Source organism: Heteronotia binoei, unplaced genomic scaffold (assembly GCF_032191835.1).
Source record: "Heteronotia binoei isolate CCM8104 ecotype False Entrance Well unplaced genomic scaffold, APGP_CSIRO_Hbin_v1 ptg000303l, whole genome shotgun sequence".
In the NCBI taxonomy this organism is placed as follows: domain Eukaryota; kingdom Metazoa; phylum Chordata; class Lepidosauria; order Squamata; family Gekkonidae; genus Heteronotia; species Heteronotia binoei.
Window position 1 is genome coordinate 1 of NW_026800012.1, and position 144,179 is coordinate 144,179.

At 41.9% G+C, this 144,179-nt stretch overlaps 4 protein-coding genes and 1 long non-coding RNA gene across 6 annotated transcripts in view; 1 reads left to right on the forward strand and 4 right to left on the reverse strand.

Annotated features, from left to right (window-relative positions):
• Positions 1-5,588: 5,588 nt before the first annotated feature.
• Positions 5,589-85,900, reverse strand: LOC132590571 (transient receptor potential cation channel subfamily M member 6-like). Its single transcript, XM_060263508.1, has 24 exons — positions 85,737-85,900; positions 79,842-79,921; positions 72,809-72,847; positions 68,091-68,265; positions 67,430-67,643; positions 66,558-66,682; positions 65,967-66,138; positions 64,860-65,034; positions 56,070-56,193; positions 52,456-52,528; positions 52,242-52,342; positions 51,898-52,032; positions 51,013-51,066; positions 47,828-47,968; positions 46,918-47,037; positions 43,462-43,742; positions 40,983-41,211; positions 39,565-39,720; positions 36,201-36,344; positions 35,019-35,147; positions 19,823-20,074; positions 18,197-18,371; positions 7,430-7,629; positions 5,589-5,721 (listed from the first exon to the last, which is right to left on the reverse strand). Exons 1-23 carry the CDS (start codon positions 85,752-85,754, stop codon positions 7,610-7,612), a joined length of 3,132 nt encoding a protein of 1,043 aa, XP_060119491.1. The 5' UTR covers positions 85,755-85,900; the 3' UTR covers positions 5,589-5,721; positions 7,430-7,609.
• An 11,550-nt stretch (positions 85,901-97,450) lies between these two features.
• Positions 97,451-102,533, reverse strand: LOC132590570 (uncharacterized protein C9orf40 homolog). Its single transcript, XM_060263507.1, has 2 exons — positions 102,125-102,533; positions 97,451-98,151 (listed from the first exon to the last, which is right to left on the reverse strand). Exons 1-2 carry the CDS (start codon positions 102,500-102,502, stop codon positions 97,999-98,001), a joined length of 531 nt encoding a protein of 176 aa, XP_060119490.1. The 5' UTR covers positions 102,503-102,533; the 3' UTR covers positions 97,451-97,998.
• A 7,068-nt stretch (positions 102,534-109,601) lies between these two features.
• LOC132590564 (carnosine N-methyltransferase-like) lies at positions 109,602-132,708 on the reverse strand. The gene is made up of 8 exons (XM_060263502.1): positions 132,163-132,708; positions 127,873-128,068; positions 126,966-127,129; positions 122,578-122,718; positions 119,045-119,223; positions 117,003-117,116; positions 110,720-110,823; positions 109,602-110,304 (listed from the first exon to the last, which is right to left on the reverse strand). The coding sequence occupies exons 1-8, from the start codon at positions 132,456-132,458 to the stop codon at positions 110,194-110,196; spliced, it is 1,305 nt and encodes a 434-aa protein (XP_060119485.1). The 5' UTR covers positions 132,459-132,708; the 3' UTR covers positions 109,602-110,193.
• LOC132590567 (uncharacterized) overlaps positions 132,275-144,179 on the forward strand; it is a 16,213-nt gene continuing 4,308 nt past the window's right edge. The window contains exon 1 of the long non-coding RNA XR_009556702.1: positions 132,275-132,430. This is a non-coding gene — a long non-coding RNA (uncharacterized LOC132590567). The remainder of the gene's footprint in view (positions 132,431-144,179) is intronic.
• LOC132590566 (nicotinamide riboside kinase 1-like) overlaps positions 138,621-144,179 on the reverse strand; it is a 38,970-nt gene continuing 33,411 nt past the window's right edge. For both annotated transcript variants that reach the window (XM_060263503.1, XM_060263504.1), the window contains exons 8-9: positions 140,000-140,080; positions 138,621-138,939 (exon numbers count right to left, since the gene is read on the reverse strand). In XM_060263503.1, the coding sequence (XP_060119486.1) occupies positions 138,935-138,939; positions 140,000-140,080 (86 nt within the window). In that variant the 3' untranslated portion in view covers positions 138,621-138,934. The remainder of the gene's footprint in view (positions 138,940-139,999; positions 140,081-144,179) is intronic.

Here is a 144,179-nt window from a genome sequence, read left to right on the forward strand (position 1 = left end):
GGGAAAAGCAAGAAAGAAAGAAAAAAGAAAAGAAAAGAAATAAAGAAACGGAAAGAAAGGGGATGGGAGCAACTCACCTGCAAAACTGCTGACTCTCAGGAGTTCTGAACCCCGCTGGCCAGCAGGATGTTGGGAAGCCCCGGGGCAAGCTGGCCTCCCTGAACCCTGTCAGCCAGTGGGATGTTGGGAAGCCCCCGCACAAGTACGGCTGGTCTCCCTGGACCCTGCCAGCCAGTGGGATGCTGGGAAGCCCCTGCGCAAGCATGGCTGGCCTCTTTAAGCCCCGCCGTCCAGTGGGATGTAGGGAGGCTCCCGCGCAAGCACAGCTGGCCTCCCTGAGCCCTCTGGCCAGCAGGATGTCAGGAGGCCACCGCGCAAGCGTGCCAGTCAACCGGGGAAGCTGCTTGGGCTGAGCCAGAATGCTGGCCTGGGCAGCCAGAATACTGCCTGGGCTAGCCGGAATGGTGTTCTGGTATGTTCTGGCTCAAAAAGAGCCCTGGTGCTAAATGCAAAGTTTGTGCTTGCATATTACTAATTTCATTTAGAATTGCCTACCTTTCCCAGAATTATGCTTTTTGACTCAAGAATGTCAAATTAAACATTTGGTTCACAGTTCAAATATTCTAAACATGAACACTAAAAAATCAGTGGGCTGAAAACTATACTCATAAGTCATTTACCACAGAACACTGCCCCCCCAAACTATTTTTAATTGAATGCTGCAGATTCTCCTTGAAGACAGCTATGGAAAAGGTCTCACAGGGTGATTACAGATGGCCATCTCAGGGCAGCATGAAGCCACCCCAAAGGGAGCCGACCGGAAAAGGAGCAGACCAGAAGCCTCCAGATGACACGTGGCCTGCCCCTGGAACAGAGACAGACTGCGTGCACCCTGGAGGAGCTTCCAGAGCATTTGTATGCCTCCTGTCCGCTCCCCAGGCGCTTCCTGGCTGTCCAGTCGACTGGGAAGCACCTCAAAGCCACATGGGAATTTTGGCACCACTTCTGAGGTGACTGAAATCCGGCCCCAGGTGGGCTGTGGTCGGGAGGCAGATGTAGGTCTGAATGCACCTTTTTCGTCTGCAGATGTGGATGCACTTTGTTGGTCTGCCTGCCTCCCATCCCCAGGGCAGCTTAAACTGCCCATCTGTAATCACCCACAGATTCTTTTGTTAGGGCTGCAATGTTTAATAGGTTAAGAGATACGGCTAATTGGCTGAAATTTTAATTGCAAATACAAATTTGGCCCCTAGTTCCTTAAGAGAGCTGACACTACATCAAAATTTCTTGACCTGGGATTCATGATGAACATCACACCATCCAGGACAAATGATAAACTGAATTCGATCCTCCCTGTGCTAAATTTGGTTCCCCTCCACCATTGGTAAATCAGTAAATATAGTTTTCCAGTTTTACATTCTAATATTTCAATTTAGATATTTCCTCTGATTATTTTCAGATACCATTTCACTGATTACAGTTGTACTCAATTCATACTTGCATTTCAAAGATGATGAAGTTTAATACAAAATAATTTGGTGCTAAGAACTGAGTGATTTCCAATTTATGCTTAATTGGCCATAGCAGCAACACTGGCAATTAATTTGAAATGATCTTTCATATTAAACTATAGGCTTCTCTAATTATTAAGATTTTTAAAAAATTAGAATCTAAATGTACCTGAACCTACCGGTACCTGAAGTGCTTTTTGTTTCTTTTTCCAAGATTTCCTGTCTTTATTTCCAAGTTTTGCTTTTGCCCAGACTGATTTACAAAGCTCAGTAGATTTTGATAGTTCTGAGAGTAAAAGTAAAAAACAAATTTGAAAGAAACTTCCAAGTTTCTATTTTGAAATAACTAATAGTATTAATAGTTTTTACATCAAGCCTGTGAACCACTGTAACATCACTCTTTACACATTCAATTGGGCCATTATGATAAAATTTGTTCTGTAAAAACAATGATAATCAAAATACATTTTTGTGTCATTGTGTTGCAAGTGGTACCAAATAAAGCTTTAATTATAAACACATACAAAATAATACATAGAATCATAGAGATGGAAAGGACCTCCAGGGTCATCTAGTCCAACTCCCTGCACAATGCAGGAACTTCACAAATACCTCCCCCTCACACATACATCCTCAGTGACCCCCTGCTCCATGCCCAGAAGATGGCAAAAACCTTCAGGATCCCTGGCCAAACTGAAGATGGTGATCACATCACTTCTCAGTCATCTCATCTCAAGGCTAAACATACCCAGCTCCTTCAATCTTTCCTCGTAGGACTTGGTCTCCAGACCCCTCACTATCTCTATTGCCTTCCTCTGGACACATTCCAGCTTGTCTATATCCTTCTTAAATTATGGTGCCCAAAACTGAACACAACAATCTAGGTGAGGTCTAACCAGAGCACAGCAAAGTGATACCATCACTTCATGTGATCTGGACACTATACTTCTGTTGATACAGCCCAAAATCGCATTTGCCTTTTTAGCCGCTGCATCACACAGCTGACTCATGCTTCGTGTACTGTCCACTAAGATCCCTAGATTCTGTTTGCACATACTACTGCCAAGACAAGTCTCCCCCATCCTATAATTATGCATTGGATTTTTCTTACCTAAATGCAGAACTTTACATTTATCCCCATTAAAATTCATTTTATTTGTTTTAGCCCAGTTTTCCAGCCTGTCAGGATCATCCTGCATACTTTCTGTCTTTTACTATATTTGCTACCCCTCTCAATTTAGTATTGTTTGCAAATTTAGTAAGCATTCTCTCTATTTGTCATCCAAATCATTTCTAAAGATGTTGAACAAAACAAGTCCCAGGACAGATCTTTGAGGCACTCCAGTTGTTACTCCTCTCCAAGAGGATGAGGAACCATTCACAAGCACTCTTTGGGTGCGATCTTTCAGCAGTTACATATCCACCTAACAGTAACAGGAAATTCTTTCCCACGGAAGTTTTAGGTCCTAGTCTGGAGGTATGTCCTACATTCTTAAAGGAACTGTATAATTTTGTGGGGATCTATAGTGCTACAATATTGCAAAATTGGAACCCTAATCAAATACCAGGCAATTACTGAACATGACTAAGATATGAAAAGCTTGAAGGTTCTTTGCGAAAAGCGATTTTGAAGCAGTGTTATTGCCTTTTATTTTGCTGGTCTTCTCCACTTTCTCAGCCTTGTGGGACCAAAAGCGACTTCCCTTGAAGAAAGTGCAGTTCTTTCTACATGGATTGATCCAGAACGAGGTGTTGCACTGGAACGGGAGATGGGAGTGTGAGCAATTGCTACCGTACCCTGATCTATCAGAACTACAGGAAAATGATTTGGATTCCTTTATCTTCACATGCTGCGAACCACAGTTGCAGTCTTTGTTGAGGGCAGAATGCAAACAGGATGGCTGTTTTGACTGGCTGCTAAAGCCATTCTTTTCATCCTCTTCTGTGAACCCCCAATTCACATAACCTCCTCCTGGTTCCTTACTCTGGTAGTGAGATGGTAAAGAAATGTTGCTGGCAATGATAGGAGTTTTGGTAGCTAAATAATGTTTCTCTATGCTTTCACCACCTTTCTTGGCTGACAAAAAAATAACAGAGTCCAGTTCCTGTCTTTGATGGATAACGGGCTCTCTTTCTACAACATTAATATTGTGTACATTTAGGTGAGCAGTACTGCTGCAATGCTTGGTGTGAGGCTTGACTTCTAGTTCTTCTTCTTTGAGCTCATTCGGAGTACTTGCAAATGACAAACTCAAGCCAGTATCTTCAGTGAAAGAGACTCCTCCTTGCTGATCAGAAGGAACCAAAAGAAATTGTCCATATCTAGGAGCTGATTTACTCTCTGATACACCAGAGGTTAGAGTGTCATTTTCTGCCACCTGTTGCTGATGTTTATCTGTTGATTTAATCTCATTGTAGTCCATTGTATCAAGAACATGCTGATGACTCTCGGAAGGCCACTGGCTTCTTGCCAAACTTCTCAGAAGGGAAGGAGGCACACTGAAGTAATTGTACTTTTTATCATTCAGGCATTCCAGACTGCTGAAAGCCTTGGTATATGTGACATTACTCCAGCTATGGGGAAGCTTTCTGCAGCCTTGGTGCTTCGTATCAACAAGAAAAGCCTCTTCAACTTGCAGCGTGTCCACAGCTGAAATTACTTTTAGAGTATCAACAGTTAAAGCAGAAAGGTCTTGTAAATGTCCCAGCTGACTGTCTAGTGCAAGCAAAGCATCTTTGATGTAACATACTTTCTCGTGTACCTCTTTCAGCTGCGAAAACATCTCCTCAACTCTAGGATAAAAGATCCATACATACATATATTAGAATTTATATACATTATTCACTGTATCAATGGAGCTACTTAATTTCATTATCCACAGGTGCAGTTAGCCCTTACAAAAATGAGGCAGAAAGTGATAGGATTGGCCTTCATGAACTGCTGATATAAGGAACTCATGAAGACAGATCTTCTATACTTTCCCATTCTCTCAGCTGAAAATTTACCCAATCCTACAGTTTTACCACTGCCTCTTGTACCATACTGAATTTTGTCTCCAAAAGTCCCATCACTCATAGCATTAACTTTTTATGGGTCAGTGTCTTGAAGAGCTGTTACTGTGAGTTCCTTCTCTTCACAGTTCACAGGCTTCAAAACAAAAATATGCTTAAATATACTAAAGCTGGATAATTTTTCCAGCTAAGTTCCACCTACATGAACATTTATAGCAGCCAATTAGTCAATATCCTTTTTACCAGATTTTCAGAACTAAATGTTAGCCAAAATGGTTGACATTATAATGACTTTCATGTCTACTGCTCAAAAAGCTGCCTGATACAAATCTATCTCTAAATATAAACAGGAATAGCCACGGCATGGAATTCTAGAAATTCCATATATGGATTTCTTAGAGGAAGGGAAAGAATATACTAGAATAACGAGGTATCATTCATAGCATATACAGTGTATATATAGTGATGTGTTCCAAAAGTAAATATGAGGGCTTATGTATTTATTTAGAAAAAAATATTACAATTAAGACAGCCATTAAAACCCACTCAGCATAGCAGCATAAAATGATAAGTAGGTTAAAAATGTGTCTCTAAAAAATGTCTCTCTTACTGTTTCACACACTCACCAGGAAGCGCCATGTGGCTTTGCCGGCTCAATACCACCACCACCACCACCACCACCACCACCCCCCCCGGCAGCTTTAGTCTCACTAAGATTTAAAGACACAACTTCCAAAATACAAGCAGTTGGTGAGTCTCTAAACCTGCCAAGATGGAAAGGCACATCATGGCTGTTGGGGCAGGGCTTCCCTCACTGGTCAGCTGGCTGGCAGTGGGGAGAAACCCGCAAAATTGGGTAATCTCCTACCAGGATCTGGGGCCTGGCAAGCCTAAATATTCCCTGCCTTTTCTGTTTCTTTTAAATAATGGATTTGTTCCTTCTAAGTTCTCATTTTAGTTTTTGTTACCTGACTACAATTTGACACTTGTCTCCAGCTTATTTTTGCATTTCTAGATCTATGAACTGCAGTAAAATGAATACTGGTGCAGGAAGAGACTTCCTACCTTTCAGTTGTTACACGGATCCTTTCACAATCACTGGAGTGCAGACTTTCATTCTTCTCATGAAGGTAGTTTTCCACACACTGCTCTTCAAAATCATGAAGTTTTTTTAACTCCTCATCACTCAGATAGAGCTCTGAATAATTACATTTAGATGGTTTTTAACCACACTGTGTCACATTATTTCTTAAACAAAGGCATTGAAAGAATATGTTTTCTGGGCTTCAGTGAATTTGAACCTAAGCTGTAACATATATAAAGTCTGAAGAGATGTGCATTATCAGCACTGCATTTATATAAGGACAATTTACATGTTTCCATCTACAGATGTGCATTTGGATATTTTCAGTCCAAACATAAAACTACCTTAACAGTATTTTGGGGTATATTTGGGCATTTAGAGCAATATTCAATATTTGTAGAATACCTAAAATGGATCTTGAATATTTTCATGAAGATTTGGAGACATCAGACTATCATTTAAAGGCTCTCAGGCCTGCTTTTCTTCCATTTAATATGTTTTTAGGACAATGAGAGGGAGTGGGGAGGGATGCAGCTCTCCCAGGCCATGGAATCAGATTTTGGGGGAGCACTGAAACCATCTGCCCAATCACAATGATTATAGCCCTTCATGACTCTGAACATTGGCAAAGAAGATTAAAAAGCTGGACTTGCTGCAGCTTGACTCAAACTCAGGGCATGATTTTTGGAGTGGTATGCTACTGCTGCTGTGATCTATCTGTGCCCTGGATTTATTCTGCTGACTTCTGCTGTCTGCCTGGGAAGACCTTCTTTTCTTCTGCTTTGCCCTTTGTTTTAAAATATTATTTTGAGTTTTCTGTGGGGGGTGTTGCCTGGGGTGTTGTTGTAGTTGAGGGGTACATTGATTCAGTTATTCAATAGAATAGATCATCTATTTCTGAACTGTATGTAACAGCTTGAAGAATTAGTCAGGTCCCTGCAATGGTGTATTTTCAGTCAGTTTCCACAGGGTGGTGCTGCCTTCTTATGTCCAAAATGTCTTGTTTCCCTAAAAATTATATTTGGTGCTAAAATAAAAACAGTGATGAAACTATGAAAGTTTCAGATGATTTCTCACAATCCCCTTTCCTTTGCAATTCATGATTGATCTACTTCTGCAAGCAGGGTGGAATCTTGTTCTTATAATTAATATGGACAGGCAACTGAAGTGCCATAAGAACATTCTGATTGATTAACTCTGCAAGTAAGAACATTAGAATGAAAGCCCTACTGAATCAGACAAAGGTCTATCTCTAGCCTAGTCTAATGTTGTGTTTCCCACTGGAACTCACAAGATACCTCTGTGATGCCTCCAATCAAGGGGAAAAGACGACAGTGTTCCCTGTCACTTCCCCCTCTATACCAATAACTGATATTCAGACATGCACAGTCTGATGATAGCTAATAGTCACTTAATTCATTGATACCTCCATGAAATCATCTACTTCCCTTTAAAAGGGAACAACATCTTCTTTTAGTGCTTTTAAAGAGCTAATTGTGTATAGTGTCTGTTCTGAATCTATTGTTCATGAGCTTCATTGTGCTGCCCTTTAGTCATTTTTCTACAATGAAATGCCCCAAACTCTAATTTTCTCTCAAATTGAGGCTACTCTACTCCCTTGACCATTTTTGTTGCTCCTTTATACATCATATCCAGCTCCACTAAATCCTTTTCTATGGTAAGAGACTAGAATTCCAAATGTGGCTGCAGCACAATTTATAACACTAGTGGTTTTATTTTCAGACTTGTTCCTAAAAGTACCTAACATGGACTCTCAGCTCTCTCTGTGTAAGGAATACAGGAAACTTCAGGCTATCCTTACTTAGTTCAACACGTCTCTCTTCTTGATCAAATTCATTTTGTGGTCGACGGTGGCAGAGACATTTGAGAAAAAGACCAGTATAGCTCAGAATGATGAAAGGTGGAGGCAGCCATGGCTTTTCATGGTAGGTCATTATGTAGCGGTAACGGTTGTATTTCCAGAGTTTGTTTGATATGGATTTCATATCAAAATAAACATTACTGTGGGTGAAGATGGAAAAGACAAGTGGGGAAGAAAAAAGATTATCAAATAAATATTCAAGGTTCTTTTCATTTAACAAAACTTAAATGTATAGTGCTTAGTTGCCAAAGTTTTACAAATCTTCCTATTGGATGTTAGTAACAATTCTCATGAAATATCAGTGAGACTTCCGGAAAGATGGCGTGGTGAGACACAGGGCATCGCTGAGCTCCGGCGTGCACTGTGATTTAGAGCGCTCCAGAGAGGTCCCTCTTCGCAGGGGGTCTCTTAAGAAGCGTCTGAAAGACGCATCGAAGCTTGGGGGAGCTGGTTGGGGGCTTAGGAGGAACGCGGAGGCGTCCCTTTTACCCCAGCCTGTCCCTCGCCTGGAGCTCTCTAACGCGTTGCGCAACAACCAGGCCTCCGGAATAGGAGCGGAGGGGGCAACCGAACTCAGACGAACTGCCCTAAGCTAAGACTAAATTTGAAAATTGCTAATTATTAACACAAACGAAACATCAAAAGAGAGTCTACTGAAGAATATAAAAAGTTCCGTCCGGCGGAGAAGTGGGGAAGCGAAAGACGGATCGGAAGCGGCTGGCGGCGCGGCGCGGCAACGGAGAGGCGGAAGGGGCCGTACAAGAGGTCTGACCGGGCGAGAGCGGCGGTGGCGGTGGCGGCTGAATAGCTCTGGCTGAGCGGATCAGACAATTACTAGAGTCCGAGGCATCGGCGGCCTGACTCAGGCGGAGACGGCGGAGCAGAGTTTGGAGAAGGTGCCGGGGCGTCGGGGCGAGTTGACGGGAGGCGATACGAAAGCGGGCGGCGAAATGATGAAGCGGTGAAGCGGAGGAACAGCAACGGGTTTGTTGAACAGATGTGGTGAACGGAGAGTCGGGGAGTAACAGCCTGGTGTATGGTTTGGAGCGAGGCGGCATGGTGGAAGATGGCGCAGAGTGGTGAGTGAAAGAGAGAGCGGTGGCTGAGAGCGGGCTAAGAGTTAAAGACTAGTGACGAGAATTTAGAAGGTGTCTGGAAAGTGAAGAACGGCCAATAAGACCGAAAGAGAAAGAGAAGGAGAGAAAGAGAGAAAGAGAAGGAGAGATAGAACCAAGGCTTAATCAAGTGAGGGAGAGGCAGTTTTTAGCAGGGAACTCTGCGGCTGTCCCTCCCTTGAAGAAAGGGTGAGAAATAAAAGGATATAAGAACCGGAGAAACTGAGACAGAGACTAAGACTAAGACTATATATAATAACTCTCCTGAAGTAGACTGTAAGCGGTTGAATAAAAGGGGAGAAAGAAGACAGAAGAAAGGAAGAAGAAGATAAGAAGACAATAAGAAGAAAGAAGAAAGAAAATAAAGTAAAACTAATAAGACTGAACCTTAAATTAACAGTGGATCTTAGCTGTAATGTTCATACTGAATTGTGAGTTGTGTTTGATGAATTTTGAATATTATATTAATGCCAAATAATGAATTGTTAAAGTGAAGAAAGGCTGGGGGAAGAGATACTGATTTACAATTTATTATTTGTTTAGGTATTGATGAAGGGTGGAATTGATTTACCAATGAAATTGATTTATTGATTTTGGGGGAGACACAACAAAATGAAATGGTGGGGGTTTGATTTAAGTAATTATTAGTAGCAGTTAAAGTGGCACATAATTTCTGAATGGCCAATATATGTTAATATCTTGAAGTAATTGCTTTGTGCTGTGAGCAATAATTGTAACAGAAGATTTGTGCTTTGTGCGGTGAATAATAATAATTGAACAGAAGCAATATAAAGCCAGGAGAAAGTTACTCTACGTTGTTTAAGTGACCAGAAAGACTAAGGATATGGGAGATAAAGAGAAAAAAGAAAGACAGATGGAGGCCAAAATCAAAAAAGTGGGCCAGGGTACCTCACCAGGAGGTCAAAGAACTTTACCATCAACAGATAATCAGGAAGCTATAGAGAAACTGCAAGCAATAATGGTGGCAAGCTTTAAGCAAAGCCAAGAAGCCCTGGAAGCGATGAAAATGGATCTGATGGGGGAGATCAAAAAAACAAATGACAAAATGGATGATTTTCAAAAACAGCTATTAGCTAACACACAGCAAGTGCATAGTTTGGTTGCTAAAGTGGAAAGACTGGAAGATCAAAATAAAGCCACTACAGTGACGGTGCGAGAGAATCAAAATGAATTAGTAGAGTTGGAAGACAAAGTAGCGAAATTAGAAATGGAAAAGGCGGCATATGTACTAAGGTTCCAGAATATCCCAGAAGCTAGGGGAGAGAACTTGGAGGACAAAATTCTGGAGATACTAAATACAGAGGAAGAGAAATTATTGGAGGGAGGAAAGAGTGAGATTGACTGGGTAAGGAGAATATCTTCCTCCTATTCCAGAAGACATAACTTACCAAGAGAAGTTTTAGTAAGGTTTGTTCGAAGAGCGACCTGTGAAAAGATTCAAAAAAAGGCAAGAGACGAAGGCTTATCCTGGCAAAATATTAATATCAAAGTTTTGAAAGATGTTCCATGGACAATTCGCCAAAGAAGACAAGGATATAAGAAGTTGACCAGCTGGCTATTGAAGCAGGCAATTCAATTTAGATGGCTGGTGCCAGAAGGAATCTTTTTTACGTACCAGGCCAAGAGGCATAACATTACTACCCTGGAAAAAATGGAAGACTTCTGGAGCAGTTTTGTAGCTTCAAGTAACCAGAGTTCTGATATAGGGGAAGATCAAGAAGAAGAAACAGATCTGTGTGGAAAGGAAGTAGAGGATAACTGCAAGTTTAGAAGAGAAGGAGTCAGAACAAGACAATTTACTAAAAGAGACCAAAGAGCAACAGAAGGAAGTAAAACGATATTAGGATGAATAAAAAGGCGGGACTACAGATCGTATCGGTAAATGTGAACGGTTTAAATGAACCAAAGAAGAGAAGGAAAACCTTTTTACAACTTCAGAAAACTAAAGCCCAAATAATTTGCCTTCAGGAAACGCATATAAAGGAAAGTGATAAGAAGTTTCTACAAAATAAAAGATTGGGACAGTTATATTATTCGTGTGATGAAGGAAAGAGGAGAGGAGTAGCCATATATGTTCATCAAAATATAGATTCCAAACTGATTTATAAAGATGAAATGGGAAGGATCCTGATAATAGAAACAACAATTAACAAAAAAAAGATATTGCTTGTAAACATATATGCACCGAACGACAAGCAAGAAAATTTCTATAAAAATGTACATGAGAAACTAGTGGAATTACAAACGGAAGCCTGTTGCATTATAGGAGATTTTAATGCTGTATTTGATGCTCATAAAGATAAAAAATTCGAAAAGTTAAAGAAAAATCCATCACGTAGTGTCTTGCCAAAGGCTTTTCTCAAGATGGTTGAGGAGTTAAGTCTTATTGATATCTGGAGGGTTAAGAACCCACAAACAGAAGATTTTACACACTTTTCACAAGCTCACAGGTGCTGGTCCAGAATCGACATGTGTTGGATGATGATAGGCCTGATTCCGCAAGTTACGCAAGCCAACATTCTCCCGAAAACATTTGCCGACCATAATCCATTGCAAGTGATGATACATTGCCCATCAAGGAATAGTCGCTGGACTTTGAACACCCAAATTTTAAAAGAGACAACTTTTTTGGAAGAGGCGAAAAAAGAAATAAAAGAATTTTTTCAGCGTAATGTGGAAGAAGATACCAGCATCCAAAATATTTGGGATACTTTCAAGGCCTTTTTTAGGGGGATGGCTATTAGCTTCACGGCAAAAAGAAATCGGGAACGGATGAAATTATTCAATGAGTTAGTGAAAGACTTAAAAGAGCAAGAGAGACAACAGAAAATTAAGAATACGAAAGAGATAAAAGCAAAAATACAAGCTACGCAACACAGAATTAATTTATGGCTAACAGAAGAACTGGAAAGGAAAATGAAATGGACCAAGCAAAACCTTTTTGAAAATGCAAATAAAACAAGCAGATGGCTAGCATACAAACTCAAAAAGGAAAAGGAAAAAAAAATCATAAGATCACTTATAAATCAAGAAGGTGAAGAAACTACAAAGGAAGATCAAATGGAACAAATAGTCAAAAGTTTTTACCAAAATCTATACAAAAAACAGGAAATTGAAGAACAACGGCAAGATGAATATATTCAAAGTATTAATGTGAAACAAATTACGAAAGAACAACAGAATGCATTGGATAGTTCTATCACAATCCACGAGATAATTGAAGCAATTAAGCAGCAGAAATCCAACAAAACGCCCGGTCTGGATGGTCTTCCGGTGGAAGTATACAAAACCTTTGAAGATATACTCTTAATTCCCTACAAAAAATTGCTGGAGAAAATTCAGGAGTCAGCAATAATTCCAACATCCTGGAGAGAGGCGTTGATTACATTAATTCATAAAGAAGGAACAGAGTCTAAGGAAATCAAGAATTATAGGCCAATTTCTCTCCTAAATGCAGACTACAAAATTTTCGCTACGATATTGACAAATAGATTCAAGAAAGCAGTAACCAACATAGTGCAAGAAGATCAAACGGGTTTCATACCGGGAAGAATGATGCGGCAGAACTTAAGATATTTTTTGAACATCTTAGAATACTATAAAGATCATCCGGACAAACAATTTGCAGGAATTTCATTGGATGCTGAAAAAGCGTTCGATAATGTGAACTGGAATTTCATGAGCAAAGTATTGGAAGCTGTTGGTTGTGGCAAAAATTTTAAGAAGCTGATCGAGGCTATATACACTAAGCAAAATGCAAGAATTAACATAAACGGAAACAATTCTGGATTTGTGGAAATAGAACAGGGGACCAGACAAGGGTGTCCTCTCTCCCCTCTCCTTTTTGTAACTACAATAGAATTTTTGATTCAAAAAATAAGAGAGGATACTGAAATTAGAGGCCTGAAGGTAAAGAACGAAGAATTTAAGATTCAAGCATTTGCAGACGATCTGCTGTTTTTTCTGGAGGATCCTATCTCTTCGATTGATAAACTAAAAATGAATTTGCAACACTTTGGAGAAGTTTCTGGATTCAAGGTGAATATACAGAAAACCAAATTTCTAACTAAAAATATGACTAAAGAACAAATTAAACAATTAGAAGCTAAATCGGGCTTTAAAAAAGAGAAGAAAATTAGATATTTGGGAATTTATTTAACAAATGATGTGAAATCTCTCTATTGTGACAATTACGAAAAGATTTTAAAGGAAATTGAAACAGATCTGGAGAAATGGCGAGACTTGCAAATTTCCCTTTTGGGAAGAGTAGCCACAATAAAAATGAACATTCTGCCCAGAATCCTATTCCTATTCCAGATGATCCCTGTCCAACTACCCAACTCGTTCTTTCAAAAACTCAATAAAATGATCTTGACTTTTATATGGCAAAACAAGAAGCCAAGGATTAAGTTAAAAATTCTCCAAGAGAGCAAATTAAGAGGGGGTATGGCCTTACCAAACTGGTATTTATATTATAAAGCCTCTTGTTTAGCCTGGGTCAGAGATTGGTGTCTGCTAGAAAACAAAAGGTTACTAGTTTTAGAGGGGGCAGGACTAACTAAAGGCTGGCATGCATACATTTGGTATCAGACCTCCCCAAAAAACACCAATTTCCAGGCACATGAAGTTCGAAAAGCAATTTACAAGACTTGGTTTGAGATTAAAAAGAAAATTTATACATATACTCCATTGTGGGTCTCACCAGTGGAAGCAACTACCCACCCTAATTTATATGACTGGGAAAATCCTCAAAACTATTCAATCCTGTTAGATACTAAAAATAATTTAAATCTGGAAGCAAACATAATCCCGGACTGGTGGGTCAGATGCCAAATTAAGTCAATATACCAATCTGACAAAAGCGTGGGCTTTCCTAAAGATGCCAAAGTAAATGAATTTGACACAATGATACATGAACCCAAAAATCTTATTTCAAAAATCTATAGTTGGTTATTGGAGATGGAAATGCAGTCGGAAACGGTTAAAGAGAGCTGGATAAAGTGGTTACAGGACTTTGGCTATTCGATTGAATTAGAAGAATGGGAAAAGATTTGGAAATATAATATTAAATTGACCAAATCAGTAGTTTTCAAAGAAAACCTATATAAAATGATGTATAGGTGGTACCTGACTCCAGCGAGATTAGCCAGAATGAACCCAACCTATAACGACAAATGTTGGAAATGTAAAAAAGCTAGAGGGACACTTTACCACATTTGGTGGAACTGTGAGATTGCTAGAAAATTTTGGATACAAATAAGTATATGGATCCAAAAGATATTAAAGAAAAGGTTGAAACACTCACCCGAACTGTATTTGTTGAGTGTATGTAGAGAAAACTTAACACGGGGTGAGAAAAAACTGGTAATATATATGATCACAACAGCCAGAATCCTCTTTGCAAAATATTGGAAATCCCCCCAAATCCCGTGTAAGGAAGAATTTTTGTTTAAATTACTGGAGTCTGCCGAAATGGATGTTTTAACTATAAGGTTGAGAGATGGAAACTGGCAAGAATGTATAAAAACTTGGGAACCAGTGTATATATGGGCAAAAAGTATGGGATATGATATGAGACAGTAGACTTAATATCCTTATATGCTCCTAAAGCTCCTTTCACAGGTGGTGGTGGAAGATGGGTGGGTATGGGATATATGTTCTTCTTTTTCCCTTTCTTGTATTTTTTGTTGGTGTTTTTGGTTTTTTGTTTGTATTGTTTTTTCTTGAACCTCAATAAATGTTAAATTTTCAAAAAAAAAAAAAAAGAAATATCAGTAATTACATTTATAAAGATTTTACAAATGGATTTTAAAATTAAACAAGTTCAAAATAAAGGCAAAATTCAGCAAATTATATCAGTTTGTCAACTCTAGGTTGGGAAATTCCTGGAGACTTGGGAATGGAGCCTGGGGAGGGTGAGGTTTGGACAGAGGAGGGATCTCTAAACCTGAGAGCCAGTTTGGTGTAGTGGTTAAGTGTGCGGACTCTTATCTGGGAGAACCGGGTTTGATTCCCCACTCCTCCACTTGCTCCTGCTGGCATGGCCTTGGGTCAGCCATAGCTCTGGCAGAGGTTGTCCTTGAAAGGGCAGCTGCTGTGAGAGCCCTCTCTAGCCACACCCACCTCACAGGGTGTCTGTTGTGGGGGAGGAAGGTAAAGGAGATTGTGAGCCGCTCTGAGACTCTTCCGAGTGGAGGGCGGGATATAAATCCAATGTCTTCTTCTTCAGAAGAAGAAGAGTTGGTTTTTATACCCCGCCTTTCTCTACCTGAAGGAATTTCAAAGCAGCCTACAATCACCTTCTTTCCTCTCCCCACAACAGACACCCTGTGAGGTAGGTGGGACTGAGAGAACTGTGACTGAGACAAAATCACTCAGCTGGCTTCATGAGGAGGATTGGGGAATCAAACCCAGTTCTCCAGATTAGAGTCTGCCACTGGCAGGGTATAATGCCATAGAGTCACCTTCCAAAGCAGCCCTTTTCTCTAGGGGAGCAGACCTCCATGGTCTGGAGATCTGTGGTAATTTCAAGGGCTCTCCAGGTTCTACCTGGAGGTTGGCAACCCTAAACAATCAATCTCTTATGGTCTAATGCAGGGGTGGCCAATGGTAGCTTTCCAGATGTTTTTTGCCTACAACTTCCATCAGCCCCAGCCATCAACCATGCTGGCTGGGGCTGATGGGAGTTGTAGGCAAAAAAAATCTAGAGAGCTACCATTGGCCACCCCTGGCCTAATGAATTGTTCATGTGAAACAGTAGCTTATAGGGCAGAACATAAAAACCCTAGGACAAGCATATTCCTACATGCCAACACAACCTACTATTTTCCTTCTCCTTCCTAGGCTACAACAGTTTCAAAACCAGTCAGCTAGTTTTGTGGATAGTTTGTACATGTTCTGCCTTACAGTATTTAAGCAGTTTATGGCAGGCTTGCAACATTCCAAGTCAGAGTGACAGGACACTTTGAATTTCAGCTGCTCTGCTACATTTCTGAAAGTCTCAGGATCAAACCAGGCCCTAAAACCAACCTTAAAAAGGTAAAAGGTAAAGGTAGTCCCCTGTGCAAGCCCCAGTCATTTCCGACTCTGGGATGATACTGCATCACAAAATTTTCATGGCAGACTTTTTATGGGGTGGTTTGCCATTGCCTTCCCCAGTCATCTACACTTCCCCCCCCAGCAAGCTGGGTACATATTTTACCAAACTCGGATGGGTGGAAGGCTGAGTCAACCTTGAGCCGGCTACCTGAACCCAGCTTCCGTCGGGATCAAACTTAGGTCGTGAGCAGAGCTTGGACTGCAGTACTGCAGCTTACTACTCTGTACCACAGGGCTCCTAGAACTAGAACAACCTAGAACTAGACAAATATTTGTTATTTTTTTTATACATCCTAAACTTGCCATGGATATTGCAGAGGGGACTTTTTATGTGTGTGTGCAGCATTAGAAATCAATAGTTTAAGGACTGAAGTACCATCCAAAAGCAATTAAGAGCATAAAGTACCATCCAAAAGCAATTCCCTATAAGCCAGACTGCTAATTATTCTCATTAGATGCTGGCAAACATGTTTGTAATGCGGCATTATACCCTGCCAGTATGGTGCACTGGTTAAGAGGAGTGGACTAATCTGAAGAACTGGAGAGTATTTACAAACTATCCATCTATGGCCATGAGCTACTCAAAATGGTGGTGTACCACCAAGCTTTTTACTCATCGTGGTTCAAAAATTCTTTATGAGGAAATGCCAGTGTCCACATCTATTGATTTTTGTTCTACCAACCAGAGATGACTTTGAGGCTTAGTGCGGGTTTGAAGGCAGAGTGTGAGAAACAACAGAGAGACGGAAACACTAAAGTACCTTTGAATTCCAGTTTGCTTTGTGAAATCTATTAACCTAAGCCTGATCTGGTTGGTTGCTGCTGTAAAGACACTACTGTGTGCTACTCACTCCATAAATATATGCAGGTGTTTTAAACAAATGCCATGCATACATGGCCTAGGACAAATGCACTGTTTTTAAGTCTTTGTCATAAATTTATAATGTCATAATATTTAATTCTCCATTCTGAACTGAATCTTCATAATACAATTCATGTTGTTGAAATACTAGCAACAAACCACTGTTAGAACATTTTCATTACTCATTAAATATTCTTGGTACTTACTTAAAGAAAGCAATAAGAAGATTGACCATAATTATATATTGTACAAAGAGGTAGACTGCCTGAAGGAACGGTGTAAGGAAGGAACCTTGAGGGCAGTCTGGATTTAATTCACAAGCTGTAAATTAAAAAAGAAACCCCTGTATACATCAAAACACCATAGGACTCATAAGCTAATGAATACTACATTCCTCTTTTGTAGGGTAAGAGTTTCAGTCTGTATTTTAAAAAACCCTATAAACCAGGGGTGGCCAACGGTAGCTCTCCAGATGTTTTTTGCCTACAACTCCCATCAGCCCCAACCAGCATGGCTGATAGCTGGGGCTGATGGGAGTTGTAGGCAAAAAAAACATCTAGAGAGCTACCGTTGGCCACCCCTGCTATAAACCTTCACTGCCTTAATGCTAATGAATCATTAACAGAAATAAATAAAGCTTTCTTAACATTTTAACATTGTCTTCTTTTTTGAGCTACCCACCATAGCAAAGGTAAGCTTTCAGTTAGACATATATACATACAAACACACACACACACACACACACACACACATATATATATACACACACACACACACACACACACACACACACATACATACATACTGTGGCTAATAGTCACTGATGGACCTCTGCAAACTGTTGTTAAACACTAACAATACAATCTGGATGGAGTGGACCAACATAATATAGCATCATGAGATACCTGTCCTTAAATGTTCTAATTAATCAGCTTGAAAATGTTCTACAGTTCTACAGATTAAGACATAAAAAACACCTGAGACAAGAGTTTTTAAAGAAGTAAATAAGTGTTGAACCCAGTAAACTTTTCTGCTGATTGAAAAGGAAGGGAAGGGGGAACCTCCTTTGACCATCAATAGTTCTGTGCTGGGATCATGGGACATACATATGCAAAAAACATGTAGCACGGGCTGTGGTAGACAGGAATTTGAGACTCAGTAAAAATGCTGGCTGGATCCAACCTTCTCTTGTGTTAAAATGGCTTTTTAAAACTTTTGGGAGCCTATGACTTGATTAGGAAATCTTACATCTTATAGTGCAGAGCTTTCTATGTGTGTGAAAACACACAACAAAATGGTAACACACATACTTTCAGTGCAGACCATCCAAGCTCCAGTTCCTGGCATACCCAGTTCAAGGGCCTCATGAACAGGTGCTAGAAAATGTTTCTCTCCCTAAGACCTAGCAAACTGTTGTTAAACACTAACAATACAATCTGGATGGACTGGACCAACATAATATAGCATCATGAGATACCTGTTCTTAAATGTTCTAATTAATCAGCTTGAAAATGTTCTAATTAATCAGATTGAAATTTGCACCACATTTTGCACATCTTTTAAACCTCTTATAAACTTTTCATTAACCTCAAACTGTAAAAGTAGACCTACCATCAATTTCTCCTGCATACACTTCACCAAACATCATCCAATAAGGCTGAAATACAATATCTCGCGCCAAAGTCCACGATGGCTGTTCATGAGGTGAAAGTATCGCTTTCCTAGACACACCAAAACTCAACAATACTATGGCCATCATAATTACAATATAAAACATGTTCGCTGTCTGAAAGAGAAAGAAAATTAAGCATTACCATTAGAATGGTGTATTTCCTGTACCTTTGGGAGTACTAATTGTTTAGAATTTAATGAACTTGATTGGACAACTCTAAAAGAAACAAGTGAAAAGTGTTGTATGGTAATGTCATATGTCCCTAATCAAGATAGTGAGGCTCATGTAAGTGAAAAGGACTGGAACCGAAAGAATCCACCATGAATCTTTGGCACAACGCAAACAAGCAAATATAAAAGGAGTAGTACATGAACTGTGCTGCTTCTCTATGCAAAGCAGTTTTTAAAGCAGTATCAGCCTTGTAGGTCAGTATCAAAATTTCATTCCAGACTAGAGGCAGCAAATAACATCAGAAAATGTTCCCTCTAAGCTGCAAAGTCTTGTGAGCAAAAATTCTACTTTGTGAGCTACTGGCATTAAAGTTGTGAGCTACTGGCATTAAAGTTGTGAGCTACTGCATAAATTAGTGTGCTATGGGATCATCCTTCCTGACCTTCCGGACAAAAATGTGTGAGCTGGAGGCTAAAAATCTGTGAACTAGCTCACGCTAACTCAGTTTAGACAGAACAGTGCTACAGACAGAGAAGGACTACTTTCTCCATTTGCCTTGCATGTTACTTCCCAATAGGGTTGCCAAGTCTAATTCAAGAAATATCTGGGGGTTTTGGGGGTGGAGCCAGGAGCAAAGTTGTGACAAGCATAACTGAACTCTGAAGGGAGTTCTGGCAATCACATTTAAAGGGACCGAATGCCTTTTAAATGCCTTTTCTCCACTGGAAATAATGAAGGATAGAGGCACCTTCTTTTAAGGCTCATAGAATTGGACCCCCTGGTTCAATCCTTTTGAAACTTGTAAGGTATTTTGGGGAAAGGCACTGAATGCTATGCTGAAAATTTAGTGCCTCAAAAACAGCACCCCACCGAGCCCCAGATACTCACAGATCAATTCTCCATTATACCCTATGAAAATTGGTCTCCATAGGGAATAACGGAGTGCCCAGCAGACATTTCCCTGCCCCCACCGCTTTTTGATGACCCTGAAGCAGGGGGAAGGGCTCCAAACTGGGGTATCCCCTGCCCCTACCTGGGGATTGGCAACCCTGCTCCCGAAAGATGAAGACAAAGTTATGAAGGATAATACTATCAATGGCTGATAGAATATTAACATTCTGAGTCTGTACAGTCTACTAACTGCCAAATGCTGGGGACAAAGCACAGAGGATTTAAGTTTCCAGAGGCAATGGGCTGGTTCTTTTCTGGCAACAAATTGCAGAAAAGTTTTTTCACCTTTTTGCAACATAGCTCCTTGATCAATTTAGCATAGAAAAATTCAGCAGCCAAATATAACTTGTTGAATTTCTTCCATTTCTGTAGTAAAGGAACCCTATCATTAGGGGGGAAGGCAAACTCATCAAGGAAATGGTACCTTTTAGCCAAATACTTACCATTTTTCCAATCATTGTTAGATACGGTCCTGCATGCTGATTCATCGCAAAGAAATCAAGGAGTCGGACAAACCAGAATATTATGTCCAAACAGTAGATCAATCTTCCGGCTGTTTGAAATGGAGGTTTACCCCAGCGCAAGCCAAAACCAGTCATGAACAAGATGATAGCAACAGAATCTGTAAAGTTCCAGTACTCGTAAATCCAGACTTTCACCTTTTGGCTGAACTTTCCCGGTTCAGAAATGAATACCTGAGGGCAGGGGAGGAAATCACTTGCATTTGTAAGTGACAAATGTAAATAATATTATGTATTTTTGTAGAAATTATCCTGATGGAAAAGCCCTACATTTTTATGGTTCACAAACAAATTTAATGTAGAGGACTATATACAGCATTTTCCTGCCAGTTCAAGATGATGTACCCTCTGTAGCCAAGAGGCGCTGCCTGCCTCATGGATGCACCCAAATACACAATGGGGTCCCCCTTTTTTACCTGAGCCAGAGAACACTTTTTGCTTGGGTCAATTGCCTGCCAAGGCTCTCCACAAGGAGTTTCTGTCTAAGTCTGCAAAACAGGCAACCTCAAGGCTAGTTCCAGTCTCCTTTCCCCCCACAGTCTGCAATAGAATGTTCTACCAGGTACGGTAACTGCATATCTGTAGCTGGCTAGCAGCCTATGTCTAATTGCCCCCCCCCCCCCCCCAGTCGGAATGAAGAGGCTGACACAGTATGTTGGATAAAATCCCGGGCCGCTTTATTGAAACATAACTTGAACGAATAAGGATGGCAAGAGGCATAGGCCTACAAGAACAAGCCCTGGGGTCAAAACACAAGACCCCGCCTTGTCCTAGAAGGGTGAGCCACCCTGCCCCCAGCACGAGCCCAATATCATCTGACTGGTGCTGAGCGGCCAGGCCCAAACTCCACCTCCACCTCTGTCGGCATCAATCACTCAGGAAAGATCTGCCCCGGTGAGGCTTTGTTGTGATCTGCACTCCCAGCATTGAGTCGTAAAGCCCATCTACCGTTCATATAGACCACCTGCACCCACTGGTGCAGAGCCATAGGTGCTCCCCTGAAAAGACTGTAGCCAATACCTCATCCTGCCAAGCGACCAAATCTACCAAACTTCTCCCCAAACTCCCTACAGTATCAAGCAGTACAAGGTAGGCAAAAAACAAATTCACACAGGCCAATTCTGTGAAAATGAAAAAATTCCTACCTGGCCCCTAATAAGGCGACCGGTAAAAACCTGTACTACATAGGGCGGGTGGGCGGGCCGAGAGCCACAAAAGAACTGCGCCACACGGGCGGGGGCTGGGGCTTTATAGCCCCGACACCATGCCCCATCCGTTAACTCCTGGATGGCCGGGAAGCCGGAATCAGCCTCCCTCCTTTCGGGAGGGCAAAGAGCGGCCCCCAGCCTATAACTGGCGTTGCCAGTGCAGCTGGAAAGGGGCCGATTTCCCTCATATATCCAAAATCCCTATCCAAACACCTTTTGTGTTACCCTATGTTAGTGTGTAACACAAAAAGTGTGAATACCCAGCTTGCTGGAAGTAAAGTGTAGATGACTGGGAAGGCAATGGCAAACCAACCCATAAAATGTCTGCCGTGAAAACGTTGTGATGCGATGTCACCTCAGGGTTGGAAATGACTGGTGCTTGCACAGGGGACTATTTTTACCTTTGACAAGCCTCGTGGTTCAGAGTGATAAACTGCAGTACTGCAGTCCAAGTTCTGCTCACAACCTGAGTTCAATCCCGGTGGAAGCTGGGTTCAGGTAGCCGGTTCAAGTTGACTCAACCTTCCAAATAAGTACCCAGCTTGCAAACCACCCCATAAAAAGCCTGCCATGAAAATGTCATGATGCAACATCAACCCAGAGTTGGAAATGACTGGTGCTTGCACAGGGGACTACCTTTACCTTATTACCTTTATGTTAACGTGCAAAACCCATCGCACAAACCCCTTTCCTTCCTGCCTCTTTCTCCAGAGTTCCACTACCAAGATAAAATTAATCTCAAACATTACACCATTGTGGCCCTTCCTGAGACCCGTCAGGAAACCATTCCCACCTTGTGTTTCAAACTGAGAATCCATTCAAAACCCCCCAGAAATCCCATCAATGGCTTTCATCAATCTATTGTTTTTCCAAGAGGGTGCACCACCCCTCCAAACAGCATAAAACATGAGAGTGAACTTGACCCCATCATGCAATCTATGGGCGCCAAGATGGGTTACTGTTACTCTGTGTACTTGGGTCTCTTTGACATATCATACTGGTCATGCATGTCACCATCTCCATTTTCTACAAGGATATCTGCACATATGTACAGCTAATATTGCCTCTGTAATGATCCCTCAATGCATCACTCCTCATTTTCCTAGTTTCCTAGATTGTGTGTATTTTCTAATGCTTCAAGTGTGATTGCATTTTCTACACATTTTTCAAAGTAAACAATTTAAATTTTTTCCTCTATTTAAATCTTCTTTGTGAAACTGGACTTTGGTATATATTTGGTTAGACACTGCTCCAAATTAGCTCTACTTACAGTCTTCTTAATGTTGTTGTTCACTCGCACAGTCGATTCCGACTCTTTGCGACCCCATGGTCAAAGTCACGCCAGGCCTCCTGTCTTCCACCATACTCCGAAGTCTGCTTAAATTCGTGTTTGTTACATCAGTAACACTGTCCAGCCATCTCATCTTTTGCCATCCCCTTCTTCTTTTGCCTTCTGTCTTTCCCAGCATCAGGATCTTCTCCAAGGAGTGCTCCCTTCTCATTTGGTGACCAAAGTATTTGAGCTTCAGCTTCAGCATCTGACCTTCCAGAGAACAGTCTTGGTTGATTTCCCTTAGGACTGACTGATTTGATCTTCTTACAGTCCAAGGGACTCTCAAGAGTCTTCTCCAGCACCACAGCTCAAAAGCATCTATTCTTTTGCGCTTGGCCTTCCTTATGGTCCAGCTCTCACAGCCATACATTACTACTGGGAATACCATCGCTTTGACTGTAAGAACTTCTGTTGACAGGGTGATATCTCTACTTTTTATTATACTGCCCAGGTTCGCCATAGCTGTCCTCCCAAGGAGCAAACGTCTTTTGATTTCATGGCTACAGTCACCATCTGCAGTGATCTTGGATCCCAGAAATGTGAAGTCTGTCACTACTTCCATGTCTTCCCCTTCTATTTGCCAAGCTGTGACGGGGCCGGATGCCATGATCTTAGTTTTTTTATGTTGAGTTTCAATCCTACTTTTGTGCTCTCCTCTTTCACCCTCAACAAGAGGTTCTTTAGGTCCTCCTCACTTCTGCCATTAGAGTAGTGTCATCTGCATATCTGAGGTTGTTGATGTTTTTTCCGGCAATCTTAATTCTGGCTTCTGTTTCATCTAGGCCAGCATTCCACATGATGTACTCTGCATATAAATTAAATAAGCAGGGTGACAATATACATCCTTGTTGAACTCCTTTTCGTATTCTAAACCAATCAGTTGTTCCATATCCCGTTCTGACAGTTGCTTCTTGACCCTTATACAGGTTTCTCAGGAGACATGTGAGCTGGTCTGGTACTCCCATATCTTTAAGGACTTTCCACAGTTTGTTGTGATCCACACAAACAAAGGCTTTAGCATAGTCAATGAAGCAGAAATAGATGTTTTTCTGATACTCGCGTGCTTTCTCCATAATCCATCGAATGTTGGCAATTTGATCTCTAGTTCCTCTACCTCTCCGAAACCCAGCTTGAACTTCTGGTAGTTTCCGACTGACATACTGCTGAAGCCTAGCTTGTAGGATCTTTAACATGACCTTGCTGGCATGTGAAATGAGTGCAATGGTGTGGTAGTTTGAACATTCCTTGGCATTACCCTTCTTTGGGATTGGAATATAAACTGATCTTTTCCAATCCTGTGGCCACTGTTGTGTTTTCCAAATTTGTTGACATAATGTGTGCATCACTTTAACAGCATTGTGTTTTAGGACTTTGAATAGCTCAACTGGGATATCATCATCTCCGCTCACTTTGTTGTTAGTAATGCTTTCTAAGGCCCATTTGACTTCACACTCCAGGATGTCTGACTCAAGGTCATCGATTTTACTGCCATGGTTGTCCAGGACATTATCCTTCTTGTATAATTCTTCTGTGTATTCTTGCCACCTCTTCCTGACCTTTTCTGCTTCTGTTAGGTCCCTACCATTTTTGTCCTTTATCATGGCTATCTTTGCACAAAATGTTTCCTTGATTTCTCCAATTTTCTTGAAGAGATCTCTTGTCCTTCCCATTCTATTATTTTCCTCTATTGCTTTGCATTGTTCCTTCAGGAAGGCCTCCTTATCTCTCCTTGCTGTTCTCTGGAAATCTGCATTCCGTTGGGTGAATCTTTCCTTTTCACCTTTGCGTTTCACTTTCCTTCTTTCCTCAGCTATTTGTAAAGCCTCATCAGACAGCCACTTTGCTTTCTTGCATTTCTTTTTCTTTGGGATGGTGCTGATTGCTGCTTTCTGTACAATGTCACTGTAATATAGTGGGTTCAAAGCATTGCAGAGATGAGATCATAGTGAGGACAGTTCTTTATTAAGGGAAGCATGGTGAAGGCTACTTCCAACAAAGACTAAGGGCCTGTGGGCCAAACCTATATACAACTCTAATCTCCCATGTTGGCTTGCCGTTGGTTCATTCAAACAGGCAGGGGTCTGTGATTGATGCATGGTGGCAGGTATTTGGATCTCACTACCCATTGTTATACAGTTCCCAAGCTCTGCTTTCCTGGCTCCAATGAGCCAGCAGGAAGTACATACTTTAAGGCACATACATAACATCCCGCCCCCCTAAGTTTGCAAGCCCTATTGTACGAAGTCCTGTAGGTATGCTGGCTTGCGCCACTCGCGTGTTGACCTTCTGAGTTCTGGGGCCACATGAGGGGAGGTTGCAGCCTCAGTTGCAGCGGGCTGGGGGCCTGGTAGCGTTGTAGCCTCGGCCAGTGGTTCGGGATCTTTCTGATGCTCGGCTCTGGCCAGATGTTCCGATTCCCCTTGTGGCGCGTGTGTTTGTTGAGCCGCAGCCGCCGGGGCAGTCGCTTCTTTCATCTCTACCTCCGTACTGTCGACTGGTGAGCTATCGGGGCTTGTTACCCTGCCTTCTGGTGCCTCACGGGGCCATAATTGGTCTATGTGTCACCTCATTGTGAATCCCTCTTCTGAGGTGACCTCATACATTAAGAAGAAGATATTGGATTTATATCCCGCTCTCCACTCCAAAGAGTCTCAGAGCGGCTCACAATCTCCTTTACCTTCCTCCCCCCACAACAGACACCCTGTGAGGTGGGTGGGGCTGGAGAGGGCTCTCACAGCAGCTGCCCTTTCAAGGACAACTTCTGCCAGAGCTATGGCTGACCCAAAGCCATGCTAGCAGGTGCAAGTGGAGGAGTGGGGAATCAAACCCGGTTCTCCCAGATAAGAGTCTGCACACTTAACCACTACACCAAACTGGCTCCCCTGAGTACCCTGGAGACCCGGGCCGGTATCCATGCCGCTCCCCCTTCAAAGTTTTTAGCTAACACCAAATCCGCTGTGTCAAATCCTCTGGGCACCCGGACAGTCTCTGGTACCTCCTGTAGGTTTGGGGCCCAGTCCGCATGCATGCGGTCTAGTAATGTGTTAAGCCTCCTACCCATGAGCAGTTCCGCTGGGCTTCAGCCGGTTACTGTACTGGGGGTGTAGTGTTGGGTGAGTAGGCATTCGGCTAGGTGGGCTTCCCAGTCACTCTGGACGATGCGGCAGAGTGATTCTTTGATAGCCCACACCATCCACTTTGCTTGGCCATTTGTGGCAGGATGGAAGGGGGCTGACCTTATATGCTTTATTATATTTCGGCCACAAAAGTGTTGGAACTCGGCCAAAGTGAATGCCATCCCGTTGTCCAAGACAAGGGTATCTGGCAACCCGTGCATGTCAAAAACCCTTCGGAGCGTCCCTAGTGCCACTCTGGTGGAAGTGGATGCTACCGGGATTACCTCTAGCCACTTGGAGTGGGAATCTATGATCAAGAAGAATACCTGTTCCTGGAAGGACCTGCAAAATCTAAATGCAGGCAGGAACAGGGGTTTCGTGTGTGTTCCCACTGTTGACCTATGGCTCTAGGCGGAGCTGGTCGAGTCTCCTGGCATGGCTGGCAACGAGCTACCCAGGACTCAATGGCATCATCAATCGCTGGCACCAGACATAACAGCAGTCTAGCACCTTCATGCTCACAATACCGGGGTGTGTCTCGTGTAGTGCACTGAGGACCCGCTGTCTTAAAACCAGGGGTACCACTACCCTGTTTCCCTACAACAGACACCCCTTGTATACAGAAAATTTGTCTTGGCAGGATACAAACATGGAGAATTTTGACCCCACCCGGCCCACCGGCCATCCCCTCCACACCCAGTCCAGGACCCGCAAGAGGATCTTGTCTTTCCTGGAGCGTCGGGCAATGTCCGTAGCATGTACCGGCGGTCCGGAAGGAACTCCAATGACATGATCTGGTAAGCTGGGGCAGGATCTGGGTCCATGGAAGGCAGCAGCAGTTGGCTCAACGCATCTGCATGGCCCATTGCCTTCCCCAGTCGGTAGCATAGGCCGTACTGGTACCCTGCAAGGAAGAGGGACCACTGCAAGACTCGCAGTGAAAGTATTTGTGGCATCTGGTGGTTGGGGGCAAACAGTCCTAGCAAGGGCTTGCGGTCTGTGTGTATTGTGAAGGGCCGGCCACACAAATAGTCATGACATTTCTTTACCCCTGCAACTATAGCCAGACCCTCCTTGTCAATCTGCGCGTAATTGCGCTCCGGCTTTTGCAAGGTTCGGGAATAGTATGCCATGGGACCTCGCAGCCATCCGGCAGCACATGAGCTAAGACCGCCCCCACCCCATAGGATGACGCATCGTAGGCCAAGACGACTGGCAGCCGCTCGTCAAAGTGTGCCAGCAAGCTGTTGGAAGTCAAAATGTCTTTTACCTTCTGAAATGCCAAGGCTTGCCGGCGACCCCAAACCCACAGAGCCCTTTTGTCCAGTAGGCGGTGCAGAGGTTCTGCTACTGCCACCTTGTGGGGAAGGAAGGCGTGGTAGAAATTTAGAAGTCGCAAAAATGATTGTAGGTCCGCCTTGTTCCTGGGCACTGGTGCATCACAAATCGCCCTGATTTTGTCCCTTGCTGGGTGAATCCCTTGCTCATCCACCCTGTAGCCCAGGAAGTCAATGCTGCTAACCCTCAATTCACATTTCTCTCTCTTGACGTTCAACCCTGCCCAGTCGAACCGCTGTAATACTATCAAAGATTTCAGGTTTTCATGGCTGGTAACATCATTAGGGTTTGTAGAATCTTTCGGGCTCAAGTGTCGTGTTCTACTGGAGAAAGTTTTCCTTCCAGACATTTCATTCTCAGCTGCGGAGAACATCCTCAGTGGTGTTGCAGCCGGAGCAGGCGCTCTGACCTTCTTGGCTGCTGTGCATTGAGTGATACTGTAATACTGTTAGGAGGCAGGATGCGAATTTCTCCTCCGTGGCTGTGGCGATCAGCAAATCATCGAATAACGGCTGGACCCTGGGAATGCCTTTAAGGAGAGAGTCCATTAAGTTCTGGAAGATTCCAGGGGCCATGCTGATGCCGAACTTCAGCTGTTTGACCCTGAAAGCCCCCCTGTGTGTGACGATAGTCTGGGGGTCTGCAGTGGCGGCGTCTACTGGAAGCTGCTGATAAGCCTAAGCCAAATCTAGCTTTTCAAAAATCTTTGCTCCTGCCAGCAAGGCCAACACATGACCCACCAGCAGCACCAGATAAGCATGGCCTTGCAGTGCCTTGTTTATCGTACATTTGTAATCTGTACAAATGTGCATGCTGCCATTGGGCTTTACTGGAGTGACTATGGGGGTTTCCCATTTGGCATTCGCCACCGGCTCCAGTATCCCTTGAGCCATGAGGCGATCCAACTCCTCTATCTTGGGCTTTAACACCAGGGGCACCTGCTGGGCCTTCAATCTAATAGGCTGCACATTGGGGTTTAGTTGTAGGGTCACTGGTTCTCCCATGTAGGTACCCAGGCTGCTGTCAAAAATGGCAGGGAATTCTTTGCACACCCTCTGGAAATTAGTCTGGGAGGGCGTGGGCATGTGATGGATGCCGGTTACCCGGATTCCCAGGGCCTTGAACCAGGACCATCCCAATACTTGACATGGACATTTCCTACTCCCAGTACTGCGACCTCCCTCTTCTGAAAGTCCCGGACTACAAAGGGGGATGAGCTCAACTGGGCTTCCCTTTTCAGGCACAGTTCCCTGAATGTCCAGGCTGATATTACTATCTGGCCCGCCCCCGAATCAACTTCCATCTGGCAGGGCCTGCCTGCTATGAGTATAGTCACCTTGTACTTGGCCGGGGAGGGCATGGGAAGCTGGCATACCGGGTCCCTCGCCTCGGTGAGCGCAGGGATGTCCTCCATGAATGTGACTTCATGGCGGTGGCCATCTTTCTGTCGCGGTTTTCCGCCAGGGCGCAGCAACTTCGACTGACACATCTGTGCGAGGTGCCCCGTTTTTTCACACGTGCGGCAGACAGCGTTCCAAAACTTGCAGGAACGGCGCTCGTGGGCTTCCCTGCAGCTCGCGCATCCTCCCGTTGAGGTAGGGTCAGTGGCATGTGGCTGTTGGCGATTCGGGGCCTGGCATGTCTGAAGTGCGTCTTCCTTGCTGGAGTCTTCTGAGTTAGACCTGCTGGCGACTTGGTTCATTGCAATGGTACACCGCTCCTTATGTGACTTCTCGTATGCGGATGCCTTGTCCAGGGCGTCTGCCAGCATAAGCTTCTTGTGTCTCGTCAGTTTGGCCTGTAGCTTCTTGTCGTGGAGGCCACGAAACAGCACAACAGCGCTTCATCGAGGCTCGCGAAATCACAATTTCGGGCCAGGCAGCGCAGTTCAGCTAAGAAGGTCAAAGCGGTCTTGCTGACATTCTGTATCCTCTTGTGGTATTCTAGTCACAGGGCTGTGTCGGCGCGGGTGAAAAATGCTCTGTGAGCCTCTCTGTAATGACCTTGCATGTGGAAGTGTCATCAGTCAGTTGCACTGGCAACATCAGGTTCTCTGCCAGCACCAGTGTGTCTTCTCCACAGAGGCTAAGCAAAAGCTGTTTCTGCTTCCGTTCATTTTTGACGTCATGGTAGAGGAGGTAGAAGTTGAGTTGCTTCACCCATCGGTTCCACCTTTCGGGTTGATTGGGGTTGAACTCCGGTAGTTGCCCATGGGGGCGAGGCACGACAGCCTGGTCGGGGTTGGCCCTCGGAGAAGCTGTTTCCCTGGTGCTGGTGGAGCTGGAAGCTTGGCTCTGACTCATCTCTTGTCCTGGTGTGGCGACCCTTGTTAGCAATGGTGATGTGATGCACAGAGCTGGAGCTTGCTGCAAGGCATGGTGCCGGTTGCCGCGTCACCTACCAGGATCCCACCTTCGTCGCCACTATAATATAGTGGGTTCAAAGCATTGCAGAGACAAAATCATAGTGAGGACAGCTCTTTATTAAGGGAAGCATGGTGAAGGCTACTTCCAACAAAGACTGACTAAGGGCCTGTGGGCCAAACCTATATACAACTCTAATCTCCCGCACTAGCCTGCCATTGGTTCATTCAAACAGGCAGGGGTCTGTGATTGGTGCAGGGCAGTAGGTATTTGGATCTCACTACCCATTTTTATACAGTCCCCAAGCTCTGCTTTCCTGGCTGCAATGAGCCAGCAGGAAGTACATACTTTAAGGTACATACATAACAGTCATAAACCTCCGTCCATAGTTCTTCAGGCACTCTATCAACTCTAGTTCCTTAAACCTATTCTTCACCTTCACTGTATATTCATAAGGGATGTGATCAAGGTCAAACCTGAATGGCCTAACGACTTCCCCAGTTTTCTTCAGTTTAAGCTTGAATTTTGCAATGAGTAGCTTGTGATCTGAGCCACAGTCAGCTCCAGGTCTTGTTTTTGCTGACTGTAAGGAGCTTCTCCATCTTTGACAGCAGAGTATATAATCAATCTGATTTCTGTGTTGCCCATCAGGTGATGTCCACATGTAAAGTCATCTTTTAGGTTGTTGGAAGAGGGTGTTCGCTATGACCAGCTTGGTCTCTTGACAAAACTCTATTAGCCTCTGCCCAGCTTCATTTTGTTCTCCAAGGCCAAACTTGTCAGTTGTTCCAGTTACCTTTTGACTTCCTACTTTGGCATTCCAGTCTTTTTTTGGTGTTAATTCTAGAAGGTGTTGTAGGGGTGCGGTCACACTCACCATTAAATCCATCTGCAACGCGCCTCTATTATAATCCGCACAACCAATTTCCCAATCAGACAACAGCCAGGCTATCGTTCTATCCTATGTGGGTCCCGTCGCTGGTCGATCAGAGTGCTCAACCGGACCTCATTTTTTGAGATGGCATTTCACACTCGCACAAGCACAGTACCATGGGATATCGTGCTTGGCTTTTTTTTTTTAAAGGTGTCAGAAAAGGTGGGCGATCTGACCCTCCCCCCCATTTAAACACCCAGAAACGAAAGGGAAGCCCAGGAGTTCTCTTTGCTATCTCTCCGCCTCGCGGGGAGATAGCAAAGGTGCAGGATCTTTCTCCCCCCCCCCCCATTAAAACATCCCGCCGTGGTGTTTAAATGGGAGGGGCACACGTCAACTCTTTTTGCTGTCTCTCCACCTGGCGGAGAGATAGCAAAGATGCGGGATCTTCCTCCCCCCCCCCTTTAAACACCCCGCTGTGGTGTTTAAATGGGGGGGCGCACAGCAACTCTCTTTGCTGTCTCTCTGCCTGGCGGGGAGACAGCAAAGGTGGGTGATTTGCCCCCCCCCCATTTAGGAAAGGTCCCCTGTGCAAGCACCAGTCGTTTTCGACTCTGGGGTGACGCTGCTTTCACAAAGTTTTCACGGCAGACCTTTTACGGGGTGGTTTGCCATTGCCTTCCCCGGTCATTACACTTCCCTCCCGCCCCAGCAAGCTGGGTACTCATTTTACCGACCTCGGAAGGATGGAAGGCTGAGTCAACAATTGCTGGCGCAATGATATCATTTGGAGTGGGCTCTCGCAGGGAAGCGGATGTGCACTTGCAACGAGTCGGCTACAATGGAGCGTTCAAACATAGAAAGTACACGCGGGAGTCATCAGAAGCATTCTTATTCTGGATTTAATGTACTATCAAAAAAGTCCGCATCTCAGTTGTGGCAGTTCAGGACACGAACGAGCCAACGACCATTGCCAGATGCTGATGTTTGGACAACTGCATAAAATCCGACATGCATCTGGCTTTCATCCATGCCCATCTCGTCAGTTTATGTGCGTCTGACCCCGGCCTAGATCTTCATAGAACTGGTCCACTTCAGCCTCTTCTGCATCAGTGGTTGGAGCATAGACTTGGATTACTGTGATATTGAATGGTTTGCCTTGGATACGGACCGAGATCATTCTGTCATTTTTCAGATTGTAGGCATACCTCTAAGCTTGCAGAATAATATTCTTTCTGGATACATGGTCCTTTGAGGATTTAACAATCTACATTTAGGGCCAGGTTGAGAATTAAATATTATGATTCTACTTTGCTGTAGGTTGCAGGTAGTGTTTCCTTTAAGTTGAGTTAGTGTAAGCTAGCATGAGTTAGTGTGAGCTAGTGTGATGGTGGGCCAACTGATCAAATCTTTCTTTTAACAGATCCTAATAGTACATTCTTCTGAGTAGAAATTTCAGGCATCTCTAAAAGGCTGCCAGGAGGCAAGTGGTGGCAAAACAACTGGGGTTTTCAGGAGATTTTTAGATCTGTCAGGGGATCAGGGAAATTAGCCAGTTTTGGGGCACAAGATCAGGAAAACGTTTGACTCGTTTATCCACAATATGGAAAAAATGCAGCAAAACAATATCAGAGTTCCATCTTCTGCCTATGTTTGAGTTGTATCATTCACTCATTCCTTAAAGACTCTACACTCAGCAAATTGTTAAAGTTCCTGCCAAAATGTATTTCTGCTTTTGGTTTAGATGATTCTAATAAAGAAAGTAAAAGGTGCAATTTAGGGTTGCCAGATCCAACTCAGTAAATATCTGGGGAATTTGGGATTGGAGCCGGAAGCAAGGTTGTAGCAAGCATGATTGAACTCCAAAGGGATTCCCGGCCATCACATTTAAAGGGACCATGCTCCTTTTAAATGCCTTCCTTCCACTGGAAATAATGGAGGATGGGGATATCTTCTTTTGGAGCTCATAGAATTGGACCCCAGTCCAATCTTTTTGAAACTTGGGATTTTTGTTGTTTTTTTAGGAGTGGCACCGCATGCTATACTGAAAATTTTGTGCTTCTACTTCAAAAAAGAGCTCCTCCGGAGCCCCAGATACTCATGGATCGATTCTCCATTATACCCTATGGAGGTTAGTTTCCATAGGGAATAATGGAGAGCTCAGCAGACATTTCCACACACACACTTTCTAATAACCCTGAAGCGGGGTGGGGGGGAGGGCCCCCAAACCAGGGGATCCCCCTGTGGCCAACTGGGAATTGACAATCCTGGACTGGTAGACATGAATGTTTAAAAAGATAAACTAGAGTTTTGGTGAAATGGAAAGAAAAGGTTGTAACCTTTGATAAACCTTGAATAAGCCCCAGAAGGCATGGAAACAAAAACAAACCAGCCCATATAACTGAAGTAATAAATTAGTTTACTTAGGTACAAAGAGAAAAGAACATATCCTTCTCTTTTGCCAAGGGCATGCCAATCCTGAAAAGGAAGTTTTGGAAATTGAGAAGTGGAAAATGGCAGATTATTTCTTCAACAAGAAAGGTGCCCTAAAGGGCTTTTTCAGCTTTGTTAAAACAAATGCGAGAAGTGCAATCTTTGGAAAGTCATAAGATTCTTAACATACTATATGGCAGAGCTTAACTACACCCTGCTAAGATCAAACTGATAGGCCACAAATGAAAGAATGTTTTTAAAATCATGGCCTGCAAACCTAAAACAATGACTTGTATAAATAAGTGCATGCCTATGAGTCCCACTGAACTGAATGGTATTGCTACTCCTATGTGAAATAATATTTAGAGGAATTAACTCCTAAGGGCACACTAATTAACTGATAAAATCTAAAAGGAAAACTATGTCCAGAGAAGTTCACTGACCATGCATAAGACACAATATCCAGCAAAAAAATTATTTAGTAAACCAAAACAAATTAAACAGTATCATCATAAAAGTATAATATATTCCATGAGCCAACAGAAAAACCAGGTTACAGATTAATCATGCCTCCTATTTCCACACCATGGAGAAAGAAGGTTGTATTACTGGGGCTGAACAGGGTCTACTCCAAGTGTATCATTAAGAATAAAGTCTGATACAGATGCCAGAAGTTGCGCATCTGAACATGAAAGAGCAGAATAGCATAGTGGCTAAACTGTGAAGGACTTGATAAACTGTCTTCCTGAAATGATAAAAGCCTAATGGATCAGTAGCCAAAGCACTGGTTGTTTCCACTAGAACTCCAAACAAAAATGTTGCAGTTGTAATTTTATGCCAGTTTTTATTCATTCAAATGGCACCTACAAGATAAATAATCTTTGAAGTGCTTCAAAAAAACAACCGCTAGGGTTGCCAAGTCCAATTTCAGAAATATCTGGGGACTTTGGGGGTGGAGCCAGGAGACATTAGGGGCGGAGCCAGGAGCAAGGGTGTGACAAGCATAAATGAACTCCAAGGGAGTTCCAGCCATCACATTTAAAGGGATGGCACATCTTTTCAATGCCTTCCTTCCATAGGAAATAATGAAGGATAGGGCCACCTTCTTTTGGGGCTCATAGAATTGGACCCCTGGTCCAATCTTTTTGAAACTTGGGGGGTATTTTGGGGGGAGGCACTAGATGCTATAATGAAAATTTGGTGCCTCTACCCCAAAAAAACAGCCCCCCCCAGAGCCCCAGATACCCACGGATCAATTCTCCATGATTTTCTATGGGAATAAATCTCCATAGGGAATAATGGAGTGCCCAGCAGACATTTCCCTCCCCTCCTCCCGCTTTCTGACGACCCTGATGGGGGGGAGGGTTTCCAAACTGGGGGATCCCCTGCCCCCACCTGGGGATTGGCAACCCTATGGCAGAGAAACTGAACGCAGCAACAGCTTCACGTGCATCGTGCCGGTGAGCAGGAAAAGAGACTGGATTTATCCCTTCACTTGGGAGCATCTTGCAATCCCCTTGCCCTGCCCGGTGGCACTGAGAGAGCTTCGGAGAGGAGCGGCCCAAGCGCCCCCCCCCCCGTCTCTCCCCCGGGAGGTTGGCATCCCCAGGCGGCCAGGAGGGGTCCGGGCGGGGGAGGGGATGGCGTCCCCCGCACGCTTCTTGTGCAACGGCTGCTTCCAGGGCGGCCCCTCTGCAGGACCCAGCCCGGGCTTCTGCCTCACCAGCTGCGGCCACCTGCTCTGCCCGCTGTGCCGCCGCCGGGGCCGCCCCCCCCGCAGTTACCACAACATGGCGGGCCCCCCAACGCCTCCCCCTCACAGCCCACGGGCCAGGCCGAGGCAACGAGACGACTGGGCCCATGAAATCAGAGAAGGGGAGGGTGGAGGCAGGCCAGGAGCGTAGCGAGCCGTGAGTCCGGGTCCTAGAAGGACCCAGATTTGCGGCTCGCCACGCTCCTGGCCTGCGTCCACCCTCCCCTTCTCTGATTTTACTGCAGAGCGGACGATGGCGCTGCGCTGCTGCCGCCTCTTCTCGGCTTCATCTTAGCTGCTCTGCTACGGTGAGCAAAGAAGAGGCGGCAGCCACGCAGCACCATCGCCCGCTCCGAGATGGGGCTTTTGCCGCGCTCCTTGGCGCCATTTCCCCCCTTCCCCCGCTTCCGGTTTTTTGGGGAGCGGGGGAAGAGGCTGGAAATCCTGGGGTCCCCCACCAGGGCAGGAGGGTTGGGAAGCCTAACAACCACCCAACACTCCCTTTCAGTATGATCCAAGATGGAAGTCTAATTTCAGCCAGCTACTAAAATGTGGACTTCTAGTGATTTTTTTTCTTCATGAATCATGACATAATTTGATTCAAGGTAATGTTCTTTCCCCACATAAATATATACCAATATTCTTAATTCCTGCAATAGACATGGACAGCAGCAAAATCAGAATGAAACAAAGAGCCTACCTCTCTGACTTTCTCAATGGAGGTGGTGAAAATATAGATGATGACAAGCCACTCTTGCACACTGGGTGTTGAGTCCATCTTCACCAAGACAGTATAAGTGAATAGCATGAGGAATGCTAAATAGGCCATCTACAGAACACACAATGCACATCCTGTGTAAATAGACAGCTATATAAGTATTGGGGGGTGGGGGCTGTCTGTTTACACATCCTGTGTAAACAGACAGCTCCCCCCAACTCACTTATGGAATGCATAAAAAGTACTAAAGGCATGAAAGGAGCTCCTGTTTCAACTTTCAAGATAATCAAGAACAGGTAAATATGTTTCTGCATCAGGGGTTCTTGCTGGTTTTGGTGGTAGGAGCCTGATCTTCTCCCTTTTCTCAGGGGGGCAGGGCTATGGGGGGGTCAGGGTCCCTTCCAGAGTGGGACCTCAGGGCACCTGCCTTTTTACCCTATGGCTAAGACCACCCCTGTTCTGTAATTATGGAAGCTGACATAGACAAGATCCACAAGTTTCAGTTTCACAAATTTCAACTGTTGAAATGAGCACACATATGGCAGAAGAGGTGAAAAGGTTTTACGTGAATCAGCCCTATGAAGACAGACAGACTAACATGAAAAAAGAACAAATATGATATACTAAATTTATTAGATTGCACTTCAGCACCACATATAGTTATGTTGCCAGTCACTAGAATAAATAGAACAAAACCAGTATAAATTATCTTTGAATAGTTTCTTTGTCTTGCTAGTGCAACGTTTTCAGGTATATGAAGTCGAGCATAATAGCATCTCTCAAAACTATGAAGAAAATCGTTAAATTTCAAGTAAGATGGAGTTTCTCCTCCTGACAACCAGCCTTTGGGAGCAGGATGGAATATGGCAAAGGCAGCTGAAGAGAGAAAATTGAATTTATGAAGATTGCCCCCCTTCTTGCAGAAGCTGGAGGGCCCTTCAACTCACACAATGCAGGGTTGGATCCATTCCCCTCCCCTTTTTTTAGAATACAACTCTTTTTTTTTAATTAGGCAGATTTTTAAGTAATTAAAATGCCAAAATTATTTTTTTGTTGGTGTGTCATTCTCTGTAAAGATTATGTTCATTTTAGTGCTATATGAAATGGTTTGTCCTCCATATTGCAATTTGAATAAATATGTCTACAATATAAATAGTAACTGACCGTGTGAAACCAGAACTTGACAATTGGGGCATTGTAGAATTCGTAGATTTTCCTAGTTTGAGGAAGGTTTCCCTGTTCATTGTTGATAGGAAAAGACTGCTTTTCATCTTGTTTCTCCTTTCCTCTCTCTAAATCATAATCATTCTTTATAAAGAAATATGGATTAAGTGTTAACAAATATCATCCAGCTGCATAAGCAATTTTTTATTATTCAATTTACATTCATAAGCAAAAAGCAAAATATATTGAAACTTTGTGGATACACACACAGAGAATAATATTATTTATAGTGAACCATACCATGTGTTTAACAGGCAGATTTAAACTGTAAATATAAAGGGTCATTCTAAGGTTACTGTTTTGAACTGGAACAGATGACATGGGGTAGGTATAAACAATCTGTTCATCTAGTGGGAAATGTCAAAATATGTTAAATATAATGATATATTTCATTTATTATTAAGACGAGTAAGAATTTAAAATTGAAAACAAACTAATAAAGCCCAAACCAGTAACAACCAGCAGCAAGCGTACTCAAGGAGTAAAGGCATGCAAATCTGGAATATAGTACTCTGTCAGATGTCTACTTTTAAATTCACTCAGGAGATGCTAGTGTGTAGGGATGCGCATTTGGTTGTACCTGAGAAAACCCCCCAACAACCATTGGTATTTGGGGGGTTATTTTCTCAACCAAATACAGACCAGAGTGTATTTTCAGAAATCCAATATAGAAAATTATCCAAAATATTTATCCAAAATATATTTATCCAAATATTTTGGACTGTCCAGGAATGCCCAATAACTGCATTTAAAGGGCAATTAAATGGATCTCTGTCCCTTTTAATTCCTTCAGAATTTGCTCTCAGCTTGCAGAAACAATGAAAAATGGAGACACCTTCTTTGGGGCCCCATAGAATTGGACTGCCTGGTCCAATCTTTTTGAAGCTTGGTGGTTATTTTGTGGAGAGGCACAAGCAGCTATGTTGCAAATTTGGTGCCTCTACCTATAAGAACATTAGAGAAGCCATGTTGGATCAGGTCAATGGCCTATCCAGTCCAACACTCTGTGTCACACAGTGGCCAAAAAAACCCAAACAAACCCAAGTGCCATCTAGAGGTCCACCAGTGGGGCTAGAAGCCCTTCCACTGTGCCCCTCCCAAGCACCAGAATACAGAGCATCACTGCTCCAGACAGAGAGTTCCAACAATAAGCTGTGGTTAATAGCCACTGATGAATTCCACATGTTAACACCCTTTGGGTGAAGAAGTAATTCCTTTTATCAGTTCTAACCTGACTGCTCAGCAATTTCATTGAATGCCCATGAGTTCTCATATTGTGAGAAAGGGAGAAAAGTACTTCTTTCTCTACCTTCTGTATTCCATGCATAATCTTGTAAACCTCTATCATGTCACCCCATAGTCGACGTTTCTCCAAACTAAAGAGCCCCAAGCGTTTTAACCTTTAACCATTCTAGTTGCCCTTTTCTGCACTTTTTCCAATGCTATAATATCTTTTTTGAGGTGCAGTGACCAGAATTGTACACAGTATTCATATAAGAGGGCCCCTCCATCCCTCAGGATACCCCTGGAACATCTCCCCATTATATTGTATGGGGAATATTGACTATAATGGTCCCCATAGGATATAATAGAGCTGGAAAAAACTCTGGGTTGTCAAAAATCTTGATTCCAAATATCATATTGGTATTGGGATTTGGGAATATCAAAAAATACCAATATACCGGAACCTGAAAAATCCTGATTTTTTTTTTTTGCGCACTCCTACTAATGTGTTCAAAACAACATCAATTCATTAGCAAGAAGATATAGGTATGGGAGTAAATGATTTCAGGATGAGGGAGACCATGCAGTCTACAGTTCTAACTAATAACCAGGAACTCCATCTCATGGTACTAAACTAACACACATAAATATCACAGCATGAAATAGATTGTTCCATTGCAATAACTATATCACAGGCTACCCAATATGTCAGAATAGCCTTTGGGTGAATGTTGCTATATGAAGAAATGGGAAGCAACTCATAAAGTAATGGGCCGGGTGTCAAATCACACCCCCAGAGGACTCCTATCAGGCCCCCAATCAACTGACTGTCATCTGCTTCCTTCTCCCTCTTTCTTGCTTCCTCACAGCTTGCCTTGCTATGCTTGCTCAATAACACAGGAGCTACAGAGCAGATTCTCTATTTTCTCCATTGGCTGAGGCTCCTCCCTTGGGAAGGAATAGCTTGTTTTGCCAGGTTCTCCCAACTGCACAACAGAGCTACTAAGTCAAACCTCTCTTCCTTCTATTGGCTGAGGTTCCCCTTCCCCCCAGTCCCCTGAGGAAGGAAGAAAGGAAACAGCCAGAGCTTCCTTTTCCCAGTTCCCTGGATCACATGGGATAGATAGATAGAAAGCACTTTCAAGACCAATGAGTGCTAATGTTTTAAGCATGTTTTATTTTAAGTTTTTTTTAAAAAAAAGATCTTTTTGTTTGTCTGTATCCTTTATAAAGTTTATATCACCGCTACCTGGCATTACATTTTATGACACACATGGCCCAGCCCAACAAGGTCACATTTATGTAAGATCTGGACCTCATAAAAATGTGTTTGACACTCCTGGTCTAGAGGAAGACCCTCCCTCCCTTTTTGTAATACAGTACATAAGCAATAAACATTTTCCCCTTCTAGTTCTAAAACCGTTACCATAAACTCACTAACCTCAGCCCCTTCAGGTCATCCTTCCTGGAGGGTCACTGATAGCCATGAACAAGCAGGTCTTGGCTTTGACCCTGGCTGTAACAATGCAGATAACAAGTGTTTGTTCACTGGGCAACCCATCACTTTTTGCTTGTCAGCACTGCAACTACCTGGGATTGAGTTATGGTTGCCAGCCTCCAGGTGGGGCCTGGAGATCTGCTTTTACAACTGATCTCCAGATGGCAGAGATCAGCTCCCCCGGAGAAAATGGCTGCTTTGAAGGGTGGACTCTATGACATTGTACCATGCTGAAGCCCCTTCTCTCCCCAAACCCCACCCTCTCCTGGCTTCATCCCCACAGTCTCAAGGTATTTTCCAACACAGACCTGGCAACCCTAGGTTGAGTTGTAGCCCTTGCAGGGTTGCCAGTCCCATGACAATTTGGCTGACCTCACGCCAGGGCTGTTTTAACATCTTGGTCTGCCCCTGCCTCCTTCAAACACAAAGGGAACTGCAGGTTGATAGATCTCTAACACACTATAACAGAAGCAGAATCGCATCTTAAAACTACAACATTTTAACACAAACTGTTCCATAATTAAATCCCTGGACCTATCCATATTTAGTAAAATGAAATGTTAAGTCTAGCACCTTACTAACCAATGAGAGGTCTTCTTTTCCACTGGAGATGCTGGGATCACCATGGTACCACGTGAACTGATGGAAATCTTGTGACTGAGGTACATGAGACATTTCAGCCTTGCTTTTAAATTCCAGCATCAAAATAGTAGGAGGTAAAAGAATACTCAGAATCACCTTTAAAAAAAATATGAATACTAATTCATTCAGTACTCCTACTTTTCCTTCCTCTAGTACTAAGAATGAGAAGTCATCTCTGAGGAAGGGGGGAGGGGAAAAACCAGCATAAGCAACAACAAAAAAATCCAGAACACACCTAAATGTATCCAGGAGACAATTGCTTTTGAGTGGGGAAGGACTGAAAATTCATTATCACAATGCGAGAACAACACAGCAAAAAGCAGTAGCCACTGTTGATTTGAAAGTTATGATTGAGTCATGCATAAGAACTTTTAAATCTGTTTGTTTTGGCAGAAAAAGAATGAAAATGCTGCTGTGGGATAGCAGCGAAGATTTTTTTTAATGGTTTACGGAAGTGCAAGGTACTCTGCCTTCCTTACAATATTCTTAGAAGGCAATGCTTTCCAAGAGACATCAAGAAACAGAGAGGAGTACCTTGCAAGAAATCTTCACAGGGTACAATTTGTTTTTAGTGACTCATCTGCTTCATTCCTGCCTGTATAACATGATGAAAAATCTACATGCATTTTATGACCTTGTCCTCTATAACTGTAGTTATGGCCAAATAGCAACAAAGAAATAGCAATACTCACATTTTAATGCAAGATCTGAAAAAACATGCCAGCGCACAGTGAGTAGTTAACTGGCACCCTCTTCATCCAGTGAACCCAACCTTCAGAGTCACATGCTGTCTTGAGCTCAGCGCTCCTGATCTCCACCCAGTGGCTCAACAGAGTAGGAGAAGAAAACAACCCATTTCTTCAGTATGAGCATTCTTGGCTGAGCCTTGCCATGAATTTATGCATAGAACCCACAGTATCAACTGGGCAATAGCTGGTAGCACTGGTAGTAATTTTTGTCAGTATCATGACTGTGATAAATGTTGCATTGTTTACCAGAATTGCTGCTTTGACCACCAGGTTCACACATGCTGAACCATATCTAGTGATGAATAGAATACCTTGCAGGAAGGATGAAACATGTGAACTAGACCTAGGATCACAGCAGATCTGGTCCATGCTACCCTGTTCGTAAAATCTAACTTTTGATTCTAGTGGAGAATTTTCTCATGCAATGACTTCCTTTATTTCATAATGGACTTTTACTTCAAAAATTATACTATAAAATTGAAGCAAGAGAGACCCTTGATGTGTAGTGCCACTTTGAGGTCACCACATAAACTAGCACCTTATTGGCACCAACCTTAATATCGCTCCCTTCTGCACGTCAGACTATGGCACTGCTAAGAAGTGAGTTACCTTAAGCCAGGAATTCTTCCTCATCTTCAAGCGCCCCATCCACATGTCGGTCAAGAGCATCTGTGTACATGTGTGGGATACAAAAGGTAATAAACCAGCTGACACAGCCAGCTTCAGGCATGTTGAATTACTCCAGTTCTTCAGCTGATATGTCAGCAGCTTCATGGCCATCTGCTCATTCTGTTTGAATGCATTATCCAACACATCTAGAGCAAGCTGCCCAAACTCACTGCAAAAACAAAGAGAAAGCAGATGAAAAACACTGCAAATTTTAGACTACTGATACAGCAAAAATAACCATGGCAAGTAATTAAACAAATTTCATTCATTCTAACGGGCATTGTTTTGAAGTAACAGGAGTACCTCCACATATGACATCGTAATTTCCCTATTGTACAGAAAAAAGGCAAATTCTTCTAAAATAATTCTATACTTTTTTTTACTAGCCTCCTTTTGTGTGGCTTATTGATGATCACTTACAATGCCCATGGCAGAATTCACATTGATTTCAGTAGCATGGTTACACTCATATGGAGCCTCATAAAGATCCCAAGCTTCTTCAGAGTCAAACCAATGGATTTACCTAGTTCAGCATATAAAAGAAATATACTGATAGCAGAACTTGGCTTACTAAAACTCATGGGAGGAGTAAAGAGCTTTAAAAAAAGGAAGGTGGATTGTTGAGGGAGATACTGCCTGCTGGAAAACAAAACAGCTTTAATCTCAGCCTTGGGGTTGGATGCTTTCCATCTAAAATGATTACCCACTTGTCACATGTCTCTAGTTTAGGTTAGAGAATTTTTAGTAACTATAAAAAACAAGAATCATTCCATGTTGGCCTCTCTGTCTATAGTTCATGAGCTCGACTTCTGTCTGCACCTGAACATTTGAGTCAGCTCATAGCAGAGCTATGTAATTTACAATGGAGCTGCGGTGCTTGTAGGCTCATACCAGCTTTGGCTGATACAGCAGTGATGTAAAGAATGAGGATATCTGCTCTACCAATACATAATGCCTGAGAATGTCCCCCTGCAGTTGGTAAACCTACAAGATGCAACTGTTCCAGTCACAGAATTCCCAATCTACAAGTCACAGAACTGATGGGGTCCATGACATATACAGTACTTCAAAAATTAGGGCAATGAAGAAAATAATGAGGAAAACCCCATAATTTCTACTATCTATCTATTGAGAAGTGAAAGTTGTAACCAGCTACAGTAAGTAAAAGGGAACAATGAATATAGGCAAATGGTGGGGGTTTTATCCCCAGGGATGGGTCACTGAGAGTTACTTGGAGAGTTTGGTGCACACTGGAGAGAGTGCTCAATTTTTTTTTTTGCAATGTTTTGTGCTAACCACTAAAGACAGCATAATTCTAAATCTATGAAGACGGTTTCTGGTGGGTAGAATATTGCTCTGCAGTAGAAGATCAGCATTTGAGTCCAGTAGCATTTTAAAGACCAACAAGATTTTCAGGGCATAAGTTTTCTGACAAAAGGAGTTTTGACCTTAAATCTTATTGGTCTTTAAGGTGCTACTGGACTTAGACTTTGCTCTTTTATAACTCTGTTTAAAGTCATTGAGCTTTGTTTTGGTGCTATGCATGACAAATGCTGCCATATTAGGGAGTACAGAAGTCAAGAAAATAGCCTTTATGATCCTAGCAGTGGAGGGCGGAGGAACCCTTTTACCTACATGACCAATATAAGAATTCAGAAGCAATGCATCAGACTCTTTATTTAAACCTTTTCAAATACATATTTTTTAAAAAAAATTAAGAAGAACATCTCATTTATAAGTAATGTGGTTGTGGCTTTTTCTATAGCAGCCACAGCTCTCTAGAGCACCTTTACAGAGAAAGCCATGTATAATTTTATAGGATGTACAAAATTTTACCTTTTATTGAATTTATACCTTTTTATTAAATTATGGTCCCTTTTGAGAAGTTTCTAATTTAGGCTGAAATTAATATTTTAATTGTGTTAAGAGTTTATTTCTAGGATTTTACTGTCTGTCTTACTGTCTGATAGCTCTTTTAATTTATTCTAATTACACACACACACACCATCTTGATGGTAAGAAACAATGTATATAAATATTTTTTTTTCCAGGAATAACTCATTTTCTTCTCATTAAGCTGCAACCAGGCTGGCTTGATCTCATCAGAGATCAGTAGCTAAACTGGGTCAGTCTTGGTCAGTTCTTAGTTGGGAGAGCACCCGTTGGAATGAATGTACTCCTCTTGCCTTGAAAACCTTACAGGGCTACTGTAAGTTGGCTGCAACTTGTTGGCACCTTTCACCATCCAATTTCCATTCCAGGAAAGCCCAGCCACTTATTAATTTGCTTGTTAAACCAAAGGACTTCCTTCAGTTCTCCAAGCACATACATTTACACAATCCTAGTTGGAAAGGAAAATATTTAAACCATTCTGAACATTTTAAATCTTTATAAACTCAAGTGAAGGGAGAACCCCTACTTTGAATACTTCTTCAGCTCTTCTGATGTATCATCCTCCATGTTACTTTGCTTGGCTTCATGAGCCATGGCCCTGTAGAGTTTGCAAGCCACCACTGCCTTGACCATTGCTTCCTTTCCATGCTGCCAAAAGAACATGGCCATCTTTTGCCTTTTCATCAATACTGCCCAAACCAAGAGATCATTATATGGGTAAATGAAGCCAGCTGATTCCTGATCATCTGAGAAAGTAAATTCATCTTTCAGCTTCTTCCTAGATTTATGAAGAGCAGCTGATTTTTCCTGCAAGTCAACAAACATCTAGATAAGCTATTAAAAGCAGTCTAAATCCTCAGTTCAATTCAAGCTTAGCTGAAGTCAGGACACAGGTAATAATAATATACATTAATTAGCTATAATATATACAATTAATAGTCACATAAAAAGGTACAAAACAATGAAACAATTTTACACAAAATGCCATAATAGGACATAGCTACTGGACTCAGATATCAAATTTCAGTCTTCTTGTGAAATGTAATAGTTGTCAAAGTAAGATTTTTTACCTTTATGTTTCTAGAAAACAAACTTCAATGGCATTAACTGAAATCTAAGCTGTGTAAAAACCCTTCACTGAGTTTACTGCTGTCTACCACCAACTAAGTGTTTACAGGATAAATACATTACCTGACCCAGAGACTATAACAAAAGAGAACTTTTCACAGATAGTGGCTCAATCTGCTGCACAGCATCACGTCTGAGAAGACAGTTTACAACTGAAATTTCCACAGAATGAGAGCCCATCCCAGATGAACCACAATAAGCAGAAAACACTTCAATGTTGGCTGCATTAATCAGAACACATCAGTGGTAGAACCAAGAATGCAAAGTTAAGAAAATATGTCTCAAAGGAAAGAAGCTGCAAAGATACTGAATGCCATCACTGATCAGTCTGTATTTTAATGGTTTCATTCTGTAAACTGATTAATTTAATGGATGTTTAATTAATTTATTGTATGTGTTAATTGCAATGTACAGCATTCTCAGCCCTTTGGGGGAGGGCAGTTTATAAACTGGATAAGTAGCAGTAGTAGCAGTGGTAGTGCAGTTCTAAGCTCTGCTCATGACCTAAGTTCGATCCCGGCGGAAGTTGAGTTCAGGTAGCCAGCTCAAGGTTGACTCAGCCTTCCATCCTTCTGAGGTCGATAAAATGAGTACCCAGTTTGCTGGGGGGAAAGTGTAGATGACTGGGGAAGGCAATGGCAAACCACCCCATAAAAAGTCTGCCGTGAAAACGTCATGATACGACGTCACCCCAGGGTCGAAAATGACTGTTGCTTGCACAGGGAACTACCTTTACCTTTTTATGAACACAGCAAGTCAGAGGAGATTTTCAGGCATATAACTGTACTTACAAAGGGTAAAATACTATTCCATGGCCTTCAAGAAGAGAAATCTCCACATAAAGCACAATATTTCCATTATTCTCAGTTCAGTTCAGTCTTTTGGAAAGCAACATAAATCCTATATAAATTCCAGTAAAGATCAAAAGACCTCCTTTGTAAATTTCTTCTTCAGAAATTTGCTGATCATCTTCAGGTCCAGAATAATATTTAAAAAAAAAAAACCTGTTCCAGAGGATATTGAGGAATATTAAGAAAACCTCTTTGCATCAATCCTCCATGTCCTGAAATTGCAGAAGATGTTGAATAGTATGAAACAACTGCAGGTGATTTTTTTGTACTATAAGAGACTAGAGAATGAAGAAACTTGTCCCTGAGAAAACTCCGATATGGTGATATCAATAACTCACCGATTCTTAAGTCACAAGCAATCTGTCATCAAGCACTATTTGTTCATGACCGGACTTGAGCAGTTACTTGAGGTTCCTCCACCTCAACTATAGATGGTGTGATAAAAGGAAATCTTAAATAAGGAGGGATTTGACCTCTTATTACAACAAAGGATGATATCTGGTTTGAAGTGAGGTCTGAAGTTGTGTCTGTTGTTGCAGGATTAGAAAGATCACTTGAATAACTCTCAGAATTAAAACCGCCAAACTTAATCCTCTTGCACTTGTCAGAGGATCCCGGAAGGCCAGGAAGGCCTGAGGGAAAGGGGCCTGTTCCACCACTCTGCTCCCTGCTCTAGCACTGACCCCACTAAAGTCCTGTCCCCGGTGTTCTTGGGGAGCAAAGGCTCACCTTCAGCTCTGTTACACTTGCTGCCTACTGATCCAGAAGCTTCTGACTCTCGTTGGGCACTTTCTGCATGATCTGACCCACAGGTTAATTGGAGGCTGTAAAGGCATCTGCACAGCTCCTCACAATGGCAGCATCAAGGCTAGGGAGAGACCCAAAGCTTTAGATCACCCTGCCTTGCCTGTAGCAGTGGCTGTGGACATCGGTTCCCTTGCCAGCCCGTCTCTGGTGCCCAAAGCTTCAGGCAGGAAAGGCTTGTCTTTAAAGGGGTCCTCTTGTTTTTCAATACCAATGCTGGAGTCTTCTTTGAAATCTTGTTCTCCTCTATTTAAGAATGATCCAAAAAGGTATGATCTATTATCCTAAGAAATAATTTTTTAAAAGGCATGGAGCCTGAGTGAAAGCAACCTGCTAGAGTTGTAGGGCTATCCAAACTGGAAGAGCAGCCTCACAATGACCCTGGAGAATCACACACAAATTTGCATATCTCTGCCTGGAGCTAGAGGAGGCATGACCTAACCAGCTTGGATGATGTTCCCCACTGAAGGAGAATGGCTTGACCTGCACTCAGTGCTTACACATTCAAAACCATCCTCTGAACCATCTCCAACGTAGGCAGGAACTATGTCACTTGCCAGCAGGGGGGAAAGTTAATGAGGCACTTAACTCCTTAAGACAGGAATACATCAACAAACTAACCATGAAAAAGCATAGGTGGGATCAGAAGAGTAAACAAGTGTCTGGTCTGAGCTACAGTTCCAGAGGAGATATCTCCAGTCCCCTTGCTGCCTACTCACAGTCAGATCCTGAAGGACTAAATGAAATCACCGCTCTACCCTTTTGGGTTTTCAAAGGGATTTCTTCTTCTTTCCTGCTTGCTTTCTTTGATTTTATTTTAATTCTACTCTGTTTTGTTCATCCTTATTGTAAGCAATTTTTTTAAGCTGCTGGATTTCAGAGAATTCTCAAGACCCTGTTTTGTCTTCAGAAGCTGTGACAAGTCTAAGGGATGAGGGATGGTCTCATTCTCTAGAAGTTACAATCTGAAAGACTGTCTACTTGGAAAGGATATTCTCTAAGCAAATATTGAACCACTGCCAGCCAGTGACATAGAGCCAACCATAGAGCCAACCATACATCTCAAATTTTCTGATTCAGTTTGAAGATGCCATCAGGTCTGCCTCTCACACATGTATAAACTCTCTGAGTGAACAAAGGGGATTTGTCAGTCTACTGCATTTCTAAGAAATTTACTCATAAGCAAAGAATCACAATACTTTGAATTTGTAAGGCTGTGCTGTTCTGATAAACTGGGAATGCAAGGTATTTTCAGCAGATCCACTTCTGCTTCCTATATGGTGACGGGAGAGGTTCAGTGGCAAGCTTGAGACAACTCTCTGGTTCCAAAAATGCACCATGAAACAAAGAGAAAAAGACAAATCAAAGAGCTGGATTACACATTTATGGTTATGACAATACTCATCAAAAAAAGATCACATTCAGATAATCTTTTGTCATAGTTACATTGTTAAGGAAAAGAAATAACTTTTCCTTAACACAATATTCATCTTCATTTTCCTCTTCGTTATTCCTTAAGCGACAGAATATTTACACCTACTTAGATGGTGGTATTTTTAACAGCTACAGTCTACACCAGAGGTGGCCAAATTTGCTTCATGTAAGAGGCATGCAGAATAAGCACCAGATGTTTGAGAGCCACAAGGGAGGGAGGGAGGGAGGGAATAGAATATATGGATGGGAGGGAAGGAGGGTGGGAGAGACAGACGGAAAGAAAGCAAAACTGGCTGCCTTGGCTTGGAGAAGTGATTTAAAGAGAGAAATGACTTCTCCAAGCTGGACAATGGAAGCTTTGAGAGCCACACAATATGTGTGAAAGAGCCACATGTGGCTCCAAGCCACAGTTTGGCCACCCCTGGTCTACACCAATATTTTCAGCAACCAAATACATTAGTTCCATTCTCATTTTCACAGCTTCTCTTTGCTTTTTCCCATGCTTGTAAAAGCTTTCTTTAATATACCAGTCCATCTTTAAGGTACAATGCAACTCTTTTTTCAGTTTTGGCATAGCAGAACAATAGTCTACAAATACAACAATCTATTGATACTGGCACATAGTATTTAAACAACTTTCTGTGCATTATCACTGACAGAAATTATTGAGTTTACCTTATGCTTCTGGTAAAGGCTATTGTACAGAACTCTGAAATGTTTTTTTGTGTAGCTGCTTTGATAAGCTCCTGCGATCAAATATTCTATCACCAGACCAATATCTATCAGTGATATTTTATAGTCTGCAGGAAGAGCACTCTGTAACAAAAATATTTCAAATGTTATGTAGCATATTTTAGTAAACATTTCACATTCATTATTTCAGTAATCCTTATAATAATCCTACAAGGTAGTCAGTATTATTTATCTTCCCTATTGCATATGGGGGAGCAGTGACTTTCCAACCCTACATTACATCAGTTACTCTAATTAGCATGCTATATCGTCAAACTAGCCATCATCACATTTCCCAGCCCACTCTGCTTTTTTACAATGGTAGTGATAAAGATAGATAACATAGTGGACCCTAATGATAGTATTATCAGAATGAAATGTTCCTGACTTCCTCCTCTAACTGCTGCCCAATGATCTCTTCCAGAAAAGTTAATTCTGGTAGAGTATCCCAATCAACAGAATGAGAGACCTGTTAGAAGTTTGCAGCAGGTGGAATATTAGCAACTATCACACACACAGCTCCTTCCTTTAGCAGAAAATTTACCAGAGATATGACCTTCCATTTTTTCCTTACCAAGAGAAAAACCGGAGTGGGGGCAGTGGTATCCTTATGAAAAGGATACCTCCTGGGGTCATTTTGTAGGAAAAAAGGTGCGGGAGCTCAGTTGCATATCTTATTTGCATATGCCCCAGGATCTGTGCAGAGAGGAGAGAACTCCCAACTGCATGCAAACCCTGCCTGGCGGATCAAGAGCTGTGCTCCCAGGGCTTTTTTTGAGCAGGAACGCACAGGAATGCAGTTCCAGCTAGCTTGGTGTCAGGGGATGTGGCCTAATATGCAAATGAGTTCATGTTGCTTTTTCAACAAAAAAGTCCTGTGTAAAACAATGATGACATCAGGAGATGTGGCCTAATATGCAAACAAGTTCTGCTGGGCTTTTTCTCCAAAAGAAGCCCTGTGTGCTCCTGCAAACTCCTGATGAATTCAAGCCCAGGACATAGGCTTCCCAACCCTCCCGCTCTGGCGGGAGTCCCCTGGGTTTGCAGCCTCATCTCCCGGTCTTCAAGAAGTGGGAAGCGGGGGGTGGGGGGTGGAGGGGGGGTGGAGAACATACCTGTAGGCTTCATTATAGAGCTCCTGAGCTGTTTGTAAAATGTCTGCCCCTTTAAGGCTGGGCAGGGAGCAGGAAGGGCTTGGGAGAACAGCCCCGCCCTTTCTTTTGCTTTCACTTTCACAGCAAGAGTCCTCCGGAAGAAGATCTGGTAAGTGTGTGTGTGTGTGAGAGAGGGAGGGGGCAGGGGATTCCCTGGTTTGGAGGCCCTCCCCCCTTTTAGAAAGGGTGGGGGCGAGGGAAATGTCTACTGGGCATTCTATTATTCCCTATGGAGAACGATTCCCATAGGGAATAATAGGGAATTCATCCGTTGGTATTGGGGGCTCTGGGGGGGGCTATTTTTTGAGGTAGAGGCACCAAATTTTTAGTATAACATCTAGTGCCTCTCCCCAAAATACCCCCCAAGTTTCAAAACGATTGGACCAGAGGGTCCAATTCTATGAGCCCCAAAAGATGGTGCCCCTATACTTCATTATTTCCTATGGAAGAAAGGAATTTGAAAAGGTGTGCTGTCCCTTTAAATGTGATGGCCAGAACTCCCTTGGAGTTCAATTATGCTTGTCACATCCTTGTTCTTGGCTCCACCCCCAATGTCTCCTGGCTCCACCCCCAAAGTCTCCTGGCTCCACCCCCAAAGTCCCCAGATTTTTCTTTAATTGGACTTGGCAACCCTACCAGGACACCTCTGAAAAAGGTGCCATGAAACTAATCCTGAAGAAACCAGGTATACAATATTGTCACATGCTACTGTCTTCATCTTGAACCCATGTTTGGGATTAAGTGGGTGGAAGAGAACAAGATGAAACTGAATCCAAACCAAGGAGGCAACACTTGGTTGGGAAGCCACATTGAGCTGCTATTGTCAATATAGCCATGTGAGTAATGTGATTTTTACAAAACAGACGATAAGTGGCTGCATTGGGGAGGCCTAAAGCCTACCCACCTGTTTCGGCTACAAATCAAAAAGAGATAGTTTACATTTGGCAGGTACGAAAACTCTCACTGCATGTGTGATGCAAAGTCCCAGTGAACACAAGAACTCTGTAGTGTGTTGCTGGAGCTTTAGTTTACACAGCAAAATGTAAGAATATATTTTATATTTTTGACAATTAGCAAGCTGATACACAGTAAAGGAATGATACAGTTTTTAAATGAATAAATTCTGCTAGCTAATACTGCCTTTTATGTTTTATTTTATGTTTTCAGGGTAATTTTGGCTTAGTTTTGTTTTGCTATGTTGTGAGCCACTGAAAAAATATTATTCATAAAACAAGAATAAAATAACTTTTACTATATGATATAAATATTGTTATTGTGACAGTAGATTACTATGAAGGTATGGATTAGATAATGGCATAATGAAACAGATGGAGCTGCTGACTAGCCAACGCTACAGAAAAAAACTTCCCCAAACTGTCACAAGGCATTCTTCCTTAGTCATCATTATCCATGCTTTAAGGATGCCACACCCCTCCAGCAGGGGTTGGTGCCCCCCCCCCCCGCTTCCAAGTCTCACTTCTCCACTGCCAGCCAGTGGCTGGCTGGCATGGTGAAATGGCACCCCCCCCCCCCAAAAAAAAAAAACCAAAACAGAGAATGTGGAAATTAAATGCAATATGCCTACGTGACTCGGAAATTATGTAGGCATGTCAGGGAAGTTGACACTCTGGTTTTTGGGCTAAACTCTATGGCAGATAAAAACTGAAATGTTTAGTGCCCACAAAAAAAAATTAAATTTTGCCCCAAACAGAAAAATGGTGAATTAGTTAAAATTATACCAAGTTTTAATATTTATATTATTATGGTGGGAGGAGCCCACAAAGGCAAAAGTGCCTAGGACCCACAAAAGTCATAATGTAGCCCCAGCTGCTGTACACTTGGTGCTAATTTTCTTAGTCTGTTTGAGGTTGCAGGACTGATGTGTTCCTGTTATGAACTATATAACCAGTGACATGGTCTACAAGAGCCCTTAATGTATACTCCTTGCTTTACATTCTTTAAGATTCAGGTTACCTGTTTCACATCACAAATAAGATGATGCAGAAGTTGATTTGTTGGCCCTTGTTTCTAAAATGTTAACAGAAAAGAAGACAGATAATTAAGTTAATATGTGCATAAATTAAAGGAAGAAGAAATTATTTGCCTGTTCCTCCACTTTATCTAAACCATCCACGATAAGCAGGTATGCAGGAGAATCCTTGCATATTCTAGGGGTGCACCTATATAAGGCATTGACCAATATTTATGTCCAGATTCCAACTAGTTTTGTGTGCCTAAGAAAGTTCTAGGTTTGTGTCTTGTGCAGCCACCCAAACAGACAGTTATATAGAAAAATACTTTTATATCCCTTTAGATCAGGTATTGTATTTGTACAATTCAACTAACCAAAACAACTGCTGTTATATGCTAAAGTACAATAAATTTTCCCCTAAGCCGATGATGACAAATAGTCTTCAACATTTGAACCCTATAAATGCAAAGCCACTAGTGGAATCAGCAGTCACTGTGAGTTGGTCTGGTCAATTCCAATAAAAGCATTTTAAGTTATTTTTTACCTAATACAGAAAAATATCTTACATTCAAGGATACAAAGTTTTGCCCTAGTTGCACAGTAACTGAAAATAAAATGTACTGCAATAAATGTTGTTAATGGTAAAATAAGCATATATAAAGGTTTGTTTCTAATTGTGTAGAGGGCCTATATGCAGTTTCTCCAGCTTGTTTTGTCCTTAAACTACTCAAAAGCCTATTGAACTCTATTGAAAGGGGCTTATTCCCAGAAATGTATTTTTAGGACTTCACTGTTTAAAAGAATGGCTATAGTCCTATTGCTCTGCTAGAACTATTACTGAACAGAATTATATTAAGTTAAAAGTCCTGGAAATTCTAGGCACTTACAGTATTATATAGTTCTTCCAATCGGGATATAGTAAGAAAACGGTGAAGATTCACTCCATGTTCTATTAACAGCTTCACAAATTCCACACGGTCCATTACTAAAGCATCCAGCATTGCCTGTTCAAGGGAGTCAACCTTCAAAGGATGGTGTTGGGATCAAAATGCAGAAAAAAGGGGGGGGAGGAGAAAGCATGTAACTTACTATTTTTTGCATTTATTGGAAAATATTTGCATTCTCAAGGTTGGTAGCTAACCATCAAGTTGCTCTTTATACCACAAGAAAAGAAATAAAGAAAGCGAATTTTAAACACTGATACACAAAGAATAGCAAATGTCACAATTACCTTCCAGTGCTGACCATAGACCAATATATGTTTCTTTGCAATATCCAGTCTGTTCCAGGCTAGTGCCAGATTGAGCTGGTCTGGAGCAGACATTTTGGTCCCTTCAAAAAAGAAAATCTTATGTAAGATTTTTATGCACATTCTTTTCACACCTGCTTCATAAGAAACACTATATGCCTTTGCCAAGAAGGCAGAAGGGATAATACACAAGTACCTTTTAAAAGTGCAGTTAGGATTGCCAAATCAATGTCCTGATGCTCTTCTGATTCTGCATCAAATATAGTTATCTGTCAGAAAGTAAATCTAGTTACTGGTGGAAAACTGGAAACCTGTTTTCAAGAAAGCCATGGGACCAATTCAGGACTACTGTGAAAAAGGTCTGGCCAAAATAACTGTAGAGGTTACACAGAGCTGTAGAAGTTAAACAGACGATAACACTCAAAATTTCTCACTTCTTTCTGACAGTTTTTTGAAGCATAAGTAATCAGGGCTTTTTTTTGTAGAAAAAGCCCAGCAGAAATTCATTTGCATATTAGGCCACACACCCTGATGTCCCTATTGTTTCACATAGGGCCTTTTTTGTGGGAAAAGCCCAGCAGGAACTCATTTGCATATTAGGCCACACACACCCTAACACCAAGCCAGCCGGAACTGCCTTCCTGTGCATTCTTGCTCAAAAAAAGCATTGTAAGTAATAGAAGGCTAGTTTTGTCTTATAAAGGCCTGTCTAAAACCTCATCCCCCCCACCCCGGTTTCCTCTCTATTAATTTAAAATATTTATACCCTGCACTCTCAATAAAAAAATATGAGGTAGCGTACACCCCTTACCCATTTTGATGATCCATAAAATAATACTGAACTTCTTTCCTAGATCTACTGATCCAATCATGAGCAGTGTCAGCATACCAACGCTGTATATTCTGCTGTCCCAACATTAATTACCATTAGAATGCCACACTGGGGAATAAAACTCAGACGTATCTCTCTGTACACAGGAGAAGTGTCTTCTATAGCAATTTCGAACAGTCATATCCATTTCATGTTAATTACTGTTCCATGGTACAGAATCTGGAGGAGCTCCAGATAGGGTTGCCAATCCCCAGGTGGGGGCAGGGGATCCCCCGGTTTGGAGGCCCTCCCCCCGCTTCAGGGTTGTCAGAAAGTGGGGGAAGGGGAGGGAAATGTCTGCTGGGAACTCTTTTATTCCCTAGGGAGATTTATTCCCATAGAAAATAATGGAGAATTGATCCGCTCTGGGGGGGTCTGCTTTTTGAGGTAGAGGCACCAAATTTTCAGTATAGCATCTATTGCCTCTCCCCAAAATACCCCCCAAGTTTCAAAAAAAGTGGACCCGGGGGTCCAATTCTATGAGCCCCAAAAGAAGGTGCCCGTATCCTTCATTATTTCCTATGGAAGGAAGGCACTGAAAAGGTGTGTGTCCCTTAAAATGTGATGGCCAGAACTCCCTTTGGAGTTCAATTATGCTTGTCACAGCCTTGATCTTGGCTCCATCCCTAATGTCTCCTGGCTCCACCCCCAAAGTCTCCTGGCTCCACCCCCAAAGTCCCCAGATATTTCTTAAATTGGACTTGGTAACCCTAGCTCCATACCAGATTTTAGTTACAGCCAGGCAAGCTGCTATGTAGGCTTTTTTAGGCCTTGTGTTCCTTTCTTGTTTACTATAATTCAAGGCATATTCTGTTTACTTACAACCGCCTTCAACAATCTGAGTGACTACAGCATCTTAGAGTAACCATATTTTTAACCAGCCCTGAAATGATTTTGGTAAAATCTGAGTAGCCAGAACTTGAAGTGCAATGGAGTTGCTGTACTTGCAAAGGGTTTTCAACTTCTATGCTGAGGATGAGATGCTCTCAAAACAAGTCCTTGGATAAGATTCCCTGCACAGCCTCAGAAGCAGGCTGAGATGTTAACATTGCCAGCCTCCAGGTAGGGCCTGGAGATCTGTTTTTATGACTAATCTCCAACTGACAGAGATCAGCTCCCCTGAAGAAAATATATCCTTCAAAACCTCACCGGTTGAATTACCACTCACGCACAAAAGAGTAAACAAACATTTAGTGCACAGTTTATTAAAAAGTCCAAACAGCAAAATAATAGAACACCCACACGACACTCCCCATTCTATTATAGAACGACACTCCTTATTCTATTATATTAACAGAACGTTCGTTCTATTATTTTGCTGTATGGGCTGTGCACTAAATGTTTGTTTACACACTTTTTTTGTATGATTGATAATTCAACTGGTGAGGTTTTGAAGGATATATTGTACTTAATACACTGGTACCTGTGGTATTGTATTACCCCTGAAGAAAATGGCTGCTTTAATGGGTGGACTTTATGGCATTGTAACATGCTGAAGTAGGGTTGCCAATCCCCAGTTGGGGGCAGGGGATCCCGCGGTTTGGAGGCCATCCTCCTGTGTCAGGGTTATTAGAAAGCACGGGAGGGGCAAGGGAAATGTCTGCCGGGCACTCTATTATTCCTTATGGAGACCAGTCTCCATAGGGAACAATGGAGAATCAATCTGTGGGTATCTGGGGCTCTGGAGGGGCTGATTTTTGAAGCAGAGGCATTAAATTTTCAGCATCACATCTGGTGCCTCTCATCAACCCCCCCCCCCCAAAGTTTCAAAAAGATTGGACCAGGGGATCCAATACTATGAGCCCCAAAAGAAGGTGCCCCATCATCCATTATTTTTGATGAAAGGAAGGCATTTAAAAGGAGCGCAGTCCCTTTAAATGTGATGGCTAGAACTCCCTTTGGAGTTCAATCATGCTTTTCAGAACCTTGCTCCTGGCTCCAGCTCAAAAGTCCCAGATATTTCCTGAGTTGGACCTGGCAACCCTATGCTGAGGCCCCTCTTCTCCTCAAAACCCACCCACTCCCAGATCCACCCCTAAAAGTCTCCAGGTATTTTCCAATACAGACCTGGCAGCTCTATGAGATGTACATCAGAGGTAAGGAACCTAGCTTGAGCAAAGTGGCAAATTATTTTTGTGGCAAACTATTGGCAAATAATTTGCCTAGTTCAACAATGAAACTAAAGAGTGGTACATACTCTGGTGAAGTTGACAGCAAGCTACAGAACCATCCCCATCCTGAACAAAGGTCCTCTCATCTGCCTTTTGGACAGTTTCTCTAGATTTTATCAACATTATAATCTATAAGCAACCAATTTACACTTTATGTATCTAGACATTTTTATCATCCCATTCCAGAAAAGGGAAATCAGACTGATAGCCTATTGTACATTAACAGTGGATATATGAGTGAATTTGCACTTCCATTTTCTGCCATTCATTTCCCTACAAATTGTCCTTAGTAATCTTCAAACATGCAGTCATTATATTGCAATCAAAAGAGCTAAGCAAAGGTAATTATTGATAAATTTTGCTGGATAATCATCATTCTTAAGATAACTGCAATGCAACAACATCACTACCTATGTAAATATATGCAATAGGAAAAACTCTGTAGCCCAGCAGGAATGAGTTTAATTAAAAGAAACCAATGATGATGATTTATATCCCACCCTCCACTCCGAATTTCAGAGTCTCAGAGCGGCTCACAATCTCCTTTATCTTCCTCCCCCACAACAGACACTTTGTTACGTGGGTGGTGCTGAGAGAACTCACAACAGCTGCCCTTTCAAGGACAACCTCTGCCAGAGCGATGGCTGACCCAAGGCCATTCCAGCAGGTGCAAGTGGAGGAGTGTGGAATCAAACCTGGTTCTAACAGATAAGAGTCTGCATACTTAACCACTACACCAAACTGGCTCTTTGAGTTCATCATACTTACAGAATCCCTGTGTTCCATACACTCCATTAAAATTTTAAATAGGTGATGGGACTGCTTTTGCCCAAAACTGAAGGTGCTCTGAATCATTAATAATATTTCTTCCTTAAACTGAGAGGTTAGATCCCTGAGAGAGAAACATATGTACAAAGATCAACATGGAATCCTCTAATAATTAAATATTTTTAAAGAAAGTAACAGCAAATAGTGCACTGTTTTCCCCCACCCTTCTTGTTTAACTGAAATAAGCAACATCAACGCTTGTCCTTAAAAGGATACAGCATATTGTCTACTTTATTTATTATTTAACTTATATACTGTCCTCCCTCCACATGGGCTCAGGGCGGTGAACGACAACTTGTAAATACTATTCTAATATATACAAGTTAAAATTTTAAAACAGTAAAAACAGCAATCGTTAAACTAATCAGATGGCATTAACATTCTATATTGTTCCCTAATGGAGGAGGAGACGGGAGGCCAGGCTTGATGGTGAGTCATTGCTGTCTTCAGCTGTAGACCTGGCAGAACAGGTCCTGGGAAATGACATTAGGTGTCTACAGGTCATTAAGCAGAAAGTTCCACCAGTCCACTGCCATGACCAAAAAGGCCCTAGCTCTGGTCGAGGGCAGCCGGATCTCCTTGAGTACAGCTGGATGTCCATGAGGCCAGGGACCACCAGGAAGTTCTTATCTCCAGAGTGTAATACTCTTTGGGGGTTATACCAGGATAGGCAATCCTTTAAGCTATTAGATGTATTTATTTAAATTTATTTATTTTATTTCATTGGATTTATTAAACACCCTTTCCCTGCAAGCAGAGCTCAAGGTGGCTTACAACAGTATTGGATTTTTTGGATTTATATCCCGCCCTCCACTCCGAAGAGTCTCAGAGCGGCTCACAATCTCCTTTACCTTCCTCCCCCACAACAGACACCCTGTGAGGTGGGTGGGGCTGGAGAGGGCTCTCACAGCAGCTGCCCTTTCAAGGACAACCTCTGCCAGAGCTATGGCTGACCCAAGGCCATTCCAGCAGGTGCAAGTGGAGGAGGGGGGAATCAAACCCGGTTCTCCCAGATAAGAGTCCGCACACTTAACCACTACACCAAACTGGCTCTCGTATGTATGCAGCAGATAAATTAAATTAAAACCTTCCTTAAAAAAGAGACCAAATAAATAATATCCCTATTACAGGATGGCAAAATAGTTTCTTGGGGATTTTTCAGGTGGTGGGGGAGAGTGTGAGAATGCCTTACAGTACGCTGTTCTATCACCATCCTCAACTAAATGCTTGGTGGAATATCTCTGCCTTACATGCCCTGCAGAAAGGTAGCAGATCTCACAGGGCACAGATGTTTTCTGGCAGAGAGTTCTACCAGGCAGGGACCAGGGCTGAAAAAGTCCTGGCCCTAGTGGAGGACAGCTGGATCTCTCTCAGGCTGGGGACCTCCAGTGAGTTTTTATTCACTAGGCACAAAGCTCTTCCAGGGGCATACTGGGAGAGGCTGCCCCAAAGGTACTATTGGACATATGCATCATAAATTGAAGAGTCTACAGGTGTAGGTTGTAGGAATATAGTCTAAGTATCTGATTGACTCCCAACAACAGATTGGCTACCAGACTAATAAAAGGCAGAGCCCAGAGAAACAAGACCAAAAATTATTCCTCCTTTCCCTGACTCACTCCTATTGACATATGCATGAGTGGAAGCGCAAAATCAGAGATCAGCATGCTTCCTTTCCTGGTGAGGTGAGGAAGATTATGTTTACAGGGAAATTGTGTGCAGGGCAACCTGTGTGTGTCGCTGGCAATTTCCCATTCCTTTTGAACTTATCTGGGAATGAGTTTTGCTGAGATTAAAAGGATCTCTTTAGACACAAAATGCAGTGGGATGATTAGTCATACTGGGTTTTTTTGCCAAAGGCTAAACCTTATTACACAAGGAATTGTAATGGGCTCTACTGAAATAACAATTCTAAATAATCAATAATACTTTAACTATCAACATTTCACAACAGGATTCAGGACAGATTACTTGAGATGGTTTTAATTGTTGTACATTTTAATTTTTAAATATAGTTTACTTTGTGAACCCTTCTGTTGTAACCCACCCTGAACCCACTTGCAGGAAGGGTGGGATAGAAATTGAATTAATAAAGAATAAAAATAAATAAATAAATAAATAAATAAATAAATAAATAAATAAATAAATAAATAAAAATAAATAAAAGTGAAATGGTGAATCAATGGATTGGAAGGTGGCAGTGGAAGATAGCATGGGATTCCTGAGATCGATCATTCTACAAAACATTAATATTGTATCATCCAGTTCTCAATCTAAACACAGGCCTTGTTTCACCACTTCAGTTGCTTCATCTAGGCATAGGATTGCAGAATTTGGGCATGGATCCTGAGAAGGCAGGGTTCGGGAGGGACCTCAATGGAGTATAATGCCATAGAGTCTTCCAAAGCCACCATTTTCTCCAGGTAAACTGATCTCTGTCATATGAAGATCAGTTGTAATCAGTTGCAATCTTATTCAGGGAACAGAATGTCAGCGACTAAAGTTTCCCAGGTTTCAGAACAGAATGGCAGCAACTAAAGTATCCCAGGTTTCCTAAGCATATGTTTGCAATGTATAGCTGATATATAGGAACTATGAAGCCATTCTTCAAGGCATTTTGGGGAAGTATCATAAGGAACTAGAGTTGTTAGACAGAGTGCCTGAAGAACTATGGATGGAGGTTCATGGCATTGTACAGAAGGCAGCAATCAGCACCATCCCAAAGAAAAAGAAATGCAAGAAAGCAAAGTGGCTGTCTGATGAGGCTTTACAAATAGCTGAGGAAAGAAAGAAAGTGAAATGCAAAGGTGAAAAGGAAAAATTCATCCAACTGAATGCAGATTTCCAGATAACAGCAAGGAGAGATAAAGAGGCCTTCCTGAAGGAACAATGCAAAGCAATAGAGGAAAATAATAGAATGGAAAGGACAAGAGATCTCTTCAAGAAAATTGAACAAATCAAGGGAACGTTTCGTGCAAAGATGGCCATGATAAAGGACAAAAATGGTAGGGAACTAAGAGAGGCAGACGAGATCAGGAAGAGGTGGCAAGAATACACAGAAGAATTATACAAGAAGGATCTCAATGTCCCGAACAACTATGACAGTAAAATCAATGACCTTAAGTCAGACATCCTGGAGTGTGAAGTCAAATGGGCCTTAGAAAGCATTACTAACAACAAAGCAAGCGGAGATAATGATATCCCAGTTGAGCTATTCAAAGTCCTAAAAGATGATGCTGTTAAAGTGATGCACACATTATGTCAGAAAATTTGGAAAACACAACAGTGGCCACAAGATTGGGAAAGATCAGTTTATACTCCAATCCCAAAGAAGGGTAATGCCAAGGAATGTTCAAACTACCGCACCATTGCACTCATTTCACATGCCAGCAAGGTCATGTTAAAGATCCTGCAAGCTAGGCTTCAGCAGTATGTCGATCGGGAACTACCAGAAGTTCAAGCTGGGTTTCGGAGAGGTAGAGGAACTAGAGATCAGATTGCCAACATTCGATGGATTAGGGAGAAAGCACGGGAGTATCACAAAAACATCTATTTCTGCTTCATTGACTATGCTAAAGCTTTTGATTGTGTGGATCACAACAAACTGTGACAAGTCCTTAACAATATGGGAGTACCAGACCACCTCACATGTCTCCTGAGAAACCTATAAGGGTCAAGAAGCAACTGTCAGAATGGGATATGGAACAACTGATTGGTTTAGAATACAAAAAGGAGTTCGACAAGGATGTATATTGTCACCCTGCTTATTTAATTTATATGCAGAGTACATCATGTAGAATGCTGGCCTGGATGAAGCACAAGCCAGAATTAAGATTGCTGGGAAAAACTTCAACAACCTCAGATATGCAGATGACACTACTCTAATGGCAGAAAGGGAGGAGGACCTAAAGAACCTCTCGTTGAGGGTGAAAGAGGAGAGCACAAAAGTAGACTTGAAACTCAACATCAAAAAAACTAAGATCATGGCATCTGGCCCCATCACACCTTGGCAAATAGAAGGGGTAGACATGGAAGTAGTGACAGACTTCACATTTCTGAGATCCAAGATCACTACAGATGCTGACTGTAGCCATGAAATTAAAAGACATTTGCTCCTTGGGAGGGCAGCTACGGCGAACCTGGGCAGTATAATAAAAAGTAGAGTCATCACCCTGCCAACAAAAGTCCGTATAGTCAAAGGGATGGTATTCCCAGTAGTAATGTATGGCTATGAGAGCTGGACCATAAGGAAGGCCGAGCACAGAAGAATAGATGCTTTTGAGCTGTGGTGCTGGAGAAGGCTGCAAGAAGATCAAATCAGTCAGTCCTAAGGGAAATCAACCCAGACTGTTCCCTGGAAGGTCAGATGCTGAAGCTGAAGCTCAAATACTTTGGTCACCAAATGAGAAGGCAGCACTCCTTGGTGAAGATCCTGATGCTGGGGAAGACAGAAGGCAAAAGAAGAAGGGGACGGCAAAAGATGAGATGGCTGGACAGTGTTACTGATGTCTCTCTCTCTCTCTCTCGGCTTGGCTTCGCGAACGAAGATTTAAGAAGGGTGCAATAGTCCACGTTTGCTGCAGGCTCGCTGGTGGCTGACAAGACCAATGTGGGACAGGCAGGTCCGGCCACAGCGGCTGCAGGGAAAAGTCTGATTTAGGGTTGGTCCTGTAGCAGTGCGATTCTTCCTCAATCTCCTTTTGTCCTCAAGACCAGCTATGCGTGTGTTCTCAAAGGAAGAGACAGCCTGGTGGATGGTGTGCCTCCATGCTTTGCGATCTGAGGCTAGGTCAGACCACTGGTGATGGTTGATGTGACAGGTGCTAAGGGATTTCTTCAAGGAGTCCTTGTACCTCTTCTTTGGTGCCCCTCTATTTCGATGGCCGGTGGAGAGTTCGCCATACAGGGCAATCTTGGGAAGGCGGTGGTTTTCCATCCTAGAAATATGCCCTGCCCAGCGCAGCTGCGTCTTCAAAAGCAGTGCCTCGATGCTGGTAACCTCTGCCCGCTTGAGGACTTCAGTGTTGGTCACAAAGTCACTCCAGTGGATGTTGAGGATGGTGCGAAGGCAGCGCTGATGAAAGCGCTCGAGGAGTCGCAGGTGATGACGGTATAAAACCCACGATTCGGAGCCATAGATGAGGGTTGTCATCACAACCGCTTTGTAAACACTGATCTTTGTGCCTTTTTTCAGATGCTTGTTGCTCCACACTCTTTTGTGCAGTCGGCCAAATGCACGGTTTGCCTTTGCCAGCCTGTTGTCAATCTCCTTGTCGATCTTGGCATCTGAGGAGATGATGCACCCCAGGTAGCTGAACTGCTGGACTGTCTTCAGAACTGATTCACCCACAGTGATGCAGGGAGGGTGATAATCTTCCTGGGGTGCAGGCTGGTGGAGAACTTCTGTCTTCTTCAGACTAACTTCTAGGCCGAATAGCTTGGCAGCCTCTGCAAAGCAGGACGTCATATGCTGCAGAGCTGATACCGAGTGGGAGACGAGTGCAGCATCATCAGCAAACAGTAGCTCTCGGATGAGTTTTTCCATTGTCTTGGAGTGTGCCTTTAGTCGCCTCAGGTTGAACAGGCTGCCATCGGTGCGATAGTGGATGTAGACACCATCGTCCTCATCTAGATCTACTGCGGCTCTTTGAAGCATCATGCTAAAGAAGATCGTAAAGAGAGTTGGCGCGAGAACGCAGCCTTGCTTTACACCTGTGCCTATTGGGAAGGGCTCCGAGAGGTCGTTGCAGTGTCTGACTTGGCCTCGCTGGTCTTCGTGTAGCTGGATGATCATGCTGAGGAACCTTGGGGGACATCCTAAACGTTCCAAGATTTGCCACAGGCCTTTCCTGCTAACGGTATCGAAAGCTTTGGTAAGGTCGACAAAAGTCACATACAGAGCCTTGTTCTGTTCCCTGCATTTCTCTTGGAGCTGCCTGAGAACAAATACCATGTCGGTGGTGCTCCTGTTAGCTCTGAAGCCGCACTGGCTCTCTGGGAGGAGTTCTTCTGCAATGGTGGGCACCAGTCTGTTCAGGAGTATTCTGGCAAGGATTTTGCCTGCAATGGAGAGCAGGGTTATCCCCCGGTAGTTGGAGCAGTCTGACTTTTCCCCTTTGTTCTTGTATAGGGTGATGATGATTGCATCGCGAAAGTCCTGTGGTAATTTGCCTTGTTCCCAGCAGGTGACAAGTACTTTGTGAAGTGAGCTATGTAGTACTGTGCCCCCATGCTTCCAGATCTCTGGTGGAATTCCATCAACTCCTGCTGCCTTGCCACTTTTCAGTTGCTTGATGGCTTTAACAGTCTCTTCTAGGGTGGGGATCTCATCCAACTCTGTTTTCACCGGTTGAAGTGGGGTGAGGTGGATTGCTGAATCTTGAACTACGCGGTTGGCACTGAAGAGAACCTGAAAATACTCCGACCACCGGTTCAGTATGGATGCCTTGTCTGTGAGGAGCACTTGGCCGTCTGCACTATGCAAGGGACTCTGAGCCTGATATGATGGACCATATACTGCCTTCAGGGCTTCGTAGAACCCTCTTAAATCACCAGTGTCTGCACACAGCTGGGTTCTCTCTGCAAGCTTGGTCCACCACTCGTTCTGAATGTCTCGAAGCTTGCGCTGGAGGTTGCTACATGCAGCGCGAAAGGTTGCTTTTTTCCCAGGACAGGAGGGCTGAGCAAGATGTGCTTGGTAGGCAGATCTCTTTTTTGCCAGTAATTCTTGGATCTCTTGATTGTTCTCATCAAGCCAGTCCTTGTTCTTCCTTGTGGAGAACCCGAGGACTTCTTCAGAGATCTGCAGGACGGTAGTTTTTAGGTGTTCCCAGAGTGCTTCTGGAGAAGGGTCTGTGGGGCAACTGAGGTCCTCAATTCTTGACTGGAGTTTTGCCTGGAAGGCAGCTTTAACTTCGGCTGACTGGAGGCTGCCAACCTGAAACTTCCTCCGAGGGATACCTCCTCTCCTGGGTGTGGGTTTAAAGTGAAGACGGAGATTGCAGCGTATAAGACGATGATCCGTATGACATTCTGCGCTGGGCATTACTCGGGTGTGTAAGACATCTCGAAGGTCTCTCTGGCGCACCAGAATGTAGTCGATAAGGTGCCAATGCTTGGACCGTGGGTGCATCCAGGTTGTCTTCAGTCTGTTCTTCTGCTGGAAGATAGTGTTGGTGATGGTGAGCTGGTGCTCCATGCAGAATTCTAGCAGGAGGCGCCCGTTGTCATTGCAGTTGCCAATGCCGTGTTTGCCAAGTACTCCTTTCCAGGCTTCCGAGTCTTTACCTACTCTGGCATTGAAGTCGCCAAGGATGATCACCTTGTCCTCTGTAGGGGTCTTCCGTACAAGGTTGCGTAGATCAGCATAGAACTTGTTCTTTTCTGCAGGATCTGCTTGAAGGGTTGGGGCATACACACTGAAGAGTGTTGCATGCTGCTTGTTTTGAAGTGGGAGGCGCATGGACATGATGCGATCTGAGTGACCTGTTGGAAGGTTTTCGAGTTTGGAGGCAATGGAGTTCCTGACCATGAAGCCAACGCCAGAAAGGCGGCTCTCAGCCTTTGACTTACCCGACCAGTAGAGGGTATAGCCAGCACCGTGTTCTTGAAGACTACCTTCCTCAGGGAAACGGACCTCACTGAGAGCTGTTATGTCGATATTCAACCTGAGAAGTTCGTGGGCAACTAGAGCAGAGCGTCGTTCAGGGCGACCACTGCCTACTGTGTCAAGCATGGTTCTGATGTTCCAACACGCAAGCTTTAGTCTTTGCACACTTTGTGAGGCAGGTGCATGCCTTTTCTTTGTTGTTATTTTTCGACCGCAAGTAAGGATGCCCGTTGACCGCGGCTAGCCAACTGGGGTGGGGGAGACGAGCTTTGTTTAGGCCACCTTTTCTAGGCCCCTCTCCGTGTGGAGCAAGCAGTGCTGTCCCTAGATAAGGCTGCTTGGTCGTTCAGGGTGCTGCCGAAAGATGCTTTCGTCTCCGGGTTAGCATCAGGCGACCAATATCCTGAACCGCCTACATGCAGGATCGGGACTGCGGCTTCCAGTGGCACCTTCCACCTGCCGTTTCGCCCCTTGCCTATCGCTTGATGCGTTGTGGGTTGTGTGTGTGGATATGCCCTTCAGGCCTGCGCAGAGGAATTTTTTAGGTGAAGCGCAGTGTGCGCGGTACTGGCTCCACCCTTTCACCTGGGGGTCATCTGCCATGGCCCAGTAAGCCGGGACGCCGGCAGTGAGTCCTCCAGGTGGTAGGTGTTACATTAACGAGCTCTATCTGCCCGGGTTTGATGTTAGAGTTTTCCTTCTCTTAGGCTGACGAAGTTGGTGGGCCCAGCCTGCCCAGCCGGTTATACCGCCGGACAATTCGGTCGCACCATGACACCATGACTGATGTAACAAACACAAATTTGAGCAGACTTCGGAGGATGGTGGAAGACAGGAGGGTCTGGTGTGACTTCGTCCATGGGGTCGCAAAGAGTCGGACTCAACTGTGCGACTGAACAAAATATCATAAAGGGGTATAGCATGAAAGGGCCTGTAAAGAAAACAATGGAGAAATGTAAACTTGAAAACTGACATTTCCTTTTGCAGCTGAATGCTTACCACACTATTTAAAAAAAAACATTTGGAATGAAAGGTTTCCTTGCCTACAGCACCATACACTCTATTAATTTTAAATACCTGAAGGCATTTTGTTGCAAATACTGGAACTTGAAAGTACTCACGTTATATCAGCAGTGTGTTTGTGCATGAAAGCAATGAGGTCAGCAGCTCTCCCAGTTCCTTCACAAACTACTACAGGAACAGTAGGTTTTTCCTTCAGATATTCCCATACTGTCAGGATCTCATTTGGATCACCTTCCACCAGTAGCCCAACTAAGGGCACTCCTTGTCCCATTCCTATTTCAAAACAAGCAGAAACAGCCACCAGCAACTCAAGGCATATTTTCTCAAATTCACACCAATGGTCACTTTTGCCCTATCAAGGGGGGGAAAGATAAGAGAAAATTTGTGTGATAAGACTTTTTCAAGTAAGAAAAAATTGAATATTCCTAGAACCGGCAACAAAAATCAAATATTGCTGATGAAAATAGAAAATGCTAGCTAAAACGGAAATCAAATAATAGTGAAACTGACTCTGTGTAGAAAATGTACATATGCAGAAGGTCATGTGGAAGAGAGTAATCATGCCTGCTAGCCTCACCTATGTCTTCCATGTGTTCATCATGATTTTTCTGAACACAGGAAAGATTCATATAAGCTGACCTTTGGAGACGGAGAGAGTCTAGGTGGATATGGGTTCTACACCTGTATGCTCAGTTCAGAGGTTATATGAATACACATATCAAGGAAAGGATGAATGTGCAATTCTGATCTTCCCATCACACACTGATTCTGAATAGGATACATTTATGATATGGATATTGCAACAACTAAAAATATGTTCCATGAAGATCTTTAATAAGACTTCTTATTAATAGAGGTAAGCTAAAGTAGTTTTATAGACTTCCATTTCACCAAATTAAAATTGGCCCAGCTCTCTCTGAAATAAACACAGAAAGCCTTAGAGCCAATTTCATGGTGGATTAGTTCTATACACAGGGATCACTTGGAGAGCCTGTGGCTGAAATGCTGGGAAAATCTGCATTGCAGATTTAAGGTATGCCCCATTCACTGATCTGATATATGAAAAATATATACCATCCTGAGGTCCCAGAGAACATGTTCCCTCTAGTTTCTTAACATTAATGTTTGGAAACAACAAGCATAATTTCTCAGAGAAGTATCTGTGAGGTTGATTATGGGAGTAATGAAAAATTAGCATTACTTACTAGTATGGATTTTCTGAAGTGAAAGGTATTTCTCCAGATTCCTCCTGAGCTTCATCTCATTACCATACTTGCCCACTGTCCCATCATCAGCCAGTATGAAATGTGAATGCATACTATTTAGTTTGCTCAACTTACTGAGTGGGTTGCTCAAAGTCTGATACAGGCAGACTACCTAAAGAGAATTAAAAGCAAAAGTGGTCCTTCCAAAACAAAAAACAAACCAACACTCTGGTACTGTTATCAGGATGGCTTTACATGCTCAGAATGAGGAAAATAGGGACCCCTGCCATACATAGCATAATATATTGCACATCCACTTACGGTACTTTGAGTCATACAGTCATAATGTTCTCTGTCTTATAGTAGTACTTTTGCACTCAGTAGAACTTCTATACAATGAGAAGCTTAACCAAAACAAAGATTATATTGGCTGGTGGGGGGAGACCTTACAATTCAGTTTGCATAATACACATTTTCATGAACAGGCAGATAACTTGTTGCCTTAATGAAAACTTGTCCTATGCAAACTGAATGCTTGGGGTGAAGGTCTTTTCAAAATAAATATATAACAAAGAGCATTAATCAACTCACATTTTTCCCAATGAGGTCCTTTTGGTTCTCAATGATACCCCAGGGAGGGATTCCAACAGCCCAGATCTTTCTTAAATGCTGAGAAGCATGAACTTTTAATGCATCACCAACATGCTTGGATATTCCTAAACAAATTATTAGTATAAAACAATTGTCATTTTTCCATGGCATCTTATTCCAAAAGGGAAAATCTATGTCAAGTCAATAGACATGGTCTGAGAGATCCATACTCAGAAAGAAATACCAAGGCATTTGTGTGTCCAATCTGGATTAGGACTATGGCACATGCAGGGGCTTACTCCTTCCTTCATACTATTTTCCCTGCCCAAAACAGCCCCAGGTAGCTGTTTGCCCCACTGGTAAAATTACATGTAATGGGAGTTCTAAACTTACTTCCCACACATTGGTGAACTTTTCCTCTGTCACGTGCTTATTACTAGAAGTTAGTTTAGTTGAAATAAAATTATTTGAACAGAGAACATGGAAGCAGCAGTGTAGATACAGTTGAAGTCTCCTCACCACACACCTATTGATATTGAACCTTGCTTTTAACATTATAAGAGTAGACCTATGTTTCAACAGAGAAATCTTCCACTGTGTCTGTGGAATTGCCTCTACTTATACAAAGGGGTGGGGTCCAAGGATTTATTACAGGAGGCAGTATGACTGCAGTATCCCCTGGCCAGAATATTTTGGTACATGTGCATCTAGAAGATATGAACACACTGAACATGCAGAGTAATCAAGAGACAGAATGGTCACGTAACCTTTCATGTGTGTTAATATAATAATTAACATACACTATCAACACACTGTAACATGCTGCTCAGCTTGTCATATAGAATGAGAAGATAACATTAAAAATACTATACCAGTATTGATGCCTTCTGTTAGTATCCATGCCCCTGTAGTCTCAGCAGCTTTGACCAAGCCTTTGCTGAAAAGCTGCTTAAGTTTAGATGGAAGCTTGAAGTTTTGGTTTCCACCATGAACAGAAATTACCAGTTTTGGCAGTTCCATCTGCCATTCTTTCACCATCAATTGCAGCAACTGATCCAGCTTGGTGTCATAAGAAGTTCTAATATACTGAGGGGGGGAAACTGCATTTTTTAGAACATACATGGAAGGAGAGAGTATATTGGTACTTTCCCAGAAGAATAACATAGTATTTTGGTTCTAATCTTTTCAGTTTGCCACTAGTTTTAATAATTCTTCTAGCCAATTCCTTCACATCTATACAAAAATATCATCATGTCTGCATCCAGAACATGACAGCCTTTAACAGTTGCCTTCAAAATTTTTATTTGCATAAAATTACCCGTTTTCAAAGTCCATGGTTACAGTAACCACTTAACTACATATGACAGAAGTAAATCCGTCAATGGCAAAGTGAGATGATATGAATTAGAAGGAATACCCCCTCTGTAGCACTTGATCAGTCTCACATATACATTCCTTCTATTGATGCTGTTGTCACTAAATTGATCAGGTTATAAAACAACTGTTAAAACCTCATTTAAAATGTATACAAACCTTGGCATGGTAGGTATGATCGCCATCTTGGAAATTGATAGTACCAAAGGTATCAGTTGGACTTGCCTCTGTATTCTTTTGGACAGACCATTCTTCTTTCTCCTTCACAGACTGGCCAGCAGGCCAACTATAATCTATCCCAGGATGGTCTCCAATGAGCCGTCCACAGCAACATCTCAAATAAAACAAATGAATACTCAGTAATCAGGGCACACATCTAATAAATTCTGCATATCTTGGAATGCTGAACAGCTCACATTATTGTACTGAATTATAATGCTATTATAGTTGCCTCGACTTTTTCAGAAACCCAAGTAACCTGAGGGTTTTTCCAAATATCTTCAGATGCCTGTAAAGTCTTTTTAAAATATAACCAATTTTGTGTTAAAACTCACTAATCTATTTCATAAGGAACTTACCTTAATCCTTCTGGTATTTACCAGAACATTAGCCAAGCCGAAAATTTACAACAATACTACTATTAACATGGCATGCTTGCTAGAATCTGTGTCATGGAAAGGCAAACTGTTTTTACAATATGTGGTATCAATTCCTTGTCATTTCCGAATTTTTTTCTCAAGTTATATCTCTTAAACTCCCCCACTGTCTTAGAAGTCTGAGAGGGGGTGTGAGGAACAGTCAGGGTCAGCATAGTAATAGTGACCACTATGAATTTTTGTCATCTTTACCCAGTACCTCAAGCACACAGAATAAAATCTTGTCAGAAATTAAAAGCACCAAGACGTTTTTAAATTCAAAACCAAAATATGAAGTTTATTGGATACAGAAGGCAAGGAAGGGAGCAAATAATAATTATAGGCTGGTTATTAAATCAGTTGGCAGGCAGAAATTCAACTAATCAAATGATCTCTAATCACCAGAGATGTTGGCAGGCTGAAGTAATATAAACAACAGGCAGGCTGATATTGTAAAACAAAACAAATGGGCAGCATTTCCTCAACACTTGAAAACACTCTTATCAGAGAAAGATGTATAAAAGTTGGTTCAGGCTTCTAAATATAAAATCCACACACTCTTTGTCTTTCACTCAGAGGAGTGTCTGAACATGTGCCAGAATCACTCTCCGCTAGCATTCAGGTAGACTCCAGACATTGAGTAATACTAAAGGAGTAACAACCTTGAGTGCTATCACACCAGCACCTCAGTTCCCTGTGTTCAGTCCCACACAGCTATTCTCCCTGTCTGACTTCTGGGATTTCCTAACAGCCACGAGATCTTTAGCCTCTCCCAGTGTGTTTGCGTTCTGTATTTGAACCAGGAATCTGCCCTGTAGCACTGACAGAACTCCTCAGCAGAGCCCTCAAGTTTCCTCTACTTTAGTGACATGGTTTGCCACCACTTAGAGAATTTTCCCTCAGAAAGAGCTTGGTTTTGCCCCTTCTCTCAATTAAACTCTCTTTCAGACAGAAACTCTAATTCACCAGTTCTGTCTCAAGGAACTAAGCCAACAGACTGCTCTACACTACTTTCTCAGACAATCTCACAACTGAACTAAACTCTGAGGAGATATTCCTGCCCCCCCCCCCCCGCTAGCCTTCTTCCAACTTGATACATTTTGTCTCCATGAAAGTGGCTCAGCCAATTAGAGTGAGCTTTTACACACCCACCAGGCAAACTGCTTTAAGTTCATCACAGCGGGATTCCCTTTTACCCTGTTCCTATTCTTTCTCTTGCTGATTGCCTCTCCCAGAATATCTTGGTAATGGCCTGACCCTCCCTCCTTGGCCTTCTCTGGGCTGGCCTAATAAAGCATTGTCTGAGGGTGGGCATCTTCTCTGGAATGGGGGAGTGCAGGGCTAGGGCCAGTATCCCTGGACAATACTACTCCTGTTTCAGCATAGGAACGTACCTACAACCATCAGTGATGATGAAAGAGTATATGGTACAACTGAAAGAAGATTATATTGGATTTATATACTCTTCCATTCACTCTGAATCTCAGAATGGCTTACAATGTCCTTTACCTTCCTCCCCCACAACAGACACCCTGTGAGGCAGGTGGGGCTGAGAGCTCTCACAGAAGCTGCCCTTTCAAGGACAGCTCTGAGAGAGCTATGGCTGACCCAAGGTCATTCCAGCAGCTGCAAGTGAAGGAGTGGAAAATCAAACCTGGTTCTCCTAGATAACAGTCCATGCACTTAACCACTACATCAAAATGGCTCTCACTAAAATTGGGGGGGGAACTGATTCATAAATTATATGTCCAGTTACAGAGGGAACAAGAAAAAGAAGTAATTGATTAAATTATTAAAGGAACAAAATGTAATCTGCAGTAGAAGCAAGAGCTTTGTTGAACGGATTATACTAAACATAAAATACAATCTTGGTTCTGGGGACAGGGGTTGCTGGATTTCTATGGGGCATATACCATTACATTAAGTGCTTTGAAGAATGCCAGTTGAAGTTAGAAGATATTGGATTTATATCCCGCCCTCCACTCCGAAGAATCTCAGAGCCGCTCACAATCTCCTTTACCTTCCTCCCCCACAACAAACACCCTGTGAGGTGGGTGGGGCTGGAGAGGGCTCTCCCAGCAGCTGCCCTTTCAAGGACAACTTCTGCCAGAGCTATGGCTGACCCAAGGCCATGCTAGCAGGTGCAAGTGAAGGAGTGGGGAATCAAACCCAGTTCTCCCAGATAAGAGTCCACACACTTAACCACTACACCAAACTGGCTCTCCACATGCAGCTGACTTGGAAAAAGGATCCACATGCAGCTGACTTGGAAAAAGGATCAAGAGCTGAACAATGGATCCGATATAGGCATTTTGTTCTATATTTTGTTTGATATTGTTTACCTATTGTCTCATTTCCTACAATCTTATTTGCACTCCCTACACTTTCTGTCACTTCTCCCATTATTATATTTAACCATAAAGTTTATATATAAAGTTTATATATCATGCTGAAAAATATCAATACCTCTACACTTTTTAAAAAACCCTACCAATATGTTTTTGACAGGCTCAGTGTGAGTTCAAAGAAAAGACAGACAAAAGGTAAGAACTTTTCCAATACATACTGAGGGACAAAGAATAGTAAAATGCGGAAAGCTCTAACCTCTTACAACAAAAGAGGTTAGAGCTTTCCACATTAGAAAGGTCAGGCTGAGGGTCTGTAACTCATCCATGCCCTGCCCCAAGAGATAATTCCATGACTGGCCAGGGATTCTGACCAAAGTCTCTGCCATTTAAACCCAATATTCTATGCCACAATTTTCTTTAAAATATAGGCTAGATCAGTTGTAGGCAACCTCTGCTATACAAGCAGAACAGGAGCATGCCAGGTTATTTTGCTTGGTGCATAGGAACAATTCACCCAGCCAAACTGGGATAAGTCTCAGAAGTGCTGGCAGCACCCCTAGGCCAGTGGCGTAGGAGAAGCAATGGGTATTGCTGAAGGCCATCATCACCTCCTGAAGCCAGATCTAAGAAACCCCCCTGAGGAGCTGGCCTTTCTGCTATATCTCTGCTTGCTCCCATTGTATCTGCCAAAGTACAACCTTTCTCTCTTTACCTACTTTTGGTTGCTAGCACAGCATCATCTTCACAGACAGATACTATATTTTTTCTGCACTCTGGCAAAAAAGGTTGCCTACCACAGAGTAGACCAACTGGCAGCTATGAAAAATAACTGTATTAGACATTATCCATCTTTGCATATTCAAAAACAGATCCCAAGTGCTCATTCAGGTCCCTAGAATAATAATATGCAGTTTATAGCTTGTAATAAGATTTCTAGTAAACAGGGGTAACTTTAGAAAAACTAGTTTGAGATGGCAAAGGGTATTAATAGGTGAACAAAGATTTTGTTGCCTTAGCTTAACTATTTATGGAATGAATATTTGCTTGACATTTTAAAATACATATTAATCTTATATTCAGAGACAGGGCCAGACTCTTCTTGTACATTTCAGTAGTCCTGTTCTCAACAGCTAGCTTTTATTTTACTATCCAAAACCATATTATCAGGAAAGACAGCGCTAGCTCAACCTTGCTGGGGGACACTGCTTGAAAAACAGCTCTCTTTTATCACCACACATGCTGCACATGGATGAACTCACCTAGAGCTACAATAGACCAGACTGAAGCAGGAAGAACAGAAATAGGCAACCCCTCCCCCCCAGCATGTACTCCAAACAAGGCCACACCAGATCACTTTGCTTTATGGTAACCAAGACCTGTTCCCCATCAAGGTACCAAGATAAGCTTCATTAAATACCGGCTGCGCTGTTGGGGCTCAGCTCACTCCCAATGAGCATGGCCAAGTAGAACCTTCATCTCTGCCTCTCTTTTGTTTGTCAGTACTTCAAGTTCTTTGTGAGCAGATGATGTGGAGCTTGGGACACTCAGAACAAAATGCCTATTTTTGAGATGGAGGGTCAAGCTTAGCTTGGCTAGAACAGTAGTGGCTTCTGCTTGCTGTTGGGATGGCGGATGAATGCCAGTGAATGAATTTTCTTAGTTTTTCTGTTTTAAAAGTTCATGCTATAGCACAGACAATTAATATAGCACTACTGAAAGGTAAGAGTGCAAAGAATGACAACAGGAAATACATGAAAGAGTTCCCAGTACCCCTTGAGGTTACCCTGGACAGTTACTCTGTCAGTAGCTTACTGAAATAAACACAACGGATTTACAAATAAGTGATGTGTATATAATAACTGCAAATACAACCTGAAACTGTGTGTAGTCTTACCGGATTAAGTTTTGGCAGATTTGGCATCCAGCAGGACATCTAAGTGAGATTTAAAAAAAAGTATTACTTGAATATGCCAGTGTTTTCTACAATGACTTCATAAATAAAATATTTTATATACAGCTTAGTAAAGATATTGGAATAGATGGCTGTAGATACATTGCTGCACAATTTGGGTCCCCATTCAGAGATCTTCATATACAATAATGAGTTGCATACTCACTGAAAAAAATGGTTGAAAGTGTTAGCTTTAACAGTATACAACTTGTTTGGAAAAGAGAACAGATATGTACAGCCTGTAGTCATACAAACAGCTGATGTCCCAAACATGCACATGTGTAGTTCTAGTCTATGGATTACCACATATACTGTCCCAGCTACCACATTAGTTTTGGTTTTCTTTCTCTTAATTCTGTGCAGCAGAGAAGGACATCAGTTGCTGTTCCAAGTCTGGAGCAGCAGCTGGGATAATTCTCTGCTGTGGCTGTTGCTGCAGTAATTGCTGGCCACTACCACTGGCAACAGCTGCAACAGTGAAGGATGCCAGCTGCTGCTCCAGATGCTGGCAGTCATTGCAGACCCAAGCAGAAGCAAAGGATGCCAGCTGCCACTGCAGGCCTAAGCATAGCAGCAGAAGATGCCAGCCACCACTGTGGCCCCAGGTGCAGTGTCAAAGGACACTGGCAGCCACTGCAGGCTGAGTGTTAGTTGGTGGGTCCTGGAGCCTTGCCAGCCTCAGAAATTGTGGATGTAGATATGGGATTCCCCCCACTAGTCTCTCAACCCTTTCATTGAGCCCTAAGGAGGAAATTGGAAGTGATGAGGGGGAGAGAACTCCCAAGTATTATGGGTTCCCTTCCCACTTATAGAAATGTAACATTCATTGATTATTAGTTACACTTTGATAATATATTGTTTGTTATTTATTTATTAGGTTCAATTTATATCCCACATTTCTTGTGAAGGGGCTCAGGGCAGGATACAGCATTGGTTTAAAACAATAATCAGACATTAAAACTTGACCCTTACCAAGATGGCATTCAAACGATTTAGGCTATTTCTGTGGTAACCCAGTAATATTCAATAAAGAGATGGTAAATGCTCTGCTCTCAGCAGTTAACAACAGGAGAGGGCAGATGGTATTTGACATCTGCTGCCTCACCCCAAAGCCTGGAGATATAGCTCCATCTTACAGGCCCTGCAGAATTGTAAGAGGTCCCAAAGGGCCCTGATCTCTAATGGGAGCATATTGCACCAGGCTGGGGCCAGGGCTGAAAATGCTCTGGCCCTGGTTGAGGTTAGGCAAGTCAGGGATAAATAGGGATTGCACTTACCTGTAACCTTTGTTCATTGAGTGGCCTTCTGTGCAGGCACACATGGGACTGCACTTAAGCTAGAACAGCCACAGCAGGGATGGAGGGAGGGATGTGTGCCTGCACAGAAGACCACTTGATGAACAAAGGTTACAGGTAAGTGCAAACCCTGTTTTTCATCTTCGTGGCCTCTGAGCAGTTCCGCATGGGAGAATAGCGAGTTCACGTGCCTTGGAGGTGGGTGTGAAATGTCCTAGCAGAACATGGCCTGTAGAATTGACTTCCCCACTGCGGCATCCTGATGTGCATCAACGTCCATGGTGTAGTGGTGCACGAACCTTGAAGGTGTCGACCAAGTGGCTGCCTGGCAGATGTCGAGTAGCGGAAGGCCAGCCTGGAATGCCGCTGAAGAGGCCTGTGCTCTTGTGGAATGTGCAGAGAGCTGTATTGGACAATGAGTGTTTGCCAAGGAGTACGCTATGCAAATAGCGGAACAAATCCATCGTGACAATGTTTGCGAAGAAACACCACGTCTCTTATTAGGACCATGAAAGCAAACAAAAAGACAGGTGTCTTTTCTGAACTCCCTTGTTCTGTCTATGTAAAATAGTATCGCTCTCCTAAGGTCTAGGGTATGTAGAGATCATTCCGCAGTCGATGTAGGGGAAGGAAAAAAGACCGGTAAGGTAATGTCCTGATTGAGGTGAAATCTGGATACAACCTTTGGGAGGAAACCCATTTTTGGACGAAGAACCAACCAATCTCAATGTATCTTAAGAAATGGTGGTTCTATAGAAAGTACAGAAAGTTCCCCTACTCACCTAGCGGAAGTGATCGCTACCAAAAAGGCTACCTTGTAGGACAGGAAAGACAAGTCACACATAGCCATTGGTTCAAACGGTTTATGTACAAGTTGTGTTAACACCAAGGATAAGCTCCACTGAGGTATCGGGGACACCACAGGAGGATACAAATTGTTAAGACCTTTGAGAAAACTTTTGGATTCAGGTTGAGCAAAAACTGATAAGGATTCAATCTTGTAATGAAAAGAATGGCTGCTAGGTACACCTTAATCGAAGCGTTAGCCAAACCCTCTCCCTTAAGGGATAACAAGAATTTGAATATATAAGAAATCCTACAAGTATGGGGTTCTATTCCCTGAGGCAGTGGCCCAATGCACAAAATGCTTCCATTTAGCTCTATATAAGCGTCTGGTAGAAGGTTTACGAGCTGTAGTAATGACCTGATCTACTGTTACTGCCTGTGTCCCTACGATTGGATCAACCATGGCGTCAGGCGGAAAGTGCTGAGGTTCAGGTGTGGGAGGAATGGTGGAAGGAACAAATCTGACTCTTCTGGGAATATGTGGTAAATTCCTCGATTTAGATCCCATAGGCTGGGAAACCACTGTCGTCGTGGCCAGAAGGGAGCTATGAGAATTGCCCTGGTACGATCTGCTCGAAGTTTCGCTACAACTGGCGTCAGCAGTGGCAGTGGTGGGAAAATGTAAAACAGGCTGCCATTCCCCCAGAGAATCTGGTCCCACCCCTGCCCTGGAGCAATACTAGGAGCACTTTGCGTTATGCTGTGTAGCGAATAAATCTATCCGGGGAAGTCCCCATTTCCTGAATACAGCTTGAAGGTATAGAATTGAGAGGGACCATTCGTGTGCTGTCTGGAAATTCCTGCTCAGGGCATCTGCCTCCGTGTTCGCTATGATCTGAACCTCGTTGGCAATCGCCCGATTCCAGAGTAAGGTAGCTTCTCTGCATAGGTGAAGAGACCCTGTGCCTCCCTGTTGATTTATGTAACATTTGACAGTGGTGTTGTCGGTGCTGACTACATCCCCTTATGACTCCTGCAAAAGAGACGAAAACTCTTCTCACTGCTCTGAGTTCTAGCAGATTAATATGCATGTTTGATTCTGTTGGTGACCAAATACCCTGGGCATGCCATGGAGAGCAATGGGCAACCCAGCCTATTAAGGAGGCATCTGTAAACACCTGGATCTGGTGTGATCTTTCTCCAAACTGAGTTCTAACCCTGAGATTGTGTATTTTAGTCCACCATCGAAGGTGATGTAAAATGAGTCTCCTGAACAGGGATTCCCGGTGAGGGTGAAAACTGCGCACAAACCAATTCTGTAACGGCCTTAAGTGTAATCTAGCAAACGGTGTAACCGCTGTAGTGGAAGCCATATGGCCCAACAGACTCTGAAAGAACTGAGCCCGTCTGTACTGGCAAGCACCCAATGCTTTTACCAAATTGCAGATCTTCTCTGCCCAATTTAATGGGAGAAAAGCCTTACCATGCTGGAAATCTAGCACAGCACCAATGTATTCAATGGTCTGAAAGGGCTGTAATTGAGATTTACATTAACCACTAGCCTTAGGTCATGAAGTGTAGTTAGAGTAAGATCTATTTTCTTCTGCAGTGTTGAGGAATCTTGGGCTACCAGTAACCAATCGCCAAGGTAAGAATATAAATTATCTCCCTGGAGACGGAGATGAGAAACTACCACTGACAAACATTTAGAAAACACTCTCGGTGCTGATGCCTGGCCAAACAGTAAGACAGTATATTGGAATACTCGACCTGCATGAATGAATCGAAGATATCTTTGGGATCTGGAGTGGATTGCAATATGAAAATAGGCATCTTTTAAGTCTATGCTAGCAAACCAACACTTGTTTAATAAAAGGGGGACCTCCTTTAGCGACAGCATTCGAAACTTTGGGGTCGTCAGGAAGTTGTTAAGGTTACGTAGATCCAAAATTGGTCTTGTACCACCATCCTTTTTATCAATTATAAAGTATGGGGAGTAAAATCCTGGAGAGGACTCAGGATCCACAACTTCCTTAATAGCACCTTTCTGTAACATGCTCATAGTGTCTGCAGAAACAGATTCTGTTTGTGAACCAGCCACGGAAGATAACCAACAGCTGGGCCCAGTTTCAAACTTCAGGGAATAATCTTCCTTTATTACAGACAAAACCCATTGGTCAGAAGTAACAGCAGCCCATGCAGACAAATTTTGAGACAAACTGTCTCCAAACATACATGTATTGGTCAGTCAAGACATATCCGAACCCCTTCCTGTATTGTCACGGTTAGGCCTATGACTAGACCCTTGTTTACCCTTGGCATTGCGATGGCCGTTGGACTGATATTTGCCCTCTGAAAAGTGGAAAGGCTTAGGATATGAGTAGTTAGATCTCTGGTATGGGTGGGACCAATACCTGGGCTTAGGCTGTGAGGACGTGCCTGAAGAAATTCCAAATGACTTGGCTTGGAGCTTATATTTGCGAATGCACTCCAACATCTCGTCGGTCTGATCACTAACTAGCTCATGACCTTTGAATGGCAGATCCTCCAGCTTTACCCTAGTATCAGGTGGAAGGGTGGAGCTACGAAGCCAGGAGTGCCTCCGCAAAACGAGCCCTGACCCCATGGCCCAACTATGACTATCAGCATCATGTTGTGTGGCACTAACTTGCCACTTCCTGAGGTGTACCCCTTCATCAATCAGCGCCCGTAGCAGTGGTTACTTCTCCTGCAGTAAGTCTGCTATAAATGGAATTATCTTTTGCCAGAGGACTCTGCTATAAAGCCCCATTACAGCAGCAAAATTAGACACTCTGATTCCCATGGCACCTGAAGAGTAGATCTTCCTCCCTAGGGAGTCTAGTTTCCTCCCTTCCTTATCAGTGGGTGAATTACGGGAGCCAAGGCAGCCCTTTGCTGGTATCACTTCAGAGATAAAGGAGTTGGGTTTCAGATAGATAAATAGGAAACTGCAATCTGAGTCATTAAGGCGATACAGGGTCTCTAAATGGTGTGCTGATGGTGCAGTGGAAACAGGTTTTGCCCAAGTGGATAGAATAATCTCCTCAATGCCCTGCAACATGGGCAATGCTACTGGTCCCGAATCATGATGAAATAGGGGTTGCATGAGAGGATCCTTTGTCTTCGGTCCTGCAGCTGTATATTGTAGATTGAGAGCCTTGGCTGTCTGTATCAGCAAATGAAGACAATTCTTCCGAAGGGGAGGCAGCACCGTGTCCCCCAACAGCACCGTCTGGAGATGGCACCAAAGCTATGTCAGAACCGCTGTCGGAATCATGTCTCTCGGTTCGATGGTGAACCCTGGAGAAAGAGCACCTTCCCCTGGATAATGGAGATCGGTGCAGGCACTTGGAACTGTGGCCACTAGTCTGGGAGTGGCAGGAACATGAACGCTGTCGGCGGGAGTGTTGACTCCTGGGACTGTCAGTCTGCATACTTATAATTGCCACTTCTGAAGAAGGAGGAGTCCGGGAGCGATGGGAAGCTGAATGCTGGTGCAGAGTGGATGACATGCCACGCAGCTGCAGTACCGATGGAGATGTGTTCCGACACTGCGGTCCCCCTTTGGAACCGCGGCGGCGGTCCGGTGCCGGACTGTGGTGCCGAGCCGATGGAGAGTCTCTGCACCGACCAGTTCCTGAAGTGGCTGCTTTGGCGGCCATCGCAGTGATGGTGGCAAATGCCATTGGTGGCCGTGAGACTTTTCTTTTGTCTTTGCCTTCTTTGCCAGTGGTTCTGACACTGCTCAGGGTTTTGAAGGATCATCTGACATAGAGGTCTTGGCTGCAATAGGCACAGAGCTTGTGGAGGGTGGCTGGGAGCGGTCGCCATTATTGGTGGTTGAAGTCGATGGTCTGACTTTCTCTCTGGCCATTAAGGATTTCTCTCAGAGGGCGGCCTTTAAATGCGCGGCCCTGTTATCCCCAGCCCTCAGTGTGAGGCGATTGCATGCCTGACAAGAGGCTAGCTTATGACTTTCGCCCAGACATAACAGACAGGAAGAATGTTCGTCTGTCTTAGCCATTTTGGCCCCACATTCCTTGCAAGTTTTGAATAAAGGCATTCTGAGGTAATAGTGCTCGCAGCTCGCTGTATAGTCATCCTCTCAGCGTGGCGGCTAAAAGAGAACTGAGGGAGGGTGTTGGCTCCTCCCACATCATGTGATCTTTGGGAAGCTCACCAGGATAGCAGAGGTAGCCAACCCTCTTGGGATACTAGAAGCTTCTTTTCAGCTCGCTAGCTCCTCCTGGTGGCAGATCTGAACAAGCGCAGTCCCCTTGTGTGCCTGCACAGAAGCCACAAAGATGAACATGTCTGCCATGTTCTTATGTAAATGCCCACCTACTTGAGAGAAAGAAGGGGGGGATTGGAACAATGTGCTCCAAATTAAATAAAATGTTCATGTTTTCAATAATCACTAGGCATGCCAGACTCCAGGTGGGACCAGAATTACAGCTCATCTCCAGACTACAGAGAGCAATTTCCCTGGAAAAGACAGATGCTTTGGAGGGTGGACTCTTGTGGCAATGTAGCCCACTGAGATTGTTGTCCTCCCCAGGCTCCATCTTCAAATCTCCAGGAGTTTCTCAGAGTGGATCTGGCAATCCGCTGGTGGCTAGGGGGACCTGGCAACCCTAGTAGTCACAGTTCCTGTATTTACCAGAGTTCAGTGCTATGAAATACAAATAAATACTGTAATTATTAAAATAGGTCTCCAAAGTCTGTCATGGTATTGCTATGTATATTCCTTATATAGTACCAGAGGAGTGGTATGGAATACAAATAAATACTATAAATAAAATATGTCTTCAAAGTCTATCATGGTATGGCTATATACCTCCCTTATATAGTTCAGCCAAAAGGAAAACTAGTACCTGTGTGGATCTCTGGAACTCGGTATGATCTTTGCACACTCTCTTTTACAGAAGATGCCTTCAATCCAAGATTTCTGGGACTGAATAGAAATGCCACATCTTAAAAAACAGCAATAAATGGTATCTGATTGTGAGAGCTGTACAAAGAACCTCTGTCTATATTGCTCATACCTTAATTAAGAAATAGCAATATTGTGAGCAAGACCAATCTGTTTTTGCTGTGTTGTAACTGCTGTAGTTTATTTTGTTGATGAGGTTTAGAAACTTGTCCCATTAGGGAGACTGCAGTCTATTGCTGGGCTGATTAACTCCTATAGACTGAAAGGAAAAAGCAGAGTAGGAAGAGAAAAGAAAAATGGGGGAGAAGGCAGAGCTGGGGCTGTATAAAATATTGGATTTATATCCCGCCCTTCACTCTGAATCTCAGAGCAATTTATGATCTTCTTTATCTTCCTCCCCTACAACAGACACCCTGTGAGCTGGGTGGGGCTGAGAGAGCTCTCACAGAAGCTACCCTTTCACGGACAAGAGCTATGACCCAAGGCCACTCCAGCAGCTGCAAGTGGAGGAGTGGGAAATCAAACCCGGTTCTCCCAGAGTCCGCACACTACACTAAACTGGCTCTGTTAAGAAAAAAAGTTATGTTAAACACTCAGCCTCGTATTGTGTCTCTCTTCCTGCATCAAGCTACAAAGTTCCTTCTGTCTAGAAGGCTTTAGAACAACATGCCCATTTGACCTCCGGAGTTTAGAATTCTCTTTCTATGACCTGTAGTTGAAGATGGGGAGGGGAAGCTTTCAAGCTTTCCAAGAGCCGATGAATTCACTAAGATAAGGAAGAAAATGCTGATCCAGCCAGATTTTGCCTCCACTTGAGATGACAAAACATGGTATATCTTATTCCTATGATAGCCTAACTACAGGGATAATTTTTTTAAAAAAATCATACAATGTGGATCCCTGCTTTGCTCAATCATATCCAACAAAAATTTTAAACGACAGGGTTCTAATAGAAAACAGCAATGTCAAAATGGCACCTGACATTTAGTGGCTCTATGCAGGTGGCAAGAAAGAACAGAGAATGGAAGAAGAAAAAGGCAGGGAGAGCAAACAGTAAGTGCAGGAAGAGGATACAAGAAGGGAGAGCCAGGATGTGCCCATTCTGGAAGAAGGCGGGTATGAATGAATGAATGAATGAGTGAATGAATGAATGAATGAATGAATGATTCAAGATCTAATTGAGAAAGGTGCAGACTGCTTGGTTTTAGATCTGAATTCCTACCCTTCACAGCTTACCTCCAGAGACCCAAATCCTCTCCTACCTCCTACTTCCCTTCTCTTTTTTAGTTTCCTCTGCATCCCCTCCCCAAGAACCCAGTAGTTCTGAGGTCTGTTCTATTCTTTTCCAGGGGAGATGGCTGTTCCCTACTACACAGGATGCGTGACTGACTGGATCATGGCCAAGGCCGGCTCTTCTGCCTTTGAGAAAGCACTTTGGATGATGTCTCTCCTTACAGTGGGCAGATAGGGAGAGGCAGGGTCTAGCAAGGGAGACAGAGCTGGATCAAGAAAGGCAGGGTCTAGCAAGGGAGACAGAGCCGGAGCAAATGGGAGGCAAACAGGAGATGGTATGGAGAGGATGACAATGAGGAGGGAATGGAATTTACCTTCCCCAAGTCCATGCAGGTGTCTATTTGCTATTAGGATTGCCAGCCTTCAAGTGGCAACTGGAGATGTCCTGGTATTACAACTGATCTCCAGTCTATAGAGATCAGTTCCAGTGAAGGAAATGGTTGCTTTGGAAGGTGGACTCTGTGGCTTTAGATCCTGTCAAAGTCCCTCCTTCCACAAACCCTGCCTTCCTCAGGCTCCACCTCCAAATCTCCAGGGATTTCCCAAGAAAGGGTTAGTGAACCATCATTAACATTTACAAGTTACAACTATCTTAGATTTGCACAATATACAGAACAGCACCAGATCGGATGATGATAGCGATGACATTTATAACTAAAAACATCATATTTATAATCATGTTAACAAAATATGCTGCTGTGCCATTTAGCAATAGCGATCAAAGAAATAAGCCAATTCGGCAACGAAAGCCAATATGGCAACAATATATTTAAATTAATGCACATTTAAGATTGCACTCTGGCTGTTATTATAGCTGAAACAATTTTTAAAAATAAGTCAGGTAGCAAAATACATGTGCCCAGCCTTCAATGCAATTGAGGGGGAGGCGAACATGGAAAGCATGTAGAGGATCATCCAGGGGATTTCCCCTGCAATGTCCCTAGCTTGCACAGGATCCATTCTATATACCCCTGAACCATCTGAACCTGCACCTGCTATTTCCCCAGAAAGCACTTTCCAGAGGGCAGACCGCATAACTTGGGAGGGTGTAACTTTGACCCCGTAAATCTAATCCTCACCAAATTTGGAGGACAGGTAGAGGAAAGTCAGCTGAAGATCCCCTGTGAGTTTGCATTGCCAGGGAAGGGACATTCTACCACGTCACAGACCTCATGAACTGAACTGGTTTGTTCTGGTAGCTAAAAATTCATGACAGTTCATGGTTTATGAACTGGGCATGTCATGAACCATTAGCCAAACCTCATTTTCCTGATTTGCGCCTATCCCTATATTTCACAATCTTCTTTACCTGCAGCTACATTTTTGGTCATGCACATCAGCTTGTTCCCAAATAATATTGGTAGGAAGGTTTATAATGAGGTATGTTGGTTGCCTACTAATCATCTGGTGGTTGCTTGATCCACAAAATAACAAGCTATGGACACAGAACTGGCAAATAAGGTACATTCAAGCTGCTTCCCCACAGTGATTGAGCTTAGTTCTCACAAAACAACAAATGATTTTGTATACCTGTATCTGGACTGTATCACTTCACATTGCATGAGGGGGTTTATATTCTTCCATATTAAAAATCCACAGATAAGTAGCATGACAGGGACAAGGCTAGGTTACAACCTTCTTCTTGACATATTGTTTTATAATTGCAGAGACAGCTAAGGTCAAACAAAGCTGTAGAGAAACGCATTTTCTCCTGAAGAGAGGTTGGCAAACAGCAAGTTGGAGTTTTTTTTCCACCTCTATAGGCTGGGAAGGAGGAAATCTGTCAATGATTTTCCAGGCATACCTCTTCAGAAATGCTACAGGATATAGATGAAGGAATAGTCAGTCATCCCTCTCCTCTTGCCCCTTCTGCAAGCAGGGAACATAGAGGCTTGCAGGACTTTTTGCTAGACAGGAAACAGGAAGGGGCTTCCTGGAGACAGGAAGCCTTGACCTGGGCTGACTGGAGCCAGGGAAAGGAGGCACAGTTTTGTTAAAACTGCCTTGCAAGGGGAAGGCAGTCTCTCTTCTCCTTGGGATGCTGAGCTGAATAGACCTCTTGTCTGATGTTGGAAGCAGGCCTCCATTTTGGACCATGTGACCTAGAGAGTTGGACTAATCCTAAAAATAATGGAGGATCTTTAGAGAACTGGCATGGTGGTAAAAGTTTGCTTGTAAACATTTGCTTTTAAATAAATATTTTAAACTTTTGATTCTGGAAGTGGTTCTCTGTACCACAAAGACCCCTACTGTTTTGGATGCACTATTTAAAAGGGAGGTCCAGGCCAGGGGGAAGGCAAGCCTTGCCTCAGTGTCTCCTGCTAGCCCGGCAGCTGGTTATTCCCCTGAGGCACACAAGGTGTAGCTAGGTGCTGGGCTAGCAGAAGACACTGAGGCGAGACCTCTGGAACTTGGAAGAGAAGATGGGGAGGGACGGTGGCTCAGTGGTAGAGCATCTGCTTGGGAAGCAGAAGGTCCCAGGTTCAATCCCCGGCATCTCAAAAAAAGGGTCCAGACAAATAGGTGTGAAAAACCTCAGCTTGAGACCCTGGAGAGCCGCTGCCAGTCTGAGAAGGCAATACTGACTTTGATGGACCAAGGGTTTGAGTCAGTATAAGGCAGCTTCATATGTTCATATGGGAGTCTTGTCCGTCCCATTAGGCATTTCCTTGTAAAAAGGGCAGGTGGTGGTGGCAGGCTATCCTAGAGAGAGCTAAAGGCCCCTCCTGGGAAGTTGGGAACCCCAAGGAGGGCAAGGAAGACTGTGGCCTGCAGGCCAGAGTGAGTACATTCTGCCCAGAGACATTTGGGAACCTCAGTATTAATTCATTTAAATGAACATTATGGACTGGTAATAACCCAAATGGAATCAAGGGTGGCCCACCAGACAGAATGTTTTAAGTGAAGAATCGTCTCAGACACAATTCCCACTGATTGGTAGAGGTAATTGATCCAACTCATAGACAGGTGCTGTCAAGCCCGAATATTTTGATATAAGATGGTTGAGCAAATGTCAGATCAATGCTCTGGTCCTTCTTCATTATTTACAACCTAAGTACCACATCTGCCTTGCCATCTGGCAAAGAATGTTTATGTTACTGGGAAAGGCATGCTATGTCTGAAGAGTGCACTCACTAAGTTTCAAAGGTCCTTATCAGTTCAAGATGTAGTGTTAGAACGCTTTTGTAGTGCAAAAGAAAGTTACTGCTGTACCCTTTGAACTTTATGTTTGATTGAAGCGCTTTTTTGTAATGGTTTATGATATCCTATATAGCAGGGGTAGTCAACGGTAGCTCTCCAGATGTTTTTTGCCTGCAACTCCCATCAGCCCCACCCATTGGCCATGCTGGCTGGGGCTGATGAGAGTTGTAGGCAAAAAACATCTGGAGAGCTACCGTTGGCCACCCCTGCTATATAGAAACATGTAACCTCTGGTATCTCAGTATTTCCAAGGACCATGTTCCTTGGGCACCTTTGAATTCCTAAATTAACCAGTCTATTTGAAACAAAACAAAGAACTTCATTACTGGGAATCTCGGGGCTTGACAGGAGTCAAGATTAATAAGGATAATAAAAGCACTGTGTTCTAGAAATTATGAAAAACAATTCCACAAGCCTGTCTGTTAATTGACTGGAAAATAATCTGAACCCCAAAATGATAAGGGAATGGCATGTAAAACTATCAACCATGTGAATACAATTGGAGTCCTCCTTGTTACAGAAGGAAAAAGTCAGAAAGAGGCCAAAAGGTTGCATAGTCTCTTGTTGCCTTAGAATTATTAGGTATGGACAATATTTGCAGTCTGACAATCTTCCTTGCAAGTAAGGTTAATAACTATGTTTAGACAGAATTCTTGTGAATTATGCATGCTTTTTTTTAAAAAAAAAAAGCAGTGAGATTTCCCAGTTTGGGGACAGAGTAGTGACAAAAATTTTACTTGCTAAATATTTGTTTATAGTGCAGATGCAAAAATCAAAGGAATTCTACAAGTAAAACAGCTGGCAACCTTGTGGAAATTAATTGCTGAAAAGAGTGGAGTCAGGAATTCTTTTTTAGAGAACTATTCCTTTGCTACTAGCAGAATAAACCACTGCATTTTGCAGTTCTATAACATTGCAGTATTTGACTGTCCACTTTAATAGACCAAGCCATCCATGGTATCATCCATCTCTCCTCTACCTTTATAGACATGGGCAAACACTGCAATCTACAAGTAATCACCTTTTGAATGACTGAAACTACAGAACCAGAAATAAATCAACATATGCACCACCTTTACCAAACAACTACAATTACAGCCTAGGCTTATGGTATGGTTTCTACACGCTCATCACTTCATTTCAGCTTTGGCCAATGTACAAGGTAATAAATCTTGCTAACAGCTCAATTACAAGCTGCAATGAAAAGAAGCAAAGATTTTGCAAGATTTCTTAAAATGCTCTTTTTCTGTCTGGAGTGACCAGTGGCAGAATGTCACAGGGGCATGCTAGGATTTCCAGCACTGGCTCAGTGAGCCACACAGCTCTGTCTACAACTTTTTACCTTTACTTGAACTTTCATCTTGTACTGTTGTGTATTTGTCTTCCTTCTTGGTTAAAGCTCTGCTTGCAAGCCAGCAGTTTTGTACTCTTCCTTCTTTACTAGCTTCTGAAACACTTGAAGGAACCACAACATGGGAAGCAGGAAATAATGGATATTCAAGTAAGGAGGACCTTGCTTGATCCTTGGACCACACATATTACTAGATAACCAGTGGTTAATGTTCCACTTTCCTCTCAGTAAATGGCAGCTTCTTTACAACTTAGGTGCCTCCTCAGTGAATTCTGCCAGTTACATAACAAGGTTTTTACACAATACTTAAGCAATAAGTGGGCGGGCGGATGGAGACAGCTCAACTTTCCATAGCAGAAAGAACTACCATACCCAATGGGTGCTTTGCCACTTCATGCAGGATACCATACAATTTCTCACTATTCTTAGGTTAACTAATGCGTGATGGAAGGCAGTGAATTCCAAAATTTAATTACTCTCTCAGTAAATAAATATTTCCTTCTCTCTACCCTGTATCTATTGTCATCAACTTAATTGGCTGCCTCCAAGTTCTAGTATTACAGAAGAGGGAGACAATGTTCTTTGTAGTCACTTTCTTTAATCCATTAACAATTTTATACAACTATACCATGTTTCCTCTTAAGTCACTTAGCCCCTGCCCCTAAACTGAAAAGTCCCAGAATGGTTTAGTCTTTCCTCACCGGCAAAGTGCTTCAACTCTTCTTGATTGCCTTTTTCTGTCTACAATGTCCTTTCATAGGGTACCCAGAACTCCAGTGGACAGAATGGAGTACAGTACTTCAGATAATTTTTATTTTTATTTATTTTTATTTTGTTGGATTTATATCCCACCCTCCCTGCCGAAGCAGGCTCAGGGCGGTTCACAACAGTAAAAACATGTACAGATATTAAACATTAACTAATTTAAACCTTAAACAATATAACAATTAAAACATTTTTAAAACAATTTGGTGCTAATAATATATTTCAGGAGTTTCAGTTTCAGCCTTCTTGAGTATCCTCATAAGTGGCTATCAATTAAAAGCAAGTCAAAATACAGCTGTCTTGCAAGCCCTGCAGAACTGAACAAGGTCCTGCAAGGCTCTTGCTTCTTCCAGCAGTTGGTTCCACCAACAAAGGGCTGCTATAGAGAAGGCTCTCTCCTGAGTGCTCTTCAATCTGGCCTCCTTTGGCCCAGGGATCGATAATAGGTTCCGTGTCCCTGATCTGAGTACCCTCTGGGGAACATATGGGAAGAGACAGTCCCTAAGGTAGAAAGGTCCTTGGCCATATAGGACTTTAAAGGTAATAACCAGCACCTTGTAGCGAATCCAGTACCCTATCGGCAGACAGTGCAGTTCCCGCAGCCCAGGCTGTATGTGCTCCCCCATGGAGAGCCCCAATAACAGCCTAGCTGCTGCGTTCTGCATCAGCTGCAGCCTCCAGATTTGAGACAAGGGCAGCTCCATGTAGAGGGCATTACAGTAGTCCAATCTCAAGGTGACCATAACGTGAATCACAGTTGCCAGGTCGCCACGGTCAAGGAAAGAGACCAACTACCTTGCCCGCCTAAGACAGAAAAAGACGGATTTGGCAGTGGCTGCTATCTGGGCCTCCATTGTCAATGAAAGCTCCAGTAGCACCCCCAAGCTTTTGACCTTGGGCGCCATTGAAGGCGCAACATTAAAAGCTGGTAAGGGGATTCCCTTTCCCAGGCCACTGCAGTTCAGGCAAAGAACCTCTGTCTTTGTCGGATTCAGCTTCAGTCGACTCAGCTTAAGCCACCCTGCCACGGCCTTCAGCACCAGATCCAGATTTTCTGGGGTACAGGCAGACTGGCCATCCATTAGTAGATAGAGCTTAGTGTCATCAGAGTATTGATGACAACCCAACCCATACCTCCTGGAAATCTGGGCAAGGGGGCACATATGGATGTTAAACAGCATCGGGGAGAGAACCACCCCCTGAGGCACACCACAATTAAGTAGGTGTCTCTGGGATGACTGTCCCCCGATCGCCACTCTTTGTCCCTGACCATGGAGAAAAGAGGAGAGCCATTGTAAGGCCAACCCTTGAATCCCTGTGTTGGCAAGGTGGTGAATCAACAACTGATGGCTGACCATGTTGAATGCAGCCAACAGGTCCAACAACGTCAGTATCGCTGAACCGCCTCGGTCCAAATGCTGCTGGAGATCATCCACCAGGGTGACCAGTACTGTCTCCACCCCATGACCTGGGCAAAAGCTGGACTAATGGGGTTCCAGGATGGAAGCATCCTCCACAAAACAGTGCAACTGTAGCGCTACTGCCCTCTCAATAATTTTGCCCCAAAAGGACAAATTTGCAACCGGCCGATAAGTGTGCCAATTCAGCCGGATCTAGTGATGGTTTTTTCAGGAGAGGGTGGACCACTGCCTTTTTGAGGGGCCCTGGAAAGAGCCCCTCAGAGAGGGATCTATTTATGATATCCCGTATAGGATATCGTCGCTCCAGCCAGCAAGCTTTAATCAGCCAGGATAGGCAAGGATCCAGGTCACATGTTGTTGGGTGCACAGTAGAGAATTCTGTCGACTTCGTCTACGCTGAGTGTTGTAAAATGATCCAAAGCTGATCCGGAAAAGAGGCACGGAGCCTTGTGTTTCTTACTGTTTCAACAGTGGCAGGGAGGTCATTGCAGAGCAATGAGATCTTATCTGCGAAAAAAAAGTTGCAAAAGTCTCACACCCTACAGTTTGGTCTGCCTTGTGGCAGAGTTGTAAGATTCCGAATAATACTAAAGAATTGTGCTGGGTGCGAATTCGCAGATGCAATCTTAGCTGTGAAGTAAGCTTTCTTCGTGGCTTTGACTGCTATCTCATAGGACCTCATAAACTCTCTATAAGATGTTCTGGTCGCTTCGTCTCGAGTACACCGCCACCGCCTCTCTAGCTGTCTGAGCTTCGTTTCATCAGCACAGCTCTGGGTTATACCATGGGGCCAGCTTAGAACGAGGGTGCAGAGGGCACCGTGGAGCGATCTCATCAATGGCCATGGTAAGCCGGTCTTGCCAGATCTCAACCAGGTCATCTAGAGAATCACAAGGGGGGCAGGAGTCCTGCAGGGCCATCTGGAACCGCACTGGGTCCATCAGGTTCCGCGGGCGAGCTAAAATATGCTCGCTGCCTAAACAGGTTTGGGATGGCACATCCATATGAGCCTTCAGGGAATAGAGGTCCAATGTAAATAAGTCTGCAACACAAACTTATACAAATTTCTCACAATATTGACTATTTTCTTTTTCCTTGCTTTGTTAACCCTGAGTGTGCAGTTTGCCTTTTTTCACCACTGGGCCTAGGGTTGCCAGCCTCCAGGTGTTACCTGGAGACTTCTTGGAATTATAATTGATCTCCAGAGTGCAGAGATCAGTTCCCCTGGAGACAATGGTGGCTTTGTAGGATGGACACTATGGCATTATACCCCACTGAAGTCCCTTCCCAGGTTCAACTCCCAAAATCTCCAGGAACTTCTCAACTTGGAGTTTGCAACCCTATCACACACATCAACATTTGCATTAAGTTATCCACTACTACTGAGATCTCTCTTTTCCCTGTCAGTATTAGTGAGTTTATACCACCATCAGAATATATTTAAATTTAGGATTCCACATCTCCCCCTCCAGTGTATATCACTTTATATTTAACTCTACGTCAAGCTTTATTTGCTGTGTTGTTGCCCACTTATCCAATTGAGAGTGATCCTCTTGGAGCAATCCACTTTGGTACTCACTATCCTAAATACTTCGGTATCTTCTGCAAACTTGGCTACTGCCCTGCTCAACCCTAATTCCCAATCATTTACAAATTAAATATCACCAAACCCAATACTGATATTTTAAAGAACTGTCAATTTATCTCTACTCTCTGCTCCCTGCCATGTAAGCATTTTTAACCCACAAGAGGCCATGTCCTCTTATTATCCAGTGAGTCCAAGGAAATGACACAGGAGAAACATATTTTAAATAAATCACATGACTACTAAGTTTGCTCAGGAGTCTTTACTGAGAGACTTTGTCAAAAGTACTTTTGAAGTCCTAGCAAATAATACCAAACACATTCTTATTTGACTTTCTCACAGAGGTTGGTGAGGCAGGATTTCTTGTTTGCTGAAGTCATGAAGATCCTTTGTTCCTTTATGTGTTATATGTTCCTCTATCTTTAATAACAGTTTCTACTAATTTACCTGAACAGATGTTTGGCTAACTCGCCTGTAGTTTCTGAGATCTCAAAATTTAAACTAGTGTGACATTTGTTACTTTCCAGTCTTTCAAAATAGAGGCTGATTTTAGTGGCAAGTTAATACTGGTGAGTTAAGAATTAAAGTTCCTTAAGAACCCTCAAGCATGTGCTATTCAGACCCTGCAGTCTCAGAACTTCATATCTGATCCCCTCAGATACTTTGGACATGGGCTCTTTCCCTGTGGGGTTTTTAGATCAGGTGACATGAAACATGCCCCAGCTTCCACACTATACTGTGTGATTCCAAAGCACGTAAGGCTCCTAGGGCTTTGCTTGTAAAGCCAAAGGAAAGAAAAACCTCCAACTTAAAAGGGGCTGGCATGGTGGCTGCAAGGAGAATCTCCAGGTGAAGCCTCTGTCCACAGCAAGTCAGTGGGGGTGCAGTTGCCAACCTCCAGGTGGTGGCTGGAGATCTCCCACTATTGTAACTGATCTCTAGGCAACAGAGATCAGTTGACCTGGAGAAAATGGGCACTTTGGAATATGGACTCTATAGCATTTTGCTCCAAAGTTCACCCTCCTCAGGCTACACCCTCCAAATCTCCAGGTATTTTCCAACTCGGAGCTGGCAACTGGGATGAGGTAGGAGCTTAGCAGCATCTTCAAAACAGTGACACTCATCTGTGGTGTTTCCTGTGTCCTCAAGCATGGCTTTTTTCCTTTAACAACTGAGCCATGGCTTGTGGGGAGAGACTGCTAGGAGGATTTTTGGTTGCCATTTCTGTATCAATGTTTCATGCTAGAAGAGGTGGGGAGCGGAAATGCTAGCAGCAAGAAGGGATTGGCCATTTGGATACTGTCCCCACAGGCCTTCATCCCTTTTATCACCCCTTTGTGGATGCAGCCTGAAGGAAAAAAAACAAAATGGAATGGGAACATCTCTTTGGTATTGTCTTTGATGTTTTATAGGATTCATTGGTGCAATGACTTAGTAATATTTAAGCTGTAGAATTTATTGACAATTCTAGCAGCTCAGTCTTGAAACACAGCACTCTTGGCTTAATTTTTAATGGCTTTGGGATATTGTCTCTGTTGGGATTCTGCTTGTTGGTCAGAGCTTTAACCATATTTTTACTGGCTCCCACTTTTGAATGCACCATATTTACCCTTTGTGACTGGATTCACATTGCACATCATATTGTTGCCCCTTCTTAGTATAATTTTGGTATACAGAACAGTTAGGTTTGTATTGATATGCTTTTTGTATGTATTTTTAACTGACATATCAACTTTACATTGTGTTTTTTTTTGTTGTATCTTGGTTTTCTTACCAATACCGGTCGGGTCGGTATGCGTCGAGTCCGATCGATGGCGCTTTTTGGCGTCGTCGGATTTTTTTTGAGTGTTTCCCGGACTTAAGCTTACAGGGAGCCTGGGCCACGGAAGCTGCCAGCTGCGCCATTCCCGTAGTAGGCAGGGAAGATGGCGTAGATTGTTGTGCTGCATGAGACATGGCTGGCCGGAGGGAAGATTCCAGAAGGTGGCTCTTGAGCCACGCGGCGCGATTTTTACGGGCCTGCTTGCCGAACTGACCGCAATGCGAGCAGGTATCCGTGCGATGTGCCTCGCCGAGGCAAAATAGGCACTGGGAATGGCCGTCTGATGACGGGATTTTGGAAGAGCAGCGAATGCAACGTTTGAAAGTGACTTTATCTCTTCCTTCCATCCGCCCGGAGGAGAAGGGGGGGGGAGGGAAAGGAAGGGAAAAGATCAAAATATAGTAAGAAAATATAGTAAGATTTTTTTTTATACGATACCAGAAGACAAAGTAAAGAAGTGAAGAGAAGCTGAAGAAAGCTGAAGAAGGACGTTGGAGATAGATTGCAATGAAAAGGCAGGAGACTCAACAAGGTAGGTATGATCCGGACGGCGGTAAAGAAGAAACTGAGTGGGCTAGCGCCTCCCCCTCGTCCAGGCATGCGCAGACGATGCCTCCTCCCCAGGATGAGGGGAAGACGCGCCAAAATTAATGCTCAAGATTGCTTTGAATTCTCCGAGGTCAGGCCCGATCCTGCGGATTACCCATATGTGGGACTGCACAGAGACCACGAAGAAGATCCATATTTTTACTGGCTCCCACTTTTGAATGTACCATATTTACCCTTTGTGACTGGATTCACATTGCACATCATATTGTTGCCCCTTCTTAGTATAATTTTAGTATACAGAACAGTTAGGTTTGTATTGATATGCTTTTTGTAAGTATTTTTAATTGACATATCAACTTTACATTGTGTTTTTTTTTGTTGTATCTTGATTTTCTTACCAATATATATATTTTAAAAAACTGAAACATAAGGAAGCAATTGGAAGAGCCTTTGACTACCTGCAGATAGCCTCTCCCTTCCTACAGAAAGCTGGTTCAGCGTTTGCAAACTAAAATCAGCATACACACACAGGAAGGTAAGCCCTTAACCTGCCTCCACTATGTATGTGAAATAGAGGAATGCAAATCAACAGTTGTTAAATTGTGGGTGTGTACCACTTCTGCACTGCTGGTGGCGCAAAAACTAGACCTCAGTGCAGAGAGCAATATCCTCTCCACATGCTCAAAAGCTACCCTTACTTACTATCCCTATTTTCAAGATTCAATTGGTGGTATAGACAATCTATCCACCAGCCCCAAGAAGCCATCCACAATTATCTATTCCTCATCTAGGACTAGGAAGAAAGGGCTTCCAGGCAAGAGAGTACTCTGCCATTTCTCATCACTATTAGATACCCATCTCCTTCATCTAAAGAGCTATAAGGTGGTGTGGTTTCCTTATGCTCTGAATAATTACCCTTGGAAGTTATTGAATCCTTTTCTGGAAAGCATGTACTAGCAGCCACCCACATTTCCATGAATTGTGATTTATAGCAATATAGTAGATAGGACTACCAAAACACAGACAACCCACACAAAACCACTAAGGCTAATTCTGTAATCAGCTACACTGGAACAAAAGTAGTGTTGATTGTTGGCATCTTTCTTCTGGCCCAGCACTCCCATTCAGATATTTCATCTGAAGGCATAATTACAGCAGGAAAAGGGGAAATAAGACATCAGCACAGTAGGTCCCTCCACTGCGTACATATTGTATCCAACAAGTATAGAAACTCTTTTCATAAAGTAACCATCAGCATGGGCCAGTGGGAGTAGTGCATTGATTCTACCAACAAGCAAGTATCTGAGTAGCATTTATTTCCCCTTCTGTAAGGACTTAGCAGTGCATAATGCTGATAGTGCCTCTACAGAAAGCATCAATAGCTATTCAAAGTGCCGATCATTGTGTCTTTATATACACAATACATAAAGAACAGGAGCTTCCTGTGTCTGTATCACGGCTCCCCTGCCAAATATTTTCCCCCTGTCTCTTTGTCAGCACTTCTGGTTCTCAAACCAGAGCCATACCTTTCCCCCTGCTGGAATAGCAGAGGTAAAATGACTTGGCTGACAAAACTGGCTTTGGTAACAATTTTTTTGATTGTTTATTTTTTGGGTTTTTAAATATTGGGTGCTCCTTTGCATCCTTCATGCAGGAAACAATAAGGCCAAAAGTATTTCGAATTAAAATCTAATAAACAACCACTTCCATTATCAGTTCCCAACACTACTTTGGGTTAATAAAACCCTACTGGTGGAGGGCAGTGTCCAGCAGTATTTCAGCAGCAAATTTCGGTCTCTTAGGAACAATCAATTTAGGACTGGATCCAATGGACTGTGAGTGCAGCAAAGTATGTAGAAAGGAATTTTCCAAATTCCCTCTTGCAGGAGCAGCATAAAGGCAGTGTGGGGTCTGCAGTAAAAAAAACCAAACAAACCCTTTAAAGATAGCATTTCACAAACACCAGTGCTCTTACTGTGGCAGAACTCCACCTCTGGATCTAAACCATAGAAATGTACACCTTCAACCCTGATCATTTTTTTTTTGTCAACCACACTAAGTAACTAAACGTTTTCACTCAAACAGTGACTGGTTTAATGAACTAGCAGAAACTGTAACCCCATAAAAATGCAGAAATAGTTCAGGCATGTATGTTCATCACTTAAGGAGTGCGTGATTATTTTCAAGTGCAGATGATGCATCACAAATAACAGTAAACTGTATATACGCAAGATTGAGTGCTAGATGACAGAGGATATTTTCTCTTTGCCATCACATATGGGCAATTAACAGAATTCTTTTTGAGTGGATCAGCTACAGTTTTTTCATACTTCTTGATACAAAAAGACTATCCTCGTACAGTTTCCTTCTACGTCAATGTATTACTAATAGAATGTAGTAATTTGGAATGAACCATGGGAACATATTTATCTAGCTTGGGGACAGAGGAGATACACAACACAGCCAATCGCACACCTCAAAAAAGATGCTGCACTGTTGCCTCCATATCTGAGAGAGGACAGATGTAGCATGACAGCAGGGTCTGTTAATTACTCTCAGCATTCCAGTTAAGAATGGTACATCTGCACATCAATCTCCATTGTTGATATATTTGTTTTTCTATGCCCCCCCAATTAAACCCAAATAAATGGTGTCCATATAGACTATGCTTGCTATTCCAGTTTGGTCCTTGCATGTAAACACCTATATTATGCTGTATGCTAATTTGCTGCTCACCCTCTACCTATATGGATGAACTGGCAACTTCCATTTCAATATATCTGAAGTGTGCATGCATAAGGAAGCTTTTACCTTGAATAAAACTTGTTGGTCTTAAAAGTGCCACTGGGCTTGAACTTAGGTCAACAAATTTCAAAGTAGCAAGAAATACATGCTACTTCTTTAGCCACCATAGATCTAGCAGAGGCACAAATGAAGAGTAATTCCTTAATTCATGTGCCTAAGTCTTTACAATTAGAATGCAAGTCTCTGAATGCGTCAATCCCAGTTCTTGAAAATTCTATACTCTGGGAAGCATCAACAGCCATAATAAAACCTCACAAAATTGATTTGTTAATAGGGTATGTCTAGGACCACAGATGTTTCCTTCACTTGTTCAAATGATACTATTAATCAAAAGCTATTTTGATAATATCTTGTAGAACTTACCAAACTGAACACAATACTCCAATTAAAGCAGTTAACACAAAGATTTTTTTCAAACTTTCCTTTGTTTCTCAGTGCTCTATAAATAGCATACTGACAAAGACTGTCTGGAATGTACTTTTGTAAGAAACATAAAACACACTTTCTGAACTGCAGCCAGTGAATCTTACATATTTCAAATATCAAGTAACAAACACTTAAACATTGCAACTAGCAGAAGTCCTATCCACTTACCTTCTTCATCCCCATGGCTAAAATATATTTTGTAGCTTTCAGGCATTAGATTACAGAATGAAGTTTCCATCTACCTTCCAATCATACATTTGCTTAGCACTAGCAAGCAATGGAAACTGCTGAAAAGCAATGATTACAAATTTCCATGGGCTTACATTTATGAGCTTTAAGGGGGGGGGGGGGGAGAAATGGACTCTGAAAACTCTAGTGAAATATTTGTTCTGTAATTAAACTGAAGACACTATCACCTTGTAATCAGGAACATGTGACTTGATTTGGTTTCAAGTTTATATACCACATTAGGGAAATGATTAACATTCATAATGTCTCATTTGAAGTTTCAGCAGCAGCTTGGTTCAAGGAGGACAAATATTTTCCAGTGAAAACAATTTCAAAATTTTCAAATGTATTTTACATTTGCATTGCCTCTTGAAATGCAGCGGTTGATCCATGATAATCAAGTAAGGCAGTTTGTGCTACATTAGTTCCTAGATATATAAATAGTCCTTTATGTGACAAGCATATCACCTCAAAAAGTATGTACAGAATTTTGTTCCTGGGGAAGAAAGGTGGAATGGTATAGCCTAATCTCATCAGATCTCAGAAGCAGGGGCAGTACTTGGAAGAGAGACTACCAAGAAAGACTGCACAGAGGAAGACACTGCCAAACCACCTCTGCTTCTCACTTGCCTTGAAAGTCCCTTGCTGAGGTTGCCAAAAGTTGACTGTGAATACTAGCAAAGGGCTTGTTGCTTAGTCCAATCGAAGAGACTAACACATGTTTTTCCCACAGAAATCAGATAATAAATAGGTATGATTGAAAAGGGAAAGCATTTTCTTCCCTCTCATGAAAGATACTTCATTAAAATACAAAAAAACAAAAACCCAGCCAGTACACTCAGCTGAGGTTTTGTTTGTTTTTTTTGGGGGGGGGGGAATCAACGTGCAACATCTTATAGCTATTATCATACACACCCTCAACGAACCTCTCTAATACAAGCTTAGATACAGCACGCACAGGGTTATGTTCAGACATGAAGGAAATGACATGTGCATAGCCATTACAGGAATTCTGTACAAAGCAATTCAACATTTCTCTGCCTAAGCTTCACATAAGGCACATTAACATCCATTTGAAACCCAGCAGCACCTTAAAGACCAACAAGATTTTCAGGGCATACGGTTTTTAGAGTCAAAGCTGCCTCAGGGAAAGCTTATCTCCTGAAACACCTGTTGGACTTTAAGGTACTACTGGTCTTGATTATAGCTCTCCTACTGCAGTTTGGGGTAGAGGTTAAATGTGTGGACTCTTATCTAGGGGAACCGGGTTTGTTTCCCCACTCGTTCACTTGCAGCTGCTGGAATGGCCGTGGGTTAGCCATAGCTCTCATAGAGCTGTCCTTGAAAGGTCGGCTTCTGTGAGAGCTCTCTCAGCCCCACCCACCTCACAGGGTGTCTGTTGTGAGGGAGGAAAGTAAAGGAGACTGTGAGCCATTCTGAGATTCAGAGTGAAGGGTGGAGTATAAATCAAATATCATCATCATCATCTTCATCATCATCTTCTTCTGCAGACCAGGCTACCCATCTTCATGCATGATTAAAACTGAACACGCAAACATTATAAAAGGTTTCTCCCCCCAAAAATGTTTACTAGCACAGTATCCAGAAAGCAGACAGAATATAAGATTATCAAAATAAAGACTAATCAGTACAAACTCACTACTTGATTGGCAAAGTTCTAATGACGAATTCAATTCTCAGTTAAAAGATTTAATCAGATACGCCAACGCAGTCACACTGTATTAACAAAGAAATGTTTACAACTTGAAGATGGACATTTGAAAGCCCTAATGTTGCTACGTAATCATAAACTGTTTCAGACCACTAGGGCCACTGACAAAGGGGGAACTGGATTAATAAATGTCCAGGGGCCCAAAAAACCCTAGATACTTTATGTCTGGGCTGGGCCTGGGTAGTGGGAGTAGAAAAAAACTTTATCTGAAGGCCCATGCTGGTTTACAGCAGCTCTGCTGATGATCCTTTCTAGCACAGTCAATCAAAAGTCACAGAACAATTACACGAAGAAACAAAGCTTTCAACTATGCAGGACTAGAATACCTTCTGGACTGGATCCTACAAAGAATGCCCATGATTTCACATTACATTGAATAATTCACTTTTTTTATCAATCATAGTCCACAGAATAAAACATAACACTTCTTGATTACTTCTACAAAAAAGAAGAGGAAGAAGCATAGCGATTCCTCAAACAATAATAAATAAAAAGTTATACAATGGCAATTCTTGCAGGCAAATAATTGCCAGTCTAAATTTCAGTTTGCATAGAAGTGCTTATTTTTATTTTTGGTTAAGCTGATCTAACAATAACAAAGAAGACAGATTCAAAACTTCATTAATATACTGCAGCCACACATTAACACACCCTTCCTCACCTGTGATGTTCATTTTTCAAGCTACAAAGTCATCTATTTCTCTCTATGTATCTGTTTTCAAATAATCCCACAGTCATCTGAGTGCCATCTCTTCTCTCTTCTTTCTGTATGCCGTTGGCTTACTGATGAATTCTGTTGTTTCTTCTTCAAAACATACTCTTCTTCACCAGAATTAACACATCTGCTTACTTTCCTCAAGTAATAATAGAACCTAAACAGACACCAGCTTCTGCAAATACATTTGCCAATAGGTCATTTTTCAAGTTTCCATTTCTGAAATGCCAGACCTGCTAGCGTGTCTTGTTTTGACCGTGTTCTCTTTTTCTAAATTGAGAATATCAGACAAATCAATGGCAGGTAATGGAGACCTCCAATACTGGAAGGAGTTGTAGTGCCAAACGTCATCTTGATGCTAGGAAAATGAAATGTTATTAACATGTCATTAAATTGGGAAACCTTGAAAAAAATATTAAATAGAAAAAAATTGTAAATCTAAATAGTAGTTTTTAAAAACTCATGACAAATCTTGCAACTAAATGGAAAAGAGTCAGTTTTCAAACAAGAATCTTATATATGTGAGAGAGAATCAAACCAGCAACAAGTAAATTTTTTTCGCTATTTTCATTACAGCAGTTTCCACTGCTAAGATAAGGTGCTGTTTCCATTTGGAACAGAACAGTAGTAAAACCCTCAGCCTATATTTTCAACAGGAAGAACAGATGAAACCAAATCATTGTTACATAGTTCTCTCTTTAATATACTTTTTATCTTTTTGAATTCTCAATATGAGGTAGCCATCACCTGCACGGATCCCATACCCCAAGAAATGCCTTTCCTTAACATCAAAGAGAAACAGATATTAGGAAGAGATAAACCTGTACTTCCTCTTGTGGATACAGCACAAATATAATACCCTATGATAATTCTTTCCAGTAATGATAGGTAGTTTGCAAGTTTGCATCCTTTCTATCTGTGAGGAGCAATGTTAACAAATGTTTTCGTTTTTCCTGTGTATGATTTTGTTAGAAACTACTACTACTTGCTTAGGTACCCAATACAAACATATTTTGCATTCAAAAACAATGGGAACAATGATCTACAATTTGGTCCTTTAATTTTTTTATATATGTCACTTCTTACTTGAAAAAAAATATCAACACTGTTCATAAGTTAGGCTTTGACAATTTCCAAGTGAGAGGGTGTCAAGAAATTTTACTGTATTGATATTTTCAGCAGTCACTTTATTGCAATGTCTTTTGGCAATCCTCAGTAGAAGTGCAAAGCCTATTGACCATTTCACATCAGAATATATTGTTGTACGACATACAAATGCACATACAAATAGTTCTTGTCATTGAATGTTTACACTACTAAATTGTGATAGATCATTTCTTAACTGGTTTCTTTCTATACTGTCTCCATATTCAAATAAGTTTTGAAGCAATTATGAAATTATGAGAAATTACAGTAAGGTAAAGTTGTGATTAAATGTTACCTTTTTGATGTGGTGATGACTACTAGGGTTATCCCATATTTATAGTTTTGTCATAGCTCTAACAAAATTATAGGAATCTGTGAAGACCTTAGAAATAGGTTTAATAGTTGCAATAACTAGACAACATAGTCACTGAAATACAAAACTGTGAAGGCTGAAAACTGCATCTGGCTTCTAAAGTGAAAGAAAATTTGTCCAGGCTTATAGGAGTTGGTGCAAGTGGTTCAACTCTACACTGAGGATTTAGTTGTTAGCACAGTTCCTAGCCAAGATTTCCAGAAGGAAATGGAAGAAGAAAATGGAAAACGAGATTAAAAATTAGTATATGTAAAATAATGCATGCTGACCAAAACTGTAGTTTCATATATGCACAGATGGAGTCTGAACTGGCAACAACTAACCAGGTAAAGGGTCTGGGCAGTCATACTGAACAGCTCAGTTAAAGTGTCAGTTCATCATGTAGTGGAGATAAAAAGGAAAATGTCATTTTAGAGACTGCTGTGGGAGGGGAGTGTAAGATGATCTGTATTGCACCTAAGGTTCACAAATCTCTGGAAAGAAAAACTTCCCTGGGGAAGGGAATAATAAACTGCTTAAAATGCCAACTGAGCAGCAATGAGTTTCCTGCAAAGAGATACCTGTTTGTCCAATTCTGATTTCATTGCTTTGTGCATCAAGCCAACAGACATGTTTATACTTTATAAGAGTAACATAAATATATATGCTATACAAAAAATCAATAAGAAAATCAAATTAAAGATATTTTGCCTCCCAACTCTGTGTTCATGTCTATACTCGAATGTTAACTCATCTTGAGCAAGATATTATATAGTTACCTGTTCATGTAGATAGTGCTGGTCAGGATGCCATCTTCTGAACCAATTGCACAGTGGCTAGCCACATTGTGATGTTTCCATCTCAGTTACAGAAAATGAATCAACGTTTGCCTTCAGCTCTCACTGAGCTCTTTTATTCACCATTTTAGGCTGCACATTCCTTTGGAACAATTTTTTACTCTTTGTTTACACAACTGTAAGGGCTACAATTTTAAAAGAAACCTAGACATAGTGAGGGGAGTTGAAGGGCTGTAGCTTAACAGAACAGCCTCCGCTTGGCATGCAGGTTCAATGCCTAGAATCTCCAGTTAAAAGGACTGGATAGAGTAGGTGAGGTGAAAGACTCAACCTGGGACCCTGAAAAGCTGCTGCCAGTCTGAGTAGACACTACAAGTCTTGCTAGAGAAATGGTTTGATTTTAGTTTAAGACAGCTTTGTGTGTGTTCACGTGTATTCAGTTCTTTCTTTCACCCTGTTTTCCCTCCAAAGATAAACACCTCCATACTGCTTTTAAGTCTGTCAGGAAAAACTTTGTAGAAACTTTGTAGAAATTTTCAGCAGGAAAAACAGGGTAAGAGAAAAGAGTTAAATATACCTAAGGATGCCAGCCTCCAGGTGGGACCTTGGGATCTCCCAGAATTACAGAGATTAGCTCCTCTGGAGAAAATGGTTGCTTTGAAGGGTGGACTCCATGGCATTGTACCCCACTGAGGATCCTGTTCTCCCCAGGCTCCATCCCCAAATTGCCAGGAGTTTCTCAATCTAGATCTGGCAACACTACACTCCTCCCCCTCCCAGTGGCCAGGAGGGACCTGTCAACTCTATAGGTGTCCCTCTCCTCCTATGACTGTTTGGCCTTAATCTGAAGAGTCAGTGGTTGAACTCTGTATGCTGGCTGTCCTATAGTAATAATGAGCATCACAGCAGGCTTGCTGTTGCTAGACTTTCCAAATGGAATATTGCATAGTTGGCTATACGCTTCCAGTCCAGTCTGATAAAGGGGCATGAGAAAACAGATAGATCCTAAGTAGAGATGTAAAAGCTTGTGGGGGGGAGGGGACCAGAAAATTGAAAATTTCAGGGTGTACTGAAAAACATTTTCTTTTAGAATGAGTGAAATGCTTTCAAAGACAAAGTGAGCATGCAGTAGATGTATACAGCTCTTAAATCCAAGATGCATTTCTGCACCTAGAAGTCACAAACTATTTCATTTTCCTGCAGATTGCATGCAAAGCTTTCATAGCTTCTTTGGCTCTGACATTTATCTTGTGATTAATCTTTTCACCATTCCCTTAAACCACTGTGGTGCTTATACTTACAGATTGGGCAGCAAGTGGAAAAAGATTGGAAGGATGTGGGGCAGAAACTGCACTAAATTTTCGAGGAAAACTGAAAGTTTCACTGAGAACTGAGCTCTCTCTCTAATCAGTAGCTACAGAAGGAAGATGGCATCTAGTTTTGACTACACATAGCTGTGCAGATATTTGCATGACCTCTTTTGTCTGACCAAATAATATATTTTGTTATTTAACAAAAAGTTTGTGTTTTCTGTTTAACTATTTGCTTTACTTTTCAGATAACAAAAATTAAGGTATATGAACAAAGGTCCATGAGCTTGCGGTTTTCTTCAGCACTGGGTATATTTTCAATTTTGCTTTAAGAAAACCAAGACATTTATTACTTTTACATACCGCAAATATTCCAATATTGCAGTTTTATAAGCTAAATCATAAGAGATGCATTTCTCTGTTTGTTAATAATAACAATAAAATCTTTTAACGTTTGATTTGGACACGTGCAATTGCTTGTATTTTTCAATTTCTCCCCCAAATTCTACATCTCTAATCCTAACACCCGCATTCCCCAGTTTTCAACGGGTCTCTCAGGAAGGCCGCCCTAAACGGCTTCCCGGAGGCAGACTCCTTTTGGCCCGGCCCGGCCCGGCCCGGCCCCGCCCCTAAGGGGAAAAGCAGAACTAATGTCTCCTCCCCCCCCTTCCCCGGAGGCTCAACTCGCCCAATGGCCCTCCCACCTTCCACCTCTGCCTTTTATACCTCTTCAGCCATCGATGCTTTGGGGTTCCAAGGATGCGCTGGGGATTCTCCCGATCCAGCCTCCTCTTCATCCTCCGGCAGCGTTCCAGGCTGCTCTTGCCGCCGCGTCCTCGTTCCTTCCCAGCCACTGGTACTTGCCAGAGGCACCTGCTCTTCCTGAGGTCTGCTCCGCTTCAAGGCGGTGGGCCCCTTTCCAGAAGTTTCCTCGTCCTCTTCCGCCCGCTTCCGTTTCTTGCAGCCGCCTCCGCTCCAGGGCGTTTTCCCACATCGCACCTCCCTTAGCCCAGGTTCGCTCCGCCCTCGTTTCGATGGCCTGTGAGACACGAAGGTCTCCCAGGGCGTATGGAAGGCCACTGCCTCTGCTCCCCGCTTAGTCATCGCCACTCTTAGCGCGCCCCAAGAACTCCTCGTACGCGGTCGGTTCGAGAACGGAGGCGGGGCTGAGTGGGAGCGCAAGCGGCCTACCACATTTCGGCTCTAGCGCTTTCTGATGACCCCTGGTGGACAACGTGGCCAGCCTACTCTGGCGGCCACTTTTCTGGTTAAGGTGTTGATCCTAAGTACACTTTCACCTGACTGTATTGCATTCGTAGGATCTGATAGTAAAGGTTTACTCCTATACAGGAACGGTGCTAAAGTATAAGCTTTCGTGTGCAGCATGCACGCTTCTTCAGATACAAGACTTCCTCAACCATTACCTGGTTCTGGGCAGGCAAATGGAGCAACGCAGCGGCAACATGCGCACCGCTTAGAGGCTGCGTTCCCTTCAGAAGGTAGCCTCCAAGTTGCGCAGAGACGCCCTGCTGCCCCTTTCACCTGCCTGGGTCACAGGCAGGCGAATGAGGCGGCATGGCGTAGTGGCAACGTGCGTGCAACTCAGAGGCTGCCTTCCCCTCAATACCTAATGGTTGAAAAAGGCTTGTTTCAATGTATCTGAAGAAGTGTGCATGCACACAAAAGTTTATGCTCGGAATTAAACTTTTGTGATCTTAGGTGCCACTGGATTCAAACTTTGCTCTAAAAATCATGACTTAAGAATCAAATTCTGTCCCCTTGGTTCAATAGTAATTCCCAAGCAAAGGTCCGTGCAATGGTGTTTTGAGGCTTCAATCATTGAACTTATAAGAACATAAATGCTACTGAATACAACACAGGTAAGGCTTCCATGTGCATCTGAAATGCAGTAATCTTGTGCAAACTTGGAAATTCTAGATGGATAATAGTTTGTGCATATAGCAACAATCCAAGCAACTGTATCATGTACTGAAAAAACTCAAAAAGAGTTCAGTGGGGTGGAATAATACAGCTAAAGTCTCCATAGCCTGCTGCCTTGTTCTGAAGTACTACTGGAACTTAACCTAGGACATCATCCAACCTTTTTTTTCCAGACCAATTTGTCATTTCTTATTTTTCCCTAGCTGGGAATAGTAGACTGCATTACACTAACCAAAAAATTCTAGATTCATCTTCCCTCTATATATACCTAAAAATGCATCATGTTACTTATACTAGCCCCATGTTTAGGAAGTTTGCTATGTTTTATTATTTACTTCATTTATACTCTACTTTTCTCCCCAATAGTTATCCAAAGCATTAGGTTCAATGTGGCCAAGTGCAAAGTAATGCACATTGGGGCCAATAATCCTAACTATAAATACACATTGATGGGGTCCAAACTGGTGAAGACTGACCAAGAGAGAGATCTTAAGAGTCATGGTAGATAACTCACTGAAAATGTCAAGACAGTGTGTGACTGCAATAAAAAAGGCCAATGCTATGCTAGGGATTCTTAGGAAGGGAACAGAAAACAAAGCCAATATTATAATGGCCCCGTAAAAATTGATGGTGTGGCCTCAATTGGAGTATTGTGTACAGTTCTGTTCACTGCACCTCAAAAAAGATATTATAGCTTTGGGAAAAGTGCAGAAAAGGGCAACTAGAATGATTAAAGGGCTGGAAAACTTTCCATATGAAGAAAGGTTAAAGTGCTTGGGGCTTTTTAGCTTGGAGAAATGACAGCAAGGGGTGACATGATAGATTGTTTACAAGATTATGCATGGGATAGAGAAGTTAGGGAAAGAAGTACTCCCTTTCTCACAATACAAGAACTTGTGGGCATTCAATGAAATTGCTGAGCCGTCAGGTTAGAATGGGTAAAAGGAAGTACTTCTTCACCCAAAGAGTAATTAACGCATGAAATTCACTGCCACAGGAGGTGGAGGCGACTGCAAGCATGGACAGCTTCAAGAAGGGACTGGATAAACATATGGAACAGAGGTCCATCAGTGGCTATTAGGCCACAAGGTATAGATGGAACTCTTTGTCTGGGGCAAGTGATGCTGTTTTTGTGGGAGGGCTTCTAGTGTTCTGTCCCCACTGGTGAGCCTCCTGATGACACCTGGATTTTTGGCCACTCTGTGATAGTGTGTTGGACTGGATGGGCCATTGGCCTCATCCAACATGGCTTCTCTTATGTTCTTAAAATGGTTTACATAATCCCTCCCCTCCATTTTATCTTCACGACAACCCTGTGTGGCGGATTAAGCTAAGGGTCTGTACTGGCACAAGGTCACACAGCAAGAAGAGTGGGGATTCAAACCTTGGATTCCCAGATGCTAGTCTTGCACTCTTTGAGGGAGATCCCTGGAGAAAATACCTCTGCACATAAGTGAAAGTAACTAGGGTGAGAAAGTAACTAGGGCAAGAACTTGAGTGGTAGAACAGACTGAACCATTTCAGATTACAGCTGGTAGACTGTAGCATTGTTTTCTGCTTTCCAAAATGTGACACCTCCCCCCATCTGTAGTCTAAAGGGATGCAGTCTGTTCTACCACTACAGCATTCTGCCCATTTATTCTCCTGCATGTGTAAACCAGGCTTAAGTGACTTGAAATTATTTCAGATGTGGTTTTCTCATAGCTAATTTAGATTAATAAATGTAATCCTATTATAAACCACCTGAAGAATTAATAGATCATCATAATGCATAAGGTGAGTAAAAATAATTAAATTACATAGAAATGAGTTTGTATTTAATACCCTGATAGCAGTCCAATAGTAACTGAACAATTTTAAATTCCAGATTGAGGAGAGGGGCCATCAGCTCTAAAGGGAACAGGGGAAGCTGCTGAAGTTAATAGCTGCCAGAATAGCTGCTGTCCCGCACAAAGCATTTCAAGCTCATAAACCATTTTAATTTGGGATTTGTTGGACACATTTGTTGGGAAGAGATGGTGGCTCAGTGGTAGAGCATCTGCTTGGTAAGCAGAAGGTCCCAGGTTTGATCCCTAGCATCTCCAACTAAAAAGGGTCCAGGCAAATAGGCATGAAAACCCGCAGCTTGAAACCCTGGAGAGCCACTGCCAGTCTGAGTAGACAATACTGACTTTGATGGGTCTGATTCAGTATAAGGCAGCTTCATATGTTCACATGGCCAAGCTAACCCAATACATCTACTAGTAATAGTAGCAATTCTCCAGCAGACATCTATCTTTAACTGAGATGTCAAGGAATGAGCTGGAGCCCTCTGCTTATAAAGTGTATGCTCTGCCCACAGAGCTATTGACTGTCCCAAATGGACAGAAAAGATGCAGCTAAAAGTGAGGCTGCAGCAGTGTCAGTTCCTAAGTAGTAGTACGTAAGACACATTTAGAACTGAGATGTTTCTGGTTCAATATTAGGAAGAACTTCCTGTTAGAGCAATTCCTCAGTGGAACAGGCTTCCTTGGGAGGTGGTGGGCTCTTCTTCCTTGGAACTTTTTAAAAAGAGGCTAGATGGCCATCTGACAGCAATGAAGATCCTGTGAATTTAGGGGGAGGTATTTGTGAGTTTCCTGCATTGTGCAGGGGGTTGGACTAGATGTCTTTGGATGTCCCTTCCAACTCTATGATTCTATGTCTTGTTCAGTGGTTCAAGGGGTAGTTTGGATTTAAACTGAAGGCAGTCACTGAAGGACAGGCACTGTTCCAGAGGGTATTGGGGGAGGGGTAGTGAGAGTACAATACCTCAACATATCAGTCAAATGAATTGCAGCACCTGACATAGGTAATGTTATTTTGAATAAAAAGTTCAGGATGCCAAATTGCTGAATAAACAGAACATAGTATTTAATGGTTTGAGTTTGCAGCTTTAAATTTTACACAATACCACGACAAATTTTAAACGCTCTATATTTGCCTTGGCTTCAAATGGTAAGACTGGTAACTTGTCCTTCATGTCTAGTTATCAAGGAATAATGATCCAAAGTAATACATAATTAGTCTTGTTTATAATACACAGAACATGAATCCTGGAAGTATAACAAGAACATTTTGTTCTTAATATTCTGCTGTTAAATTGCTGTAAGGTTGATAAATAAAAATCTGGGCTTTCCTCAAAAAATATTACCAAATAAATATACCAACTAGTACTTTAGATAAAAACTCAAATAGAGAATGGGCAAGCAGGAGTCAAGAAAAAGAATTCTTGTTGGATTCAAATTGTAATGTAAGAGTTCACTACATTCTGTACAAATATGAAAATTAATTTGAAATTTTAACTTTAAATATGTAGGTTAAAATTAACATTTGCAACTTTTAAAAGTAAACAGATTTTTTGAAGATAGCAATCTTGCTATTCACATCTGTTGTCAAGCATAACCTAACATTGCTTTCTTTTTGAGTTCTTTCTACACAGTAATGCACTGAAGGAGTAAAGCTCAAAACTTTTCTCCCTCCTCATAGTTGATATATAAAAGATAACACAGAAGTTCCACTCAAAAACAGTGGACCTGTCACCGTTTCCTAGTGCTCTGAAGCCTAGAGGTGCTATCCTAAGTATAGTTACCAGGAAGAGAATCGACTGCATTAAGAATTAATAATGCGTAAAAGGTTATAGGAAGAACTGGAGTGTAAGTGTAACCCAAATATGCACTGAGTTTCCATTATTCTAATGGCAATATCCCAACTTCCTCTGGGATTTAATTTCTGTTAAGCCTTTTTAATTTCATTACTAAAAAGCCAACTCAAAAAAAGTTCAAAGTATACTACTTGTTTTTGACCAAAATAAAATTAGTTAAAAGTTTTACTTACTGAACATGAGCTGCATTTAAAGTTAAAAGCATAACAGGAGGGAAATACAAAAAAATTAAAAAGCATAATTTAACCCAACTATGCTAATATAGGAGAAACAGTAATCATTGATTCCCTACAATAACGTATTTGGCATCATTAGCAGTTGCCACCCATTCCTTAGATTTCATTGATTCTTTAGTATAATTTTAATATTACATAAATACTTTTGCATATTGTGTACCTCATCCTATTAGGAGAAATCTGAATTGTAATATCAACGCTAGTCAGCATACTCAGTATGGAGGAAAGTACCTAAAGCATTGTGTCTTGACAGAACCGAAGCTAAGAGTTGATTGTGGTTATTTTAGACAAACCAAACACTGAAGCTTGCATGTATTTGAGGGAGGCTACCCTGTCAGACATCAATGGCACTACACATTATTGCAACCCCCCCCAAAAAAAACCCTTTAATCACACTTTAAAAAGAAAGATGATGAAGAAAAAATCTAGATACCAGTCTCCAACAAGCAAATTACAGTGGTAGTATCTAGAATTGGCAATAGCTGTACAGTATATATAATTTAATCAAAGTGGTATAATCTGCATCCCAATGTAGGCAAATTCATTTGTGTTGCTGATATCACTCTTACATTTATTAAATTACTTTTTTTAAAAAAACCCTGCTACCTCAAAATCACAGGCTATTTCAATCTTACACAGACTTTTTTTTGGGGGGGGGGCAGTGAGACACAAGAACAAATGGCAGCCTAGAAGAATGTTTACATCTTGCAGTTTGTTCTCCCCTGCCCCACGAATGAAAAATGATGTTGCTCTGATCTTCCAGGGCAAGAGGAAGACTGGCTTTGGAGCCCAGTCAGCAGCACATGGGAGTGGTGAACTCAGGACAAAGGCAAGATAGAGACCTGAACCCTTAGATTCCCTTTGCAAAGGTCAGTGACCTCTGAAGATGTGGCTATGTATGTCAGAGAGGTACAAGGTGCTCTAAGAGCCCCATGGCTCAGAGTGATAAAGCTGCAAGTACTGCAATCCTAAGCTCTGCTCACAACCTGAGTTTGATCCCAGCAGAAGCTGGGTTCAGGTAGCCGGCTCGAGGTTGACTCAGCCTTCTATCCCTCTGAGAATGAGTACCCAGAGTAGAATGAGTACCCAGCTTACTGGGGGGAAAGTGTAGATGACTGGGGAAGGCAATGGCAAACCACTCCATAAAAAGTCTGCCATGAAAACGTCACTCGAGTCAGAAACGACTGGTGCTTGCACAGGGGACTATCTTTACCTTTACATGGTGCTCTGCTGGACTTTGTTCAAATGGCTTTGTATAGGTTATAATGGAAAATTATGGGAATGTGGCCTCTTTGGGCTTCTTGGTCCCTAAGCCTCAACTCATTTCCCAGCTAAAACAAGGGGAAGATCCCTCCATGTCCAATTCTCAGGGTCAGGGTCAAAGCTAACTTTAATTTTTTGATTTATACTCTGCCCTATCCCACAAGATGACAGTATGGAAAAAAAAGTTTGGAAAGATCTTGCGAATCTGGGCTTTCTAAGCACTGAGAGTCCATACAGGAGAGAAAACTCTATGAATGCTGAGAGTGTGGGAAGTGCATTTTTTCAAAATCAGGTCTTGTGAGGCATCAAAGTCTACACACACACATACACAAACACAAAGCCATGCACATTCCTGGAGTGTGGGAAATGCTTTGCTTCCAAATCAAACTGTGTTAGCCATTAGAGAAACACACAAAAAGCCTTATAACTGCTTTGAGTTGGATCATGTTTTGCTCGGAAAGCAAAACCTGTCATACATCACAGAATCTATACAGGAGAGAAACCCTACAAATGCCTGATGTGTGGGAAATAATTTGCTGACCCCTCATTGTTTACAAAACACCCCTCAAAAATCACACAGGCTGTTTTGCATGCCATTTAGACCTAATGCAACATTGTAGTGCCACACAGGGGAGAAATCCTAGATATCTGGAGCACGGGAAATTTATTTCAAACTCAGGTCTTATCAAACATAAGAGAATCCACATAGGTGAGAGACCCTATGAAATGCTTGAAGTGTGGAATAATTTTTTTACTCCAAGTTGCATTTTTATGGACAGAGCCAATACAGAGGACAAATGCTATAAATGCTTGGCCTATGGGAAATGTCTTGGTTTGAAATCAAGCTTTGTCATACATCAGAGACTCCACAGAAGAGAGAAACCCTATGAATGCTGGAAATATGGAGACATGTTTTGCTTAGCCTTCCGACACAGATTTAGTCATAGCCACTGATTTAGGTGTTGGGATTGCAGCCAAGTACTTGAAGTGCTCAAAAACTATTAGTGTTATTGTAATTTAGACAAGCCTTAGTTCCAATAACTACTGCTGCATATCACTATGTTAGATTGTGGACCCATCATTTACTCTCAGTCCCCAAAACAGGCAATTTAATTAATTTATGTTGTTATAAAGACATACATAAGTCACTTTTACAAAGTGATTATATATTTACAAATTTCTGATAAACCGATGGCTAAGTTTGCATGACACTTTTCCACATTTGCAATATTCCTAAGAAAAATGACAGCTATCTGAATAGCATAAAAAATGCTAATTCTTTTGTCTTATAGCCAATGCAGGACCCAAAAAATAGTTGCGCCTCTCTCATAATATTAAATATTCTTTCAGAGAAATATGAAAATGGACGGTTGTGCATACATTATGGAAAATTCTGAATGTCAAATATGGCATATCAAAATTATCATCCTTTTCTCAGAATGAAAAGAAAAAGCATATGAACATTTACACTCCGTGCTTATTACCTGAATACAACCATCAAGAAGTACAGTAGAGATCAAAGGGCATATTAAGGGGAGAAAAAAAAAAAGACAACAGCTACATTCCATGAGGAATGAGAAGGCACCACTGATATAGGGCTGTGTCCAGTCATCACCAAGAGGCCAATTTGTGCTAACACACACACACACAAATGCCAGCATTTTTCTGGATAATCATATACTGTTTTCTGGTTTCCTAACCACGAACATCACACATTCATAATAGTATTTCATCATGGACAGCTCATTCACAGTATATGTTGTCAGAACAGATTCATTCTCCATCTGAAAATAAAAATGCAACATTTTATTAATTCTAGCAAAAATGTATCTTCTGTCTTATCACATTGCTAGTACTATTTGTCTGGTATCACCAGTAACCTGCATGGTTTAAACTCTGTATGCACCTCTAATAATAGAGAAAACTATCTTCAAGGCACCCTGATGTGTCTTGATAACCAGAAATATCATGGAAAACACTTGGTTAATTAGAAGCAAATGTTACTATGGTAGCATCGTAACAGTACAAGGATAAATAACAGTGTATAACACTTAATATGACAGAAAATTCAAACGGACAGTTTTTGATCCTATTTTTACAGACCAAATGTAAACACTTTTCTATATGGAATCCAATGGGTTTAGAGCTTTAACTGTTTAAGCTTGCACTGTTAGTATACATAAGTTTATAAATACTTACCTCTATATGGAATCCATATTGTAACATAACATTTTTAATGTCTTCATAACTCAACTCAATAGATAATTCATTTGCTAAGTTTTCAAAATGATAAAGAAGAGGACCTAAGAAGACAAAGAAGGGGTCAGTAACTTTTATTCAGCCAATCTCAGACAATGACTTTTATATGCCTTATGAGTATTGCACAACTCAATATAACTTTTAGATGCTTTAAAAATTTTTGCCACCAACTCAATGACATTTTGATTTTTAAGCTTTAATCCAACCTTGAGTCAGTTTCTACAAAACGGATTTGTATTAAAATTGTATCAGGATTTAAAATTCACTATTTGGAAGGCACATGATCTAACAGAGACGTGGCCAGGAACGAAAAAAATTGAGAACTGACTTCGGTAAGCCTAAAGGGGCCCTTCAGTTCTCAACCCCACTGCACCCCCACCTCAGAATGGCAAACTGCTTCTGGAACTAAAATTAGTTTCCAAAATAATGATGTGGCATCTGAGATCAGCTGACTGAAGTCAAAGTAGTGCAAACGCCTTGCATACTAAACACTACGTTGGGTCCTGGCCATTATTTGCCTATGGTAACTGCATGTTGATGTTCAAACAAGGCAGTTCAAAATCAGATAAAACCACCACATCAAATCAAATCCTCAAATCAAAAAACACATACAAGCAGAAGCAAGTACAGCTAAAGTATCATAAATAACTTATGGAAGTGTACATCGAAGGACATTGCCAACAATAAAACAGATTCTGCCTGGTAATGAAGGCCAACATAAATTAGACAAAGCAAAGTTTCCATGGGAAGGAGTTCTATAACTTTTCAGCCATGTGCTACCCAGAATAACCACGCACAGTATCTCAAAGGTGGGAGAAATTCATGGTGGTGCAGTATCCTTGATGATTCCTGGGCTTGACAGTTTAGAATTTTAAAGATCAAACATCAGTTTGTCCTGGGCACAGACTCCAATGGGAAACAGATCAAGATAATGTGAAACTAGCAACATATCTTTCATACAGCACAACTACAGATGGAACAATGTCTCCCATGGAACAGGCCAGCAATGCTCTCTCTAAGCTGTGGAATCTTGTGAACAAAAATTCTACTTGGCGAGGCACTGTCATTAAGGTGCTGGGGAGGAGCCAGTGGTCGTGGTGCTAACATGTACCACGTTGGCACCAACGATGTGCAGAAATGCAGTCATGAGGTCCTGGAGGAAAAATTTAGGTTGCTAGACAGTAGACTCAAGGCCAGGACCTCAAAAGTGCTACCTGTTCCATGTGCAGGGCCAGAGAGACAGGCACAAATTCGAAGTCTCAATGCGTGGATGAGACAATGGTGTAGGGAGGCACTGGGATTTTTTTGGAACAAGCGGGAGCGATACAAAAGAGACAGTCTCCACTTTTCCCCAGAAGGAACCAGGCTGCTGGCACTTAAAATCAAAAAGGTGGCAGAGCAGTTTTTAAACTGAATCATGGGGGAAAGCCGACAGATGAAATATCTCTGGTTTGGGATGACTCATTTCAAAGAGATGAAGGGTTAGCTCTTACTTTTCTACCGGGCAATGGATTAGAGTTGTCCACTGAGATGGTGACAAACAGTATGGACTGCCTGGCAAAGTCTCGAGGCAGCAGGAGGAAGGTTGCGAGCCTAACTTGCCTGGGAAATTACAGATGTTTATATACAAATGCTAGAAGTGTCCAAGGTAAAATCAGGGAGTTGGAATGCTTAGTGTTGGGGGAAAATATAGACATTGTGGGTATTTCAGAAACTTGATGGAATGAGGAGAATCAGTGGGACATGGTGATTTCTGGATATAAATTATATCAGAAGGATAGGGAGGGAAGGGTTGGAGGTGGGGTGACTTTGTATGTCATAGGGGGTATACAGTCCAGTAAGACTGAGGTCACAGAATTAGATTCCCTTCTAGAAATGCTTTGGGTCGAAACAGAGGACCCAAAAGGAAATTTAACTATGAGTTTGTTATCGCCCACCAAATCGAAAGATAGAGGATGATTATAAAATGATGAAAGAATTAAAGATACCAGCTAAACCTAAAAACTGTGTCATATTAGGCGATTTTAACTACCTGCAGATTGATTGGGTCAATATGTGTTTCAGTCGGGTGAAAAAGAATTAGTTTCTTGACAATCTCAATTATTAATAATATTAAAATATTGTGCTATGGAACAGATGGTCACAGAACCTACTAAGAGTGGGGCAATCCTGGACTTGGTCCTAAGACCTGGTGAGAGATGTAAAAGTGATTACACCACTTGGGAGCAGTGAGCATAATGTTGTTGATTTCACCATTTATATAAATGAGGAGTTGCCCAAAAAGACCAACACAACCACTTTTAGCTTTAAAAGAGGTAAATTCTCTGAGATGGAGGTGGCATGTGAAGAGGAAACTGAAAGGAAAGGTAAATAGGATCAAAACCCTTGGGGAAGCTTGGAGGCTATTTAAAACTACAATCCTAGAAGATAAAATATATACAAGTCAGCAAAGGCACAAATAGGTATTTTAAAAAGCCTGCATGGTTAATAAACAAAGTAAAAGGTAAGGATTCCTTTAAGCGGTGAAAAGCTAGTCCAAGTGAGGTTAATAAAAGGGAACACAGGCTTTGGCAAATCAAATGCAAATCTGTGATCAGGCAGGCAAAAAGGGACTATGAAGCGCATATTGCAAGAAACATAAAGACCAACAACAAAAATTTCTTCAAATACCGTACATTAGAAGCAGGAAACTAGCCAGTGAGGCCCTTGGATTACCAAGGGGTAAAAGGATTACTGAAGGAGGATAGGGAAATGGCTGAGAAGCTGAATGCATTTGTTGCCTCTGTCTTCACTGTGGAAGACGCGAAGTGTTTGCCCACTCCAGAACTGCTGATTTAGGAAGGGATGTTGAAAGACCTGACTCAGATTGAGGTGATGAGAGAGGAGGTTCTACGACTGATAGACAAATTAAAACTGATAAGTCACCAAGGCCAGACGGCATACATCCAAGAGTTCTAAAAGAACTCAAAGGTGAAATTGTGGATCTCCTGACAAAAATATGTAATATAATTGAAATCTGCCTCTGTTCCTGAGGACCAGAAGGTAGCAAATGTCACCCCCAACTTTAAAAAGGGTTCCAGAGGAGATCCAGGAAATTACAGGCCAGTCAGTCTGACTTCAATACCGGGAAAGTTGATGGAAACCGTTATCAAAGAGAGAATTAGTAGGCACATTGATGAACAAAAGCTATTGAGGAAGACTCAGCATGGGTTCTGTAAGGGAAGATCTTGTCTCACTAACCTGTTAAGAGTTCTTTGAGGGGGTGAACAAACATATGGACAAATGGGACCCAATAGATGTTGTTTACCTTGACTTCCAGAAAGCTTCTGATAAAGTTCCTCATCAAAGGCTCCTTAGTAAGCTTGAGAATCATGAAGTAAAAGGACAAGTCCTCTTGTGGATCAAAAACTGGCTAATTAACAGGAAACAGAGAGCGAGTATAAATGGGCAATTTTCACAGTGCAGGGTGGTAAGCAATGGGGTACCACAGGGCTCAGTACTGGGTTCGATGTTTTTTAATTTGTTCATTAATGATTTGGAGATGGGAGTAAGCAGTGAAATGGCTAAGTTTTCAGATGACACTAAATTGTTCAGGATGGCGAGAACCAGAGAGGATTGTGAGGCACTCCAAAGGGATCTGTTGAGGCTCGGTGAGTGGGCGTCAACATGGCAAATGAGGCCAAGTGTAAAGTAATTGACATTGGGGCCAGAAATCCTAACTATAAATACAAATTGATGGAGTGTGAACTGACGGAGACTGACCAAGAGAGAGCTCGGGGTCGTGGTAGATAACTCACTGAAAATGTCGAGTCAATGGGTGACTGCAGTTAAAAAGGCCAATGCCATGCTGGGAATTATTAGGAAGGGAATTAAAAACAAATTAGCCAGTATCATAATGCCCTGGGTAAATCGATGGTGTGGCCACATTTGGAGTACTGTGCACAATTCTGGTCACTGCACCTCAAAAAAGATACAGCATTGGAAAAAGTGCAGAAAAGGGCAACTAGAATGATTAAAGGACTGGAACACTTTCCCTATGAAGAAAGGTTAAAATGCTTGGGGCTCTTTAGCTTAAAGAAACGTTGACTGCAGGATGACATGATAGAGGTTTGCAAGATTATGCATGGGATAGAGAAGATAGAGAAAGAAGTACTTTTCTTCCTTTCCTACAATTCAAGAACTCATGAACATTCAATGAAATTGCTGAGCAGTCGGGTTAGAGCTTATAAAAAGAAGTACTTCTTCACCCAAAGGGTGACTAACGCGTGGAATTCACTGCCACAGTAGGTGGTGATGGCTGCCAGCATAGAAAGCTTCAAGATGGGATTGGATAAACATATGGAGCAGAGGTCCATCAGTGGGTATTAGCCACAGCATACTGATGGAACTCTCTGGGGCAGTGATGCTTGGTGCTTGGGGGAGGGAAAACAGTGGGAGGGCTTCTAATGTCCTGGCCCCACTGGTGGACCTCCTGATGGCGCCTGGTTTTTTGGTCACTGTGTGACACAGGATATTGGACTGGATGGCCATCGGTCTGATCCAACATGGCTTCTCTTATGTTCTTATGGTTGTGAACTACTGCAGAAATTAATTTGCTCTGGGTCATTTTTCCTAAGGTAAGGCAAAACTGTGTGAGCTGGAGGCTAAAAAACTGTGAGCTAGCTCACACTGACTCAGTTTAGAGGAAATACTGCCAGCAATGAAAAATCTTATCTATCTTCTATCTTGGCTGTTGCATTATCACTAATAATTCACCTATAACCAGGCTGTGTTTTGCACCCAGTCCCATTTTCACTAGTCAAGAATAGTATGCATAAACCAAACAGATAGACTAAGGCTGAATACAGCTTTGAATGCATTCTTTGCAGACAGTTTTGTACAGATCTTTACTAGGACTTGTTTGATCAGCAGCTTTAATACCAATACCAAGAATAAGCTCTTTTTCAAGCTGCTTGAACAGATTTCAACAATGTTAATACCAATGGGAAGGAAAGGATAGTAGAACAGAAACAGTATGCACCTGGATTAATTTTTTTTAAAAAGTGCCTATCTACCACAAAGAATGACAGACTCCATCTTGACATGACATTCCAGACAATTCAGATAAGGTCTTCAGTTTCCCACAGCCACTGTTATCTATTTTATGTATTATTAAAAAGGGGATTAGATAGGTTTACGGAGGATACAAGTATCAATGGCTACTAGCCAAGATGACTGAGGGGAACCTCCATATTCAGAGGCACTAATTCTCTGAATCCCAAAGCTAGGAAGTGGTAGGCCTCGGTCTCTATGCCCTATTACTGGCCACTGTGAGGCAGGATGCTGGACTAGATGGACCACTGGTCTGATCCAGCAGGACTCTTCTTATGTTATGTATTTTATCTCATCTTTCCTCCAAGGATCTCAGGGTTGTATACATTCTCATTCCCATTTTATAACCACCCTGTGAGGTGGTTAGCTGAGAAGAAGTAATTAGCTCAAGGTAACTCAGCAAGCTTTATCTATTTGATCCTTGGTGTCTATGATCCCAGTCCAACACTATTACACTACACTGGCTTTATACAATAGAAAGATACTTGTCCAAGTTACTCTGCGTTGATCAAGGGACAAGACCCTGAAAACATTTATGTACAATTACTATACGACACAACTAATGTCAGCTATATAAACCAATTTCTACATGCATTCATACCATAGGTCTTCAGTTCAAGTCTGAGTCTCCCTCTACTCTTAACTATGAAGGGGAAAACAGGTTTAAGGTTTTGGTGTTGACATTTAAAGTCCTAAACAGTCTGGGACCAGCGACTCTCCGGGACCACCTTTCTTGGTATGTCCTTCAAAGAGCTCAGCCAATAACAACCAGCTGGTGATCCCTGGGCTTGAAAATCATCCAGCTGTTATCAACCAGGAACAGGGTATTCTCAGCCCTGGCCCCAACCTGATGGACCTCTCTGTCTAGTGATAGTGGTGGTCTGAAGAGCACCAACCTTGTGGTTTCCGTTTTGCTTTCACCTGTCCTGTTCCCATCTGTAATGTACTGATTTTTATTATGCACCAATACTGATTGTTTATTTTAATATTATAAAGTTAATTTTTTTAACTACATGTTATGATGCAAACCTGCCCTGAGCCCTGCTGTGCAGGAAATTGCAGGCTAGAAATCAAAAGATTAAATTAAATGTTCTCCTGCTAAACAAAATCATTCTAAAATACAGCAAGTTACCTAAATTGATCCAAATTCCTCCTGGTTTGAGTATTTTCCATATTGTATCAATGTAATCTATGACATTATGTGCTGTGTCTATGAAGAAGCAGGTTGCTATGCAATCCCATATGTCTGTACAGTGAAAGAAAAAATAAAGTTATTTAGATGTCAGCCTTTATACTGCAGGTGTACTACAAATATAGGCAGGTAGGGCTCATGAGCACAAAAGTATAGGTAAATTCCCATCTTTTCCCAGAGGCTTTTTTGCTAGCTTTGGGCTCTCTCAAATCAACCCTCTGACTGTTCATACTGAAGTAGAGCAAATGACTTTAAAACACTTTTTATACATTACAAGTATGTATTTGGCATTTAAAGCAGGCAAAATCCTCTCTGTATTAGGCAAGTTGCTCAAACTTGCTCATAGATAACAAGTAAAATGTTGCATAAAAGCCTAGAAGATTAGTATGTACAAATATAGGATTCCATAAGGCCAGCACTGATTCTAGCTAGATATTGCACAGTTTAGAGCGTACAATATACAGAGTACAGAGTATTATAGAGAACAGTATACAGTATAGAGATGGATAGGCACATATTACGTGCAAATAATCCACTCCTTATTCTATTTATTATGTTCCTTGCTGGTCAAGCTGATGTTACATCTAATCCTCAGTTACAATCTCACCATTTCATTTCCCCAAATGTAGACAGAGAAATGGACCTTAAAAGACTCCCCTCCCCTTTCAAAATATATGCAGCCATTCCACTAATCAGAACTAGCTATAATCCCACATTTCCAACATAAAACATATGGCCAAGGACCTGCCTACCTGAGGGACCGTCTCTTCCCATATGAGCCCCAGAGAGCGCTGAGGTCAGCTGGAAAAAACCAGCTGAATATCCCTGGGCCAAGGGAGGCCAGATTGAAGGCCACCCGGGATCGGGCCTTCTCTATTGCTGCTCCACTGCTGTGGAATCAACTCCCGGAGGAGGTCCGGCCCCCATGATGCTTAGATCAATTCTGTAGGGCCTGTAAGACCCACCTCTTCAAAATAGCCTTCAACTAACGACAAGCCAGGAAGTGCCGTTGAAAATGCTTTTAGTTACTGAATTCTATTGAAGATCTAATGTTATAGCACTTTATTGTTAATGTTAATTTTAATAATCTGTAATCTGTTTTAACTATGATTTTATAAGTATAATTGTTGTATAATATATTTTATGTTGTGAGCCGCCCTGAGCCTGCCTTGGTGGGGAGGGCGGGATAGAAATAAAAAGTTATTATTATTATTATTATTATTATTATTATTATTATTATTATTATTATTATTATTATTATTATTATAAAAGCATGTTGGAATAATAATGTTGTTAATTAGTTGTTAATTAGTAAATAAGTTGTTTATTAGTAAATTCTAAAAAATAATCATAAGGCTTCTTAAAACAGATCTGTGCTAATATCTTCCATGTTGCTGAATGCTGCATCCAACACCAGGTTGAATATTGTACTATAGCTATCATTCAAACAGGATTTTCTTGTGCTGTAGCACAATATCACAATATAAAACCACATGTAGGTGTAGCATGTAACAATTAGCAAGCAAGGATACACTGGTTTTGAATTAGACAAATCAAACATTCTAGTTCACTTCCTTATGTTTAGCTAAAAAAAATACTAAAAGCAAAGACTATTTCAAAGGCCAGTTAACAAAAGAAATTTCAGAAGAAGAATATCATAAGACACAGGTTTAAAGTTTTATGTGTATAAACAAATAAAACTCTTTTAAAAATCACATTTTTAAATTAGTTACAAGGTGTGGGGGGGAACTCCGTATCTAATAAAAAAGGCTAAATGACATTTGTGGTATTCAACAGTTATGGTATTCAACAAAGTTGCTTTGGCTTTTATATATTGCAACATAAAACCCTTTTAAAAATCATATTATCTGAAGCTTTGTTTCATACAGCCTCCTAGTTCTACTGCTGGTGGCATATAGTATAAAGCAGATTCACAAACATTATCCTTATTTAAAGTCCCCCTCTCTCTCCTTTCTACTTACTATGCTCACAGTAGATTTCTTGAAAATCTCCTGCTGTCATAGAAAAGTTTGCCCCAGGAGGAAGACTGTGAGGATCAACATCAGGAAAATAAATTGGTTGTATCTGATCAGCAGATCTCTTGTTATTGCTAAATTGATGAATCCAGGGATATAGTTTGTATGAATTAGTTTCAGAGCATCTGTAATACATGATTATCAAACAGTTTCATTTTATCGTTTCAAAGACAAACATTGCAATATTTAATATTTTTGAGCTTGGATTCTCACCAGTATACATGTAATCACCTCAAAAGGTGAGTCTGTGGCACCTTAAAGACTAATAAAATTTACTATAGGATAAGCTTTCATGGGATCACCTCATCAAAAACACTGGAGTACAAATCCAAAGGGGCCTGATACTTCAATATTTACAACTAAAAGGAAGCAGGAGGGAGGGATTTGTTATAAATAGAGGCTGATTTGAAACCAGGTTGAACAACAATATTAATAAATCACTCAGAGTTGAGGATGGTCACTTTCAACTTAAAACAGACAGGCAAAGTAAGATTAACAAAGTCTAACAGAAGATAAGAAGAGACAATGGAAAATTACACAAGGATATGCAAGATATTAGCACCTTTGGTGCATTAGGAATCCTGGATCCCTTTTAAGACCTGAGAAATAAATAACCATTAATGATATTAATTTAGCAATTTCACACACAATGCTCCCTTTGAAGTTCCTTTGTTTATGAACATGAAACAAAAGGTCATAAAGAAGCTACTTAGGAGTGGCCTCCATAAACTAATCAAAAAAGGCTAAATGACATTTGAGATGTTCAACAGTTGCGATATTCCACAAAGCTGCTTTGGCTTTTATTATTTCATATATAATATTGCAACGTAAGACTTCACACAGTGCTTTCAAATGTTCAAAGCCTATAAATATAATCTTCTTGTTAAGGTTTACAGATGGGGACTGAGAAAGCATGACTTGCCTAGTGCCATTTAAGCAGTTCATGACATAGCAGAAATTCAAACCAGGGACTTCCTGATCCATAGCTCAGCATTTTAGTGTTTAGCTTATTGCATCTCCTTGCAAAAAAAGCAAAAGTGTCATTTTATATATAGAATGTAACAACAGCATTTACTAGTACCTATTTGCTTATTTTAGGAAGACAGATCTTACTCTTTAGTCCTAAATTATCATTTGTTTCCTTTGCATTTATAGTATCTCTTTTGATGTTTGCTCATGGCTAAGAAATCAGCTCTTTCGCACTAGCAAGACAGGAGGCCTTTGAAGCATAAATACAGAGGAAAAACTCCCAATGAAACAATTATTTTGATTTTTTAATGTGCACTTTTGAAAGTTCTTCAACGGATAATTATCGAGCATTCTATTCCTTCAGTCTTTATGCCTTAAAAAAAAAAAGGTTAATAACTTGAAGGAAAATAGTAAAGCAACAGCCAAATTTTAACATGTACAAAATCTTAATTACTGGCAGGGCTTTTTTTTGTAGAAAAAGCCCAGCAGGAACTCATTTACATATTAGGCAACATCCCCTGACATCGCCATTGTTTCACACAGGGCTTTTTGTAGAAAAAGTCCAGCAGATGCTCATTTGCATATTAGGCCACACCCCCTGGCACCAAGCCAGCCAGAACTGCATTCCTGTGTGTTCCTGCTAAAAAAAGGCCGATTACTGGTAATGCTCAACTTACATGCACAAAAAAATACATACATCTAGTCTTTAACTAACATTTCCCCAAAATCTTAATACACAGGGACAAATCTTGATGGAAATCAAGTAGTTCAGTTCTACAGTAAGTTCTTGTAGAAAACCAATAATGCAACAAGAAGGTAAAAACACAGGGCCTTCACCAAGAACAGTGACCCTGTGAGTAGTTCCCCCTCCTCTCCCTACCACACAGTAGTGAAATATGTGATGCAATGCTATGTTCTGAGCTCTCCACTTCCCCCCACCCCACAGCAGAGGCAGGGAAATGCACTATATGATGATACCACATCACACATTTCACCAAGATGGAAGAGGAACTACATACAGAGCTTTAGTGGCATGACATTTTTCAAGAACACAAATGTAGTTCTCAGACAATGGGTGTGTTCACACTACACTAAATAATGTGTTTTGCAACTGGATTTTTACTGTGTAAGGACAGCAAAAATCCAGTTGCAAAATACATTATGTAGTGTAGTGTGAATGCACCCAATATAAATATAATAGACAAGGACTGGAAATATGCACAGATCCTTCCATTCATCAAGCAAGACTTTCACTCTTTCTCTTTACTAAAAAGAACCTCTATGCACTCAACCCCCTTTTTTAATACAACAGGGGAACTTTCAAAATCAGTTTGAGATGCAGTGCAGAATGAGAGAGCAAACTGTTATTTGAGGAAAATGGGAAAAAGCTTGCTAGGCACACTAAAGTCTATGTGAACATTAAAGGTACTTAATGAGGTGTCATCAAGGGACCTTATTTTTTTTACTACAAATGTTCATATATTCTGTATGGTATTAACTTTTGTATTTAGAAATTTAACATGTGAAACTGATGGGCACAGTGGCAAATACTTATTTTTTACCCAGAAAGACCGATTAAAGATCAAGTTATAGCATATTAATTATTGCAATGTTCAGGTTCCCAGAGTTTCACAATTATAAGCTATTAAGCATTTTATAATAAGTGAATAACAACATATGTTACAAGATTAAGCATATGGTACTAATTCAGAATGCACTGTATTTAAAGGCTTTACACAAGTCAACCTAAACATTTCATTACAATCAGATAAATTTTGCTAGTCTTTAAGGTGCTGGCAGACACCTGCTTTATTTTGATCTGTTTGGGACTGCACTTACTTTATCAACAAATTAGTCCCAATAGGATGGTGATATCTCCTGGTTTCCTTTATAAGGTATAAAATTCTACTGGCACCACAGACATATCTGCTGCCACAGTTCACCTGGCTGCAATGGCGCAATTCACATCTAAGTGAACAATAAAGTTTTCAATGATTTTTGAGTATCAGGGCAACAACCAGCTGATAAACTTCAAGTTTTAAAACACATTTTGGGTGCTTGCAGACAAGGAGGTCTAATATGCAACTCACCAGACTGCTTTTGTGTAAACAAAAGGGAAGAAGGGAATATTTGACATTAATGCTCTTTTTAAATTTATTTATTTATACACACTTTTCTCCCTGATGGGGAACCCAAATAGTTTACAACATTCTCCCATCTCTATTTTAACCTCACAGCAATTCTGTGTAGGCTAGGCTGAGAATGTTGGACTGGCCCAAAGCCACCCAGGAAACTTCCATGGCAGAGCAGGGATCTGAACCTGGGTCTCCCAGATCCTAGGCCAACACTCTAACCACTACATGATATTGATTTGATTAAATGTGTATTAAGTAAACATAGCTAACATTAATTCTGCAACACAGCCTACTGATCTATCTAGATGCACATACAGATATATGAATATAGAACGATATGTACAACCACCAGTAACTAAAAGTAAGATTAAGTACCTGTTGAGAACAAAGTTAGAAGAAAAGAGCATAAAGAGGCTCCACTCATTTCCTTGGCAATTATAACCGAGCATAGCTATCTCCCAGGCCAATCTACCTAGCCCAGCACCAGGTACAAGAACATTAACTTTGGAGAGGTCCCTGAAACACAACAAAAATAATCATTAAGCATTTATCATGTATCCCTGGCAGATTAAACAGCTGTGGCTCAGTTTGTTCACTCTCTTTTATCTGAATTATTGGAGAGATCGCAAAAATTTAGTCAGCCAGATATTACAACTGGGAGAGCAACCAGTTTTTCAGATCCCCCCCCATATGCTGTAAGCGTATTTATTGTATTATTAAACTGTACCTAAAATTGAATTTCTGCTTCCTATATGTTTGTGTACAGTGGAATTCTGTTCCATGTCCTTGATACAAGAAATACATGATCTTTAAGTCCAAACAGGAATAAATTTGAGAGAATGATAGATTTGGTATTCCTTCAAAATATGTTTTTGAAGGTCATACAAATAACCCTAGGCAGAACTAATGCAGTCATGGCCAAAGGTAATTTAGGTAATCTTTAAAATCAGTAACAGAACAGAATGGCTATCAGATACATTACTGTTTTATATTATTATTCCTGTCTTCCTCCAGAGCTCAACATGATGTACATGGTTCTCTTATTGGCACAACCACCCTGAAAGATAGCTTATTATTTTATTTATTTATTATTTTCAATTTATAACCCACTTTTCCTCGAATGGGCACTGAGCAGATAACAACAATCAATCAATAGAGTTAAAACCAAATTCTTATAATAAAACAATATAACATTCTAAAAACGAACTCCAATTCTGCAGATAGTGGTATCAATTGCATCCACTTTTCCCATACATCCCCCCACTGGTATAAAATAGACGACTCAACAGAATTATTTCATCAGGGAGGCCGCAAATTAACAAACCACCCTGAAAGATAGCTTATTATTTTATTTATTTATTATTTTCAATTTATAACCCACTTTTCCTCGAATGGGCACTGAGCAGATAACAACAATCAATCAATAGAGTTAAAACCAAATTCTTATAATAAAACAATATAACATTCTAAAAACGAACTCCAATTCTGCAGATAGTGGTATCAATTGCATCCACTTTTCCCATACATCCCCCCACTGGTATAAAATAGACGACTCAACAGAATTATTTCAGCAGGGAGGCCGCAAATTAACAAAACATCCACCGCATCAGTTGAGGGCCTCGTGAAACAGCTTTGTCTTACAGGCCCTGCGGAACTTAGGCTTAGAATGACTACACAAAGGATATCAAGTGTGCCTGACCAGCAGAAATTTGAACCTGAATCTCTCAAGGACTGGTTCAACACTCTAATGGCTATGCCACACTCAAAAGTGAGCCAATGTTAAATTCAGCCACATAGCTATCATCCAACCAATATTCCACCTATGTCACCAACATGGTTCAAGGAACCGTCTTGTTAGGTCATTTTCATGATAAACAGGGGTGTTCTGATTATTAACACATTTTTCAATGTCCTGAAACTTCTTTGGATGAGCTAGTTTCCAATGTATTTGAACACCTCCTCCAACCAAAATTACTCTTTTCATTTCAGTAGAGGAAAACACATTCCTTTGCATTTCACACAAGAAAGAACTCTGTGAGGACCTCTGAACACACAGAGGCCTCTGGCTAAGGAAGATGATCCCGAAGCTAAGCTACCAAAATTCAGCTATATCAAACTAGCAAATGCTAGAATTATGCTTTATTTTTCATTCTTTAACTATCAGGCAAAATACTACGCCTGAAATTTCAAGAAAACTGAAATTCTGACCAATGTAAGTTTTAAATACAGAACTACTTGAAAATTAATGATAAAGTGCTGTTCTGTAGTTTACTTGAGAACAGTGTACAAACTGTATAAAATAAATTGCAATAGTAATTCTGCCAATTAATTACTTTAATTAACGGAAAATTGTTTTTAGTTAAAATCATACAAACTAACACAAAACGTAATAGAAATCAAACAGCGGAGCAAAAGAAACAGTGACAACCTCCTACAGAAGTTGCTTAACTTCAAATTTCTGAATGTAACTACAAATGCTATACTGAAAAAACCAAGTGTAAGGTTTGACAAAATATTTTGGGCTGTTCAAACCACATTATGTTTATAAAAATAATTTTAAATATTTTTAAATAAATCAAAAAACAGTTTTTGTGACCTCAAGGTCAGACTTACAGACACAAACTTATTTCCTGAATGTCTTCCACAAATTATTTTTTTAGATGTACTTGTTTAGGCTAGATAAATGCCAAGTGATAGAAACCTTCTTCAGCAGCACAAAGCTAAACTCATAATCAAAGAACAAAGAATCCCATAGGTTTAAATGAGATTATACAACACTTATTAAGCATTTTTTCTCAATTGCCATTTTTAAAGTTGTTTCTAGCACAATCAGAATCCCAATCATACTAAGCGTCATACCTGAAACTGTACTTGTTTACTTATTTTAAATAAGCAAAAAAAATCCCTTTATATTATACAAATTTCTTAACTGTAATTCTACATAGTGCTTATATCTGGGATCAACTGAGCTAGGTATTTCAGTTTCTACAAAAATAGTTAGCATTTCAAAAGAAGCCAGATGATTTGAAATTGTATAGACAAGAAACTCAACAAGTGTAATTCAGGCAAAGTAAGCATTCAAAATTTAGAAGAACACCACATACTGGCCCTGGGATCCTCCCCCCCCACCCAAAATGGTTCCCCAATACATGTTGCTGCAGTCAGAAGGAGTAATTTGAGAGCTACAGTGCATGTACCTCCTTAGCTCTGCATACAAAATGTAGAGCTAGATAACTGATGTTTATTTTTTTTATTTTTATAAAATAAAAATTGCTTCCTACTAAAACAAAACAGTGCTTATTGACAGTGGTCTACACTTTCCAAAATGACAACTACTTCAATTAAATATGAAAAACTACTATTTATTAATTTTAGCATCTATAAGGACAAAACAAAACACTTCCACTGGAGAGTCAAAGGACAAAATATGTTTAAAACTTCTGCATTAGGGTTCTAGTGGCACCTTGTGATTTTCTAAAAATAGCCCTAAACTTTTTCAATCTAGCTTATTTTGCAATCCATTTCCTTCTTGTATACAAATAATTTTAAAAACAACACAGAGTAACCTGGTAAGAGAACATTTCGGTAAACCTAAAATTTAACCTTCCAGATGTGTATGTAGACTAGCTAGCTTGAAAAGTTTTTTTTCCCCAGAAGGCAGTTTTCAGTACTTATTCTTAAAAGTAAACATTCCTATAAAACTTTATGGTACCATTATAAAGCATCTTTTTTCCCACTAAGCTAGGGAGAGGAGAATGATTTAAAAACCTTTTTATTTAAATGCATAAAAACTTACCCCGTAGGCTTTTCTATAACTGAAGACATTCTTGAATGCCTTGAATCTAACAAGGGAAGGGTATTCATGTTATATTTTGTATGAGTTTTTGAGCCTTTATCTTCGTGAAAAACTCTCTCAGTTGGCTAGATAATGCAGTAGCAATGACTGCAAGAAAAATTAAAAGTGGGAAAACTGAGGAAATCTGGTTATTTCAGACTATGGTCATAATTGGAATTCTGTCAAGAGAGTCAAGTGACACATTAGAAGAGGCACTCTAAAATCAAAGACTGACATGTACAGTTTTTATATAAGGAAGTTCAGAAGACAAATCACTGGCTATTTATAACCAGCGCAATCAGGCCTCAGATTAAAGGATAGAAAGATTACAAAGTAAGCACTTTGTAAATTACAGTATCTTCTACATTCTTTTCAGATTACGGCTAAAGACATGATTTGGTTTCCCCTCAAATGTGTGGCTTGGTCTCTTGCAAGATTTACCGGGAACCATTTGCTTTGTATTTTCCAGCGGTGCACCTGCTTTCCACTTGTGGCATTCTGCCTCAGGACAAAAGGATGGACAAGACAGCTTTTTAGTCCAATTGTTTCTATGAGAACCTAGCAGTTAAGTCACAGCCAAATCAGTTTCACATCTCAATTTACTCCTCTTAAAATAAAATATAAAGTAATGTGTAAACATGAAATTGATACTTGCTACTAATCCAAGGTTTTATCTTGTCAAAACTAAGTAGGGTGTTCTCTATACAACCACAATTTTGCACTGAACTGCTCAATCAATGAACTTAAATTTTGAACACAATCATGTTAGAAAGATAAGCCGAAGTCAAAGGCGGCTTCTCATTATACAGTTAAGTGAATTTCTGCATATCATTCCTAATAGTATTTCAGAGCTTTTTTTGTCTAAAAGTCCTTTAGAAACACACACGTTACTGAGCATACTTTCTGTAAAATAAACAAATTTATTTACCAGCTGTCTTTTGGGAAGTTCTTAACAATTTCATTAATGATTGGCTGATAGCAGGAATCTCTCTCAGACTTCCCAGTTTCACTCCAGTCTCTTACAAACTGTTTCAAAGTAGACTTTAATTTGTCCATGTCAAAAGTTGAGGCTGGCGAAATTTTTCCATTTCCCTGATAAAAATCCAAAGAAACAGGATCAATGCAGAAACTGAGCAAATGAAGTAACTGCAATCTGTAACACTACAAAATAGCAATAATACTAAGATGATAAACAATTTGCTTCTCACCTCTAAAACCAGAACTCAGGTCTATAATTGAGACCTATGTGAAACCAACTGGATGCCCTCTGATTAACCTTCAACACATGGCTTTCCATGACAAAATATGAAGTAGACGATTCATTAATCAAAACAGGAGAGCACCAAATGGAAACTCAGGCCACCCCCTAAGTATGACTAACTTCTTCAGATGACCAGATGGGGATGCTTTTCTGAACTAGAAAATAGTTTTCTCCTTCCAGGGCTGCTTCTGCACGGATTGTTTGCAACTGGATTTTCCTGTTTCACACCAGAAAATCTAGTGACAAACAATTACAACAGTGTTTTGAGACTGTATTATCCAGTTATGAGTACAAGCAGGCCAGGATGTCAATATGCTACAAATAAATATTTAATGTAGCCCTTACTCAAAAACTATGGATGGTCTGCAAATCTCTGGACTGCACACTTGTTTAATTCAAAGAGTCCACATAGTACTCACAGCAAATGTTAATTAACATTTGCTGTGAGAACTATGTGGACTCTTAAAATAGGTTATGATGTAATTAAATAAGTAATAGGAATACCTTTTTTTAGAGTAAATATTCAGGATTAAATAAAGCACATAAATATTTATTTTAAACAAAAAATTCTTACATCATCACCATATTCTTTGTTTTCAAACATATGCGTACAGTCATTCACAATTGTTTGCAAGATCTCTTGATTGTGGTCAATACATTTACGAATTTTTTCAAGGTGAACAAGAAACTGAGGAAGCAATTTCTGTTGATTGGCTGGAAGGGATCTGAAATGTCTCTCTGTACGGTTCACTCTTTCATGCATATTCGTTCTGCAAACAAGAACAAAAAAACCCCCAATGGATAACATGAATACCAGAAACCAGTGTAAACGTGGAAGAAAACTGAAGTTTTCAGCTATTCACACAGGATTCTCAATTTTTAATCATTCATTTACAAGATTAGTAAAAGAAGAAACATTACATTCTTCTGTGGAACCAAAGCATACATATTCTAGAACAAGAAACTATGGTTAACATACAGCCACAGTTAGCCAATATAAAATCCATCTGTTTTCACAAGGTGGTGCAAAGTAGCCAGCTCTCTTTCTAGGAGAACAACTGGTTCATTGAGTTGATCATACCTATTTCAGTAGAAATTTCTTAAGCAATGAGCACCCCATAAGATCTTCAATAGGACATGCCTAGCTATGGGCCCTGAGACAACATGTATTGTACACCTTTAAGAACATAAGAACATAAGAGAAGCCATGTTGGATCAGGCCAATGGCCCATCCAGTCCAACACTCTGTGTCACACAGTGGCAAAAAATTTTATATACACACATTCACTGTGGCTAATAGCCACTGATGGACCTGTGCTCCATATTTTTATCTAAACCCTCTTGAAGGTGGCTATACTTGTGGCCGCCACCACCTCCTGTGGCAGTGAATTCCACATGTTAATCACCCTTTGGGTGAAGAAGTACTTCCTTTTATCCGTTTTAACCTGTCTGCTCAACAATTTCATCAAATGCCCACGAGTTCTTGTATTGTGAGAAAGGGAGAAAATTACTTCTTTCTCTACTTTCTCCATCCCATGCATTATCTTGTAAACCTCTATCATGTCACCCCGCAGTCGACGTTTCTCCAAGCTAAAGAGTCCCAAGCGTTTCAACCTTTCTTCATAGGGAAAGTGCTCCAGCCCTTTAATCATTCTAGTTGCCCTTCTCTGGACTTTCTCCAATGCTATAATATCCTTTTTGAGGTGCGGCGACCAGAACTGCACACAGTACTCCAAATGAGACCGCACCATCGATTTATACAAGGGCATTATGATACTGGCTGATTTGTTTTCAATTCCCTTCCTAATAATTCCCAGCATGGCGTTGGCCTTTTTTATTGCAAACGCACACTGTCTTGACATTTTCAGTGAGTTATCTACCACGACCCCAAGATCTCTCTCTTGGTCAGTCTCTGCCAGTTCACACCCCATCAACTTGTATTTGTAGCTGGGATTCTTGGCCCCAATGTGCATTACTTTGCACTTGGCCACATTGAACCGCATCTGCCACGTTGACGCCCACTCACCCAGCCTCAACAGATCCCTTTGGAGTTCCTCACAATCCTCTCTGGTTCTCACCACCCTGAACAATTTAGTGTCATCCGCAAACTTGGCCACTTCACTGCTCACTCCCAACTCTAAATCATTTATGAACAAGTTAAAGAGCATGGGACCCAGTACCGAGCCCTGCGGCACCCCACTGCTTACCGTCCTCCACTGCGAAGACTGCCCATTTATACTCACTCTCTGCTTCCTATTACTCAGCCAGTTTTTGATCCACAAGAGGACCTGTCCTTTTACTCCATGACTCTCAAGCTTTCTAAGGAGCCTTTGATGAGGAACTTTATCAAAAGCTTTCTGGAAGTCAAGGTAAACAACATCTATCGGGTCTCCTTTGTCCACACGTTTGTTCACCCCCTCAAAGAAATGTAACAGGTTAGTGAGGCAAGATCTTCCCTTGCAGAACCCATGCTGAGTCTTCCTCAATAACCCGTGTTCATCAATGTGCCTACTCATTCTGTCCTTGATAATGGTTTCTACCAACTTTCCCGGTATTGAAGTCAGACTGACTGGCCTGTAATTTCCTGGATCTCCTCTGGAACCTTTTTTAAAGATGGGGGTGACATTTGCTACCTTCCAGTCCTCAGAAACGGAGGCAGATTTCAATGAAAGATTACAGATTTTTGTTAGAAGATCCACAAGTTCAACTTTGAGTTCTTTCAGAACTCTCGGATGTATGCCATCTGGACCCGGTGACTTATTAGTTTTTAATTTGTCTATCAGTTGTAGAACCTCCTCTTTTGTCACCTCAATCTGACTCAGGTCTTTCAACACCCCTTCCAAAATTAGTGGTTCTGGGGCGGGCAAAAAGTTCTCGTCTTCCACAGTGAAGACGGAGGCAAAAAATTCATTTAGCTTCTCAGCCAATTTCTGCACACATGCCAGAATCCAGAAGGTGGACTCTTCTATATTAGGCTGAGAATGAGTGGGTCCAGTTTCCAAATGCCCCATAAGATTTTATATAAGTTTTTTTTAAAGTACATCAGGCTTAGAATGCTCTCCACTCACTGCTAATTTTGGAAAGGCTGAGGCTAAAAGTTTTTTGCATACAGGACATCCCAGGTTCAATCCCTAGCATTCCAACTAAAAGATCTCAGAACCCTCTCTTCCACTAGTCTGAAATGACACGAACCATTCTACCATAGTTTTAACTTACAGCACAAGCAGACCATACCTGATGTTACTTGACTATGACACATCTTGACATACGTTGGGAAAAAGTTATGGCTATGTTCACTATAGCGCCAAAACTAAATATATTTAATATTGCATTAACATACAAAGACCACATGCATTTTGTCCTACAAGCCACTGACAGCTCTGATATACTTCTGAATGAAGTGATGTGACCCTGCAGAATGCACATATACCAAACATGCAACACAGAAAATAGCTTGTACATTATAGAAAATAGCACAAGCATGCAATATGCACATGTACCGATTATCTTGACGTTTGAAGTAGACTTCAATCTTCCCATGAGAAGCTAGTATACAAGATTCAAATTTGCCAGGTCTTGATTCAACTTCAAAAATCTAGATCAAACTAGGTGTCAAACTGCAGACAAACAAAAACCACTACATGCAACTTTACTGTCAACCAGACATCTAAAGCCACCTTATTGCTGCCTTTAACAAACTTTGAGGGCCAGTAAAGAGCTAGTTTCTTCACTACTCTACCCAACATTTTATTAATTCTTTGCTAGAGGAGACAAAACGCTAAAAAAAAGAGAGATCCTGATCATCTTCAGGACAGCCACGGAAAGACAAATATTCCTAATACACTTTAAAAGCCAAGTCCAAGACTTTGGTGAAGGTAAACCTGGACAACTAACTCGGTATGAGTTCCTACAGGACACCGTAAACTATCACGGCATCAACTTATACTAACATTCCTTCTAACAGCAACATTTTTTAAAGTTCCTGAAGGACTGATATTTATATGAGAAGGATGTACAAAGTAGACTCCTGCAAAGCAGAATGGAGGCTTTGTACACTGCCACAGTGGTGTGGGAAAACGTGAGCGGTGGTCAGCCTGGGAGACCCAAGTTCAAATCCCTGCTCTGTCATAAAGTTTGCTGGCTGACCTTGAGCCTGACCTATCTCCAAAGGCTTGGTATGATAAAACAGAAAGGAAAAGAATGCTTGTGAACAATCTCCAGTTCACCACACACAAAGCTTCTGAAATTAAACAACTATAACCAGCATTCCTTGATGGAGGGGACAGATAGAAACCTACTGAATAATAAGAACTTTCTCAGAATTTAAAAAGCAAGTAGCCTACAGTTTGAAGGACTATTTTTCTGGTATCACACCATCAAGAAAGGCTCCAGGATATTCAAGCCATATTTACTTTTTTGCCATCAAGGCACAGTCAACTTATGCCACTCTTATACAATTTTCAAGGGATGAGATGTTCACAGGTGGTTTGTCATTGTCTGCTTCTGAGTAAAGATCTTGGACTTCTTTGGTAGCATTCCCATCCAACCAGGGCCAACTCTGTCCAGCTTCTGAGATCAGGCTAGCTTGGGCTATTCAAGTCGGGGCATACCTACTTTACAAACTTATTTTCAGCTCTATGTCTCCTTAGTTATCACTGTTTCCCAGCAATGCGTTCTGAGAACTGCAGGTTGATGAGACTGCTGCGAATTCTAACACAAACTCTCTTTCCCTTTTAAACTCCTTGGAAAGATGAACGGCTCTAAGTCTGAGAAGTTGCCACGGCCCAGGTCACCAAACCCGAGTCCCCGTATCGCCACCACTATGGGGCTGAGGGCTATCAATGCAACTTGGGGGTTTGGTTACCCATAGTAACGGAAGGCGTTGATGATTCTCCGGAAGTGGTCCCGCTCAAGTCGCTCCTCCTCTTCTGCCGCTGTTCCTGCGGCCGCCGCTGGTTGCCGCTTCTGCTGTGGCTGCGGCTGCCGCCTGCGCCGCTCGCTACAAAACGTCATTTCCCGGTCCCACACGGGCTGCTCCGGCTGCTTCTCCTCTTCTCCCCCTTCTGGGCTCGGCCGGCTGCCTCTGCGCATGGCCTTCACCGGCGGCTGCAATTGCAACTGCTCTTGCTGAGGTAAGGCACACGCGGCGGCAACCGACATCCCGCTTCTTCCTCTCTAAGCGGCAAGCCTAACGGTTGCACCGCCGCGTGCGGCCGCTTCCGGCTTCACAAAGAAACAAACGCAAGCCGAACAACCAACCACCTTTCCTCGAAAACAAAAGCACCGCCCCCGCCGAAGTTGTCAGCACGCAAGCGCCCGGAGTAAGCCAACAAGGCGCAAACGCAGTAAGAACTTCCGCCTTGCTTCTCTCTCCGCCCCAACCATAGAGATTTGAGGTCTACAGTAGCTCTTCTGTTGGCGGAATTGTGAGCTGGAAGGCAAAAACGGTGCTCGACGGCCTGTGGTTGGGCAACAGGATGCGTGCTTGTGTATATTTGGGTATCACAGTTCTTTGCCCTAGAAATTGGTCTTTTTTGATTCCGAGTTTGGACTTGTTCACCATCCTTAGACCACTCCAAACCAAGGAGAAAGCGATTATATATTTTTGCTATTGTAATCCGTTAGTTCCTTCTGCTTGTCTATGAATTCATTGTTTCCAAATGGCCAAAAGAAAGGGACGACCATTGGGCAGTCTACATTTTGTAGAGTACAAATTGTAGATTATAATACTTTGGTGGAGACATAACACTTCCCCCTTCCATTCACAATTTAATAACAGATCCAGAGGTATTGCAAGGCAAAAAATTTAGACTATATACTCCCAAGAATTATCCTTGTAATAGATTCAGAGGGTAGCTGCTTGCAGAAGAACTAAGTTCAAATTCAGTAGCACATTAGACTGCACCTAGATTTTCAGGGTCAAAGCTCCCTTACTCAGATCCCTTCACAACCACTCTTTGGGTATGATCTTTCAGCCGGGTAACAAATCTATGACCACTGTGTCCTTTCTTTTTAAGAACTTTGTAGTATGTTCTAAGAATGTCTTATCCAAGTTCTCTGCCTGGCTTGGTGATCTACTGTAGACACACCCCCCCCCCCCCAAACATACTATTATTTATTACTCCTTTTATTTTTCCTAGACTCAGTTGAACTAATATTCTGAGTCATGTACTTCCTCACAAGTACATACCTCCTTTACATATAATGCTACTCCTCTGCCCTTCCTTATCTGTCTATCCCTTTTTACAAAGTTGTGCCCCTCATTCCTAATATTCCAGTTGTGTCATCATACCAAGTTTGAGTAATGCCAATTAGATCATAGCTCCTTCCTATATTGGTTCCTCCTGCGTGTTTCCCATACTCTGTATTAGTGTAGACATTGGAATCCGTTTTATGTATCCTGACATTTTCATTTTTGTACTTACCTGTGAGTAAGTTTGCTTTAAAATTTATTTTCCCTGTATATACACCCCCATCTTCCCACCATGAGGACCCAAAGCAAGTTACATAGTTCTGTTCTCCATTTTATCCTCAAACAACCCTTTGAAGTAAATTAGGATGAGTGCGTGTGACTAATCCAAGTTCACTCAGCAAGTAGCCATGAAAGAATGGGGATTTCAAACCTGCCAGATCCTAGTCTTACATGAACAACTACACCGTGCTAGGTTAAAAAGGAAGCCTGGCACCATGTGTAATTTTATGCTGCAAGCTACCCAGTTCTTACTAAGGGCTCAAAGGAGTTGGAGACAGTAAGGAAGAAACTAGGTTACATTTCTATAATGGTCAAAAAACTCCGTTCTGTATTGTGGAAGCCATCTGCCCTATTCCTGTCCTGAAGAAGGAACTGCCATTTATATAAGACTAGAATGTAGTTATGTGAATATAAGACTCACTTAAATGTAAGTGCTGAGCATGCACTGGATCAATCTGTATATGAAACATACCTTTAAGGAATAGGCTACTTCTGCTTTTTGTTGTCCCCAAATCATAGCTGCAAACAAAAACCTAAACATCATATGCAAGTTTCCACTATAGTAGTTTTCAGCATTTATTGGCATCTGAAGAAAACAACACCCACAGGATACTTCTCAATAGCCTTCATTAGAACATGGCAGAAGGCGAAGATCTACCTCACCTACAAGATAGATTCCTTTTTCTATATTAGTTTGGCTAATACTTCCACTGAAACTTTGCCCTATGAAATTTGCAGATGTATATGCTATGGATAGCAACTCCTTTAGAATTTAAATCATGTTTACTGAATCTGTCTTTAAATAGAGGTTTGTGTTTATTTAAAAACAATTAGAACATACATCATCTGGTGATACAAGATTATCTCACAAAGTAGCTTCTGAAATAAAATTATAAATTTATATTCCTGTTGCTGCATGAATTCTAAAGTCAGGGGCTTAAAAGGCACCTTTATTCAAATATAATTGAATATACTGTTAAATATTCTGTTGGGCATAACTTGCTGAATAAAAATGAAAGCTTTGTTTTGTTTTTTAGAACATGAAAAAGGGCTTATGCATGTGAAAAGAGCATACCTTTTACAAACAAAAATATTCTAGGCAGTTTCTGCTCTGAAATCAGAGAAGCTGGCAATAGACTAGTTAATTTCAATAAACTAATTTTGCAAGTAGGTTAGCTCCAGTTTTCAAACTGGGCAAGGGCTTCATACACAAGGAAGTATGCCAAGAATCACTAAATGCAACACTACAACGTTCATAACTTTCCCTCCTCATTTTGACATTTCAGTGCCAGAACTCTCTGCTAATTTTATTACCACTTTGATGGATGTACAAGTTTTATATTGTTACATTATATTTCAACTTGGTGTTGTGTTGTATTGTTATTGATGAGTTGTGTTGTTGCTGTCGATTGGCCTAGAGCCGCAATAAACTGACTGACTGACTGACTCTCTGGGACAGTTCCTTGCCATTAGCCAGCTAATAATGAAATTTCATTTGTTTATGAATGACATGAGTATAATAGATTTGTTAAATCTACTTTCAAAGACAATTAGAATAGAATAAGGCTACTAGCTTTTTTTATTGGATCAGGCAGATTTGCCCAAGTTTATGCTTGTTCATTTTTAAATTTCAATTCAAAATGCTTGTTCTATTTAATGCCCTTCATGCCTTGGGGATCCATATACCAAAAAAAGACTATATTTCCTGGTATAAACCCATCAGACCATTTTATTCCTGATTGAGGACATGATGAATATAAACTATGGTGATCAGGTATGCCGCAATTAGATCACAAGCCGTTTCATTGGTGGTGTTACTATGGAACAGAATCAACCCTGGCAGTGTTAAGATACATTGCAAAGGAACATTATTCAGGAAACCATTTGAGGGAGGGTTTCCCTTTAAAAAGCCATTATGAGTTGTGCCGTATAGACTTTTGTCTTTCAAGTATTAGTGGCAAGCTCACCCAGATTAAATTTCTTGTAAACTGCCTAGAGTTTCTTTGGAAGGTGAAAGACAGGTCATAAATATTTTTATTATTAAAAAACACGGTAGGGTTGCCAGGTCTTAACTACCAGTGGGGGACTCTGGGCCTGGCGCTCTTTGGGGGTGGGGCATCCACCACTGCCCAGTTTCATGGTAGTAGGCAGGAGGCCCTAAAATCAGGGGAAACCCTGCCCCTAGCAGGAGTATGGAAACCCTAGAACATGGGAAGGCATGTATAGCTCCTGATGCCAGTACAAACAGGAAAAAGGGTTATGTACAGTGATATGACAACCAGTTATCTAGCTGAACGCAAAGCCTCAGCAGTGGCTCCAGAAGGTGGCAGATGATAGGAAAAGAGGACAGACAGTGTTGCATACTTTCTAACGTGCAAGCAAGGGTTAGGGTAGCTCTGCCTTGCAGCATGCATAATTCTGAACCGATAATTTTACTTGGACACATACTGCAAGCCCATAGCATGGCAGTGGATGCTTCATCACACACAAGAGCCACTCTTATCCTTCCCAACTTGTTAAAAAGCAACACTTCGCTAACTTTAGTTTGTGATACTGCAACAATGGTAAATAGAGATTAACTATTAAATAAAAGCAGCTGTGACACACTGGCTTCTAGAAGAAAAATGTAGAAGTGCTTTGGTGGAAAATTATTGCATAGCACTGCATTTAGTTGATTCTTGGAGAAATTAACCTAGTTCTGACATTGTGTTACAAGCATTTTCTTTATTTATGAGGATTAAAGTCTGCCATATATATCCACCCCTTAGGTTATACAGCTGCTTCAGATCTTGAGATGTAAGTTTCCAGGGGATCTTGAATATTGTATAACTAGCCAAACCACATAAATGAAGAGTGCTCTGCATGAGAAAGCAGCAGGAGAGAGAGGTCTGAGTGATTCTGGGATCCTGGAACAGAAACCAGGATGCAGCCCCAGAATCACTGCCACCTCCTACCAGGCTACCACCACACTTACTTCCCATTATCAGGATCTAAGCAAGGGGCAGCCCTCACCCCTTGTGAAGTAGGCAGGAGCTGCTGCTACAAGCCAGCTGGCCACACTCCAGATATGGCAGGTGTGAATAAGCCACTGCCACCCAGAACACTTGCCCCCATCAGACATCCCCACCATGGGATCCAGAGAATCTGTCCTCCTTCGTTGGTGCCCCCTACAACATGGGACCCATGGCAGCAGACACTATTGCCCACTGGGATTAGGCCTGAGAAGATACGCTAGTTTTATTAATGTTAAAACAGACAGCATGCTAGGACAAACTAGACATAGTTTTATAATAATTTTCCCTTTGTCAAATGCAGCTGCTCGGGTTGTCTTCCCCAAGGTAGAAAAATGACAAGGGAAGTGTCAAAGAACTTCCCCTTTCTCTCCCTTGGAAAAAAAAATAGCCCTGGCCACTGCATTTGGAAATGGGAGTCTGAATCTGCTGGAGTAGTTCTGTCATTCTTCCCTGAAGTAGTCCTATGTGTATCATTACTCAGAAAAGGTGATCGTCGTCTTGAAGCTTACAGGGGTAACAGTGTCAAAGCAGGAAAAATATGGGTAGACTAAAAACCTTTATCACTAGCAGACAGTAGAAGTTTTGGTGGCTCATTCACTAGAATTGGAGACTCAGAACCCATCACACACACACAACTAATGAGGATTAAAACAGACAAGATGCCAAAACTACAACAGTACTTTAAGATTGTATACTGAAGTCACGAAGAGATTGTTTGAAAAACATGGAGGGTTTTGGGAGGTGCATTTATGGAGATCTCGCTTCAAAAAGAATGTGGACAGCATGGAGCAGTTGGAAAGAGTGACGAAGATAATCAGGGGCCTGGAGACCAAGTCCTATGAGGAAAGCCTGAGGGACTTGGGAATGTTCAGTCTGAAGAAGAGGAGGTTGAGGGGGGTGACATGATTGCTCTCTTGAAGTATTTCAAGGGCTGTCACTTAGAGGAGGGCAGGGAGCTGTTCCTGTTGGCAGTAGAGAGGACTTGCAACAATGGGTTTAAATTAACGGCAGGAAGGCACCAACTGGATATTAGGAAAAACGTTTTTAGAGTCAGTGGAATCAACTACCTAGAGAGCTACCTGGTGAATTCCCCTTTACTGGCAGTCTTGAAGTAGTGACTTGTCAGATATACTCTAGGCTGATCCTTCTCTACCCTAAGGAAACTCATCCCTTTTCCTGAACAGTGTGCAGTTCTTTTCTGTGGAAAACCACATGAGGGAGGAGAGATGCTTTGATCAACAGTGGGTCTCCCTCATGCTCCTTGAAGGATCTCCCAGTGCCTTGCCTGTTTTGATCTCAAGACACAGCATTATAAACCTTCCACTCAGCACCGGTCTCTAACTGAACGACATTGCTAGACACACAAGAAATCTCACATTTGTGTAAGATGATCAATCCTTTGCTCTTAGATGAATATCAGAATGCAAGCTTCTTTGTTAGACCTAACTTTGGTGCCAACAATGTTCAGAAACATACTAGCAGTTCCCAGCTACATTTGTGTGAGGGTGGAGAGTGATGTGATGGTAGAGAGAATGTGGATTATGCTCTTGTACTGTTGCCATCCTAATTAACATTTACTTTGAGCATTCTGGTCGCCCTGTTATTTACTCTAGAGCAATGCTACCTTTAGCAAAAGCAGCAAATTTGGATTTAGAAGAGAAGAGAGCTTCCTTTTCCCTTTGTTTGTCTATAAGTATTAAGGTCTGACTCTGCAGTAGTGCTGGGCAGATAAAAATGAAAAGTTAATGAGAAAGGCCTTAGCTTCAAGGTCCACTGAATGGAGGGGAACCTACACCCCCCTTTGAGGTCACTGTCATTTAAGACAAAAAGAGGAAATTGCTGAGAAAACTGGCACTTTCCTGAGTAAAGTGGCTAGTGTAATATAGTCTCAAAGTTCCCAGCTGTTGTTTAGGACTCCAGACCAAGAAATCGCAAGTATTTGCAAATGCATCAGTGTGACACTGCTCCAATGGGAAACAGGCAGAAAATGAATTCATTAATAGAAGTATCCCAGCAGTCCTGATCAACATTGATTTAGAAGGCCTTCTTTTGGAAAACATCCTCTGTGGGTTTTAATGGGTTAGTTATCGCTGTCATCCAGAAATATCAGAAGTTCTTAGGATCTATATATGCTTGACAACAGCACCCAACTAACCTGAAAGAAAAATATATACACATTAATTCACAGATATTGGACTAGAGTTTCTTTTAGACATCAGTCATTGGCTAAACAAACACAAATGAGTGAGGGGGGGTTAATTTAATTGATGAGTTCTTTTCACAAGCTACCAGAGAACACAAACTGCAATCTATTGTTACTGTGGGTTGGATTCTATAGAAAGCCTTGGGGTTTCTCAGAATCCCCACCTTTACACTGGGCCTGCTCCCCCAAATCCTCCACAAGGGGCAAGATATGCTTGTAAGCAAAATGCACTACAGTATATGAGACTGCAGTAAGGAGGAAGAGTCAGGTACCCAATCCTGTACCTACTTCATTTTATTTACAAGCATTCCTTGGCTCTTGCTGGAAGATTTTTTGGTGGGGGGGGGGGAGAGGCACAAAGGAGCTGGGGAAACATTAACTCCACATTCTGTAAGCTTTTCAGTAGGATCCAATCCCATACAACCAAAGGCATTTCAGTTAGCTATGACAAACTTTTAATTAAGCAATTTGTTATGACCTTAACCAATATGGAGGTTGGTAATATTTCCCAGAAGCTCTGCAAAACACAAACCCTAAGCCTAAACTGTTACTTATCCAATTTCTGAGAGATTCCCCCCCAGTTTGAAAGAACATACACACAGTATTTGGAGTGCAAAAATAAAGTATACTTGCTTCCATAAATGAACTTTTTCTCCACAAGTCTCCACTGTGTCTCATCTCCGTGAGTGACTGGCCCAGTCACAGCCAATGTAGACACAGCTGGCCCAATCACAGCCAATGTAGACACAGTAAAATTACCCACTTCCAGCATAAGCTCATGGGAAAGATGTAAGCTCAGAACACAGAAAGACAGTGAACAACCTCTCTGGATGAGCATTAACAAGCTTCTAAGAAACTAATTTGTTGCTCATATCATGTAGTAACAGCAGCAACAGCTACTACTACTACTACTTCTATTTATACTTCCCACCCCTTGAGGCAGGATCATTTGAGAAATCACTAGCCAAATAAGCAGAACTGAGTGCATGCCATTTTAACCCATGTCACTTACTTGCCTTCTCCAGCTCCTGTAGTATATCATTACGTATCCTTGAACAGAGATCATCTTGTAATTGTGTTCCATCCAAATAAACTGAAAAAAGAGAAGCAACAGACAAGTTACAACAAAGCCAGAATTTCTCTAAATACAACAGCTTTCAGCATCACCCATCTAAAATACCACTAGGGTAATTCAGAATTATTACATACTTTTTGCCTCCGTAACACTCCCCCACCCAATACTGGCTTTTTTCATTTGTTAGTCTAACCACAGCTGAGTCTTGTGCATCAAGAGAATGTTGCAAGACCAGTCCCTTGATGTTTGGCTACATCTTTCCTTCCCTTTATACTGTTGAATGAGGCATGTTACAGCATTTTTGGGAGACCAACCTTTTTCCCACCCCTCCTAGTCGTTTGTACTGGTCAAGGCCAAACCACACATTCATATTCATGAAGAGATGGATCTTGGTTGCCCAAGCCCAACTCAGATGCCACGAAACTGCACAGCAGCTGCAAGGAATGGCTCTTTAAAAACAAAGGAGAGCCCAAGGGCATTCAGGAAACCACCAAGGAGGAAGGAAGGGCTCCTGTCTCCCCCTCCTGGTCATCTCCCTATGTTCGTTTTTTCATGTGCACAGAATACTCCACATGGAGAAGCAAAAACAAGGAAATAACTCCCCATCATCACTCTTCCTGCACAGGAAAGCAGCTTCGAGGAGAGAAGGCAGGAGCCCTTCCTCCCCCAATGCCTCAGTGGCACCTCAAGCCCTTTTGGGTGCTACTTTATTTTTTAAAAAGCCATTCCCTGCAGCAGCTGTACAGCAGCAGTAAACCAACTCTTTAAAACTGAGGTGGGGAAAAAAGGTGGAGAACCTTTTTTCTGCTAAGGGCCATTCGGATATTTCTATCATCATTCCCGGGCCATACAAAATTATCAACTTAAAAAATAGTGCTTTGCCAAGGGAGAACGATTCAGGGTGGCAAAATTAATGTAAATTGTTTTTCTATTTGAAGTCAGGTGGGGAGAGCCTAATTTGCAACACACACATACACAGAGAAACCCCAACCTGCCACCCTAGGCAAATGCCTAGGTCCAGGGCTTTTTTTGGAGAAAAATCCCAGCAGGAACTCATTAGCATATTTGACAACATTGCCTAATATTAACATATTAGGTCACACGCTAATTAGAATATTAGGCCATACCATCTGGGATAATCAAGTGCAAACTGAACTGGTGGTAGCTCCCACAGCCATTGATAGGATTTTACTGAAGTTGACTAAGAATAATTTCTCATTCTGGCTCTTAACACAAAGACCTGAAATTATAGGTGCCAACCAGAAACCCTTACTAGTTTGTGGTGTGGGTGAGATCAAAATGAAATTGCTTACCACTGATGGAGATTTAATGCCAGTAAGACTGAAAAATGTAGCTTATGCACCTGAATCAATTGAGAATTTACTTTCAAGCCAAGTGCTTGTAAGAAATAATTATGCTGTATATCTTGATAAAAGAGATGATGGTGAAATTATTCAGAAGAATTCTGGAATTAGTTTTAAACAGGATGAAAGAAATGGAGCTCATTATATTATGGACTTGTGAAAGGTCAGATGCTGTTGATGTTGTGGAAAAGACTGTTTGCTAGACTGAAGGCAGAAAGTGTGACCACAGATGTGTTTATGCTTGGCATGTATAAATTAGCACACAGAAGCATGCAGAGTGTTGAGAAGTTGCTAAAGGATTGCGGACTTGATGTTGTGCATTGCGATAAATCCAAGGAAAGATGTGAAAAAAGCAGTGTGCATAATGAAAGGTTTTTGAAAACAATATTCAGTGATGTTGTTGGGCCTATAAAAGCTTCGATTGGGAGAAATAAATTTCTCAGTTTTCACAGAAGCAAAGACAAAATATAGCACTGTTTATATGCTCAAATCAAAAAGATGAGACTCTTGATAAACTTAAAGAATATGTTGCCATGGTTAAAAAACAGATTTGGATGTGCACCTCAAAGCTTGCTGACAGATGGAGGTGGTGAATATTGCAATACTGAGTTTAAGAAGTTTCTGAAAGCAGAAGGGATTGAACACAAAGTGACTGTCCCATACACTCCAAAGCAGAATGGAAGTGCAGAGAGACTTAATCGTGTGTTACAGGAAATGACCAGAGCAATGCTGATGCATTCTGGATTACCTAAAGGCCTGTGAGCTGAAGCTGTAAATACAGCAGTGTATATCCACAATAGAATACCTTCAAAAGTAACAGGAATTACTCCGTTCCAGGCTTGGTTTGGCAAGAAGCCAGGACTTAAGCATATTAAAACTTTTGGAGCAAAAGCCTATGCATATGTTCCTAGAGAAAATAGAGGGAAGCTTGATGCAAGGTATGAGATTGGATTCATAGTAGGATATCCCTCAGTGGGAAACAGCTACAGAGTCTATGATCCAAAGCTGAATAAGACAACATTGTAATGTTGTGTTTGTGGATGACGGAGAGACCCAGACTTCGGAAAATCTTTGGTAAGAGATGTCGGGCCAGGGGATTCCAGTGCTCCTGGGGAGGGGAAAGTACAGCGGTGGGAACAGGCAGAGTGTGAATGGAAGGAGTATGAGACACAAGAGGGCTCGCTCCCCTTCCAGCCTGTGTCCCATCCCAAGGATGGCAAGTGGGAAGGCCAAATGGAGACACTCGCCTCCATCCCTGGTGATGTGCAATGCCAGGTCCATAAATAATAAAACCTCAGTCCTGCAAGAATTTTTCACCAGGCAGGACATGGACCTGGCTTGCGTGACGGAAACCTGGGTGCGGGAGGGGGAGACAGTTGCTCTCTCCCAAGTTGCCCCGCCTGGGTTCTCTGTCCTTCACCAGGCCCGGACTAGCGGGCGGGGTGGCTTTTTTCATACGGGAGGATTGCTCCTTCAGGATACTTCCGCCAGCAGAGATCAAGGGCATGGAGTGTGTGGGCCTGGTGTGGGACGTTGGGGAAAGTTTGGCAATCTGGCTGGTGTACCATCCGCCTAACGCACCGGCCAGTGCCCTGCCGTCCCTGATGGAGGCTGTAGCAGGCTGGGCATTGGAGCACCCTCGACTTATAGTCCTGGGTGACTTCAATGTCCATGCTGAGGACGCAGCTTCCACTCGTGCGACGGACCTAGTGCTTTCCATGGCAGCACTAGGACTTTCCCAATATGTAACAGCGCCCACGCATCAGGCTGGACACACACTAGACCTGATCTTTGCGGCGGGAGTAGTAGTGGGTCAGATATCTGCCGAGGCAGTGCCATGGTCTGACCACCAGGCCCTGAAGGCCCGTGTGGACATGCCACCCCTGTCCCGTTTAGGCGGTGAGCAGATTTTGGCTCGCCCGCGTAGTCAAATGGACCTGTTGCGGCTTCAAATGGCTATACGGGATCCTTGGCCCACCGGCGACTCGTTGGATGAGCTAGTGGAGACCTGGAATAACCGGCTCTCCGAGGCCATCGACGAAATCGCTCCCCGATGTCTTCTTCATCCTCGATCACGATCCGCGGTATACCCCGGAGCTGCAATCAATGAAGCGACGATTAAGACGACTAGAGAGACAATGGTGCCACGCTCGTGACGAAGCTACGAGAACATCATATAGGTCATTTATGAGGACCTATAAGATGGCTATTCGGATTGCAAAGAAGGATCACTTTGCATCCAGAATCGCATCTGCGACACAATTGTTTAGTATAATTCAGTCATTAACAGAACTGCCGCAGGGCAAACAAAATAATAGAGAATTGGAAATAGGCTGTGAGGCTTTTGCGAGTTTTTTCGCAGATAAGGTCTCGTCGTTCCGACACGACTTACCCGCTATAATTAATACAGTAGATGAACTTGGGGCACCGAGCGCGTCTTCTGGTCCAATTCTGGACTCCTTCGGTCCACTCAGTCTGGAGGAAGTCAACAGGATCCTTGCAGCTGTGCGCCCTACGACCTGTAGGTTAGATCCGTGCCCGTCTTGGCTTATAAAGGCCAGCCAAACGTGGCTGCGTGAACCACTACAGGACATTATCAACAGGTCCCTGATCGAAGGGATCTTTCCCACACCTCTTAAAGAGGCAGTGGTCCATCCCCTCTTAAAAAAAAACTATCAGCAGACCCGGCCATATTGGCGAACTATCGGCCGGTGTCAAACCTTCCCTTTCTGGGTAAGGTCATAGAGCGGGCG

Coding starts and splice junctions, on each gene's coding strand:
- LOC132590571 (XM_060263508.1), bottom strand. Junction 68,266..72,808: donor ATCTGCCAAAACTTAATCCG/GTAAGACTACAC, acceptor GTTTTATTTGAG/ATGTTGCTGTGGACGGCTCA. Junction 52,343..52,455: donor CCTAACTGCACTTTTAAAAG/GTACTTGTGTAT, acceptor TCTTTTTTGAAG/GGACCAAAATGTCTGCTCCA.
- LOC132590570 (XM_060263507.1), bottom strand. CDS start 102,502: ATGACTAAGCGGGGAGCAGAGGCAGTGGCCTTCCATACGCCCTGGGAG. Junction 98,152..102,124: donor AAGCATCGATGGCTGAAGAG/GTATAAAAGGCA, acceptor TCATTTTCCTAG/CATCAAGATGACGTTTGGCA.
- LOC132590564 (XM_060263502.1), bottom strand. CDS start 132,458: ATGTCGGTTGCCGCCGCGTGTGCCTTACCTCAGCAAGAGCAGTTGCAA. Junction 119,224..122,577: donor TCTAACTTTGTTCTCAACAG/GTACTTAATCTT, acceptor CATGTATTACAG/ATGCTCTGAAACTAATTCAT. Junction 117,117..119,044: donor AGAAATCTACTGTGAGCATA/GTAAGTAGAAAG, acceptor TTCACTGTACAG/ACATATGGGATTGCATAGCA.